The sequence below is a fragment of the Petaurus breviceps genome, unplaced genomic scaffold, assembly GCF_028583685.1.
Source record: "Petaurus breviceps papuanus isolate PSGF00001 unplaced genomic scaffold, PetGlider_PUasm1.0 37, whole genome shotgun sequence".
NCBI lineage: Eukaryota > Metazoa > Chordata > Mammalia > Diprotodontia > Petauridae > Petaurus > Petaurus breviceps.
Window position 1 is genome coordinate 106786492 of NW_027186296.1, and position 144179 is coordinate 106930670.

The 144179-nt window shown below is 38.0% G+C and overlaps 2 protein-coding genes across 7 annotated transcripts in view; one reads left to right on the forward strand and one right to left on the reverse strand.

Annotated features, from left to right (window-relative positions):
• Positions 1-7096: 7096 nt before the first annotated feature.
• Positions 7097-70618, forward strand: MARCHF5 (membrane associated ring-CH-type finger 5). Its single transcript, XM_069099231.1, has 6 exons — positions 7097-7460; positions 30293-30495; positions 58539-58669; positions 66896-67079; positions 67375-67541; positions 68042-70618. The coding sequence occupies exons 1-6, from the start codon at positions 7426-7428 to the stop codon at positions 68156-68158; spliced, it is 837 nt and encodes a 278-aa protein (XP_068955332.1). The 5' UTR covers positions 7097-7425; the 3' UTR covers positions 68159-70618.
• A 35411-nt stretch (positions 70619-106029) lies between these two features.
• Positions 106030-144179, reverse strand: part of IDE (insulin degrading enzyme) — a 416199-nt gene continuing 378049 nt past the window's right edge. For all 6 annotated transcript variants that reach the window (XM_069099238.1, XM_069099239.1, XM_069099236.1 and 3 more), the window contains 12 exons: positions 142383-142465; positions 137540-137684; positions 134241-134351; positions 133804-133924; positions 131058-131149; positions 128740-128851; positions 125640-125807; positions 122858-123130; positions 117325-117386; positions 110491-110563; positions 108978-109045; positions 106030-108462 (listed from right to left, as the gene is read on the reverse strand). In XM_069099238.1, the coding sequence (XP_068955339.1) occupies positions 108367-108462; positions 108978-109045; positions 110491-110563; positions 117325-117386; positions 122858-123130; positions 125640-125807; positions 128740-128851; positions 131058-131149; positions 133804-133924; positions 134241-134351; positions 137540-137684; positions 142383-142465 (1404 nt within the window). In that variant the 3' untranslated portion in view covers positions 106030-108366. The remainder of the gene's footprint in view (positions 108463-108977; positions 109046-110490; positions 110564-117324; positions 117387-122857; positions 123131-125639; positions 125808-128739; positions 128852-131057; positions 131150-133803; positions 133925-134240; positions 134352-137539; positions 137685-142382; positions 142466-144179) is intronic.

Below are 144179 nucleotides of genomic sequence, written 5' to 3' on the forward strand. Positions count from 1 at the left end.
TTGTTGAGGTAAAGACCTAGAAATAATACGAGACCATCAATTAGGAAATGGCTGAATTGCAGTAGATTAATATGGCAGAGTTTTATCATACTTTAAGAAAGGATGAATATGATGAATTCAGAAAAATATAAAAAGACTGATGAACTGATGCAAAGTGAGATGAACAGAACTAGGAAAGCTACCTACACAATGAAAACAATATTAATGGGAGGGGAAGTAACTTCAAAAGATCTTAGAACTCTCAGCTGAATAGTGAATAATCCTGTCTTTAAAAACCTAATGATTCAACATACCTCTCAAATTCTTGGCAGAGTAGGAATGGACTAGAAGTAGAGAATAAGAGATGCATTCTCAGACATAGCCAATGTGTTCGTTTATTTTGTATGGATTTAAATATATGTATATAAATAAATATACATACACACATATGTATACATATATGTATATATGCTATAAAAGAAGGCTTCTACTTCAGGAGGGATGCAAAAGAGAAAATGAGTTAGTTGATAGAGGGGAAGAAAGAGATTCAATAAAACATTTTTAAATATTTAGAAGAAAAAATGCAGAAGGGGACACTGCAATTTTATTGCTACCTTGTTAAATTACATAGATATATATACATTATATATGTGATATATTCAGTTCTTTATATCTAGAAATGTTTGTTTTCATTAATGATTAAGTTCACAATAAAGAAGAAAATTTTCTAGATTTAATTGTTTTAAAAGACAGACACACTAATGCACTATTGATAAAGCTGTGAAATGGTCTGACCAATCAGGAAAACAATGTGAAATTATGCTAAGTGACTAAAATGCCCATATCCTTTGACCTAGATATCTCACTACTAGGCATATTATCCAAAGAGGTCAAAGACAGTAAGAAAAGTCCCACATATGCTTTTTGTAGTTACACTCTTTGTAATATCAAGTACTTTAGAAACAAAGTAGATGCCCATCAACTGGGGAACAAGGAAATAAACTGCTACACATTTGTTGTTATTGCTGCTCAATTATTTTCAATTATGTCCTACTCTTCATGACCCCATTTGGGGTTTTCTTGGCAAAGATGCTAGAGTGGTTTGCCATTTCCTTCTCCAGCTCATTTTACAGATGAGGAAACTGAGGCAAACAAGGATAAGTGATTTGCCCAGGGTCACACTGCTAGTAAGTGTCTGGGGACAGATTTAAACTCAGGAAGATGAGTCTTCCTGACCCCAGGCCCAGTATTCTATACACTGTGCCATCCAGCTGCCTTGCTATATATGCACATGCACATAACAAAACATTGTACCATAAGAAATTATTAACATGAAAAATATAGAGAAGCATAGGAAGATTGTATGATACAAAGTATACAGAACCAAGAAAGCAGTATGCACAATGACCACCACAATGTAAATGGAAATAGCAAAACAATACAAAATGAATGCTGTGTAACTATAACAAGTGATAAGAATGCACTTTCCCCCCTCTGTTCTTGGGAGAGGTAAGGTATTCGTCCTCTATGGAACACCACATACTCTAGACATGAGTGATGTACTGGTTGTTTTTTCTTCCTCTGGCTTTTTTCTCCCCCTGATTTATTCTTTGTTATGGGAGATGGTTCTCAAAGTGGGAGAGGGAAGGATAACTTGGCATATAAAGATTATATAAAAACAAAAAATATCAAAGAGAAGCAGAGAGAGAGAGAGAGAGAGAGAGAGAGAGAGAGAGAGAGAGAGAGAGAGAGAGAGAGAGAGAGAGAGAGAGAGAGAGAGAGAGAGAGAGAGAGAGAGAGAGAGAGAGAGAGAGAGAGCAGATAAAAACTGTCCTATATTTCCTAACTCGGGACAAGATTAAGTGATTTTTAAAACCATTATTCACATGGGCTTCACGTCCATAATTAATTTTGCACTTGAAAAATTGCAGTGGGCTGCATATTTTTACATATAGATTCTATATGCCTGTGATTCTGTGAGTAAGGGATTTGTGAACTCAGTACACAGAGATCTAAATTTATATTCTGAAATCAGCTCTCCAGCACATTTATGAATAGAACTGCACTAGTTTTGGTTTTTTACCTCATGGAGGTTGGGTAAATTTATCTCTTCCACATAATGTTCCTTGAACAAATTTGACATTGACTACCTCATAATGCTACTTCTCTTGCAACTATTTTAGTACTGGAGGCTAGTCTTTGGTCAACCAGTCTCAGGGATAAGAATCTTCTGGGGCCTGCAAAAATAACAGAACTTAGATCATTAGCCCTAGGAGAACAAGGTCATTATACAGGAATCTGTAGAGTTTCCTGCAGGTAGAGGGAATAAATATCCCAAATAGATTAGAATCCTTAGAGAAGGCCAGGAACAAGCCTATTCAGGAATTTTTAGGACCTTTGTCCTCCAATCAACAGACTATTCAGGGCAAATACTGTCCAAAGCTGATAACTAAGGCCTATTCTAACCCTGACCTGTCCCCTTAGAATCTCAAACTGGCTTTGAGTTCCAGGGGTGACTCAGAGTCAGAAGACATTGATTAATAACTCCCAAGTTTATGTATCTAGGCCTGGCTTTTTGCCTAGGAAGCAAAGAAGACCATGGACAGAGTACTGGACTGGGAACCAGAAGACTTGGATTTGAATCCTTCCCCAGATGCTTATAGTCTCTAATAATGACACTTAACTAAACCTCTTTTTATGTTGTTGTTGTTTTTTGGAGGGGGGAAGGCAGGGCAATTGGGGTAAAGTGACTTGCCCAAGGTCACACGGCTAGTGTTAAGTGTCTGAGGTCACATTTGAACTCAGGTCCTCCTGACTCCAGGGCCGGTGCTCTATTAAATGTACCACCTAGCCACCCCAAAACCTCGTATTTTAAATCAAATACTTGTACTACCTACTTCACACTTTGTGACCTTAAAGTGGTTATTACTCATTTCTAGACCTTTATATCTAACTGCCAACTGGAAACATTTCTACTTGGATGACCTCCCATTGCTTCAGATACAGTATGTCTAAAACTGAATTAATCATCTTTACCCTAAAACAGCTATCCACTACTTTTTCTTTCCAGTCCTAATACTATTACCCTAATTCATTCAGGTCTTTTATCATTTCATACTTGGACAACCTCCTAAGAGCCTCCTTACTAGTCTCTCCTTACTTCTTTCTCCTCCCTCTACAAATCTGCTCACAGTGGTCAAATGAATCTTCCTGAAACAATGTTTTTTATCATGCCATTCCTCTATTAAAAAAATTTCAAGGGGCAGTTAGGTGGCGAAGTGAATAGAGCACCAGCCCTGGAGTCAGGAGGACCTGAGTTCAAATCTGGCCTCAGACACTTAACACAAAAACTAGCCATGTGACCTTGGGCAAGTCACTTAACCCCAAATGCCCTCCAAAAAGCAAAAAAAGAAAAAAATCAAGGTTCTCTATAACATACAAGATAGAGTCTCAGTCTTTTAGCTTTGTATTTAACATCCTCTACAATCTAATCCCAACTTACTTTTCTACTCAAATCCTTAATTATTATACAATGTAAATCCTTCATTCTATCTCAACTGATTTATGCATCAAGGTGCCTCCAGCTTCCCACCACAGATATTCCTTCTTCCTCCTCTCCATCTTGGTCCACCTCAGGTCCTATCTGCTCCATGGAGCCTTCCTTCAAAGCTAATTTGGTCTGCAATAGTATTCCCTTCTTCTAACCTCAACCCTTGTCAATACTATTCACTTCACATTGAATTGTCTACAGCTTCCTTCTATTATGGCACCTTTCATGTGCCTGTCCTTTCTTCCTAACCAGAATGCAAGCTCATTGGTAGGACAGGAATTATTTTTATATTTTACATTCCTTATAGCTCCTGGCAGGTGCTCAGTAAATGTTGACTGATTAAAGGCATGAATGGCTAAAGCCTTTATAACAATAATAGCTGACATTTATTTTGTTCTTTAAGGTGTATAAGACTCTGTATCTACATTATCCCATTTGATCCTCAAAATAACCTTGAGAAGAAAGATTACCAACTACTACTTTTTTTTTTCTAACAGATGAACAAACTGTGCCTCCGAAAGGCTGAGTGTCTTACCCATGGTCACCCAGATAGTATGTGTCCTGGGTGAGGGGTGGGAGATTAAAAACCAGATTTCTCCATACTCCAAGTTAGGTATTCATTTCACTCCCCTATCCAGATGCTCAAGTTTCTCCTCCTACTTCTGCCAATGGCAACATTACTGTCTCCATTACAAAGCTCATAACCTCAGAATTATCTTTGAGATTTTCCTTTCCTTCAGTCCCACATTTAGTCCCATGCCATGTTCCCACAATGCTAATTCTGCTGAAAGTTTACTACTAAGTTTGGAATATGGCAAGCATACCAGAACCTCTTTACCGACTCGGAAACATATTGACGTCACTAGGGCTGTGTTCAATACTTTCTTTAGACATTTTAAAATATGTTCTCTGGAAAAGGTTTCAAATGATGTGCAAATCAGTGTTTCCTAAAGCTTAGAAGTGATTCATGAGCCCATCATAGCAGAACTAGGTTCTTGAGGGTATTTTAGTTCCATATTCCCAATATGTGTATAAGCCTAGTTCTGAGGCTGGGAACATTTAACATTTTCTTTTCTTTTTTTGGGGGGGGGGGGGGGGCAATTGGGGTTAAGTGACTTGCCCAAGGTCACACGGCTAGGTTTGTGTGTGTGTTAAGTGTCTGAGGCCGGATCTGAACCCAGGTCCTCCCGACTCCAGGGCTGGTGCTCTATTCACTTCGACACCTAGTCACCCCCTTAACATTTTCAATTAAGCACTTTAAAATGAAGAATAAATTCTTTAAAAATTTTTTCATGCCTATGGTTACCAGTTGCTCTTATCACATAGGTCTAATTTACAAGCCCATATTAGATCCACAAAAGTAGTTTCACTTCTACATAAACTCAATCAGAACATCACTTTGATTTTTTTTTTTAATTTTGGGGCCTTCAGTTATTGACTAAATCTTACTTATTAATATTTCTCTATTTTCAAAGTCAAAGAGTAATTGTTGTGTCAATTTAACCTAAGTTTTGTTTGAAAATTCAGCAGCTACCAAAACACTAAGGCACATTCCCCAATCCTGAAATAAGGTGACAACAGGTTTTGAAATCCAGGCTAATCTGTAGCCAGATTGTACCAGACCTGTTCAAAATTCAAGTATTATTTTCGTTTCTTTTGTGAGCTGTAAACAATAATTTTTTTTGTATCCATACTGATAAAGAGTTAGGTTTGATGATAAAGAATTCATTTTTCAAAAGATAAAAATTTTCATGGACTTTAGAAAGTAGTACAGACCTTAAAATGAATTTTTAAAAAATATTAAGCATTATATGAGAGAGTAGGGTCACTGATTTTAAAAGTTTTTCCTAAAAAAGTATTGCATGGCATAAACACAGAGCAAAAACAAGGAATTTGCATGTAGCTGAGTTATCAATAGAACTACACACATTACTTTTAAATGTGTACCAAGAAATTCTAAGACAAGTAGAAAATTCTTTTTAGTCTAAATCATAAAACTAAATGGAGTTTGTACTGGACCACCTAATCAACATACTGGGATCGAATCAATTTTTAAACAAGATTTACATATCTTCCACATTGCTGATAAAGCTGCCCAAAGAGATTTCCATACACTATGGGGGACTTGCATATTCTATTAGGCTAATAAGAACTGAAAAATATAAAACACGCTGATTAAACAGAATATTCACTTTCCTTCCCTAGTGTGGGCATGTTTTTCATTTCTTAAAGGAAGCTAGGGCACTAAATTATAACAGCTTCTAAAGCTTTTCAGAGAATCCTATTACAGTAATTGGACTTTGAATAAATATGGTCAGATATACTTATTGCCAAAGTAGTTTATGTATTTTTCAGGTAGTGTAGATTAAATTGATGAATTTAGATTTTATTACAAAATTTGATAAAAATTTACCTTTTCCTCCCAAGGAACTCTATTCAACGAAGATACAAAAATACTACAACTCACAGAATCTAAGCATATTTAAAAGATATGCCTTGACTGGAGTATGGTTTGTTCGGTTGACTGAGAGGACTATTCTACACCAAGTGAAACCACATAACTCATTTTAGTCAATGTCTTTCACCTAACTAAAAGTTTCTAAGAATGAACCAAACTAAGTGGTTTATGGTGGTTTTTTCCCCCCTTACTTTCGCCTCCCCTGCGCTTGGCTGGAGATGCTAACAAGCCGTCAAAAGATTAAAAAGGTCTGGGTAGGAGGAGGATGAAGTCCCCGAGACAGGAGCCTAGGACCGGAAAAACCCAGGGCTGTTTGCTTACAAACAAGATCAAATCTGACAGTCGGGGGCAGTAAGCAGTAGACACAGTTTAGAAGGTTCCTGAAGGGAGGGGAAATTTCTTCCTCTTGGATCAACAGCCTTCAGTGGAAGGCTAAGCTGGAAACCGTTTTCTCGGAGCCTAGCTAACGACAGCAGGATCTACCCACCAGCGCTTCTTAGACGTGCCCACAACAAGAAAGAAGCATTCCCACGCTCAAAGGTGCTCAGAGGGCTGAAGAAGCTAAGTAAAGGTCTGCGTTGGCCCGCCCCATTCTGGTGACAGCCCTTCCCCGGACAGCTGGGCTCCGCAGCCTCAGCACCTGGCCAGAGCCGAGCTCCCGCACCTCGCTGCGGCCCACCCCGAGAGGAGGAGCCACGGTGCGGAGCGTCCAAGGGAGAGGGAAGACGACCTCTATGGGGGAGGGGGGAAGAGGCTGACCTTTTTCCTACTGACAGCGCTGGACCGGTACATCCTGCTGTTTCTTAGAGATCGGCACGAAGGACATTTCTCCCCTCGGGCAGGAAAAAAAAACAAAACAAAACAAGCAGACTCCCGTGTGTGAGCGTGCGCGCGTGTGTGCGTGTGTGAGTGTGTGCCGGACAGCAGGCCAGAGAGGAGGACGGCGGAGATGGTCAAAGGAGGCTTTGTCGGTCCCTCGGCCAGGAGTCGGTCCTGGGACTACATCTCCCAGGCTGCTCTGGGCCGCCCCTGCGTCGTGACCCCGATGCGCACGGAGGCGGCGACTCTTACCTCACAGAGGTAGCCCCGCCACCAGCCTCAGCTCCTTGGCCGCGGTCCATGGACCGGAACCCGGGGGAGACGAGCAGGAACCCACGCCGCGATCGCCGCCTCCCAGCCCCAGGCCCCTCCTCTCGCCGCCGCCTCCTCACCTTCCTCCTCCCTCCCCCGCGTCCTCCCGGGGCCCAGAGGTCGCTCCGAGCCGCCGCCGCTACCGCGCCGCCCGGGGAAGCAGTGAGGAGAGCTCGCTGCCACTGGAGGCTGGCTGAGGCCTAGCCCATCGCCCACCTCCGCCGCCGCTATTGTCCCTCCCTGGGGCCAGGCGCCCACCGCTGCCGCCTCCCCCTCCGCCCTGCTCAGCGGGGAGGGCCTCGAGAAGATGCCCGACCAAACCTTGCAGCAGATGCTGGACAGGTACGGGGAGCGCCGGGCCGGGCCGTGCCGCCGAGCCTAGGTTTCCGTGGTCTGGCTGGTTTGGGGAGGGCGTGAGAGGGAGGGGACCGAGACGAGCGTGGGGTCTGCGAAACCGAGAAAGTTGTGTTAGCCCCCTCCCACGCCACGGTGCGTGGGGCACGGGCGGGTTTGGGCCCCATGATTCCGACCTATCCCCGACCCCCCCAAGGGTCAGCAAGGACCTGCTCCTCAAAGAAGACCCTTCATCCAGATGGCCCAGAGCGGGTGGGCTGCTTGGAAAAGGGAAGCGTTTGGGGAGGGGGACGCTCCGACGGAGGTTTGCCTAGGATTTGCCTCCTAATTCTATTCAGCAAATGTTTCTTAAGCGCCGGCTCCTTTGCCCTGGGAATAAAAACAGCAACAGAAAAGAACCCAAACCGAAGCAGCCCCTGCCCCACACGAGCTTACCCATTGTACAGAAATTGGGAAATGCCGAGTAATTTCAAGAGAGGGAGGAAACAGAAACTCGAAACTCAAAAGGATCAAAACCAAGATCACACAGAAAACTAGAAGTTCCCATGAGGTCCAGAGAGCCTTGTCTTACATGGAAAGAGCTGGGTTACCTTTGAATTGAGTCCAGCAAACGTTTACAAGTACCTCTCCTATGTGCTATGCACTGGGCATTTTGTGTACATATATACATATATTTGAATATTATGTATATATGTATATATAAGCACGTATGCACACATATAAAGAAAAAGTCTGTGTATATATATGTGGAAAAAGAAAGGGGAGAGAGCGAGAGAGAATGAATCCTTCTCTCAAGAAGCTTACATTTCACTAGGGGAAAACAACATGTACACCCATAAGTAAATACGAAGTAATTTGAGGAGGGAGTAACTACTGGGGGAGGGGACAAGGAAGGCCTCATAGAGGCAGTGGCACCCGAGCCTTGCCTGAGCTCTAGGGGATGTGACTCTCCCACTGATTTAAGCCTTCTAGTTCTAGCAGTCTGGGATAATCACTAATGGAAAACCTGGTTGGCTGGTTTCCATTTCCCCAGGTTCCAAGCAAGAAAGTCAGGAGATATGTAGTTTTATTAAGATGCAAGTTACCAGTAGTAGATAATATGAGAAAAGCTATGTGACCACTCAGTGATTAATATTTTCTAGTATCATTTATAATTCTTTGAATTTGGTATAAACCATATTGAGGTCTGTTTTTTTCTTGGTTATATTTATTCTGTGTGTACTTTCATGTCTCCTCCCATACTCCTTGAGAGTGGGGATTGTTTCATTCTGGGCATCTGTTTTCCCAGGGCTTAGTACATTTCCTGGCATGTATAGGTTTATTGATTATCTGATAGCTTCTTGCATGAAGTCATTATCACTATTTACTAGGTCCTGGGTCTCACCATAGTTCCGTTGAGAAACACCTTGTAATCCCTGTCCTTGAGAAGCATACATGATGGGTTTAGAGAAGAAGAGATAACTTGTACACAGAAAAGCAAATGCAAAATAAAGTAATTTCTTGGCTGAAGGCACTAGGAACTGAGAGGAGAAATCTTCTTAGGAGGTGGCACCAGAACAGGGTATGCTTACACTGATGGAGCAGAGGAGGCTGAGAAAGTGGCCAGACAAGTAGGAAACTAGCAGAGTGGTGTCATGAAAACCCAAGAAATACAGAGAAAGAAACAATTCTGTGTGTGGTTGCCTGAGCTCAAGGGGAAGTGACTCTCCCACTGATTTAAGCCTTCTAGTTCTAGCAACCTGGGATAATCACTAACGGAAAACCTGGTAGGCTGGTTTTAGAAAGCAGTAGTTTCAAAAACTGCCAAGTTCAAATGGGACAAAAGAAAAAGCTATGAATGTAGTAGTTCAGAGAGGAGCTTTTTAACATTAACTGGTAAGACTTTGTCTATTTGACCAGTGAGGGAGCTGGAACTAGAAACTCAGACTTCCTAAGTTCCTGCCCAACAGTCTTTATCTCCTGGTCCAGTGAGTTGCCTAGACTAACAGTGATACTTAGAAACATATTTCAGATTGTCTCTCCTCACTCAGCAAATAGTTACAACCCTTTCTGGATAGTACAGCTGTACAGTAAGATAATAAATTTTTGAGGCAATGTTCACCTGTTTATAGCTGATTTTCAGGCACAAAGTAAAATAAAGGCTCGTCCTTGAATAGGTTCTGTGTGGCCCCCACCCATTTCCACTGAAGCTTTGGGAACCTAGAAAGCTGCAGCGGTTGGGTGTGTCCTTTGAAGCAATGGTGGCCAACCTAAACAGAAATGGAAACCACTAAGCCATATGTTAAGATCCATCCTGCAAATGCATATTGGTTAGAACATCACAACCACATATTAACATTATGTTCTAGTGTGTTTTTGTTTATTTTGTTAAATACTTCCCAGTTACATTTTAATTTGATTCAGCCCCCAAATCCTTCTATATGACACCTACTCTGGAGGATTTATGGGAAGATTTGGATGAGATTTGCCCAAGATAAAAAGGATGGATTTGAGTACTCAATAAAATAGAAACATTTAAGCTTCTAAGTGAAAACCACCTAAGTACTTGTTTCTCTGGTGGAGGGACCCATGGCTAACAGATCTGCTTGCTGTTCCAGCATCCCTTACAAAGGAACCTAGTTTCCCAGTTATCCTGATTGTTCAGAGTATAGCAGGTCACCTCATTTCCTCCCATTGTCACTGGGTACAGAGGCAGATTACATATTGGACTGTCAGTGACATTTGATCAGAAAGACCAATACCCAATCCTTGTTGAGTGAGGTCATATTATTCTAGGTACATTCCAACTCACATGTGACCTAAGGGGCCTTTTGCTTGTTTTCTATGGACAACATTAATTTTAGAAACTTTGTGTAGAAAGAGCACTGGTTCTGGAGTAAGAGGATTTGGATTTATTTATGTTTCTACTCTGCCACTTCCTAGCCATGTAAACTTGGGCAAATCAGTTAGAATATCTTTGAATTCCCTAATTTCTTTCAAAAATCAGTTTAAGGACCACATCTTACAAAATCACTTTCCTGATTTCCTACCCCTTCAAACAATTTTACTTTGTATCTATTTATGTGCATGTTGTCTTCCTGGATAGAATATAAATTCCTTAAGGTTTCCTTTTTTTTTTTAATCTTTGTACTCCCAATGTCTGGCTCATAGTAGGCACTTAATAAATACTTGTTATTTGATTGATCTTAAGAGCTATTGGTAACCAGGAAAAATCTCCCAGATTGTACTTCCAAATATATCTCTATCTCTGAAATCCTTGAAAGCCCTGGAGCTCCAGTAACCTAACCTAACCTGTCTAATTAATGCTGTAGGCTTCTAAAGATAAACATATTAATAATAATAATATTAATAACTAGTTTATGTTCATATGTGCTTTAAGGTTTGCAGAGTATTTTACATATATTATTTCATTGATATCCTCACCTAAAAATTATGTCCTAATGTTCTATTTTCAAAGGGATAACTAAGTTTGTGGGCACAAAATGGGATTTTTATTGAGTGTCTTAAGCATTACTATAAAGTTACTTTATATCCTAGTTTATCTCTTAAGAAAAGGACATGGTAGAGAATAGGTAGAAAAAGGAAAAAAGTTTGACCTCTATAACCTGTTATTACCTTGAGTTTTAGTCGCGTCTATCAAGTTGAGGTTGTTGTCATCCTAAAACCTCAGGAATATTTTTCTTTCTATAAGATAGTAGTACTGTTCTTTTGCCCCTAGGTCATAGTGCAGTGTTATGAATCTAATATAAACCTATGTCTTTTTCCTGATTACAACTACCTAATAGTTATATATGTATCTGTGTATATTTATATGTGTATATGTGTGTATGTGACATATTGTTATATATATATACCTACATATATATCTATATATACATTTGGAACTATGCCCAAAGGGCAATCAGAATCCAGAATTGTTGGATCAGTCCATAGCTCCACCAACAGTGCATTAATGTTCTAAATTTCCCACATCCATTCTAACATTTTGTCATTTTCCCTTTCTGTCATTAGCTAATCTGATGAGTATAAGGTGGTACATCAGAATTGTTTAATTTGCATTTCTTTAATCAGTAGTGACTTAGAACATTTTTTCCTATGACTATAAATAGCTTTGATTTCTTTCTGAAAACTGCATGTTCATGTCCTTTGACCATTTATCAATTGGGTGATGACTTGTATTCTTATAAATTTGACTCAGTTCTCTATATGTTTGAGAAATGGGACCTTTATCAGAGAAACTATCTTTAAATCCTCCCCCCACCCCCTTTTCTGCTGTCTTTCTAATTTTGGCTGAATTGGTTTTACTTGTGTAAAAACTTTTTAAACTTAATGTATTCAGAATTATCTATTTTAAATCCTGTAATGCTCTCTAATTCTTATTTTGTCATAGATTCTTTATGCATACATCTGACAGGTAAACTATTTCATAGTGACCTAATTTGCTTATAGTATCACCCTTTATGTCTACATCATGTAATCTACTTTGCTGTCTGTCTCCATTTTATGGGTGAGTTCATCCCATTCACATTCACAGTAATGATTACTGTGTATTTCCCTCCAGCCTACTCCACCCCCCCCCCGCCCCACTTATCCTTCTCTTTCTCTCCTTTCACCCTGATCCTCCTCAAAAGTGTTTTGCTTCTAACCACTTCCTCCCCTAATCCACCTTCTACCAGCCCCCTCCCCCTCTTATTGTCTTCCCCTCCTACTTCCCTATAGGGTACCCAACTAAGTGTGTACGATATTCCATCTTTGAACCTATTCTGATGAGAATAAGATTCAAGAGTTGCCTGCCCTCCTCCCCATCTCCACTTTCTAGTGCTTTTATGTCAGATAATTTACCCCATTCTACCTCTCTCTCGTTCATAGTCAATTCATACTTGTGCCCTCCGTCTATGTATATTTCTCCAAACACCCCTAATAATGATGAGTTCTTAAGAGTTACATATATCATCCTCCCATGTAGGAATGTAAACAGTTTAATCTCATGGAATCCCTTAAGATTTCTCTTTCCTGTTTACCTTTTTAATGCTTCCCTTCAGTATTGTGTTCTATTGAGTGCTGGTCTTTTCATCAGGAATGGTTGAAAGTTCTCTATTTCATTGAATGTCTTGTTTTTTCTCCTGAAGAATTATACTCAGTTTTGCTGACTAGGTGGTTTTTGTTGTAATCCTAGCCCCTTTGCCCTTCAGAATATCATATTCCAAGTGCTCTCATTCTTTAATTTAGAAACTGCTAAATTTTGTGTTATTGTGAATGTGGCTCCACAATATTTGAACTGTTTCTTTCTGGCTGCTTGAAATATTTTCTTCTTGACCTGAAAAGCTCTGGAATTTAGCTATCCACTTATCTAATTCTAATTTTTAAGGAATTATTTTTTTTCAGTGAGTTTTTGTACCTCCTTTTTTCACATGACCAATTCTACTTTTTAAGGAGTTCTTTTCTTCAATGAATTTTTTTGGTTTTGGTTTGTTTTTGCTCTTTTTGGAGAGCGGAGGGCAGGGCAATCAGGGTTAAGTAACTTGCCCAAGGTTACATGGCTAGTAAGTGTTAAATGTCTGAGGCTGGATTTGAACTCAGGTCCTCCTGATTCCAGGGCCAGTGCTCTGTTCACTGTACCATCTAGTTGCCCCCAGTGAATTTTAAAAAATATCTTTTTCCATTTGACTAATTCTGCTTTTTAAGGCATTCTTCTCTTCATTGGATTCTTGTCTCTTTTACCATTTGTCCTGTTCTGTTTTTTAAAGTGTTATTTTTTTATGTCTGCTTTTACCAAGCTGTTGACTCTTTTTTTATGATTTTCCTTGCATCACTCCTATTTCTTTTCCCAATTTTCCCTCTACCTCTTTTATTTAATTTCTTAAATCCTTGTTGAGCTCTTCCAGGCCCTGAGGCCAGTTTACATTTTTCTTTGGGGCTTTGCATGTAGCTCCTTTCATTTAAATGTCTTCTTCTGAGTTTGTTATTTGCTCTTCCTTATTACCATAGGAACTTTGTATGGTCAGGTTCTTTTTTTGTTGTTTGTTCATTTTTCCAGCCTGTTTCTTGACTTTTAACTTTATATTACAGTTAGACTCTGCTTCTGAGGTAGAGGGGGCACTGTCTCACACTTCAGGTTTTTTGGGGAGTGCTCTTTTCAGAAGTAGTTCTGGGGATCTGTAAGTTTTCAGTTCTTCCAAGATGATCTAAGAAGTGTAGTCACTTCTCTCCTGGCCTGTGCTCTGGTCTGTTAATGTCCACAAGCACTCTTTTCTATGTTGGGACTCTGACGCAGAACCACAGAAGCATCTTGCTTCCATTGCCAGCAGAGGGTCCCCTGTAATCTCCTTCCAGCCAGTTGTCCAACCACCTTACACTCTATGAGTTAACACCTTTGGCTGCCTCCAATTCAGTCCCCCTGGAAGGCCTACTAGACTAAACTCTCACCTCATCCTTTTGTTGGTTCTGCTACTTAAGAATTCATATTGAGGTGTTATTTTAGCATTGTTTGAAGGGGAATTTAGGAGAGCTCAGGCAAGTCCCCACTTTCATACAGTCATCTTGACTTTGCCCCTAGTAAGTATATTTTCAAGTGTATTTTGTAAGCAAATTCTTTGGAATTGCTTTTTTTTTTTTTTTTTTAAGCAATCGGGGTTAAGTAACTTGCCCAAGGTTACATGGCCAGTTATTTCTGGGTGTGGTACTGAGTATCTGAGCCTGGATTTGATCCAGGTCATCCCGACACTGGAGTCGGTGCTCTTACTCGCTGAGCCACTGGGCCGCCCCTAAGCAATTGGGGTTAAGTAACTTGCTCAAGGTTATATGGCCAGGTATTTCTGGGTGGGTGCTAAGTGTCTGCGCCCGGGATTCGATCTCCAGGTCATCCCAACACTGGAGCTGGTGACACTATATCCATAAGAAATAAATAAAAAAAGGGAAAGACTCATGTACAAAAATATGTATAGCAACTCTGGTGTTGCAAAGAGCTGGAAACTTAAGGAGATGCTTAGTTTACATCAAATGGAGAATAGCTGAACAAATTATAGTATATGAATATAATGGAATATTATTGTTCCATAAGAAATGAAGAAGGAAGAAAGACTAGGGAGACTTATATGAATAGATAGAGTAAAGAGAGCAGAGCCAAGAAAATTATTTGTATAATGACAAACAGCATTATAAAGAAAAACAACTCTGAAAGACTTAAGAAATTTGATGCTGTGATATGACTAGTCACAATTCCAGAGGATAAATGAAGCATTCTGTTCACTTCCTGACAGAGAAAAGTGATGGTCTTGCGATACAGAATGAGTCATACCTTTTTGGATGTGACCAATGTATGGATTTGTTTTGGTTGATTGTATGTATTTGTTAAAAGAACTTTATTTTCCCATACACACACCCTTTTTTTTTTTCCAATTCAGGTAAGGAGTTGGAGAGGAAGGGAGGTTAGCAATAGTATTGTCACACACATAAAAAAAAAAAGAGAAAGAAAGAAAGGAGGACTGTTGAAACATTTTTTTTTAATGCACAGATTGAACAGGAAAAAGTTCAGAAGAAAACAGTCAAGCTCCGGACAGCTTTGAAAGTGATATATTGACAAGTCATTCCCCAATTGATAAATGGTCAAAGGATATGAACAAGCAGTTTGCAGAGGAAGACATTAAAGATATCTATAAACATATGAAAAAAAATGCTCCAAATCACTATTGATTAGAGAAATGCAAATCAAAACGACTCTGAGGTACCATCTCACCAGTGAGATTGGCTAAGATGACAAAATAGGAAAATGACAAATGTTGGAGAGGATGTGGAAAAATTGGAACACTAATGCATTGTTGGTGGAGTTGTGAAATGATTCAGCCATTCTGGAGAGTGATCTGGAACTATGCCTAAAGGGCTATAAATAATTTCATACCCTTTGATCCAGTAATAACCACTTCTAGGATTGTATCCCAAAGAGATCATAGAATTGGGAGGAAGACCCATATGTGCAAAAATATTTCTAGCAGCTCTTTTTTTGGTGGCAAAGAAATGGAAATTAAGGGGATGCCTATCAATTGGGGAATGGCGAAAGCAAATTGTGGTATATGAATGTATGTAATACTATTGTGCTATAAGAAATGAGGAGCAGATGGACTTCATATTTACCTGGAGAGGTTTATACAAACTGATGCTGAGTGAACAGAGCAGAACATAAGAAATTTGTACACAATTATAGACACAATGTATGTGTGACGATCAACTTTGATAGACTGGACTCTTCTCAGCAGTGCAGTTATAAGACAACTCCAAAAGACTCATGATGGAGAGAGATGTCTACATTCAGAGAAAAAACTAGAAAGAACAGAGTTTGAATGCAGATTGAAGCAAAAAACTACCTGCTCTCTTTTTCTTGTTTGGTTTTGTTTCCACTTTCCCATTGTTCATTCCATCATTACAATCCTTCTTTACAACCTGACTAATGTCTAATGTGAAAGTATTTGCAGATCCTATACTTAATTGCATGCTGCCATGGTGGGGGTGGGAAGGAGAGAGAGGGGGAGAAAATTTGAAACTCATGGGATTGTAGAACTAAATCTTGTAAACTAAAAGTAAACAAATAAAATAATAAAGACAAAAAAAAGAAAGTAATATATTGAGTTTATTATATATTTTAAAAGAAACATGAGTCATAATTTCATGTACAATTCCCATTATCTACTCTACTTTCTATGTGGAAATGCTTTTTTAACTTGGTGTTTGTGTCCAAATTAATGCCCAATAAGAATGTTCAAATAAGCTCAATAAATTTCCTCTGTCTTTATAAAACCTTCACTCATAACACTACTAACCTATACCCAAAATAGATCAAATAAAGGAAAAAGATCCTATGTACAAAAATATGTATAGCAGCTTTTTTTTTGTTGTAACAAAGGACTAAAAGTAAAGGGGTTGGTAATGTATAAATAATGGTATAGGAATGTAGTAGAATATTTTTATACTATAAGAAATGACAAAAAAGATGATTGTAGAGAAACTTGGGAAAACTTAGATGAAGGGATACAGTGAAGTGAGCAGAACCAGAAAAACATTTAAACAGTAACAGTATTGTAAAGAAAAACAACTTTAAAAGACTTAAGAATTGTGATCAGTGAATGATTAACCACAATTCTAGAGGAAAACTGATGAAGCATACCATCCACCTCCTGCCAGAGAGTTAATGGACTCAAAGGTGCAAGATGAGATAGACATTTTTAGACATGACTAATGTGTAGATTTCTTTTGCTTAACTATGTTTATTTGTTACAAGAGTTTTGTTTTTCTTTGGGAAGGGAGGAGTTAGCACTTCCAAAAAAGATTACAAAGGAAGAAAAGAATATATAAAGCTTTAAAAAAAAAAAATCCGGGGGCAGCTAGGTAGTGGACCTGAGTTCAAATTTGGCCTCAGACATTTAACACTAGTCCTGTGACCTTGGGCAAGTCACAATTGCCCTGCCTTCTTCCCTTCTCCCCCCAAAAAAATATCCAGAAGAAAACAAAGGAAGTTTAGAAGGAAGTACAGACAAGCAAGTCATTTTTTTTTTTTTAAAGAAAGCTGTATGTACTAGTCTCTCATCTAATCCTCTTTTTCTCTTCTACTTTGATATGGAAATCTTCCCTTTTTTGGGTGCTGGTTTAACAATTTTTGTAAATAAAAAAAAGAAGAAATGTTTGCCTTTATATTCTCAACTACTCTCTTGTTTATATTCCTTAATTGTCACATATATAGCATGAGTGATCTGTGCTGCTTCTGTTTTGCTCTTTAATCCCTAAAGTCTCTATTATATCTGAAGGTCACCAAGAACTTAGATCAAGCACTATAACCTCAAATTCAGCATGTCCAACTCATATTCTCTACTCCATTTTGATTTCCCCTTTTTTGTCAGTTTATCACCATTCTGTAAGTTGTCACAGGCCTGAAACCTTTGAATAATTTTTATTTTTTTCTTATCTTTTATAATAATAATAATAAAGTATATACTTTTTTCATTGATGGTCACTGAACTAAATCAAGTTTTTCCTTAGCCATTTAATCATGAAAACTTTCCATCTTACTAACCTTTTGAGTTACCTACTGGTGCTGTCTAATGTGCTTCTGCTTTAACTTCACTTAGAATGACTGGGTAAGGGCCTTGGAGAGCAACTAGATAGGAAAGATGGTAGAAGAGAAATTATGGTTAGTCAGAAGATAATTGGTAAGTAAGTGGCAGAAGGGGGAAGGAATGGGCCAGGAATTGAATAGTGGGGAGTGGGACAGAAAACAGAAAGGAAGAATATGTAACCCTCAAACAGTAGTGAGGGCTGTAGAGCTTTGCTTTCCAGAACTGATGACTGAATCAAGGGCAACAAACATTGAATGGAAAATGATAAACTATAATAAAACTTTAGTGGTTTGTTTTAAAGGAGAAAAGTGTTAAAAGAAGTAATTTACTATATATATCTTCAATGAAAAAAGTTTTAATTTCACTCCTTTTTTTCACCTGTGTCAGCAGCTAAGTTATTGAAAAAATAAAACGGAATAGAATGAAAGTTACGTTTTGTTCCATGTGAAAAAAAAATAGAAAAGTTGTCATAAACAAGTACACATAGAGATAGTTTATTTAGGTCTTTCAGCTAAAGCTTCTCTTAGTAGGAGGTAAAGCTGATGATAGACACTATTTAGCCTTTCTGGAGCTAATGAAATGAATGTGTCAAGGAGGGTCCTAGGACTTCCCTGGTATTCAGATCCTTAGCCTTTGTGAAATTCCACTGACATTATAAAATACTTTCATTTAAATTGGAAATGGTTAGAATCCTTTATGGATTTCCAGACAAGAAAATAGATGAATTGTCACTGAAATACAGCTTGTCTGATAATCTTTAAAAGAGCTGCATCCTTGGAGTCAGAGGCCCGGGGTTCAAAACTCAGTTCTGCCACTGTGTAAGTGATCAAGTCAGCAAGCATTTATTGAGTGCCTACCCTGTGACAGGCATTGTGATGAAGGCTTGGGTCAGGGTGCTGACTATCAAAGGAGAGAAAGAGGCATACACACAAGAGAGATTGTGGAGGTGCAGTCAGTAGGCCTTGCCAACAGATTGAGTATGGGAGATGAAAGAGTGGGGAGTTTAGGATTGCCTTTAGGTTGTAAGCCTGGGTGACTGGGAGTTTGGTAGTGAAGAGATAGTATGGATATACAAATTGAACACAAACTCAATCAAGAGGTATTAAGTACCTACTGTGTGCTAGGTATTAGATTAAACTGTTGGTCATACAAAGACAAAAAGGAAACATTCTCTGCTTATGAGGAACTTGTTTTCAATCAGAGAAGACAAATATATGCAGAATAAATACGAAATAAATGCAGGGTAATTTAGGAAAGTGGACATTAGGATCATAGATTTAAATGAAAGAGACCTCAGAAGCCATCTAAACCAACCCCTTCATTTTAGAGATAAGCAAGTAGAGGTCCAGATATGTTAAGTGACTCTGTCATACAAGTTGTTATTGTTCAGTCATTTCAGTCATGTCCGACTCTTCGTTACCCGATTTAGGGTTTTCTTGGCAAAGTTACTGGAGTGATTTGCCAATTTCCTTCTCTAGCTCATTTTATAGATGAAGCTCAGGCAGACTTGAACTCATGAAGATGAGTCTTCCTGATTTCAAGGCCAATGTGTTCCATCTAATGTATTACCTAGCTGCCTATTGCCACACAAAGTAGAAGTGACAAAGGCAGAATTTGAATCTAGGTTCTCTGATACCAAAACCAGTATGCTTTCCAATTGTACCCACCAGCCTCTTGTCATACAGCTGAAATCAGAGGAAGGAGAGATGAATAGTATTGATTGGTTCAGTCCCCTAGGAGGGGTATTAAAGCAGCTATTATACTGGTCACTGTTGTTCAGAGGACTGCTATCCTGGCCACGTATCCAGGACTTAACAGAGACCCTCCTCCAGTACTTCTCAAACTATTTACCCACTGCTAGTGATTCATGGAGGTACAAATAATATTGCTAATAGAAACTTAGAAACCCTTGCTAAAGATTACTGTTAGACAATAACTGTATACCTTAAGTGGTATTCTCATAATTTTTATACTTGAAGACAAAGGATTCAGAAGAGACAGTTAAGAAATTGAATGAATGTTTAAGAAAATGATGTCTTGGGGAGGCTAGGTGGTGCAGTGAATAGAGCACTGGCTCTGGAGTCAGGAGGACCTGAGTTCAAATCCAGCCTCAGACACTTAACACAAAAACTAGCCATGTGACAATGAGCAAGTCACTTAACCCCAATTGCCCTCGAGAAAAAAAATAATAAAAGAAAATGATGTCTTAACTTGATGTCTTAGCTTGTTTTGTTGGACCTTGTTTTCAAATATAGGAATGATAGGTTTCTGTAGCTGAGTAGGTGTGTATCTAATAAATAAATGCTATTAACATGTTTACTTGGAATCTTTCTTGCAAGTATAGTCAAGAAGATTTCAAGAAGAAATGAGAAAAGAAGACTGAAAACTACCTGTTATGTTACCTGTATCTATAATAGAGAAAAGTTACAGTGTATTGAGAAGAAAGCAATAGAAATTCAGAAGTTCACATGAGGCAGAATCTAAGAAAAGAGTTAGTAAAATCCATAGCCTTAGATGTTTATATATAGATACACAAAATATAAATAAAAAAAGCAAAATTAAATAGAAATCCTAGTATAAGGAGGCAAATTTGGGCTTCTAGTATCAAGTAAAATAACACCCATGACTCAAATATGAATATGGAAGGGTATGTGCGCTTTATTCAAAAGAAACAGGATTGATAAAGGACTAGTCATGAGAAGAGTAGCATTGTATGTTTTTATGAAGAATTTGAGAAACCAGAGGGGGCAAGGTCAGTGTAGACAGAATAAGCTATATCATAGATTTAGACCTGGAGTATTACTGATTGTATTGCAGGCCATGCGCACAGAAAGAAAAATAGAATGAGAAATTAGGATAGATCGTAAGCCTAGTACAAAGACAAGTCAGCAACGATTTATTAAACATTGGTATATGCAAGACACAGCTCTAAACACAGGGAATAAAAATACAAGCAAAAAGAAAGACATACCTGTCCTCAAGGAGCTTACATTATAATAGAGAAATTACTCCACATAAATGGACTTGAAAAAGATCAGGGGAGGTACCCAGGCAAGGACTTGGTGGTGAAGTCCAGAGAATGGAAGATGGCTAACATGGATCCTTTCTCAAAAGGAAGGTTCAAGGGCAACTCACCAGTGAGAGAAGGGGTGACAAGGAAAAGACAGCTAAGTGTGATAGTAAAATCCACAGAATGAATGCACAGGCATGATAAAGTAGTAATAGGGAACTTGAATTATCTGGAAACTTGCTGGAGAATGCTCTCTGCTTGAACCAAAACATCTAATAGTTTCTTTTGACTGGTCTTTATTATAATTTCATTGTTCAAAAGGTAGAAAAAACAAAAAAGGGGAAATTCCATTCCAGATCTCATTATCTTTAAAAAGGAAAAACTGGGGGCGGCTAGGTGGTGCAGTGAATAGAGCACCGGCCCTGGAGTCAGGAGGACCTGAGTTCAAATCCAGCCTCAGACTCTTTAACACTTAACTAGCTGTGCAACCTTGGGCAAATCACTTAACCCCAGTTGCCCAGCCTTTCCCCCTCCAAAAGGAAAACTGGTTCTTATGGTAAAAGGGATAATAAAGGACTTTTGGAGAAAGGAAATCTCTCCATCTTAGACTTGTGGTAGAAAATAGATGATGGAAATAGTCTGACATAAAATAAAAAAAACCAACCATATATGATCTAATTCAACAAATATTAGGTACCTTCTGTTTTGTGAAGATATTTCACTAAGTCCTGGAGATTCTAGCACAAAATGAGGAAGGGATACTACCCTCAAGGCATTTATATTCTAATGGAAGAGGGAAGTAAGGTTAGGTAACTTACTATGGGTGAGGGTTGATGTGGGGGAGGGGTGTTGCGTACAAAAGCTTGGCAAAGTCTTGTAGGAAGAGTCAAGAATGGCGAATGAATGAGTTGAAACTGGTAAAGCTCCAAATGAGTGGAAGCTGATCAGTAAAGCTAAATATAATAAAAAGGGGGTGTCTTGGGGGCCTGGTTTTCTTTTGGAAGGATAGCTATATTAGAAAAAAAAATCAGAGAAGAGATGAGAACAACAACGTAAATGGGTTGATGGAAGACAGAGAATGCAGAACTGCTTGACTTACTTAAGATGATCTTTGAATTGTAAAGGATAAAAATGGTTAACAGGGAGTTCATAGCCAATGGTAATGAGAGGTAGTCATGAGAGAATGTAGCTGCCTTTGAATATGAGGTCTAATCACCTATTTCAGATGAACTAGATCCCAGAATACTGACAAACTGGAAGATACATTTGCTGAACCATTGTCACTGCTCTTTAAAAAAAATGATAGAATAGGGGTGGCCAGTTAGCACAGCTAGTAAGAGCACTGGCTTCAGTGTTGGGATGACCTGGGGATCAAATCTGGGCTCAGATACTTAGCACCACACCCAGAAATAACTGGCTGTGTAACCTTGAGCAAGTTACTTAACCCCGATTGCTTTAAAAAAAAAAATGATAGAATAACAGAGTTGTGCCCCAGTACTGGGTAAAAACAGATGTTCAGATTTCCAGAAAAGGGGAGGGAATAGAGTCTGCAACACTATAAAATAAGTGAGTTAGACTTCATTTCCTGACAAAATTCTAGAACATGTTGATAAAAGGATGATGAGTCAATATCTAAAAAGGGAATTAGAGGAAATCCTCTCTGTGTGGCCTTCTCACCATGGAAGTTCTACAGCTTGCTCCTCTGACTGGTAAATTCCTACCAGAACCTCCACTTGGGAGGCAGTATGCAAACCAGTCATGCTCACTCCTTCCCTCTTCTCCAGGCTCTGCTTCTGCCTCTTTTTTTTTTTTTTACTTTTATGACTTTTTTTTGGTTTATTTTTAGTTTTCAACATTCATTTCCACAAGATTTTGAGTTAGAAATTTTCTCCCCATCTTTTCCCTACCTCCCATCCCAAAATAGAAAGTATACTGAATACCCCTCCCCCAGTCTGTTCTTTTTTATATCCCCCACCTTCTAATTTTCTAGTAGGGCAAGATGGATTTCTATACCCGAGTGCCTGTGTATCTTATTTCCCAGTTGCGTGTAAAAAAAAAAATACAAAAAAAAAATTTAACATTTGTTTTTAAAACTTTGACTTCCAGATTTCTTTCCCTTCTTCCCTTCTCACCCACCCCCACTGGGAAGATAAGCAATTCAATATAGGTGGTACATGTGTACTTACACAAAATGTTTCCATAGTAGATACATTGTGAAAGACTAACTATATTTCTTTTCATCCTATTCCACCCCCTACTTATTCTGTTTTCTACTTTGATCCTGTCCCTTGTCAAAAGTATGTGCTTCTAACTACCCTCTTCCCCAGTCTGCCCTCCTTTCTGTCATCCCTCCTCTTATCCTCTTCCCCACTACTTTCCTGTAGGGTAAGATACCCAATTGCATGTGTGTGTTATTCCCTCCTTAAGCCAAATTCAATGACAGTACAATTGACCCATTCCCTTTCTGCTTCCTATTCTTCTCCTCCATTGTAACAGTTTTCTCTTGCCTCTTTTATATGAGATAATTTACCCTAGTCTATGTCTCCATATCTCCTTCTCTCATTATATTCCTCTCACCTCTTAATTTTATTTTTTAGATATCATCCCTTCCTATTCAACTGATCCTATACCTTCTGTGTATACATGTACACATATTCACATATGTATATGCACTGTATATACACCCTCCTGTATAGACATGTATGTATGCATACATATATATTCCCTTCAACTATCCTCGTACTGAGAAAAGTCTCATGAGTTGCAATTATTGTTTTTCCATGTAGAAATGTAAATAGTTCAACTTTAATAAGCTCCTTATGATTTCTTTTTCCTATTTACCTTCTCATGCTTCTCTTGCTTCTTTTATTTGGAAGTCAGATTTTCTGTTCAGCTCTGGTTTTTTCATCAAGAATGCTTGAAAGTCCTCTATTTTATTGAATGACCATATTTTCCCCCTGAAGCATTATGCTCACTTTTGCTGGGTAGGTGATTCTTGGTTTTAGTCCTAGCTCCTTTGACCTCCAGAAAATCATATTCTAAGCCCATTTGAACCCTTAATGTAGAAGCTGCTAGATCTTGTGTTATCTTGATTGTGTTTACACAATACTCAAATTGTTTCTTGCTGACTGCTTGTAATATTTTCTCCTTGACCTGGGAGCTCTGGAATTTGGCTATAGTATTCCTAGGAATTTTCTTTTTGGGATCTTTTTCATGAGGTGATCAGTGAATTCTTTCAATTTCTATTTTGTCCTCTGGTTCTAGAATATCAGGGCAGTTTTGCTTGAGAATTTCTTGAAGGATGATTTCTAGGCTCTTTTTTTGATCATGGCTTTCAGGTAGTCCAGTAATTTTAAAAGTATTTCTCCTGGATCTATTTTCCAGGTTAGTGGTTTTTCCAATGAGATATTTCACATTGCCTTCTATTTTTTCATTTGTTTGAATCTGTTTTCTAGTATCTTGATTTCTCATAAAGTCATTAGCTTCCACTTGCTCCAATCTAATTTTGAAGTAGTTACTCTCTTCAGTGAGTTTTTGAAATTCCTTTTCCATCTGGGCAATTTGGTTTTTTTAAGGCATTCTTCTCCTCATTGGCTTTTTGGGCCTCTTTTACCATTTGAGTTAGTCTATTTTTTAAGGTGTTATTTTCTTCATTATTTTGGGGGGATCCCCTTTAGCAGGCTGTTGACTTGCTTTTCATGATTTTCTTGCATCCTCATTTCTCTTCCCAATTTTTCATCCACTTCTCTTACTTGATTTTCAGAATCCTTCTTGAGCTCCTCCATGGCCTGTAACCAGTTTATATTTTTCTTGGAAGCTTTTGATGCAAGAGTTTTGCCTTTGTTGACTTCTTCTGGTTCCATGTTTTGATCCTTTTTGTCCCCCAAAAAGGATTCTACGGTCTGATTGTGCTTCCTCTGTTTGCTCATTTTGCCAGCCAATGACTTGACTTTTGAGCTCTTTGCCATAGTAGAACTCTGCTTCCAGAGTGGAGAGAGCTGTGTCCTAAATCACTGGGGTTTTCGCACATGTTTTCAGAGATCTGAGGAGGGTGCCCTGTCTATAGCCACCACAAGCTCTGGTACACTGGCATTTCTCACCCCAAGACAACAACCCAGATCCAAGCAGGTCAAAGCAAGAGTGATTATCCTCTGAATGGTAGCTTGGTCCCCCTATGATCTGCAGGCCAAGAGCTCTAGAGGCAGCCATGTAGCCGCAGTTGTAGCCACAGCACTTCCGCCACCTCTTGCCCCAGGACTCTTCCATCATCCAGTTCCAACAGAGTTCCCCACTGACCTTTTACTTTGTCTTTGGTGTTTACATGCGGGACTGTGCTTGGCTCCAAGCTTGGTGCAGTAGACCCTTCCTGTCGGCCTTCCAGGCTGGCTTCAGTGGGAGATTTGTTTCTCTCTGTCACTTTGTGGGTTCTGTAGCTCTAAAATTTGTTTAGAGTCTTATTTTACAGGTATTGGAGATGGTTGTGGTGGGAGCTCACAGAATTTCCTGCTTCTGCTCCACCATCTTGTCTCTGCCCCTGCTTTTGACTCTTCAGACTTCTCTACCATTAGCCTATATGAGTACTTTTGATGGGGGTTGGGGGATTGAGGAGTTCAGGGAGTCCAGGAACCCCAATAACTAGAGTCCCTGTAAAGCAGTCTGGACTGAATTCATGGACTCAAGCATTCTCTTAAGTCAAGGGGGCAAAGATTTATTGTTGTGCTTTATAGCCGGCAAGAGTTCTTAGGAAACCTACAATCTTAGAGGGGTGCAATTAAAGTTTTTATAGGATATTCTGTAGTAAAACCTGTGCCAAATATTCTAAATAGGTGAGTCAAGGTGGGATTAGGGAGGAGTTAAGGAGTGATCATTTCTTAAAGGAATATGGACTTTTAATATCTACTGCGCAGGTGTATTGCCCAGAATTCACTGGGAAATAGTCCAGGGGGGTGCTGCATGAAGGTGTGGTTTTAGACTTGAAACATCACTGAGTCAGCTAGTGGTCAGGGCTGACCAAGCTGCCACCTGTCAATGTCATGTTTGACAAGATGGATGTTGGGAGTTTAGTATATCCCAAGCTAACAGGATTGATGGATTCAGGATATATATAATGAGCTAGGGAGTTACTTATAGATAATCTAGTGAAAGATTCATAGGTGCATCTTGTTATTGTACCAAGGGGAGATAAACATTTGGTTAGGGTTTGATCATGTATGGTTGCTAGGCAGAGTACTGGCACGAGGTGAAGTGGGCAGAGATAATGCTGTGAGGCTAGGGAGGTTTGAGGCTAGGGAGAGATGTGATTTTACAAACTGGTGTTCAAACCCAAGCACCCCATCACTTTCATTCCTCTGCTCTTTCCCACCTTCCACTTTTCTTTTCAGGTCCATTTATGTGGTGTTTTTCCCACTGGAATATAAGCTCCTTGAGGATAGGGACTGTCTTTTTGTTAGTATTTGTATTCATAGTGCTTTATGGGTTTATCTTTCTAGTGCTGTCAATGAATAGGTCTTGCCAGAATAACCTTATTCTCTTTTTGACAGGTTTACGAGAGTAACAAGTATAAGTGCATTTGTAACTAGTTGAATGACTGTACTGAAAATTAATGATTCTTTACTTCTTCGCAGTGTTTCACACTGTTTATCAGTATCTTCTTTCTGGTTGTTTTGTACCTTGCTATGACGGCGTCCTAGGCACTGGAAATACAGATACAAAAGTGATCTAGTCTTTGCCTTCAAAGTGCTTATATTCTACTTAGGGGACATACCATGTTCACAGATAAGTAGATGCAAGACAGTTACAAATGAAGTATGAAGTAATGAAGGTGGGGACAGAGGGGAGGAGAGTGGTGCACTAGCAACTGAAGAAATCATAAAGAGCTTCTTGAAGGAAGTAGCTCTTTAACTTATTAACCTTCTGGAAGCCTAAGGGCTCATAGAAAGTATAAATAAGAAAAGAGAGCATTCATGTAAATATGACATTAAGGTAGAGAGACAGAGGGTGCTGAGTTAATAGATGACCATCAAGGTGTCAAACAAAGATGGTAGAATTTTCAGTGAAAAGAAGGATTTTCTTCTTTTTAATCTCCTTTATAAATCTCCCCCACCCCAGTTTCAGTTCATTTCTAATTACCTTTACTCCAAAAAAAATCTAAATTTTTGAGTCTTAACAGTTTTGACATTCATTGTAATCCAACCATTAAAAACAAGGTTGTCTAGTATAAATTGAACAAATATTCATTTAGTTGAGTACCTGTGTGCCAGATGCTAAGGCATAGCTAAAACCCTAAAGATTTTTACAGTTACCTATTTAACTCTGATAAATAAAATGACCAGCTCATCAATCATTTTTCTCACATAGAGCAGTTGGAGAATTAATCTGAAAAAGAAAAACACCAAAGTTAAAAATGAAGCCTGAGTTTTTTGAATACAAATTGAGATTATATCTTAATACACCTGAAAAAAATCTATCCAAAGCCATACCTCTGATTTATTTACAAAGAGGAAGAATTTGATAGATCCTGTGAGGACAAAAGAGTGTAGCATTAAGTAGGAGGACTGTTAATCATGCACTTATAAGAAGAAATGGTTGTGCAGTGAATAGAGAGCTGGGCCTGGAGTCACAAAGACCTAAGTTTAAATCCAGGTTCAGACACTTAATAGCATTGTGACTCTGGGTTAATCACAACCTTTTTGTGCCTCAGTTTCCTCATCTGTAAAATGGGAATCATAATAGCATCTGCCTCACAGAGTTGTCGTAAGGATCAGATGAGATAATATTTGTAAAGAGCTTAGCACAGTGCCTGGCACATAGTAGTTGCTACATATATGCTAGTTATAGCAATAATAATAACTGTTATTTTCTTCTTTTTAATGAGGGAGATGATTTGGAAGAGAAAGGGACTAGTAATAGTAGTGTAGCCAGAAAAAGAAAGAAGTTATTGACAGATTTTAAAAAGAACAAAAGAGAACAGAAGGGAAGTCAAGTAATTAAAAAAAAAAAAGTAAAGCTCAAGTAATAATAAAATGTTATTGTTTTTTTCCCCGAATTCATGTTTTAGCCAATTTATTTACTTGCTTATTGAGATAATTGTTTTTTGCTCTATTTATTTCAAGTCTGCTGGTCTGTTTGCTCGTTGAAGTAGAACTTGGTAATATGTAATCAACTAGAAATGTATCTTTAAGATAATTGTGATATAATATAAAGACTACTCAAAACAATCATGTTAAGATTAAAAGATTTCTATTGTATGAAATATTTATAGATACCCATGCTTTTCATTTTTTCCCATGAATGCTTTTTCAGTTTGTGTAATGTTTTTTCAAAAATGTATCAGACAGGGGAGATTCTAGTACCAGTTATGTCACTGTATGACTTTGGGCATGTCCCTTAACCTGCTTAGACCTTACTTTCCTTGTCTATAAAAAAGAAAGGAATGGCATTGGAGGTAATAGTTTTCTAAGATCCCTTCCAGTATAGAAATTCTTTAATTTCTGTGTAAGTTTATTCATCATAAGCATAAGTCTCTTCTCTAGTTAAATCTTTTGACTACTTTATGTTAGGTGGCATTAATTTCAATGTTAGTTAGCAATTTTCCCCCCTACAATTACCTGCCTCCAGTCATCGCTGTTGGATGATTCGAGATATTTTTGGATATTTCTTAGCTTTTTGTCATGCTGTTTTCTAATTGGATTTTATAGATCAACAAAGACACCCCAGACTATAAAATCTCCTAAAGAAGAGAAGACATATTAAGTAGAAATAAGCTTAGCTCCTTTTTCTATTCATTCTCCATAATCTTAATGAAGTAGGGAATTGGTTACAAAGTTATTAACAGAAGAGGAGAAGCCAAGAGCAAGGACAAACCTAAAAAACATGATAACCAGTAATTGAGAATTTACTGTATCTCCAGCATCATTAAATGAGCCATTTTCTCTACAGATGGGCTTGATATCTCACTGTATTTTGTAGATAGATTGTATCAGTACCTCACACCCAAAGTACTTCAAGATCTGAGTATTCTATAAATAATAAAACCAAGTAAAAAGACTAAGGAAATAGAAGAAAATGTAAAATATCTCATAGCAAAAACAGTTGTCCTGAAAAACAGATCCAAGAGATATTAGGAGCCTAAACAAAATATTTCAAGAAATGATAAAAGCTGCCCAAATCTCTTAGAACCATAAGACAAAGTAAAAATAAAAATAGAAGTAATCCATGGGTCATCTCCTGAAAGAAACCTCAAAATGAAAACTGCCAAGAACCATATAGCTAAAACCCAGAGATTCTAGGTCAAAGAAAAAAATAACTGCAAGCGGCCAGGAAGAAAGACTTTAAGTAATGAGGAACCATAGTTAGGATCACAGAGGATGTAGCACATACCACTATAAAGGAATGGAGATCGTGGAATATAATATTCCAAAAGACTGAAGAGATAGGTTTGCAACCAAAAATAGCCTAGCAAAACTGAATATAATCTGACAGGGGAAAACATTAACCTTTAATTAAATAAATAGGCTTGTAAGCATTTCTGATGAAACCATAGTTGCATAGAATCTTTGACATAGGAGTTGGGAGAAACATAAAAAGAAGCTATTTTTACAGTGGCAACGAATTGAAACTTGTGGAGAGATGCCCATCAGTGGAGGAATCTGAACACTTTATGGTATATAAATGTAATGCAGTACTGTTTGTGTTGAAAGACTTGTGCAAACTGATGCAGCATGAAGTGTAGAATCGGAAAAACAATTTATATACCATGACAACAGTATTGTAAAAGCAAACAAGTTTGAAAGACTTAGGAACTCTGATCAGCATATGACTAACCATGACAGAGGACTCATGATAAAACATGTTATACCCATTTCTGAAGTGGTGAAAGATGCAGAATGAGACACTGTTAATGGGTTTTTTGTTTGTTTCATTTAGCTTGGTGTTTCTTGGAGATGGCAAATATGGACATGTGTTTTGCTTGACTATGTATGTTTGTGACAGATTTTGGTTTTCTTTCTTTCTCAGTTTGAGAGTGAGGAGAGAAGACAAATTTTTGCTGATTAAAAAAATAAAATTTGAAGGATAAGTATTGGTAGGGAGGGGTATTGAAAGTTTTCACTATAAGAAAAAATGAAAAATGGTCATGCAGCCTGGTATAATGGAATGAATGCTGGACTTGAAGTTAGTAAACTTAGGTTCAAAGTTCAACTCCAACTTATTAACTATGACCCTATTGATAAATCATTTAACCTCTCTGAACCACTCCCCCAGGTGTTTTCATTTGTAAAATAGGGATAATACTTAAAATCACAGGGTTTTTGTGAAGAATTTCAAATACTATAATGCTTCAATATAAATGTAAGATGGATAAAGGTAATAATAATAATTATTATTACTCTTTTATTTATATATCTTATCTTTGTCTCCAACTAGATCATAAACTTAAGAGCAAGAATTGTGCTGTCATGGTACTTTTTTTTTCATCTTTGTAACTACCCAGTGTCTAACATAGTAAATGCATATAAAATGTTTGAATTGAATTGGTTCACCTAAGGCAATATAAATTTTATTTCATTATGTTGTTTATTCATCATTTATTAAGTCCATTTTCATATTATTGCATATAACTTAAAAAAATTCAGCATAAAGACTCTTTAGTGTTTTACTACTCTTGCTAATGTTCTAATGTATGGGTTTTATTTTATTTTAATTTATAGAAGTTGCTGGGTATGTTTTGCTACTGATGAAGATGATCGAACAGCTGAATGGGTGAGACCATGCAGGTGCAGAGGATCTACGAAATGGGTCCACCAAGCTTGTCTACAACGCTGGGTAGATGAAAAACAAAGAGGAAATAGTACAGCACGAGTGGCATGTCCTCAGTGCAATGCAGAATACTTAATAGTATTTCCAAAGTTGGGTAAGAGGAACTATCAGATTTGAACATAATATCTTTAAATCTTTTCGTGTGCATGAATCCTAGGGAGCCATTTTAAATAGAGTCTATAACTTAGCACATTTTCCTGTAGCCACTTTGTACAGCATTCTTACTTGAGAATCGTAAACATTTTTTTGTGTCTGTGATTCATAGCATAATGCAAACATATCCCTAAATACACATTGTAAGCATTTGTACTAATCAGATGAGAAGAGGAAAAGGAATTTACCTATTTGATCATAATTTAGTAAAAGAGCTAAAATATGTTAAAACTTAAATAATCCCTCTCTATCTGATGATATACAGTTGGGGGAAAGGAACAATAATGTTCTCTTTTCTTTTTCCTCACCTTCATTTTAATATTCTACTGCTCATTTTTATGTTCTCTCAGTCTGTTAATTATTTCACATTTGAAGGATTGAGATTAATATGGCTCAAGTTTAATTTTTATAAAGTTTTTAGAAAAATTAATACTCAAACTCACCAGATTCTTATCTTTCAGTTTTTTTTTCTTAAAAACTATTTCTTTTCTGGGAATTAGGACTACAAGACATGACTGAAACACCTTCAAGAAACAGGGCTGGGCATGCTGTCATGGGGTTATTGGAATTGAAAGAATTTGGAAAAATCTGGGCTCCAGAAAAGCCAGAATAAAAGAGGTTTTAGGGAAAAAATTGAAATAATGATAAACCTTATGTATATGCTAGATGTTACATGGAATTAAATCAAATGCATCCTTCTCACTTTCTTTGAACTTATTCTAGAAATGGGACAATGCAAATGCAGGCAGATGTAGTAAAAATATTTTTCAAATGTAAAAATACACCCCAAATGAGTCACATACAAAAATACCTCCGTATTAGCTATTTTTATTTCTTTTTTAGCATAGAGTAGGGAGAAATAGGAAAAAAGTTGTGCCTAGAAGAGGGAACAGAGACGAAGTGGAGAAGAAGCCAAGGATAACCTTCTGTCAGATACCAGGCAACAAAAAGCGGTACCTTACTCCATTCAGCATGGTCCTGGCCTTAGATCAGCTCTGTTGGCTACTCTAACTCTTAATTATTCTTGGAGATTAGTGAGGGCTTTTAGTTATTGAGCCCATGTGGAGACTTTAAATTCAAAAAAATTATCTATTCAACCTTCGTTCTTGCTCCTTTGGGGACCACCTTTCTTCTTTCCAGTTTCCATGAATTGTATATCTACCTTTAATCAATTTAAAGGTAAATGGTTCAGGTAATTAATAGCAAATACAATTATTTCTTTGTGGATCTTTTATAAGGCAAGTTGTATGTCTTGCTGTATAACTCTGACCCCTGTCATAACATTAATCAGCGCTGCCAAAACAATTTCTTCAACTGGAAGTTGTAATCCCTCTGGAATCACAAAGACTTATTAACACATTGCTTTTCCTTTAAGCATAAATAGGCCTTCTGTACATCTCTTTGCCCTGACTTTCCCCCTTGGCAAGTTATATGCATCTTGCTTTAGCTGCCTTCCACCTTCCTTTCTAGTGGCTGTTGTATCTCTTCTAATTGCCTTTGCCTTTCCTTTTTTTCTACTCCTTCCCTTCTCAACTACTGGTAATTATTCTTGATTGACCCCTTCCTTCCAACATGTTGCCACAGACAACTAGCTGATCTTGACTGTTTTGCTGGAGGAGAGTTACTCAGTGATTTAAAGTTTGAGAACTGGTGTTTCAGAGTAAAATCATTGTGACATTTGAGAGGTAATGAATTTAACTACCCTTGTAAGCCTGCATCATGACTTTCTTAAACTATCTATGAGATGCTAGGAAAATTTTTCCAGGCCTTAGATCTAAGTGTTTGAAATACTTTATGAAGGCTGTGATCAAATTGACAGAAACATATGTGCCCATGAACTTTCAGATATTCATTTCTCCTTGATAAGCTAATGGATTGTGCTCATGTTTGTTAATATTGTCTTTTCGGTGTAACAATGACAAAGTTGTAATTGATGACTTCTTTGTTAAGGGATAGGGGGGTTAACGTCAAAATGGTCTTTGATTAGATGATAAATTGTTCTTGTCTTTTCTATTAGCTCTGGACACTTTTTCTGTTATCCTCTTGATACATCAGAAAGCACTTGTAGAGGATAACAAAATGAATAAGCCTTTGTGCATTATTTATGATTATCCTTTTGGCACTAACCATAACAAACACACAAAAGCATACATAGTTATATTTAATGTGTATGTGTGTGTGTATGCACATATATATTTACAGTTAATTTTCAGATTAAGGGTTTTTTTTTTTTTTTTAAGCAATCGGGGTTAAGTAACTTGCTCAAGGTTACACGGCCAGTTATTCCTGGGTGTGGTGCTGAGTATCTGAGCCCACATTTGATCTCCAGGTCATCCCGACACTGGAGCCGGTGCTCTTACTCGCTGAGCCACCTGGCCGCCCCTAAGCAATTGGGGTTAAGTAACTTGCTCAAGGTTACACGGCCAGGTGTTTCTGGGTGGGTGCTAAGTGTCTGAGCCCAGGATTCGATCCCCAGGTCGTCCTGACGCGCTGAGCCACTTGGCCGCCCCTAAGGTTTTTTTTTAATATTATTCTAACCATGTGTTGTTTCTCCCTTCCATACAGATACACTTTATACCTACTCATAACCAGGATCATTTATCTAAATTTCTTATATTTGAAGTGTATAGCAAAGAAAGGCCTGATGCACAAAGCCAGTTAAAGAATAATTGGTGATACTGAGAGTTACTTAAAACTTCTTAATACAAGAATTGAGGAACACTGGGCTGCCTGATAAACTCTAATTTATATTCGTTACCAACAGGAAGGTTATATTTTTAAATGAGAAGTTTTAAATCAACCACAGTGTTTTCCTTTGCTTTAAATTTCTAAAGGTATCCTGCTTTAGTTTGTTATGAGTTCTGCTATGAGTCTTCTCGTGTTATGAGTTCAAAGTTATTTGTATCCCAGACATAGTGTTTAACATACTTTATTAAAATACATACAAGAGAAATGCCTTTTTTTTTTTCAAAAAGAAGTGTACTATGTGTCAAAATGTATCCATTTTGCTTTGTTTGCATTAAACCTAACTCTAATTCACCCTCACCTTAATTCCCCCATAAGTCCCTTATTGAGGACTGTTTGTTATAATGATGCTTCACCCCATAACTGAACTTTCAGTTTTGCAAAATACAAATATTTTACTAAATCTTATTAACAGCAAAGTAGGGGCAGCTTGGTGGCACAGTGACTAGAACACTGGCCCTGGAGTCAGGAGGACCTGAGTTCAAATCCAGCCTCAGACACTTAACACTTACTAGCTGTGTGACCTTGGGCAAGTCACTTAACCCCAGTTGCCCTGCATTTCTCCCTCCAAAAAGCAAAAAAAAAAACCCAGTGAAATATTTTTGGCTACTCATAGAAAAGACAGTACACATGACCAAGTGGGATTGGCCATTACATTTTTGATCTGCTGTGTTGATAATCTTATTACCTTGTCATTATGGGAGTTTTCCATGAATCTGAGCCTATAGGCCTATATAAAACATACTCTCATCCCTCTCTTGATGACTAGTCTGAATTGTTAGATTATCTCTGTGTAGTAGATACTATTGTAAGCATCAAATAGTATGAGAGCTTATCACCTTATTTCCCCAGTTCATTTTAATTTTTATTTATTTATTTTGCTTTTTGGAGGGGTGGAGGTAGGGCAATTGGGGTTAAGTGACTTGCCCACAGTCACACAGCTAGTTTTGTGTTAAGTGTCTGAGGACGGATTTGAACTCAGATCTTCCTGACTCCAGGGCTGCTGCTCTACTTACTGCACCACCTAGCCGCCCCTATTTCCCCAGTTCAACTGTGAGTCTTTCTCATTGCAATTATATTTTGTGTTTTCATCAGAATTTACAAGGATAGGAATCTAGGCTATCATAATGGCCTAACCAAAAAATTCAATCCAGAGGCATTTATGTGTCAGATGAGAAGAAGGACAAAAAGTTTAGACAATACCCCACTATACTTACCCTTGTGGGATGTATAGTCAAGTGGGGAAGAGGTAGGTATATATATGTAAATATAGGTATAGATGTATATATATATAGGTACATATATGTAAATAACTAATACATAATTGAATAAGAAAAGCATAAGTAGTTCTGTTTAAGGTCTAGAGGAGGAAGTTATTAATTGAAAGGACCAGAGAAAGCTACATGGAAGAAATATCGTTTGAATAGATCAGAATTTAGTGTTTAGAAAGAAGGGAGGAGGACACTCTACAAGTGAGTAATGGTGTGAAGAAAGGCACGAAGGATGTCGAAGTGTAGAGAAGGAAGTGGTAGTAAAAGAAGAGACTGGAAAGGTTGATTGGTGCCAGATTTTGGAATGCCTTAAATTCTTTTTTTTTTTTTTTTGGAAGGCAATTGGGGTTAAGTGACGTGCCCAATGTCACATGGCTAGTTTTTGGGTTGAGTGAGGTCGGATTTGAACTCAGGTCCTCCTGACTCCAAGGCCAGTGCTTTATTCACTGCACCACCTAGCTGCCCAAAATGCCTTAAATTCTAACCCCAAGATGTTTAAATTTTCCTTGGTGGAAAAAAGGGAGCTACTGGATGGTTTTGAACAGAGGTACATTAAACCTTTCTCTGGGTAGTAGTGTGATTGATGGATCTATTTGTCCATTACAATTGTGTCTAGGAATGAGGGTTTTGTTTAATAGTGGTAGCAGACTTCTCCAACTGAAAATATGGATTTGGAATTCAGGAGTGGTCAGATATGAAAAGGGTGATTTGTGGGTCAGCTTTGTGGAGAAGGTGGTTGAAACTGCAGAAGAGTGCTTAGAGATGTTAAGGTAGGCAGCTTATGCCAGAAAAGTCCCCATTCAGTTTTTTGTGGCAAATATTTAAACTTAATAATTTGGCACACTGTGGTTTTATTTCCCTAAATACCTTATTAGAATGTGTACAGATATAGAAGGGAAGGAATTATGGACAATCACTGAGTTGTTTTTGTACTCGGACCAACGAAACAGATCCTGGATGCTGAAGAGGAAAGAAGCAAAATTCTGACAACTGATTTAAAAATAGAAATTAAAGGGAAGTTGGCAGAACTAAGAGAACAATTTATACTATAACATCTATATTATAAAAATGAACAGTTTTGAGATTTTTCATAAACTGATAGAGGATGAAATGAGCAGAACCAGGAATATTGTTTATGCAGTAAAAATAAAGACAACTTTAAAGACTGTAAGACTCTAATCAACGTAATGACCATTCATGATTCCAGAAGATCACTGATGAAACTTGTTACCTGACAGAAATGATGTATTCAGGGTACAGAATGAGATTTTTTAAACACAGCCAAGGAGGGAATTTGTTTTTCTTGACTGCATATTTGTAAACAAAGAATTAGGTTTTGGCTTTGGGTTTTTTTTAATGGGTTGGGGAATTGGAGGAAGAAAAATAAATTCATAGTGAAATTACTGGTAAAGTATGAAGTATAATATTAGTTCACTAGTTTAAGCAATAGCAATACTTACAGATACAAAGTTTTAGGTTGTACACTTTCGACTACGTACATATACTTCAGGATTTCTCAATTATTTTAGAAAGCATGTCAAAATTTTTTTGTAGACATTTCCACAATTTGGAGCTTGAATGAACTGGTTAACTTGATTTAGATTTAGAAGATCTACAAAGTACTTGGCAAAAAGGTACAAATGAGAGTATCACCTATTATTTTGCTTTGTTTGGAATACTGCTATGTATTGCCAGTAATATTAGCAGTTTGCTCCTAATTTAATTTTTTAAAAATCAGATACCGTGTTTCCCTGATAATAAGACCTATCCCGAAAATAAGCCCTCCCCTTACTGTGTAAGATTCCTCTAAAATAAGCCCTCCCCCGAAAATAAGCCCTATTGAGATTGCTGCTGTAGTGAAGGTGATCCCCTGCGCTACACGCTACATTACGGTACCCTCTGTATGCACCGTCCGTCCCTCCCCCCCGTGAAACGCACGCCGCGCTCACTGCTGCAGCTCTGATTGGATGCAGCTCGGAGCGCGGCATCCTGTTCTTCCCCAGTGATTTGCTTGCTGGCGCCATTGAGAGCAGTGCCGCGGAGGAGAGCTGAGGCAGGACAACATAAGCCCTCCCCTGAAAATAAGCCCTCTGGTGTTTTTCTTTCCAAAAAATAATAAGCCAGTGTCTTATTATCGGGGAAACATGGTATATTGTAGTTAATCCAAAGTGTCAATGTAAATTTAACCAATTTTGATTAAAGAATTTTGTCCATCTGAAAAAAAAATAAATTAATAGTTAAAAAATTATTTTTTAAAAGAAAATAGATGGTAGAGTAATTGCAGGAAGGTGCAGTGGAAAGGGTGCTGGATTGGAGTCTAAGGACATTGATTCATATTCTGGCTTTGTCACTTGTGTGTCCTTGTGCAAATTACTTAGTCTCCATGAGCCTTAGTTTCCTTCTCTGTGAAATGAGGTTTTACTAGCAGACCTCTGGGGTCCTTTATCTGTCTACTAATCTGTGATCTTGTGATTCTCCATACGAATATAGAGGGCTGATCTAATGGTAGGACTAAAAGGAGACCACATAAGAGTAAAGAGACAAAATGACATTTGGACACCATCTAAATTATATGTCTAGGAGACATTGCCTAGATAACTGCTTAAAACTGCCAGCAGGGGAATGAGCTTATTACCCCATGGGAAAAATACCTGTTTTGTAAACTGTAATCATTATATAAATGTGAGTAATTATTACCATCACCATCTTAAGTATTATGTTAATTTTTATATACTATCTTTCACGGGTCCTTTATATACTGATGTCATGACACAAGCTTTAAGAAATTGGCTAGCAAGAATGATAACCTAGAACAATTACAGTAGATTAACTGGGATAAATTAGAGAGAGTTGTAGGACCTATGTTTGAACCAGGAAGAAAAATGGCAGTGGAGAGGATAAAATTTCTGTTGTCTGAGAACCAAGAAAGAAGAGGAAGCATCAACAAGATCAGTTTTGGAGATGTGGAATAACCTTTTGTAGCCTAGATAAGATATTTCATTTCTACATTTGGAGTCTGCTTAGACCCCAGGGGAACAGAGAGGTAGTTTCAGAGCAGATGTAGTATGATCTGAAACCAAAGTGGGAAACCCAGTGTTCATAAAGAATAGGAATTGATTAATTAGCATGAAGAGGAACTTCCCAAGCCTTTAACAGTAAGAATCCACTACTACAATGGTCAGATTCAGATATAGCCACAATCTTGTTTTCTTGTAACTAAAACTGATGCTTTAAAAAATTGAGTTTTTTCTAAATCCATTTTTCCTTTAGCATTTTATAATAAAAGCCTGTAAGGTCCCTGTTGATGTCATAAGTATTGTTAGGGAAAAGAGTATAATATATGAGAGTAACCATCGTCAGGTCAGAAAGTAGAAATCTGGAAAAAAAAAATCTGTGCCTGTAATTAAAAGAAGAGGGGCTAGCATTTCTTCTACTTTCCAGTCTTAGGGTGTCCAGAGTTTAAAAAAAAAGAAAAAAGGAAGGAGCCACATAGTTGTTGGCTGGGAGTCCAAATCAAATGATAAGAACTAGAAAAGGGAGCAAATATGTGTACATAGTGAATCATGGTTACCCCTTCCCTTGCCCAGGGCTTCATCATGTATTAGTCATGGGGAACAGGGAAATGAAAACCATGGATATTTGTCTAGTTTCTCAGACATGGATGTGGCTGAGCTGTGTCCTCACCCAGTCAGTCGGTGAACATCTGTTAAGTGCCTTCTACATGCCAAGCACGTACCAAGCACCGAAGATACGAAAAGAAGCAAGAGAAAGTCCTCTCCTTCAAGGATCTCGCGATCTAGTAGGAGAGAAACAACAAGTAAACCAATGAATACGAACAAGCTAAATAGGAAATAATTAAAAGAGGGAAGCTCTAGAATTAAGAGGATTTGGAAAAGGCTTCCTTTAGAAGATGGAATTTTAGCTGGCATTTGTAGGTGGGCAGGGACGTTGAGTAGGGAGAGTAGAGAGAGGTATGGGGACTGCCAGAGAAAATGCCCAGGGCTGAGAGATGGAGTGTCTTATTCACAGAGCAGTTTGGAGGTGTAGATAATAGGCTTCGTTAGGATAAACAGTAGTTAAGGATAATATGATAGTTATTGAGATGAGATAAGGTTTATGAAATCCTTTGAAATCCCTGCTGGAAAGTAGAGATGTCCTTGGGTGTGGTACAAGGTTAAGGATGAAAAAGTACTTAGATGAACCTTCTAGAAGCTATTATGTGACTGTGATTAAATGGGATCCGTTGTTGACTCATTTCACCATTATCCCCTCCAGAGTTTGGGTCCCTTTTTTTATGGTTTGGAGTAATATTAATTTTTAAAAGGGAAGAGAAAGTAACACTTTAATTGAACAAGGCCAAATTTGTTAACAGAATCCCTCAGGTTTTATTTTTTATGACATACAGAAATCACACACTGAAAGCACGTATTTTAAAAAAACAGCCCACTACCAACTGCAGATATATATTCACCTTTTTTAACCAGTCTCCCCATACTTATTAGTGTCATAGGAATTGTGCTTGTTTGTAGACCCAGAGTGAGCCATGGAAACACATTTATAGAGTTGCATAGGGTTCTGTAAACCTGGGCACATCCAGTCCACCCACTGTGCATTCATTTATATGAACACATATGTATGTGTGTATGTATATAAATGAGATTCATTTGTGATTTGTGAGACATGCTTTACTTTTTTACTTCTAAAATGAATCACCATTTTGTCAGTACTGGTTGTTTTCTATGAATTGGTATAGCTAAAGCCAAGAGAATGAAAAACTTGATGCCTATGTCTGGAATTTGTCTTCTTTTTCTTCTTCCTTTACCCATTGTGCTTCACTCAGCTTTTTCTTGAATAAGAGAAGCAGCATGGGACAGAGAAAAGATAGTGAATTAGGAGCAAGAAGCGCTGGGTTTGAGTTTTGACTCTGCCACTTACTACCCGTGTTTTCCCGATAATAAGGCACTGTCTTATTAATTTTTTTTTGGACAGAAAAACACCAGAGGGCTTATTTTCAGGGGAGGGCTTATTTTAATGAACATTGACAGCAATTTTAATAAACGGGTAAATGTGAACAAAAAAAATGTACCTTTATTCAATAATGAATTCAATAAAGAACAGGATGACGCGCTCACTGCTGCAGCTTTGATTGGATGCAGCTCGGAGCGCGGCGTGCGTTTCACGGGGGGAGGGGGAGGCGGTGCATACAGAGGGTACCGTAATGTAGCGTGTAGCGCAGGGGATCACCTTCACTACAGTAGCAATCTCAATAGGGCTTATTTTAGAGGAATCTTACACAGTAAGGGGAGGGCTTATTTTCGGGATAGGTCTTATTATTGGGGAAACACGGTAGCCATGAGGCACCAGACAAGCCAGTTAACCTCTCTGAGTTTACTTCATAGAATTGTGAGGAAAGCTCTTTGTAAATTTTAAAGTAAGACATAAATGTGTTTATTATTGTTGTTGTTAATACTATAATTATCATAGTGTTGATCTAAGCAATGAGGTTTTACAGATTCTATTTTGTTAGGTTCCAGTTTTCAAAAACTGACAGTAAACTTGATGAAGATACTCTCTTTCATGCTTCTAGAAGAGTGTCAGGGAACCTAACCTTGGTACTAACAGATAGACTATCTATTAACTTGTAACTGTCTACAACTAGTAAAAGACTCTGTGTATTATATAGTCCCTTATATATTCATTGGTATAAATACCAACATCTCTACCCCCAATCAAACTACACCAGAGAACCATTGCTTTGACACTGTTGGTTGTGAATTTAAAGAATTTCCTATTTTGAGTACGAAAGGACAGAAAAGCAGTAGTTAACTGACTGTGCCGATTTCCAATAAGGATTTGTCTCCCTATGTGGTAGTTCTCTCATTCAAAAAATATAATCTCTCACATTACCTACATTTTTTCACATTACTTTATTGCTTAACCTGAAGTTTTAATGATTAGAGATTCATTTGGGCTTCTCTTTAATGTCAGTTCAGATTCAGTAAGCTTGCTTTCCCCTTAATATCTAACTGAGATCAGCTTTCCTAAGAAAATGAGAGTTTCAGTTATGAGCTAAGAATAAGAGGTAATCTTAGAGCGTGAAACACTTGGAGTAAAGGAAAAGATGGCTTGAGTTGAGGTGCCATAGTAGGAGCTTCATGTAGCATAAAGAGCTTAGTACTTAGGAGAGAATGTCCAAAGTCAAGTTCATGGATTTCAGAGTTTTTTCTAGGCCTTGTCTCTAGGAAATTAGAGAACATTCCTCCCTCCTCTACCAAATGAACCCTGGTCTTCAGGATCTAAATCTGGTTAGTACATTCTTCATTAAATAGGTTTCTGTGGGCTTGCCTGGGGCCCTAACCATTATTTATGTAGTCAGTTCTAGGGGAAATAATTGAGTTCTGACTTCTGGATATTCAGCTGCAAAATAGTATTAGCCATAGACTTCTGTTTTTTCTCCTTGTGTTACTAGTGATTTTAGTTATGCTTCTTGTTACCTCTTTTCTGCAGTTATGCTTCTGATCTTTAAATTCTAGGTTTATGAAGATTGCTGTTAATGTTCAGTTTTTTACCTGATTTTACCTTTATGAAAAATGCTTGACAAAGAGAAGGGCATAATGCAATTTGTCGCATGTCTTAAAAGAAGTAACCTTGGTTCTTCTTGACCCCAGTTAAACATCATCAGTGCAACTTCATTATCCTCAGTATGATGTATTTTACTGTTCTAATATACCTTGACTTCTCATTGCTTCTTAATATACTTTAATGCTTCTAGTACTGTGGATGTATCATTAGTTATATCAGCATGGCCTGCTATCTTTAGTTACTTCTAAGCTCATTCCATCAACATCAACCTTTCTAAATGTTATAATCGAGTTTGAGTTAATTAGTGGTCTGTTGACATTACCTTACTTCTTACACTTAATGACTTCAATGTTACTGTTTTTCAGTGCACAGGCATGGCAGTCAAGTGACCTAAACCTTTTTCCTTAATATTCCAGTATCCATCATTACCTTTCCTTAAAATTGACAGCTTCATATCACATTTCATTGAGAAGATCAAGACATCAGCCTTTCTTTATCTTGGCATCTCTCCTTTTATCCCTTCCTGAAATCTCAGAGGAAGAAATGTCTTTTCTCATCTATAAAGTTAATAGGTTTTGTCTCATTACTCTCCATCTTCTTCATTACCACTATTATCATATCATCATCATGTCTTACATAGATAGGACTTGTACATATCTTGTATAAGGTTTACAACTTTTAGAGTATTTCTTTATATATTATCTTCACAATATCCCTGAGCAGAGCAGAAATTATCTCCATTTTTTTATAATGAAGAAGCTGGCTCAGGTTAAAGAACATGTCCAAGATTACATGGATGTCAATTGGCAGAATCAGTACTAGAATCTACATCTTCTGACTCCTAGCCTTCTAAGGAACTTCTCACATGTCTAACACTTCCTTGTTTGGTGACTAGTTTTTTATTCCCCATTAGCTTCATCCTGTCATTTTAAACATATACTGATTTTTTTTGTATTAAAAAAAGATAAAATTTAAATTTTTGAAATGGTTATTTCAAACATCACTAAATTTTATTCATTCCTTTAACAGCAAAATACATTAAGCAGGTAGTTTTATACTACAGTTAACCTTCTACAGTCTGGTTTCTACTCTTAGTCCTAACTGGACAAGATTGTGGTAATCTGTGAATTGCCAAAATCAGGAGCCTTTTCTCAGACTTCTTCCCTGTCCTCTGCTACAATAGACATGATTTATTGTTCTTTGTTCCTGAAATATTCTTTCCTCTAGCTACTTTTACACTGTGCTGTCATAATATTTCTACTTTTTACTATTCCATCCCCATTTCCCTGATTCTTCTTCTTCTTTCTGCTTAATTGTGAATTCCTATAATTTCTCTCAAAGTTCACTCCTTTAGTACTCCCTTTGTCTTTTGGTTTCAGTGAAGGCAAACAAATTTAGACCTCTGTCTCTTACATTATCTTTGCATTTCAGCCCCTTTTCGCCAGTTTCCTATAGGACATTTCTGCATGGATCCCCAAAATCTTTATGCATCCTTAAACTCAACATGTCCAAAATTTCCCAAATTGACTCTTCTCAGTTTCTCCATTTCTATAGGGAATTATCATTCTTCCCTGGAATTAACCCTTTCTCTTCCTCTACTCTTAAAAGACAGTGTCATAGTTCTGCCAATTATTTTTCTCTTGTATGTCACATCCAACTATTTTCATTTCTGTAGCCACCAGCTTATTGCAAGCCTTCATTACCTCTGTAAGATTCCTACAATAGCCTATTGAGAGAACATGAGAGTTGGTAAAAATGGGCCAGACCTGCCATTCATACTTTGGGTATTCTGATGGCTTAAGGGCCATTTTGTTCATTTAAAGATAAACACTCCACCAGCCTCACTTGAAAACAACAACAGCAACAATTGATTTCCCTTTATAACCCATCATGCATGTCATCCATGATTTTATCTAAGAGTTTTTCAAAGCTGTCTTTCAGCAAGTGTAATCTCCTAGTTCAGGATAAGTAAAGCTTATTTTTGGCATTCTCTAACCCCCAGTACTGTTCTCTTCTTAAAGAGTAATTTTAACACATTTCTTTTTCTTTTTAGTTCCTCCTGCCTAACTCCTGGGGAAGCCTCTTAATGGCTTTCACTCCCTTTTCTCTCAAACCTGCCTTCTACCTTTTAGGAGATCAAAAGGTACTCTTAGCTATTCTTCAAGTCTAACCCCTGAGTTTTTAAAAACATCTCTCCAAAGTCCCTTGATAGTTATACCTTAAACTATTCTTTTATCTTTTAGTTTCTTGGTCCCAGAATATCTTGTGCTGACCTCTCCTTAATTCCTTAGATATAATGAAAGGCACACTAGATTGGGAATCAGAATCATTGAATTTTCGTTTTAGAGCTGGGAAGATCCTAGAGATCATCTAGTCCTGGGGTCAACTGCTTGCTTTTGCATGATTGAAAGCTCTAATACTGGTTTTTACTTTTTTAAATAAAATTTTATTATATATATATATATATATTTTAAATTATAACAAAACAAAACACATTCTTGACTCCTTGGGAGATCCTTTGTCCAAACCACCCCATTTTATACCTACTTTTCTAGTCCAGACTTAGCTACGGACTTGCTGTTTGACCTTGAACCAATGATTTTACTTCTCTGGGTCTAGCACCTTTGGTAAAATAAGGAGGTTAGACTGGACGATCTCTAACACTCTGTGGTTCTGAGGTCATGATACCAACTAGATGGCCAATTAGTCACTTGCTCGAAACCATTTCAACTTTCTTCCAGAATAAGCCATTATGTACCAGATAAAGTGAAATTAAAGCTAGATTCACTGGAGAAAGAAGACAACTCCAGTAAGCATCATTTATCACTACTTTTCCACCAGCTTCTATGATTGGTAGTATCACAAACTAACAAGCACAAATTTTTACAGGGCCCACCTGTTGCAGAAACTCTGCCTGCAGCATTTCATTCTATACCTTCTCCCCACCCTAAGAAAAACAGTAGATGCTGATTCAGCTTAACCAACTATGGAAAGGAAGCAGAGGGAAGATAGAGGCAGGGTGCTAAGAGTGTCACCTAAGCATTGGGCCTAAAGAAAAGGGGGTAGAAACCTAGAAGGTGGCCAATCCAGTTCCCACAGAGGATACTCCAGGGAGGGACTCAGGTTGGCAAACTCTTTATATCCAATGAAAGAAAATGAGGCAGCCTTGCAGCTTAATTTTCCAGCATATTTTCACAAGTAAAGGACAAAGGACTAAAAGTGAATGATGGGCATGTAAAAAAATTTTTAAAGCTCAAACACCAAATATTGCAAGAGAAAAAAAAAACTTCAATAAAAGCCCAGTAGTAAAAGAGATAAAACAACAGGGGATCTCTAGAAAGAAAGAACAAATGCTCAAAGAGAATATAAATTTCTCTTAACAAATACAAAGGAAAGGGAATCAATGTCTGAACTCCAGAAGACCATAGAATAATAACAAAAAACATGAGAATGATTCACAAGAGGTATGACATCTATAAATGAATTAATGTAGGCCAGAACTGAGAGCTCTTAATGCAAAATTAAACTCAGATGCAGAAAAAAAAACTGTATCCACAATTAATAATCTTTCCAAAGAAGTGAAAGAGAGATTAACAGATTTGGAACACATTAGTATTCACATGGCAAAGACAACAATATTTTAAATAACATGAATTCTATATAAGTCAAAGCAACTAAAGTTGGAGAAGGAATGTATAGACCAAAATAACACCAATAATAACAGCTCCTAGCATTTATACGGCATTTTAAGATTTGCAAAGCACTTTCCATGTTACCACATTTGATCCTTACAACAACCTTCTTATGTTTGTGTTTATCATCCCTATTTTATAGAAGAAGAAATAGGCTAAGACTTGTTAAGTGACTTGCCCCAGGTTTACAGTTATTAAGTGTCTAAATCAGGATTTGAATTCAGATCTTTCTCATTCCAATCTCACTCCATCCACTATGTTCCTGACAAAAGAATATCATCATTAAAAAACAAAATGAAATCTGAATACCAGATAATATGAGAAAACTGTCCAGAGCTTCTGAATACAGACAACAAAATGCCAGAATAGACAAAAGAATATCATCATTAAAAAACAAAATGAAATCTGAATACCAGATAATATGAGAAAACTGTCCAGAGCTTCTGAATACAGACAACAAAATGCCAATCAGGGGAAGCTAGAGATTGTCCAGAATGGGGTAGAGAGCACTCTATGCTTCAGTCTCCAAGATAAATAGCAGTTAAATTTAAAAGTTCCAAAAACAAAAAATTTTGTAAGTGGCCAGAAGACCTTCAAATATAAGGGAAAGGAAATTTGAATAACTCAAAACTATCCTCTAGTCACAAGATATCCCAGAAGGGAATGGAATAGTATACTCCAAGAAACAAACAAGAACCCCAAATGACATATCCTACAGACCTGAGCCTGATTATCAGTGGAAAAATAGGAATACTCAACAACAACAAGATTCCTGCCCCATCCAAAAATAGACCCAAGCCTACTGTTTGATTAATAAGCATACAAAACAATAGAAACAGAAGATAAGTGGATAAATACAGCTAGCAAGAAAAAATGAGTAATGAAATCAATTAACTCATGTTTAAAAGTTTGGTTTTGGATTGTGTTTGTTTTTCAGTTAGTCAAGGAGTATTTATTAAATGCTTATTATGTGCCAAGTGTTGTGCTAATAAGCACTGGGAATACAAATACAAGCAAAGAGAAAGATAGTCCCTGCCCTCAAGTAGTTTACATTCTAATGAGGAAAAGAACATACAAAAGGAAGCTAAAGGGTTGGATGTGGGGGCATGATAGAGAAGTCCAGAAGAATGAATAAAACCTGGTGGGAAATTAGTTGGCAGCCTAGGTGCCCTCCTTAAATGGAAGTTATGGCTGGAGCCTCCTGTCCTCCAAAGAAATAACAAGAAGTGTTCGAGTGATTTTAAAAGGACATAAAGGGTTAAAGATATAAGCAGAACTAAAAGTTCTTAAAGAAAAGTAAAGGAGAAGAACTGAATGTACAATTACCCTAATTCCTCCAGAGGTGAATTGTTGTGTTGGGAATGAATTGCAGGGAGGTACATTGAGAGGAAGTAAATGGGGTAATGCAATCTGCCAAATGTATGGGTGAAGAGTGGACAAAGTAGTTATTCTCACCTTTCCGCAAGAGAAGAATGGGAGAGGTAGAAAGGAAAGATTGAGTCTGGGAGACTGGGGAACATGAGGGAGGGAGGGACAGGGCTCGTGGAATACTCCCTTCCAGGTGTGAGAATACAATTTCTTGGTGGGTTTATTCTGGAAAGTTGAGGCTTTGGGAGATACCTTCAGAGAGCATCTTGTGCCCCCATTGTATCTTGGCTCAGGAGAAGGGATGTGTGAAGCAACTGGGATGGCTGGTAAAAGAATGTCTGGGATTGGAATGTCACATAGACCCAGAGGTGAGATGGAAAGGAGATTAATTATGTTGAGAGCCGAAGCATAGGACTGTGACACGTTTCTATCATGCAGCATTGCTTCTTTCCATTGTTTATGGTATAAAAGAAAGAAAAGATTTGAACATAGGCCTTCAGGACTCAAAGTCCAGTATTCTGTACACTGTACCATTTTGCTACCTCATGGTGGTCTTCTGCTCTTTGATTGAAGATCCAGGTGGATCTTTAAGGAATTTTATTCATCATACATTTCTAGATGTTTTCTTCCATGTTAAAATCCTTAAGGGCAGGGACTGTGTCATCATTTTTTGTCCCTTTGTGTTTTGTATACTACTAGATACAAAAGTAAAAATAATAATATAATAGCTAGCATTTACATAGCATGATAAGGTTTGCAAAGCACTTTAAAAATATCATCTCACTTCATCCTCACAACAGCCCTGGGAGGTAGGTGCTACTATTATCCCCATTTTACAGATGAGGAAACCGAGCAGACAGCAACCATCCTTAAGTACTAAATGTTTATTGTTTAATTGACTTAGTTTCTTTTACCTCATCTGATCTTAAACACTAAACAGACTTACTAGCTTAAAATGCTATTTTTATTCATGTATTAAACATATAAGGCATCATACACAAATATACGTTAACATGATATATGCAATTATATGATAAATTCATTTAAAAATTGCAAAAGCACTGTGTGAGGTCTAAGAGAAAAGGATTGGCCCAGGAGAGAATCAGAGGAGGTTTCATGGAGGTGGTGACATTTGTTCGGGATTTCCAAGGATGGGGTTTTCAAGCATTAAGTCACAGAAAAGCATCCCCGCAAAAATAGAGAAAATCCTCACCAGCAGTTACATACAGGCTTGACCTTCCATGGTACGTTGGAAGGAGAAAAGGAGAGACCAGTTTAGTCTTTTATATAGAATACTTACAGGAGAATAACAGGAAAAGAAGCTGTAAAAGCAGGGTGGTGTCAGTTGTACAGGGCCTGCAATGCCAGAAGTTGGACTTTAACTCAGTCAACAATTGAGAATTACCAAAGATTTTTAGCTATGGAGTCATCTGATCAAATAAAGATTATTCTGGCAGTGGTATGAAGGCTTAATCAGATGGAGACTATGTTGATGAACCTGTTAGGCAGGACATCATTGAAGTGGTTTAGGTACATAGTAATAGAGAAGGGTGTGGAAGATGTGCATTGAAATTCACAGTATTGCTTGATTACCTATTGGATATGAGAGCTAAAGGGGGCAAGAAGACTGGAAGATACCCTCCCATTTCCTTAACAACTTGCAAAACATCTGTCTAATGCTTATCATGTTGCCAGATTCATTTAAAAGCCTGACACCTATCCTCTTCCTCTCCATTACCTGTCCAGCCTAAATTTTTCACTATTCCTAAATACCATTCCTCCAACATGTGAATACTTTTTGGCAATGCTTTGCCAGTATCTTATCTGTGCCATCTGGGATTCTCTCTACTGGTATCAGCACATTCCTAGGTTCAAGATAAGACTTCTTCCAAGATGCCTTCCTTGCTTATGGATGATACTGTGTGGTTGTTGTACTTTGCTTAATTATTGCCTTAGAACTGTGCCCTAGTTTTGTTTATGCTTATCTTTTCTCTCCAACTTAGATTGTAGGCTCCTCAAGGGCAGAGACCAGTGTTTTCTACTTCATTTGTATTTCTCATCCATTAAACTTTGTATAATGCCATGCAAACAATAGGCGCTTAATAAGTGCTTGAGTTGAGTTGGTGGTATAGCATATGTATTTTGGGAATTTTGATTGGACACAGTTTTTCCCTTATCAGTTTGGTAAAGGGATGTTATGATCTGCACTATAGTCACTGAGGATGTAGCTGCTTGGACAAGTGGAGTTGGTGACATTGTGCTTTGTCCTGGAGCCGTTATTATTGTTCATTAGCTTAGTTTTTAATCACCTTTAGCTTTGCTGTCTCAACAAACAGCAGATTTTCATTCCTTTTGAGGATTCATATAAGGTCTCATTTACAATATTATTGTTAACCATGAAACAGTTTTCTGTACTCTGGTTAAGAATTTAGCCCCTCTTGCCGTGTTTATAATCTGATGATTTAGTTCCCGGTTGATAAGAAAAAAATCTTATCGTTTGACCATGAATACAGAGGGGAAATATGTCTCTGTCTTTGTAGAAAGATGGAATAATCATTGATGCAAACAATATGTTTGAAGTTGGAACTGATAATATCATACCTCAGTTTCAAAACCTCTAGTGCTTGCTACAGTGAAGCCTACAAGAGAAAGGTGAAACTATTCTTGTATCTATCTGGGAGGGAATAAATCTCATGATGAGGTTCTCCCAAAACATTAACTATTAGCCTAATTGATTTTAGAGATATTTTATTTTTTAAGCAAAACCCAGATTTTTTTACTTAGGACTTTATTGCTGTTGCCTATTTTAAAATTCGTTTCGATAGTCAAATACCTACCACAAACACTATTGCATTTCGGCATTGAGTTAACATATTCCATTGCCCCAATAAAATGCCAAGTGCTGAAGGAGCTGTGTCCTAGAGGGGCCCCTAGCTAGTCACACCAAATTATAATCATCAGAAAGCATTTATTAAGCACCTATCTGTACATGGTTCTGTCCTAGGCACTGTACAAAGCAAGTTAAACAGACATGACCCCTGCCCTCTGGGAGCTTACAATCTAAGATGATGCTGATATGGACAGCCATAAAGGATATTCAGTCAACTGAGCAAACATTGAACAAGAACATAAAGTACTAACATTATGTACAAGCCAAGGGGTAAGTGCATTATGGTGGGGGTAGTATATAAAGGGACAATTGTGGTATTTGCTTGTTCAGATAGGATGGGACTGGAGCCCACCTCATTCAGTTAGGGCTTCATAAAAAAATTAGAATTTCAATAAGAACTTGATGGTGAAAAGGCTCAACAGGCTGAAGGGAGAATATTCCCATCTGAGATGGCAAACTAAAAACAAGGAAATCAAGGAGAAAAACTTTACCTCGTGGGCAGTTTTGAGGTCATTTAAGGCCTAGGAATATGAGCATTAACTCACCTGTAGACTTTGGAACTGGACTATAGGTCATGACCTGTTCCTTTCTGGTTGATATTCAAAGAAAAACTAGGGATTGTGATAGTGTCTGCTGGAAGACTTTGACATATATCTAGTTAGTCGTTGGTCTCCTAACAAGAACTTGGACTATTCAAAAGAACCACTAACTACATTGGGGAACCAGAATAATTTTGTACATTATTATTATTTTTGAGGCACTTATTGAATTAAGTTTTTGCTCTAAGAGTTTTCCCAACAAATCTAGGAAGTTACACTTCTTGTAAATGGACAGCTCGACTGTAGACTATTACTGTTATTTTAAGAGCTGGAGGGATAAAAACCTGAGAGAGGACCTAGTGTATTCCACTTGTTTTTATAGCCAAGGAAACTGAAACCCAGAGAGGTGCCCTGCTGAGGGCTACACATCTAGTTAATGCAGAGCCAGGAATAGAATCCAAACTTCCTACTAGCCAGTCCAGTATTCTTTTCACTGTACTGAAAGAAGGATATCAGTATTGTAGGTATTGCAAAAGAATGTAAGTATTAGAGGTAACTCAGACGAAAGGACATCCCAGCAGATGAGATTTCTTAAGTTTGAAACGGTCCTTCACCTATTGCACTTCTCAACTCCATTGTGTGAATAGACCTCATTTGGAATTATATTGGCAATAAACTAAAAACTCCCACCTACATCTATTGCCGTCCCTACCAGACAAAACTGCTTATCAAATAGATTATATCAAATAGTTTCTCTCTCTGAACATATCTGATAAATGAAAATAGAGTTACACAAAATATAAATTGGGCAATTGTGGTCAATTTGCTTTGTAAAAAGATGGCTTCCTTGATTTTAAATTTTTAAATTTATAAACGTTTCTTTTTTCATATAAATTTTTCATGAATACTATATATGGGTGCTAAAGCAAGGTATTCCTTTAAAAATGGAAAAACTACTTAAGTATTAAATGATTCAGTAACAAAATTCAAAAGCACTGAAAACTTTGTATGTTTATATTTTTGGACTGAACCGAATCTGATTTCATTGGTTTAGGGAACTCTTGGTGGGGATTTTCCTCTGTAATTGAAAGCAGCACCTTCTCTGCTGTTTATAGTTTTGAAAATTTGCTTGTGTCACTGAGAGGCTAAGTGACTTGCCCACGGCCACACAGCCAGTATTTGTCAGAACTTGAACCCAGCTCTTCCTCACCCCAATGCTATTTCTCTATCCACTATGCCATATTGTGTCTGTGTATTTATGTATCTCTCTAAGTTGTAGGTGAATTTATTTGTGCTTCTTACCCATTAGATTGTAAGTTTTGGGAGGATAAGGACTTTTGCTTCCTAAATTCCCACAATGCCCAGTACAGTGTTCTGTGCACAAAAAATACCAGTAGAATACTGCTGATTAACTCAACAGGCAGCAAGATTAGAGAACTGGAATAGGAGAGTTGGAACAAACAATCCACACCATTTTATTGAATGTATTACTGAGCATTCAACTTTCCTTTTATTTTTTACTTTTTTTAGAGGCAATCAGGGTTAAGTGTCTTGCCTAGGGTCACATAGCTAGTAAGTATCTGCATTTGAACTCAGGTACTTGACTCCAGGGCCACTGTGCCACCTATCTGCCTCCTTTCTTTTAAATATTAACGTGGCCTTATATTAATTAGTTTAGCTAGGGACAAAAGTGTGTCATTGGGGTAAATGGGAGTAGATGGGGGGTGCATATAATAAACTTAGACACATAGCCTGAAAAGAAGGGATGACCAGGGACCTAAGCCTGAAAAGAAGGGATGACCGGGGACCTAACAACACTAATTCTCTCCTGATCTAACATATTTCTATTACCTTGTCTACAATATGAGAAGAATAAGGAATGAAAATTATATAGTGCTTTAAGGTTTACATATAATATATAAAGTACTCAGTACTTTATATATCATATAATATAGGATTTATATTATATAATATATTATGTAATATATTATTCCTAGGCCTTTATTATATATAATATATAATATGTAAATTATATATCATATTATATAAAGTATTTACATATTATCTCATTTCATTTTCATAGCCCTATGAAGTAGGCACTAAGGATCATTATCTGTATTTTACAGATGAGGAACCTGAGACTTGAAGTGTTTTTTCCTACCATACCTAGTAAATATCAGAAGCAGGATTTGAACCCAGGCCTTCCCTGGCCCTTAAGTACATTTCCCTTTCCATTTGTACCCTCTTGACTCTAGTGGGGGTTTGTTTTGTTTTAAAAGAAGCCATTCATTCCAAGTGAATAGAAAATATCTGAGGCAAGGAATTGGCATATTTCTTTCTCTCTCTTTTTTTTTTTGCTGGGTCTCTTGCTTGTGCCAACAGGTATTTGAGCTCATTTTGTTAGAGCTTTCTGAATTCTTCTAAAAAAAAAAAACTAGTCACCTTGAATATCTGTGCTACAGGAAAAAATAGTTACATGGATAATCCAAAATAATGAATTACAATCAGAATAATTACCTAGATCCTTGCTTAGCCATGGTGAGCCTAGGGCCTCAGAGATCATTCCTGAAAAGATAATTAACTTTACATAAATTCAAGATAGTATTCATACAATAAGATCTTTATTTGAATTGAAAGTAAAACATTAGAACAATTTGATAAATATTGACAACTTTTTTAATTACTTAAGAATCAGATTTATTTTTCTTATTCATCTCTCTAAATTATGCAAATTATTAATCATTGTCATTAATTCTGTAAATGTGGTGGTGGCCACAAGTGACTATGAGACTGTTAAACACATTTATCCATAATCTAGGCTTGAAACCGTCAGCTGATTTGACAGAATTATTCAGATGTTTGAGGGAAAATTAACATCCTCTGGAGAAATTGTACTGTTGTCTTTGGTAGAGAACACATGATGTGGAAAGATTTAAGTTTTCAATTGTCTAAAAGAAGTGCTTTTTAAAAGCAATGAATAGGCTTTCAGTAAGGGAACTCTGGCTGGTATTATGCTAAAAACTATTCTATTAAGCACTTGAATTGAGGGAGGCAGGGGATAGTGCTATTAGTCAGAGTCTAGTAGTCCTCTAAAGAATCAGACAACACGTAGTAAAGACCAAAAGATTATTATTAAGTAGGCCTTAAGTTACCATTACTGTTTACTTTAGCAAATGCAAGATTTCATCAGTGTGGGTCCTACACCAACCCAGCTCTCACAGACTTAGTGGATGATCTTCATGAGTTGGCTCTGGTCAAAAGAATTCATGAACCTGGTGGCCAGACTTCTCCTGGCCAGCCAGCCTCAGTTAAAATAGTTGGTTCTCTGGTGACAGAGTCTCCTTAGGCTGTACTGAAAGCTTTTCCAGACAGATAGAATCTGCAACAGCTTGAGTTCTGTGGGCAATAGCCTCTGAGAGCCCAAATCTACTTCCACAACAAGTTGAATCATTGGAGTAAGATTCTGTTGGAAGAAATAAAAATGATAGGAAAAAGTCAAAATGGCTGAGGACTGGCAGCAGCCCAGCTGAACTCTCCCAGCATTCCCCTCCAAATAACTTTAAAATAATGCTTCAGATCAAATTTTGGAGCAGCAGAGGCAACAAAAGTGTAAAACACATTCTTCCAGCCTAAGAAAACTTAGGAGGTCAGCTGGAGCAGTATGTGATACCACAGTAGAAGCCTGTATATAGTGCAGTGCCAGCACCAGTGGCAGACCTTGGAGGAAGCAACAGGTTAGGAACTCTCAGGCCAAAGACTCTAAAGACTTCAGACAACTGATTAGAAGATTATAGGCATTCCTTTGTTGGCACTGGGTACAGCTGGCACTGATTGGCAGCTCTCTTGCCCATAAGAAATTCTGGGTCACAGTTTCAGGATGGAATGCTTGTGGTCATTCACAAGGGAGCAGGGACCCTCATCATCCTTCTTCAGAGGTGGAGAGGAATGCTAGTGCTTGTGGCTGCAGGAGATCAGGGACCCTGGTCAGAGTTCCAGGGCCAGGAGGAGCACTAGTAATTGTAGCTGCAAGAGAATAAAGACCCTTCCTGGGTAAAGAACAGAACTTGGACCACAAGAGCAGTGAGCACCCCTCTCCCTACGTTTATTACTTTGGAAGCACTGAAAACTTGTAGACCTCTAAAACTGACTCTGAAAAGAGAAACACAAAAAAACTGCCTGAAGCTTGGGACAATGTCTCCCCACCCCAGGTGAGCAGAACCCATCTTTTAACATAAAGTTCAAGGTCAGGAAAGAAACTAGAAAAAATAAGCAAATGGGGGGGGGGGGGACTTGACTATACAAAACTACTGCAGTGGCAGAGAAGACCAAGGCACAAACTCAGAAGAAGACAGCAGTGTGAAACCCCTACAACCAAAGCCTAAGAGAAAAATGCTAATTGGAACCAAGCCCAACAAGATTTCCTGGAAGAGTTGAAGAGATAAGTGTCAGAGGAAAAATTAGGAAAAGAAATGAGTGAAGCTCTTACGAAAAGAGAATTAACAGTTTGGTAAAAGAGACATGGAAAAAAAAAGAAGAAGAAAATAATATCTCAAAAATAGAATTGGCCTAATGGTAAAATAGGCACAAAAATTCACTGAAGAAAATAATTCCTTAAAAATTAGAATTGGGCAGCTGGAAGCTGGTAGTTCCACAAGAGATCAAGAAACAATAAAACAAATCCAAAAGAATTAAAAAAAAGAAAAGAAAATGTGAAATATCTCATCAGAAAAACAATTGACCTGGAAAATAGATCAAGGAGAGATAATTAAAGAATTATTGAAACACCTGGAAGCCATGATTTAAACAAACAAAAAAAAAGAGCCTAGACATCATATTTCAAGAAACTTATCGGGGAATACTGCCCCGACATTTTAGATTCATAGGGCAAAATAGAAATGGAAAGAATCTATCCGTCACCTCCTGGGAGAGATCCTAAAGTGAAGAATCCCACTAATATTATAGCTAAATTCCAGAGTTGCGTGGTAAAGGAGAAAACGTTGCAAGGAGCCAGAAAGAATTCAAATATTGTGGAGCCACAGTCAGGATCACACAAAATTTAGCAGCTTCTACATTAAATGATTGGAGAACTTCAGATATGATGATAGTATTACAACCAAGAATCACCTATCCAGCAAAATTCAGTATAATCCTTTGGGGGAAAATGAATATTTAATGAAATAGAGGACTCCCAAACATTCCTGATGAAAAGACCAGAGCTGAATAGAAAATTTGACTTTCAAACACAGGACTCAAGAGAAACACAAAAAGGTAAACAGGAAAAAGAAATCATGGGGCAGCTAGGTGGTGCAGTGAATAGAGCACCAGCCCTGGAGTCAAGAGGACCTGAGTTCAAATCCAGCCACAGACACTTAACACTTACTAGCTGTGTGACCTTGGGCAAGTCACTTAACCCGAATTGCCCTGCCTTCCACCCCACCCCCCAAAAAAGAGAAATCATAAGGGACTTAATATGTTTAAATTATTTATATTACATATGGGAAGATGATACATGTAACTCCTAAGAACTTTATCATTGTTAGGGCAGTCTATAATAGAGGGCATGAGTGTGAATCAATTATGTTGGAATAATCTCTTTCTCTTCCCCTCACAAAGAAAGAAAGAGGGATACCCCAGGAGGAGGGGGAGGGGAAAGGTGAAATGGGAAAATTTTGTTAAATTAAAAAAAACATGCAAGGAGTAGCTTTTATAGTTGAGGGAAAAATAGGGTTCAGTGGACAATGCTTGAAACTTTCAGTGGAATTGTTTCAAAGAGGAAAGGATAAATAATACACAAATATATACATACATACATTCTCATTTGGGTATAGAACTGTATCTGACTAAATGGGGAAGTAGGAGGGGAAGAATAGAAGAGATAGGGGTGATATGAGGGAAGGTTGATTAAGGGTGGCAATGCTAAGAAGCGAAACAGACTTTTGAGGAGGGACAAAAGAGAGAGAAAAGGATAAACAAGAAATTGGGATGGAGGGAAATACACAGTAATCATACCTATGAATGGGATGCACTCCCCCATAAAATGGAAACAGAAAACAAAATGTATTAGAAACCAGAATCCAATAATACATTGTTTACAAGAGACACTTGAAATAGAAAAACACACACGAAGTTAAAATAAAGGGCTAGAGCAGAATCTGTCTTGCTTCCACTGAAGTAAAAAAGGCAAAGATAGTAATCATGATCTCAAACAAAGCAAAAGCAAATTGTACCTAAATAAAAGAGATAATCTGGAAAACAACATTTTACTGAAAGGTACCATAGACAATGAAGCAATAACAAAAAAAAAATTTATAGCAAGTTTATCTTAATAGAGGCCTCATTTCTCAGATATATCTGTAGTCATATAAAAATGCTCTAAATTACTATCAGAGAAATGTAAATTAAAACAACTCTGAGGTACCACTTCATACCTATCAGAAATGACAAATGACTGGGGTGGTATGAGGGAAAATAGGTATACTAATAAATTGTTGGTGCAGTTAAGAACTAATCCAATCATTCTGGAAAACAATTTGGAACTATGCCCAAAGGGCTGTAAAACTGCATACACTTTAATCCAGTAGTACCACTGCTAGATCTGTATCCCAAAGTGATCAAAGAAAAAGGTGAAGAACACATATATACAAAATTATTTCTTGAAGCTCTTTTTGTGGTGGTAAAGAATTAGAAACTGAGAGGATGCCCATCATTTGAGGAATGGCTGAATGAATTGTTCCATATGATTGGGATGGAGAATCCTTTTCCTATAGGAAATGATGAAGGAAGGGGCTAGTTTCAGAAAAAAAAAACATGGGAAGACCTGTATGAACTGTTACAAAGTGTGGTGAGAAGAACCAGGAGATGATTGTGCAAGTAACAGCAATGTTGTAATGATGATAAACTCAAAGACATGGCTACTCTGATTAATATAGTGATCTAAGACAATTCCAAAGGATTCATCATGTAAAAAATATACTATCTACCTCCGGAGAGAGAACTGATGAACTCTGAGTATAAATTGAAATATAATTTTCTTGCTTTCTTTCTCTTTTTTTTCCCAATATATAATTAATATATAATTGATATCATTTTGCATGACTTCTCAGTGGAGGCAGGAAGAAAATTTGAAACTCAAAATTTAAAAAGAAAAGAATGTTAAAAAAAAAAAACAGCAAAACTAAAACCATTACTGCCCAGTGCTCAAATTTGAGTGCCAGGAATTGGAATTGATGATGGAGGGCCCTGAATTCCCGTACTGAATTCCCTTTAATATTTGCTTAGGAGATCATAGCTAGCACTAGGTCATTTTAGTAGTTACTCCTCTGAACTGCAGGCACATTACTTGAAATCCAGAAAAAAAGGTTTAGGGTAGTAGGCTCTGAATAGTGCCACCTGTTATAGTCAAAATACCACTTTATATGTGATGTTTTCATCTATATTATACCTCATTTTAAATTCAAAATAGCTGTTATGACAATTAGCTCAGTCTTCATCTATCTATACATATATAATTACCCAATTTTATAGAGGAGAAAACTGGGAGTCAGAAAAATTGTGACAGGATCACATGGCTATTAAGTGGTAGGGCTAGGGCTAGACATCGTCTACTTATTCCTCAACTAATGTTCTCTCCCTCACACATTGCTATAGTTCCTTGTATGGGCACTAGCTAAATTTCTGGCTCCCAAGGCCATGAGCCAAGAGATCTGACCTGTACGTTGTTTCTGAAGTACTCTACCAATCTGTTTTATGGACATATTGCAGTGTTATGTCCCTTCATATTGCTGGCTAAGTTTTTCTACATATAAACTTCACCTTTAGTTTATAAGCTCTAAGTGGGCAGGTCCTATGCTTTATATAATCCATTGAAACATTCCAAGTGCCAGGTTCTTCACACAGTAGGTACTTAATAAACATGATTATTTGCAAACTTTGTCATGTTTCTTGGCATAAAACTTGAATGTTCAGAAAATATAGAGTCTTGGGTATATTCTGTACATGTCTATACCACCACTTCTAGACATGGCCCTGAACTCTTCATTGCTCTTTTGGTCAAGAAACTAGAGTTGGGTCTGCTTGGGCTTGTAGGTAGGAGAGTTCCTCTTTAAGTCTAGCCCTTTCATATAGTTAGCTTCTCAAGAGAATCAATCCTCGAACGTTCAAATTAAACACAATGAAAGGCATAATTTGCAAATATAAAATTATAAAATATTGGAGTGCTACAAAAAACTTACACCATCATCAAGAAAACATAGGCAAGTGTATTGGGGAATAATTTATGTTAGATACAGTGTTTTTTCCTGCAAACTTTTTTTCATGAAATATAATAGTCTTGAAAATTAACCTAAGAGAAATCAGCTTTACAACTATGCAAAACATTTACCTTCCAGACTACTTTCCAACACTGCAGTCAAGACAATCCTAGGTAGAGTCAGAGTGCAATGAGCATAATTGTTCCATAGAGACTAAAGATCACCAGAAACTAGGAAGGGAGAGAGAGTGAATTGAGTAGCCATTTCTGCTTAGAAATACCAGTGATTTGAAGATAAAGGGAAATACACTTTGTGGCAGAGAAGTATACTTGATGCTGAAGGTCCCATAGTGACAGTGATAAAAAAAAAAAGTAGAGTCTAAAGCAACTATTGATCAGAAATTAGGCATCAAATTTAGACATACAGGCAAATGAATAATTGAGTGATTGAGAATTTCTGATACTGTATTCAGATTTGTCTTCCTATAAGGGTTACCATAATACTTCTCATGTCTTATGATACTGTTCCTTAAATGTATTTGGAGCTCTAGAAAACATTGTGTAACTCAATAACTATTAAATTTCCCCTTCATACTCTTTAAGGTCCTTTTTTATTTTGAAGCTTTGTTTGTTTTCCTTCTTATTATAGGTCCAGTTGTTTACGTCTTGGATCTTGCAGATAGACTGATCTCAAAAGCCTGTCCATTTGCTGCAGCAGGAATAATGGTTGGCTCTATCTATTGGACTGCTGTGACTTATGGAGCTGTGACAGTGATGCAGGTTCACCGTTTTATTCAGTTTTCTATAGTATCCCTTTTGCTGTCTTAAGATTTAATAAATAGATTTTTTATTGTTGTTAAGATGTTTTTAACAGCATAAATCAGCAGTCAAGAAATAAATTATGTGCCCTCACTGTGAAAGCCCCCCCAAGGCTCAGGCCTCATCCCTCTGCTCTTCAGTCTCATTCTCCTTTGAAAGTTCATCTGCTTCCATAGCTTCAACTATCATCTCTATCGAGGTAACTCCAAAATCTACATCTTGCCCAAAAGTCTCAAATCCCTTAACTGCCTATGGATAGCTCTGCTTGGATATCCTACTATTACTCCAGCTTCAGCATCACTAAAATCTATTTTATCATTTCACCTTCAAAGCCTGGTGTCTTGTCTCTCTTTCTTTTAATGGTGCCTCCATTTTTCTAATCATTCTTCTAGTGTAACCTCAACAGTTGGCTTCCTAACCAGCCACCACATCCATTCAGTCACCAAATCCAGTTTCCTCTCACACCCATCTGTTACTTCCTGTTCCTGCAATAGTCACTTTTAGCATGACTCCTTATGCTTTTATGTCTGTACTACTACAAAAACCTAATCTGCCTCCCCAACTCTATTTTCTTTTCCCATTTGTCCTATGCATTAACTGCAAAATTAATCTTCCTAAAATAGCACTTTTGCAGTGTCACTCCCCTATTCTAGAACTTTCAGTGGTTCCTGATTGCCAACCAGATTTCTTATCCTGATACTTAAAGCTTTCTAAAATCTGACCCCAGACTACCTTTCTAAGTACTTTTTTCCCTTTTCTGTTCTTGCCAAACTGATTTTGTTGACCATAACCCTCTAAACCGATCTTCCCCACCACTTCCCTCATTTCTCCACTTACTTACATCACACCTATCCTTAAAGGATAAAGACTCTTAAAGACTCCATGAAGTCTCTTTTATGAAACCTTCCCAAACAGTTCTAGCATATAGTGACTTCTGAAAATTCATAGTACTTCTGTATTATTCATATGTCAGATAATTATCTACAGCTCTGTGGCATTTTTTTTTTTAAAGCAATTGGGGTTAAGTAACTTGCTCAAGGTTACACAGCCAGTTATTTCTGGGTGTGGTGCTAAGTATCTGAGCCCGGATTCAATCCCCAGGTTATCCCGACACTGGGGCCGGTGCTCTTACTTGCTGAGACACCTGGCCTCCCCTGTGACATTTCTTACATTGTTTAATTTTTGTGTGTATTTTTTGCCTTTTTTCCCTAATTGTATTTTTTTTTTTTCGTCTTTTTGGAGGGGTATAGTCAGAGCAATTGGGGTTGTGACTTGCCCAAGGTCACACAGCTAGAAAGTGTTAAGTGTGTGAGGCTGGTTTTGAACTCAGGTCCTGACTCCAGGGCTGGTGGTCTATTCATTGCGCCACCTAGTTGCCTCTCCCTGATAGTATTTTAAACTCCTCGAGGAGAGGTATTATGCTACATTGTAGAAGGGATAGTTATGAGCTAGGTGTGCAGCAGGAGAAAAATGATAGTAGAGCGTATGAATTAAAACCATAACTTTGTTGTAAGCTGTCAAGTTGATCTCATTGCTGAATGGAAAGGAAAAATTTATCACTTTCAATTTCACATTCAGTTCAAGGACTCAGTTAAATTACAGAAGAGGGCTTTTGTTCCTTAAATGACATGGAAGAAGGGGAGTCAGTGACAAACTCTTCTGGGTTTACTTAATCCCCTAATATTTTAACTCTCAAGACATACATACAGAAACTTAAATATACACATAAATATGTAAAATTTAAACCTACCCAACATAAATATTTTTTTTCTTAAAGAAAAGTAAAATCAAGACTTCTTATAGAAACTTGATACATCTGTCAAAAAATTAGAAAGTTAAGGAACATGACTGTAATTTGCCTAAGAACTGAAAAAAGTTGTGTTTTCATTCTGAGGCAAGCTTGTTTAGCTTCATATGAAATATCAGTATCTATTTTAGCAGGTGTTTAATTTCTAGCAAATCAGTAGTTTCAGGACTTAGTGAATTTTAGAGGTAGCTTAGGAGTTCGTGCCTCAACCCTGTTATGTTCTCTTGATATTTTAGGCCCTTTGTTTCCAAGATTTATAGCTCTTCTAGAACTTATCAAGTATTCCAGTTGTCTGGAAGCCTCCAAGGGCCACCTTCCTCTTCCAACCAGTCCCTGTACTCTGCTGACTGTCATTGGTGGGCTACAGCTCTTTCTTCTATCAGAGTACTGCACCTTTGAATAGAGGTTCCAGGCCCACCTTTCTTCCTGTTCAAGAAATTATTAGTATTGTGTGCTGGACATCCCATTGGTCATCTCTCCTTAGCTTAAATAATGCCTTTAACTGTCATGGCTGCTCTTTCTCATACCTTTACTCTTCCATAATGGCTCTGCTCTGTCCTCAGCAGTTGCTTTGACTCCTCCAAATTACTAGCCACCCTGCTAGTCTTCCCAGTAATGAGTCCATCAAGCAGGCCCTTATGAAAAGACACCTTGTACCTTATTAACGTTATATTTTCCCCTGCAAACTGCTGCTTTTGATATTCTTCCAGCAGCTTCATTTTCTACGTATATAGTAAATCCTCCATCCTTTAACTTACCAGTCTCAAGGGCGAGACTTAAAATTCTTGTTTCCATCCCTTCTTATTCTTTCTCTGATGTTTGGTTCCAGGGTTACTTTGTCACTACCAAGTAGGAATTCATAGCAGCACAGCATCTTATAGTCTGTGGTTACTACTGAAATCATCTTGTTCAACTCATATCTGAATAGGAATCCTCTCTATAATATAACTAGCAGGAGTTATTCAGCCTTTTCTTGAAGGCTCCCCCATATGGAGGGAACCCACTTTTGGACAGTTCTGATCATTAGAGGTTTTCCTTACTTCAAATCTAAATCTACCCTCTCTTCAACTTCCACCTGTTGCTTTGGTTTCTGTCTTCTGGCACCAAGCAGAATACCTCTGACCTTTCTTCAGCATGACAGCTCTTCAGATATTTAATGACAACTATCCTTTCTCCCCAGGTCCTTTCTCTGCCAGGCTAAACCTCCCTAGTTCTCTGAATTTTTCATGGCTTGATCTTAAGGCCCTGCACCATATTGGTTGCCCTTCTGGATTTTCTCCTGTTTTTCGATGTTATCGATGACCTTCCTAAAATGAAGTTCCCAGAACTGAGTACAATCCAGGTGTGGCCTGAAAAGAGCCCTTTTTACTCTGGTACAGTCAAAGCATTACCTTTCTTGTACTTTGCATTATCCTTCTCTTTTTTTAAAAAAAAATTTTTTTTTAATAAGCAATCGGGGTTAAGTAACTTGCTCAAGGTTACACGGCCAGTTATTTCTGGGTGTGGTGCTGAGTGTCTGAGCCCGGATTCGACCCCCAGGTCGTCCCAACACTGGGGCCGGTGCTCTTACTCGCTGAGCCACCTGGCGGCCCCTATCCTTCTCTTAATACAATCTAAAATCACGTAACATACTGTTGACTCTTACTGAACTTACAATCCACCTTAAATTAAAAGCTCCAGATCTCTTTCAGGTGAGATTCTGTCCTTATACTACTCTCATCTTTTATTTATGAAGTTTCGTTTTTATTTCTAACACAAATGTAAGACTGTACATTTGTCCCTATTAAATTTCATCTTGACAATTTCAGACTATTATTCTATCCTTTCAATACTTTAGGATCTGCACCAACATGTCCTTTTCCTTTCTCTGGTGCACCTTTGATGTATACTTTGCATTATTCCTTCTCCATCTTAGATAGCACAGTCTGTTTCTGGTTTTAAGTTTACTTTGTATTGGGGCAGCTAGGTGGCACAGTGAATAGAGTACCAGCCCTGGATTCAGGAGGACCTGAGTTCAAATCCAGCCTCAGGCATTTGACATGTAACTAGCTGTGTGACCTTAGGCAAGTCACTTAACCCCAATTGCCTTGGCTTTCCCCCTCCAAAAAAAAAAATTTACTTTGTATTACCAGTGATAGGATCACATATGTGAAGTATAAGCAGCCCATTGCAGAACTTCTTCTAGAGCTATCTTATGTGAGAAGCTAGCTTGAATGTTAGTGAGCTTTTTTTTAGTGGGTAGATTCAAAGGGCAGTTGACACAGGGATCTTGAAGAGGAGCTGCAGTTTGGGGGGGAAGGCTGTACTATATGAATTCTTGGATCCCTTCCAGCTCTTAAAGTTTTGGATTCTGTATTTACAAGTTACAAAGTATTAGTCTTTGGCTTAGTCTAAATTGTGGTAAGGCAGCTATCTGAATGTGTGATTGTTGCCTGGTCTTCAAAAATTGAGTGGTTTCACATGTGTCCTTTTCTAATTTGTAAGTATTCAACAAAGAGGGCATAAAGAAAGGGACAAAAACTATAGGAAATTTAAAGTAGCATGAAGTCTGCCACTGTATAGTTACCCATATAAACACTCTACACAGTTACTGAAAAGTCATGTGTAATGTATCAGCATGCTGTTCTGGTTTGTTTGTTTGTTTTTGCTTTTTTGGAGGGGGAAAGTAGGGCAATTGGGGTTGTGACGTGCCCAAGTTTTTTGTCTTTTTTTGTGTTGTTTCTGAGACTGGATTTGAACTCAGGTCCTCCAGACCCCAGGGCCAGTGCTCTATTCACTGTGCCACCTAGCCGCCCCTAGCATGCTGTTCTGAAAAGAAGTCTATTGTCTTCATCTTGCCAAAATTCTTAACACATTCTTAAGCCAGCTTCCCATTTCAAGTAACCCACCTAAGAAAACACCAAGAGCTTTTCTCCTTTCTGATACTTCATTCTGGAATCTCCTGATTCTCTCTTCACTGTTACTTAAGTTGCAGTGCTCTCCCATAAGTCACTGAGAATTTAGGGACGGAAAGAGTAGAAATTATATTTGGCCTGAACTCAGCTTTGACAAATCTGACAGAAAAATACAAATGCTAGACCTTGGTAATGACAGGGATTACATTGGAATAATAAGATTTTTCTTGGTTTTTGCTTTTTTTTTTTTCCCCTCCTCCCACCAGATACTGCATATCCCCATCTGGCAAAAGTACAGGAGCTACTTAGGGTCTGAACCCAGTTCTTATTGACCCAAATAAGAGCTTTGATCTGCTCCATTTCTGAGGTGGACCAGTTTGCCCCTCCTTAATTAACTAGGTGTCCTCCCTACTTCTGTGAATTCACCATAGTGATGCCAGATTTAGTGTGGTTGGTGTAGCCCACTTCAGCTCAAAACTCCACAGCTCAAGAGATTCATCAGCCTCAAAATTAATAATCCTAACAGCGGGACAGCTAGGTGGCGCAGTAGATAGAGCACTGGCCCTGAAGTCAGGAGGACCTGAGTTCAAATTTGGCCCCTGACCACATGCTTGACACTTACTAGTTATGTGACCCTGGGCAAGTCACTTAACCCCAGATGCCTTAACAACAACAAAAAAAATTAATAATAATTCCTAATAGCTAGGCTTACAGGAATGTGCTGCCATGCCCCACTGTTTTGTTTTTTAAGCTTATTTCTCTTTGGGGAAAAATTCTAGAAACCTAGCTACAGCTGCAAATTCTGAATATTCTTGTTAAGGGAAATTTTGTGTAACACAGGGATTGTATGGATAACAAAGAAATTGATAAGGAAGCATACCTGAGCCTGAGAACCTCTTGAAATAAAGGATAACCATAATCACAGTTCCTCTTTTCACACATCTTCACTTTGCTCAGGTCTGCAGTAGGCCACTTAGAACTCCAGTACTGGATAATACTGTATAGTCACTCTATAGAAGGAATCATGTCCAAAGTCTCTTCCTGTGTGTAGTTCACAAGACATTGATCTGACTTTGATATCTTCTGTGTTTTTAAACACTCATTGGACTAAATTGACTTAAAGGTTCCATCAGTTTCTTAAATTTTCCATTTTTTGAATGGGATCTTCAAAACCCTCTCAGAATTCTCTTCCATGAGACAGTAACACAGCCCTTAAGGAGCTTCCTTGTCCATCTCTGCATCTTTGTTTCTGTACCCCCTCAAGGATCACTCTTAGAATAGTTTCTTCCTCGTAGATGCCAGAGAGGGCAGGCATACTAATTGCTGGCATCTTGAATGGCAGGGCTATTCTAAAGACTCATCCAGGTGTTTCTTCTAGGGAGGTTTCTAACTTTAACTTAACATGTCCTCCCCTCCTTTCTTAACCTTTCCCCTCCTGTATATACTACTGTGTGTATATGCCTGAGACCATAGAATTCAGCACTGGAAGGGACTGTAGGAATCATCTAGCCTAGCCTGCTCATGGAAAGAGGCCTTTACTTTATAGTTGGAGAGACTAAAGAACATTAGTTAACACCAATAGCTGTTCCTTTCCTTTGGCCTAAATTTTATGAGCCAACCTGTTTCTAAAAGAAAATACTTTCTATCTAGCTCACAGATTACATTTACTTCTGTTAGAAGAAAGTCTTCTTTTGACCTTTGTGGTTCCAGCTTACTCTTTTGGGACATTTCCCTTGTAATTACTTGGTCTTCCACAGTAAAAACATATTTAAAGACAACTATTACTTAAACTTATTCCTCCACTAAGAATCTCAGTTCAACCTTACAGTAGTACAATGGCTATTCTGGTTTGACTTCACTTTCCCTTTGCGGTAGTTCAGATTCCAAATCACACACTATGGTAGCTAATATCAATGTTCCTTTCCATCTCTACAAACTCCTGTTACTCATACGTTTGTTTCCCTAAAAGACATCACATCCCAAGTAGCTGTTATAGGTTGCCTCCTTTCCCCAGTGGTGAAGTCTAAGCCTATATACTTTGGACATTTTTGCATTGTCTATTCAGCTTCCACATTGATCTTCCTAAAACATAAGTCTGGCCATGTCATCCCACTGTTGAATAAACTATAATGGCTGCTTATTCCATCTAAATCAGATATGAATTCCTCTTTTGGGCATTTGAAGTTCTTCAAAGCCTTATCCCTTTCTGCCTTTCTAGTCTTCTAACACTTTCCTCCTCTCGATGTACTCTCCAACCCAGCCACAATGGCCTGCTTGTACACAACACTTCCATCACTCAGCTCCATACCTTTGCACTGACTGTCCTAAATGCCTAGAATACTCTCCCTCCTTGGCTCTGCCTCTTAATTCCCTTGACTTCTTTAAGACCCAGCTCAAATCTATTATCTTCAGGAAGCCTCTGCTAGTCGCCCTGGCTGATAGTGCTTTCCCCTCTGAGATTACTTTTTATATGCTTTGTATATTGTACCTAGTTATGTATAATTGTCTGTACCTGGTTATGTATAATTGTCTCCTCTCTTAGAATGTGAACTCCATGAGGGTAGGGAATATTTTTATCCCCCAGCATTTAATCAGAGTACATGCTTGTTTTTGTTTTTTGTTTTGCTTTTTGGAGGGCAATTGAGGTTAAGTGACTTGCCCAAGGTCACACAGCTAGTTTTTGTGTTAAGTGTATGAGGCCGGATTTGAACTCAGGTACTCCTGACTCCAGGGCCAGTGCTCTATTCACTGCACCACCTAGCCACCCCCCGGAGTACATGCTTGTTGACTGACTTTCTAGGCCTCTAATGGAATCAGAAAAACTGGCAAGACACCGTTCCCTCCTCTATACTCCCCATAAAAAGCACACAACCCCCAACCCTACTGTCCCCAAATATAGCCCAGGGTTTGGGCATATACTTTCCTGAGTCTGTCCCACTTTTTGGAGTGAGAGCTTTTTTCAAACTCAGAGATAACAAGAGCCCCAACCTATAATAACAGCTGCAAAGAATGATGGCTGATGAGCTGACTTAGGCATGAGTCACCTAGGCTGTGGGTGAGAAAGGCAATTGATTGGTCATTGGTGACAATAGAGGGAGCCTTTCTAGGGAATGGGCAGAAAATGGATTCCAGGGGATTAAGGAGCCAGGAAAGGGAGTGACAAAAGTATAAGAGAGGGAAAATATACATACATAGAGGGCTAAGGGCTGGCAGGAGATGGAGAGGGATTTTTATAGAACTTTTATGTTCTTGTCTATGTCGTGCATTGAGTTTTTTTCCTCTTCCTAGTTTTACAGGCTGCTCATACACCCATACTAGTTCTTCCTAGCTTTAAAAACTTTTAAAACTTGTTGATTTCCTTTGTTGATTTTGAAACTATTTGCTTTAAAATTTGTTTTACCAGGGGTGGGGTTAGTCTGAAACATATATTAGCTGCATCTGTTCTTTGTCTTGAGTTATATAATAGCAGATATTCTTGTTTCACAGGTGGTAGGCCATAAAGAAGGTTTGGATGTTATGGAAAGAGCGGATCCTTTATTCCTTTTAATTGGACTTCCCACTATTCCTGTTATGCTGATATTAGGCAAGATGATTCGCTGGGAAGACTACGTTCTTAGATTGTGGCGCAAATACTCTAATAAACTACAAATTTTGAACAGTATATTTCCAGGTATAATACCCCAAACTGTATGCTTATGAGAGATTGTAGTTTTGAAAGTATCAGAATAATCTCATAGAAGAATGTGGCATTCTTTGTTTGAAATTTTAAAATACACATTTATTTTTTGAAATATAATAGAAATTATTTAACAATATGGGGAGGGGAAAACTGTCAAAAATAAGATTAGCCAGAAAACAGTTCACAAACTATCAGTATATTAAAAATAGATTATGGTGGCTAAAGGTTACTTGGTTTTTCTTTATTTACATTATTAGTATTGATAAATTTCAGTTTATTTCCCTAGGGATTGGATGTCCTGTTCCTCGAATTCCAGCTGAGGCAAATCCTTTGGCAGATCATGTCTCTGCTACTCGAATTTTGTGTGGAGCTCTTGTCTTTCCCACTATTGCTACGATAGTTGGAAAACTGATGTTCAGTAGTGTTAATTCTAACCTACAAAGGACAATCTTGGTAAGATTGCTTTAATATTGCTTTGTCAACATTATCAAAGCAAAAGGGTATCTCTAGGAAACCAAATTTGCGTGTGTACACACAGATATATGAGTCAACTAGGGCTGAACAGTGCATATTGCATATTATTGCTGTACAAATCCTTTCTCCAATATGTATATTCCCTCCCTCCATGGATTCTGCTGACAATGGAGTACCCCCCCAGGACTCCACCCTCTTCCCTGGGATAGACTTAGAACTGAAGGTAGAAGAGGAATAAGAATAAGCTGGAGTATAGTGATGCACATCCAAAGGGGCCCCAAGCCTCTGGGGGAAAGATTAATTAGTTAGTCATCTGACCTAATCTGTCAGAGAGCCTATACCACTTGACCTGAATTGTGATTCCTTTTCATGATATAAATTTCTTTTGCTTGGTTTGTTTGCCCCGCCCCCCCCAAAAAAAAGTAGACAATAAACCTGTTCTATTAATTTTGAAAGATTTTCCTTTGCTTGCATTTTAGGGTGGAATTGCTTTTGTTGCCATAAAGGGAGCATTTAAGGTTTACTTCAAACAGCAACAATATTTGCGTCAAGCACACCGCAAAATTCTTAATTATCCAGAGCAAGAAGAAGCATAAGGGTGTGACGTCCCATTGTTCGACCGCCTCATCTGAGAGTCTGTTGTGGTGTTCTGATACCATCATTATTGCACAGTAGTGGAGACTTGTGATAAGCTGCTGCTCCTATATTTTTAAGACATATAATAAAGCACTTATGGCAGGGGAAATCCTCTCAGTAATCACGGAACCTAAGAATGTGATTTGTTTTCATTGTTTTATATGTACTTCTTTTATGGCAGTCATCTGAACCATTTTCTTAGCATGATAAATACTGGGTTTTATTTGTTTTCCCCCGGCAGATGTGTAAAGGAGAAATTGTATAGTTATTAAAGAGGGAACAGGCTGTTGTATGCAAATGCCTCTTTTGTAGATTTGTATATTTACTATTTTCTTACACAGAGTCACCAATTCAGCAGTAAGGATGCCATAGGAGGATTTCTTATTTCAGTAGATGATTTAAGTGCAGAGTAAGAGCATGTGTTAATATGGAGAAAATAAAATGTTGATATGGAGGAAATAGAAATTCACCCTGAGTTAGGAAATAGATATGAAACCAAAAATGTATGAAGCCCCTCAGCCACTTATCTGAACAGCCTCTAAAATATAGGAAAATTCCCAGTGCTTCCAGTTCATTCTATTGCTACTAAGCCTGTGTGATGTTGGCATCTCGTAGTTCATCATATAGTCTTGACTGTTCAGTCATCTAAATTACGTTACATCATTAGCTCCTTGTGACATTAAAATCTTCAGTAGGTTTTTAAATACTTAATTCTAGAAATTGCTACAGTATCGGAGCTACATGTCTACATGTCATTTGAGCACAGAGAAGCAACTGCCAAGTGACACTTTTCCCTTTGCTCTCCACCAAGAAGTAGAGTGATTAGAGAGGAGCAGGGAAGCAAGCTCAGGAGAGGCTTGGAGTCAGCTGTCTTGGGGTCAGTGGTGAGGACATGAGCGTTAAGAATGGGACAGCCAGGCATGGATGCTGAGTCTTCAGGAGACGTTGAGAGCAGTGCTTTGGACATAAACTGATGGGTTGTAGGAAGATAAAGGGCAATATTTGGAGTTTAGTCACTAGTCTCCTTGTGATTGAGGCTAACGCTTTGATGATTACTTTTTTTATTTTGTCGGTTGACATAACCATTTTCCAAAGAAAATTGTTCATTTTGAGCCTCTTTCAAATAGCAAGAGTGATTATTATATCATCCAGCCATTCAAAATGGATTTTTGTTTTCACTGAATAAAATTAAATGCTTTAAAAAATTATCCTTTAAAGAATTATTTTTCTGTATTTTCTTGTTCACAGTAGCATATCTAATGCATGAAAAACAGTAAATATTTTCCCTTCTCTTCAGAAATAGATTGGCTATAGTGTGAACAGTGTTGGATTGGAATAATGTATGTTAATTTTAGTAAAGACTGGTATCTTTTCTACAGTGTGAACATAATAAATATTGAGATAACATAAAAATGTATAGAAATGGTGTGTGTGTATACAGTGGCCATTACATATTCAAAAACTCTAGTTACCAAGAGAAGAAGATAAAGAAGTTTGAATAGTGAAATTCAGAAATCACACTTCTTCTGAAAGGGACACATAATATTTCTGACTATGGGAAATAATTTACATTATACAACTGCAACTTTTGACATACTGACTTTACTTTTAATTTACACCAAGAAAAAATAGAAAATCTTAAAGAACAACTTTTTAGTGAGCTTTACAGATGAAAAAGAGAATGAAGTCACCCATTTAACTCTAATACCTAGGATAGTGCCTGACTGCTCCAGGTAATAGTAACTGGGGCTCCTTCTGAGTGCCAGGGGAGAGTCAGCTCTGTCTGAGAACTTGGCATCAGGGTGATTGGAGGAAAAGCAGCAGTGAGATCTGGGTGTTCTCCCTCCACCCTCATCTCCATCATGGGCCTTAGAACAGTTAAAAGCAACAAGATACGTCCTCTAGTTATGGGTAGTCATTAATGAAATATGACAGTTCTCCAACTAAGGGAACAGTGACAGTTTATCTCCTCCAGGCCATAGTGGCATTTTCTAAGTTGTCTCTTAAAGTGCTAGCATGAAAAAGGTAAGGTTGAGGTAAGAAAAGTTAATAAGGTGAGATTTAAAAAGATGAGGAAGACTGACCAGTGAGTTGAGAGTAGGTGAACATTTATTTGTTGTTTTTCAGTTTTTTTCTGTGCTTGCTTTGCTGTATTTATTTCTGGTTATTTTACTGTTTTGAATTTTTTCCACAAGATACAATGAAAACAAGTAGAAAATTTTTTAAAGATATTTATTTTCTTTCAAAGTAGCTAAAAATGTACATAAAAACTGTGAAGAATATAATTACTTAAACTTAGTGACTTTTAAGTTACTACCTTGAAAACTGTGCTGTAATTTTTTTAAACCCTTGTTTTTAATATAGCATTTAATCTCAGTACTGATATTGGATAAGGTTGAATAAAGAATTTTTATGTTGTATAGGTGTACTTCCTCTTGCAGACAAATCATGACAAAATATAGTAGCATTGCTAAGTATGTAACCATTCAATTTTTTCATTAGTTTTGATATAGATCTTAACAGGGATTTCTTTTATTTTAGCATATTTCTACATATAGCTTGGTCTGGGCCCATGATTCTGGGGGGGAGGGAGGTATGAGAGAAAAGTTGGGGGTATCTGGACCTATGCATTCATCAATATGCAGGAAACTGCTTTTTATTTTGCTAAGATTCAAAACACTTTGTTTACTTAATGGCAAATGGTTTAGCTCCTTTTTCAGTTTTGTATCATTACTTAGAAAATTTTTGTCTTGTTGGTATGATCATTATTGGGAGAATATGTTTCTGGAGCCATTAATAATGTGAGTAAAAACCAGACCTGCTGAGATCCTGGTGCACAGTAGGCACTTGATACCTATTTGCATTTTTTTTCCAATTTATTTAGTTTTCAACATTCATTTCCACAAGATTTTGAGTTACAAATTTTATTTCCATCTTTCCCCTACCCCCCACCCCAAGATAGAGAGCCTACTGAATACTCCTTCCCCAAATCTGTTCTCTTTTATGTCCTCCCCCATCCCCTTAACTTTCTAGTAAGGCAAGATGGATTTCTATACCCCAGTGCCTGTATTGATAACTATTTATTAAGAAATTTAAAAATTAGTCCTAGCCATACTTTAAGTAGAATCTTTCACTAGCAGTATAATCTGTGTTGAAAGCTGGTATCTGAATATCTTTGTATTGCGGCACTGAAGATTTCACATTGACCCATTCAGACTAATACTGCTGAAAACATTCCAGCTATATCACATGGAGAAAAAAAGTCACGCAGAGGGCTATAGCAGCAGTCCTTAAGTAATCATGTTACACTTTCTGCCTTCACAGATGAAGTTTTGTAATATGCAATGATAGGGAAGTAATTCTACTAAGATTTCGTAAAAGTAACCAGAGTAAAACCTCTGAAGAGACTTTTAAGTGAAAGGAAAAAGGGCCGTAGTTATTTGTGTAGTTTCCTCTGGTTTCAGAGGCACAGTTGTTATCATTACCAATATCAAAGTAGATGGCAAGAAAATGACTTGGGCAGCTATTAGGGCATCTCTGCATCCCTAGTTTGAAGTTGCCTATAGTCCTTTTGAACAAGCTACTGAAGTGTAATTCTGTGTTTCTGGAATCTTACAAGGCCGCAATGTGAAACAATAGATGAGATGTTTGTAGTGTGGCCGATAAATGAAAAGCAAAGAAAACTAAATTATCATCCCCCCTATAGTGTATTAATGATAGAAAAGTATTTGATGGTAGAATGACATATTTGACTACCTGCATATATTGAAAAATCTTAAAAGTTAAGCTGTCCTTAGCCTGGAAATAACAGGAATGTGGTAGCTTTCTTCAAGTGTTTAAAAGTCTGTCATGTGAAAAAGAGATGAGCAGAACTAGGGTAGGGCCAATGCAGTGTCAGAAGCTCAGTCATTAGAACGATATAAAATGAGCAGCCTTGGGTCCTCTTTCATTAAAAGTCTTGAAGAGGTTGGATGCCATTTGTAGAGGATGTTTCAGAGGGAACTTTTGGTCAGGTACTCTTGGACTTGATCCCTGAGGTCTCTTCCAATTGGTCCTGTTTTTTAGGGGTTTTGGACTCCCATGTTTTTACTCCATATGTGATTTTAGGCAAGCTGCTTCACTCCTTGGCCTCAGTTTCCTCATCTGCTGATGATGAGACTGACCTCAGCAACTGGGGTAAGAACTCATTTTCAACAAAAACCAGAAAGCAGTCTGGGAGAAGCTATAGATATAAAGAGTATATCGAGATAAACTCTAAATGAATACATGGCCTTTAAAGGGTGACACACTAAGGCAGGAAGAAATTTCCTTTTAAATCCATGACTAGGGGAATACTTTATGACCAAACAAGGGATAGAAATGATCACAGAAGATAAAATGAAAAATTTTTATTACATAAAATTGAAAGATTTTTGCACAAATAAAACCAATGCAGCTGAAATTAGAAGGGTAAAGGGAAGAGGGTGGGGAGGTGCTAGGGGGACATCTTTGCAGCCAGTTCCTCTCATAAAGGTCTCATTTTCAAGATAGAAGGTACTGGTTCAGATTTGTAACCCTATGATCCATTTCTAAAACGATGAATGGTCAAAAGATAAGAGCAGTTCTCTAAGGAAGAGATCCTGATTATCAACAACCAGATTTTAAAATAGTCCAAATCACTAATTTGAGTAATGCAAATGAAAGCAACTCTGAGGTTCCATTTCACACCTATGAAATGTGCCAAGCTGACAAAAAAGGAAAATGACACGTAGTGGCTAAGGAGCTATGAATTGGTTCGTACCTAAAAGGTTGCCAAGTTGTGTCTGCCCTTTGACCCAGCACTACCATTGCTAGGACTATGTCTCAAAGAATGCAAAGGAAGGAGGGCAACCCACACATACAAAAATAGAGCAGCTCTTTATGATAGCAAAGAACTGGAAACAGTACCCTTCATTTGAGGAATGTGAACAAATTATGATATATGAATGTCATGGAATACTGTTGTGATGATAGGCATAGTTTTATAGAAGCCTGGGAAGACATATAAGCTAATGCAGAATGGAGTCAATAGAAACTACTTTGAAAAATTTTAAAACTTACCAATGAAATGATCAGTCATGATTCCAGAGGACCGTTGATAAAGCAGTCTAGCCATCTCCTGACACAGATGATGGATTCAGGAAGCAGAATGAGACATTGTGGGGGGAGGGGGGGAGGGGGATGTGGCCAATGTAGGAATTTGTTTTGCTCATTTATGAATTTTTCCCCAATGGGAATGGGAGATAGAAGGAAAACTAGTTCTTTGTTAAGTAAAATTTTTTAAAAATAAAATGGGGCTGAACTAAATGATCTCTCAGGTTCCTCAGCTCTAAATCCAGCCTTTCAACAACAATGTGAAATAATTATGTAGTATGTCCAACTTTATTATTTTTCATACAGCCACATTTGAGGATGGAACTGAGAACATAAAATCTGATGTTTAGGTTTTATACTCCTCTTTTTAAAATTATCTTAAATCATCAGTTCCTAAGCAACCCTGAAAACTATTTAGGGCATTCTCCAGGAGCTACTCATTCTTCAAAGATGATAGTAACACAACACTAGATGGTGATAGATGTCTTATTTTTAGAGAAAGATGGGGCGGGGGGGACACAGCAGAAAACTAACTTCTCTATTAGCTAGGTCTTGCAATAACGTCATCCTATGGCTTATAGCTATTTACCCTGTAGTTTCTGAGCTTTCTCATATGATAATATACTTGGCTTACCCTACTGCTAAAAGCAGTATAGCTCAATGAAATTATGAACTAAGCCATGCAGGGTTACCTAAGACAGGTTATGTATGACCTGTAAGAAGTTCTGACAAAAGGTAATCCACTGGAGAAGGAAATGGCAAACCACCCCTGTGTCTGACAAGAAAACCCCCATGGATAGTATTAAGATTATATCATAATATTTATGATATGGGATATATAACACTTATGATATATCATAATATCATAAAAGATGTGATATTGGAAAATGAGCCCCTCAGGTTGGAAGGTGTCCAACATGCTACTGAGAAAGAATGGAGAGCAAGTACAAGTAGCTCTAGTTCTAATGAAGCAGCTGGGCCAAAGCCAAAAGGAAACAACTGTGGATGTGTCTTGTCACAAAAGGAAAATTGTTGCTGTAAAGATCAATATTGTATAGGAACCTGGAATGTAAAATCTATGAACCAAGGTAAGCTGGGTATGGTCAAACAGGAGATGGAAAGATTAAACATCAGAGGAGCAGCTAGGTGGCACAGAGAGTAGACATCGGCCCTGGAGTCAGGAGGACCTGAGTTCAAATTTAGCCTGACACTTAACACAAAAACTAGCCGTGTGACCTTGAGCAAGTCACTTAACCCCAATTGCCCTCCAAAAAGCAAAAAAAAAAAAAAAAAGATTAAATATCAACAGCTTAGGAGTCAGTAAACTCAACTGGCTGGTAATGGTTTAATTTAATTCAAGTAATCATTGCATATACTACTGTGGGCAAGAATCCCTTAGAAGAAATGGAGTAGACCTCACGATCAATAAAAGGGTGAGAAAAGCATACAGGGGTATAATCTCAAAAGTGACAGAATGGTATCTGTTTGAATCTAAGGCAAACCATTGAACATCACAGTAATATAAGTCTATGCTCCAACCACTGATGCTGAAGAGGCCAAAGTTGATCTATGAAGACCTACAACATCTAGAAATAACACCTAAAAAAAGATGTCACATTCATCATAGGGGTTTGGAATACTAAAGTAGTAAATCAAAAGATAAAATTCAAATAACAGGTAAAACTGGCCTTGGAGTACAAAATGAAGCAGGGTAGGGACAAATAAAGTTTTGTCAAGATAACTCACTATTCATATCAAACATTTTTTCAACAATCTGAAGGCAACTCCACATATGGACATCACCAGATAGATGGTCAATATTGAAATCTGATTGATTATATACTTTGAAGCTAAAGGTGGAGAAGCTCTATATAGTCAGCTAAAACAATACCTGGAGCTGATCATAGCTCAGACATGGGCTTCTTTTTGCAAATTTCAGATGTAAATTGAAGAAGAAAGTAGGGAAAATCATCAGACAACATAGGTATGACCTAGATAACATCCCTGATGAATATGAAGTGGAAGTAATGAATAGATTTAAGGGATTAGATCTGATAGAGTGCCTGAAGAACTGTGGATAAAAGTTCACAGTATTGTACAGAAGGCAACAAGAAGAAACATTCCAAAGAAAAAGAAGAGCAAGAAAGCAAAATGGCTCTCTGATGAGGTTTTACAAATAGCTGCGGAAAGAAGGAAAGCGAAAGGAGAAAGAGGAAGATATACCCAATTGAATGCACAATTCTAGAGGGCAGCAGAAAGAGATCAAGTTTTCTTAAATGAGTATTGCAAAGAAATAGAAGAAAATAATAGAATGGAAAAGATAAGAGATCTCTTCAAGAAAATTAGAAACATCAAGGAAATATTTCACGCAAAAATGGACATGATAATAAAAGACAAAGATGACAGGGACTAAACAGAAGCAGAAGGGATTAAGAGGTGCTAGGAACACACAAAAGAACGATTTAAGAAAGATCTTAACATCACAGATAACCACAAAAATGTGATTCCTAATCTAGAACCAGACATCCTGGAGAATGAAGTCAAGTGAACTTTAGGAAGCATTGCTAACAATAAGGCTAGCAGAGGTGATGGAATTTCATTTGAACTATTCAAAATCCTAAAATATAAAGCTGTTAAAGGGTGGTACTTAATATGCCAGCGAATTTGGAAAACTCAACAGCAGCTGCTGGATTAGAAAAGATCAGTTTATGTCCACATTCTAAAGAAGGGCAATGCCAAGGAATGTTCAAAATACCAAACAATTACATTCATTTCACATGCCAGAGGGGCGGCTAGGTGGCACAGTGAATAGAGCAACGGCCCTAGAGTCAGGAGGACCTGAGTTCAAATTCAGCCTCAGACACTTGACACAAAATTAACTGTGTGACCTTGGGCAAGTCACTTAATTCCAATTGCCCCCCCTTCCCCTCAAAAAAAGCATTTCACATGCCAGCAAGGTTATGTGTAAGATTCTACAAGTGATGCTTCAGCAACATGTGAACCAAGAATTACCAGACAAACAGACTTGTTTTGGAAGAAGCAGAGGAACTAGAGACCAAATTGTTAATGTTTGCTGGATAATGGAGAAAGCAAGGGAGTTCCAGAAAAATATCTGCTTCTTCTGCTCCATTCACCACCCTAAAGCGATCACAGCAAGATATGGCAAGTCCTCAAAGAGATGAGAGTACCAGATCAGAGTAAGCATCCTATTTTTCACTTAATTTTTTTCATGTTTTTTTTATCTATGCTTTCTTTCACAACATGACTAATATGGTAATATGTTTTGCATGATTGCACATGCATAATATATAAAATTGCTTACCATTTCAGGAAGGGAGGAGGGAGAGAATTTGAAACTTAAAAATTTTTTTAATGAATTTTAAAAATTGTTTTTGCATGTAATTGGGGAAAAATAAAATATTAATTAAAAATAAAGAATGCTTTAGCCCTAGACCCATCTGCATGGTCCAGATTTAGTCCAGGGGGAGCCTGGCTCCTAAAAAGGTGGGGTGGGGGGATCAGCTCCTAAAAAACTAGGACAGCTAAGTGGTACTGTGGATAGAATACAAGCCTGGAGTCAGGAAGACCTGAGTTCAAATGTGGCCTCAGACACTTACTAGCTGTGTGACCCTGGGCAAATCATTAAACTCAGTTTCCTCATTTGTAAAATGGGGATAATAAATAGCACTTTGCTTCCAAGGTTGTTGCAAGGATAAAATGAGATGCTAATTGTAAAGGGCCTGGCACATAAGTGCCGTATAAATGTTAGCCATTTATTATAATTATTATTTTTCACAAACTCTGTGACTCTGTATGGCCCTACCCCAGAACTCTGGGAGAAATAACTTAAAGTTTTGGGTCTCCACAAAGGAAAGTGTAGCAAAGTGATGAATGAGGTAAATCAGCCATTTCCTCCACACAAAGGAAATGCTTAAAATACAGAAGACTCACAGGTGCACATTGACAAAGACTTAAACTTGCAGCAGTAACATTACTATTATATTCTCCCCAAAAGTTGATACTTAAAACATCAAGCAAAACATGAAGCATTTTGCAGGACTGAGCATTTCACATTTGCTGGGCTTCTTCATCTCCTTCAAGAATGGGGTAATTGCATAAAGCTCCTCTACCCAAGGGACTCAGAAGCTCACAACCTCTCAGAACCAAGCGTTTACCAGCAAGACCAAAAATAGCCACCTAAGAATCCCTGGTGAGTTTAGGCAGATAAACAGAAGATAGTAGAAGAGTAGATGGGCAAATAAGGCCACAGTGACACTGGGAAAGAACATTGGTGATCAGAAGGGAAGGGAGAGAACAGTACTAGGAGCAAACCAACCATAACCCACCCTTCACATTTCTCCTTCTCTACACTTGCTTGAAATCAGATGGTCAGCCCTTTGTCTTCCTTTGGAGAATTCTCATCTACCCACTGTGGCTAGCTGCCAAGACCACACTTCGGATAATGTATTTTTGAGGACAAGCTTACTCTGGGTATCTCCTGAGCTGCTTTTAACTAACAATTAACATATTCCTGCCACTCCCTAAAGGAGAGAGAAGTAAACAGAAGCCAGTTTTTCAAATAGAAAGACTGATTAGATCTAATTAAACTCCTTGTTTCTCCCTTTTCTCATTTCTCCAGCCTCCTTCCTCCCCTTGGTTTTCAAAGGTAGCTCACTTTCCTGCTTTTTTTTTACTTTTTTTTTTAAAGCAATTGGGGTTAAGTAACTTGCTCAAGGTTACACGGCCAGTTATTATTTCTGGGTGTGGTGCTGAGTATCTGAGCCCGGATTTGATCCAGATCATCCCAACACTGGAGCCAGTGCTCTTACTCACTGAGCCACCTGGCTGCCCCTAAGCAATTGGGGTTAAGTAACTTGCTCAAGGTTACACGGCCAGGTGTTTCTGGGTGGGTACTAAGTGTCTGAGCCCGGGATTCGATCTCCAGGTCTTCTCAACACTGGAGCCGGTGCTCTTACTCGTTGTGCTACCTGGCCACCCCAACAGTGGTTTTTTTTTTTTCTGCTTTCTAATTATTCTTCTATTTCCTTAGTTGGTCTCATCTTCCTCCTGATGTATTCAGTCCTTACTCCAGAGCCCACCCCCAACCTTTCTGTCATCTTCCTCTTTTCCCTTCTGACACTGACTACCCTCATGCTCCCTCCTACCAAAATTCCCTTTCCCTTCCAACTCTTAGGCCTACTACCCCCTTCCCAATGATGGTGTGCACTTCTGTGGGGAAGACCCAGTGCATCCTGAATAGAGCAAAAGGAATAAGCATTTACTAAGCCCTTACTATTTTAAGTACTTTACAAAGATATAATTTGATCCTCATAGTTGCTATGGTTTATCCCCATTTTACAGCTGAGGAAATGGAGGCAAACAGAGGTTAAGGATATCATCTAAGGACTTCAAAGCCCTGCCATCTTCTCCATAATTGAGCTTTTAGGACAGCTTACCTTTTCCATCCACTAGGCAGTTGAACTCTTCCATATTTCTTGTCCTCCTTAGCCAGAGTGTGAGTTTTTGAGAGTAAGGACTGTTTTTTCTATTTGTATATCTACAATGCTTGACACATATTAAGTGCTAAATATGGACTTGTTCATTCATTCATTCTCCCTTTGCAATTTCATTTAACTTTCATAGGTTTGACTACCACTTGATCTTCAGACCTGGCCTCTCTTATGGCTCTAGCCTGCATCTCTAGCTTCCTGGATTCCCCACAGACAACTCAACTCAACAGGTCCAAAACTATACTCGTGAACTTACTCTTCTGGTTTCATTATCTCTGTCTGTGGAACCACCATTCATCCAGTTTGCTATATTTGTAACTTTGGGATTATCTAAGACTTTTCCTTGTCCCTCACTTCTTTTATCCACTTAGTCACTAAGTCCTACCCTTTATGAAATAGCCGGGTGGCCCCACAGTGCATGGAGTGCCAGGACTCTATCAAAGTCAGAAAGACTCATCTTCCTGAGTTCAAATCTGGCCTCAGACACTTACTGTGTGACCCTGGGCAAGTCACTTAACCCTGTTTGCCTCAAGTTTCCTCATCTGCAAAATGAGCTGGAGAAGGAAATGGCAAACACTCCAGTATCTTTGCCAAGAAAATCCCAAATGGGGTCATGAAGAGTCAAATACGACTGAAATAACTGAACAATAACAACAGCCTACCCTTTAATCTCTGCTCTGTGTCTTGAACTGGTCTCTTCTAGGTTCCCTCTGGCAGCTAGGACTGGCATTGCAGGACTTGGAATCCTGCCTTGGACACTCCCTAGCTGAGTGACCCTGGACAAGTCATTTTACCTCTGCTTCAGTTTCCTCACATGTCAAATGATGATCACATTATAGGTGTTATTGTTAGCATCTTTTGGGATTGTTGTAAGGATACAAGCTAACACACATAAATTATTTTGCAAACATTAAAACAATGCATAAGTTTTTTATTAGTGTTGCTATTATTAATAGTAATTTATTATTAGTGTTATTTTTGTTAATAGTAATTTATTAGTGTTATTATTATTGTTAATAGTAATTTATTACTATGATTACCAGCACTCTAGTAGAGGCCTTCATTTCTATGTGCCCACAATACCTTCTTGAACAATCTTCCTACCTCTACTCTCATCCCATGCCAACTCATCCTTCACACTGCTTTCAAAACAATCTGGCCATCCACCACTGAAAAGGCTTTAATGTCTCCTTTGTCACTGGCCAAGTAAAGTTCAAACTCTTCTACCTTGCATGCAAGAACTTCTGTGGTCTGGCACTGCCCTTCTTTTATGGCTTTGGTTTATATTATTGTCCCTCACACACTCTAGACTCCAGCCAAACTGGACAAGTCTCAGCCCCCTAAATACACCCAGCTGTGCTCGCCTATATATCTCTGCTACTTGTCCTGCTGGTTCCCACGTCTGGGTGGTCCCTTCCTTATCCTTTAAAGCCTAACTCAAACGTTACCTCTTCCCGGAAACCTTCCCTGATTCTCTCCCACTACTGGTTGGCAAGAATAATAATGGTGGTAATAACAGCAACAATAAAGCAACTAGCATTTTCATAGTACTTTAAGGTTCACAAAGTGATTCATCTTCTGATTTTATCCTCACAGCCACCCATGGATGAGGAAATTGAGGCAGACAAAGGTTGTTATTTGCCCAAAGTCACACAGCTAATAAGTGTCTGAGGCTACATTTGACCTCGGGTTTTCCTAACTCCAGGTCCAGTGATTTACCCACCATACCACCTAGCCATCTAGAATGGTAATGCTTTCCCCTTCAGACTTATTGCAATTTGTTTCATGACTCTCTAATACGTTTATTTATCTTGAAATACTGTATTTTAAATGTATCTATAATGGCGTTTATTCCCCTTTGAAACCTTATTCTTAAGGTCAGGGGCCATATCTTATCATGAAACTATATATCTCCTTGAGTGCCAAATGTAATGCTCTGCACACAGGAGGTGCCTAATAATTGTTCTTGGATACAGAAAATCTAGGTCTGAGTCTCAGCTTTACCACTAAACCTGTTACTTAACCACTCTGAGCCCTCATTTTTTAAGCCTGTCAAATGGGCATAACAACATTTCTCAGGATTGAGGACAAGATGAGATCATCAAATACTAAAACTAGGAACAATCATAGAAATGCTCTGGTCCGTGTGATTTATTTTGTGTTTTGTACCTCTTTGGCAGTGAGTCTAGGGAAGCCTATGTCCTTCCTCAGAATAATGTCTTTAAATGCATAAAATAAAATACATAGGATTACAAAGGAAACCAATCCTATAAACATAGCTGATATATTAATATTAGTATTATAAACCAATTCTACTGACATAGTCAAAATATTTTATTATATTTAATTTAGCTTTATTATATTATAAATAGTGTCTATATTTATAAATATTATAACTAATGGTTATATTAGTTATATTAATTTTATAATTGTGTAACTGTTGTTATTACTCAAAATATATTCTTTTTTTTTTTTTAAAGCAATTGGGGTTAAGTAACTTGCTCAAGATTACACGGCCAGTTATTTCTGGGTGTGGTGCTGAGTATCTGAGCCCGGATTTGATCCAGGTCATCCCGACAGTGGAGCCCATGCTCTTACTTGCTGAGCCACCTGGCTGCCCCTAAGCAATTGGGGTTAAGTAACTTGCTCAAGGTTACATGGCCAGGTGTTTCTGGGTGGGTACTAAGTGTCTGAGCCGGGATTCGATCTCCAGGTCATCCCAACACTGGAGCCGGTGCTCTTACTTGCTGTGCTACCTGGCCACCCCCAAAACATATTCTTTAAAAGTTCACAGACTACAGGTTAAGAACCTCTGCTCTAGTTCATCCCTCTCACTTTACAGATTAGGATACTGAGTCTCAGAGAAATGTTAATGGCAGAGACAGACTTCGTACTCATTTCTCCTGGCTCTCCATACAAGGACTTTTTCTACTATATCATGCTGCATGAAAGGGCTTTGGAAGCATAAAGCCCTATGTTGATATACTTTGACACTGTGGCAGTAATCTGTGATTTTCTACGATATGAACCATCCTTCTATTGACCCAGATCACAACTCCTCTGTGCCTCAGAAAATGACCTTTTCGAGCTGCCGCTGTTTCCCTCATGGCCATGAGACTCAAAGAGCTTAGACAGTCTATTCTTCAAACCACTTTCCCAGTTGATAACCAGGCCTGGATTTGAAGCCTTTCCACCTGGGGTGTGGGGTCTGTCTCCACCCAGATGACCTTCTAAAACCCAGGGTTACTTCCATGCTAAGGGAGGACAACTGCAGTATGTTGTACTGCATCTCATGTGTCAAATGCTTTGACAGAGCACATGTACAAATATAAGCTACTGTTAGTAACCCAGGAGGGCCCCAAATGAGCATGATCATTATACTAAAAGGTTTGGGTAACTAGCTGGTGCAGTAGTTTTTGTTTTGAGGAGATGATGTAAGTGAAATTCCATGTAATCACTGCCCATGTGTCAGTGCTGTCTCTGAATCAAAGATATTTAAATATCTTGGATACATGTTGGCCTATTGCTACTCTGGGGAAAATGTAAGAATTCACATTTCCACAGCATTCCAAGGTTTTCAAAGCATTTTTCTCACATCCCTATGATATAAGTAGCATAAATATTATTACCCTCATTTTCCAGAAGGGGAAACAAAATGACTGGTGCAGGATAGCACAGCTAGGCAATGCCAAAAAGCCCAGTGTCCAAGGGTGGAGAAAGCCACTGAAAACGGTCATTTCCATAATCATACCCTATTCTAACTAGAGCCTGAAGTCAGTGTCATATTTGTCAGGGAACAAAAGGTGTCTGTCAGTAATTCTGGCAAGACAGATGGGGAACTAAAGGGCTCCAGATACCAGGGGGCAGAGCCCTGAGCAGGAAGCTCAGGCCACCTTTGTGTGTGGTGTGCAGTCCATCAAAGAGCACAGTTGGACAGCACAAGAGATCAGGGAAGACTAGAATGGTAGGGAAAAATACTGTACTCATTTTTTTTTACTCTTCCATAGGAAAATGAGAAATATTTCTAATTGAAACAGCAACCCTGGCCAGGCTCTAATAAATTCTGTCCACAGTCAGACAAAGAAATACCTATGAATATTGTTTGTGAACATCCCTCTTGTTATTACATTCTATTTTCAGCTCCAAGGCATTCAGCAAGAAAAGTATTCACCCACACTCCAGTGAGGAAATAAAAAAGAGAAAGGGCCAGAAGTTGCAGGTTTAGCATAGAAGGTAGGCTGCAGGTATGGGGAGAAAATTAGTCAGTTAGTGGTTTCAGGGAGGGGCATCAGCTCCTGCCCATACTGGGTTTATACCATTAGCCAAGATAGTTAAGGAAAGCATGCTGGCATTTGGAAGCTAAAACCATAACTTTGTATTCACAGAAGCCTCTCAGGAATGCTTGGAAAGAGGGCAAGAGACAGGAAGCATCTCATCACAATATTGTTGGGGGGGGTGGGAAAGAAGGGGGAGAGTGGCAATGGGGTCAGGTGATGGTAAATGTCTTCCCCTTAATATCACATTTTTCTTTGTCCTGTGAGGGTTTTCCTAGGGAGTCTTGTGTGCTTGGCCATGGTCTGGAGCTGCCCAAGGTTCTGACATGCACTGTTCTTCAGTAACACTTCTCAAATTTTTCAGTCTCCAAACCCTTTCACACTCTTAAAAATTACTGTGGGGGTGGCTAGGTGGCGCAGTGAGTAAAGCCCCAGCCCAGGAGTCAGGAGGACCTGAGTTCAGCTCCGGCCTCAGACATTTAACACCCACACAAAAAAACTAGCCATGCAACCTTGGGCAAGTTACTTAACCTCAATTGCCCTTCAAAAGGCAAAAAAAAATAAAAATTAAATTAAATTACTGTGTATCCAAAGAGCTTTTGTTTATGCAGATTCTATCTATTGGCATTTTTCATATTAGAAGAGAAAACATAAATTTTAAAAATATTTTATTCATTTATTTTAAAATAACAATAAACCCATTACATGTCACCACAAATTATAGCATATTTTTATGAAATATAACTATTTTCCAAAACAAGAAAAATTCAGTGAAGGGTGGCATTGTTCCATGTATTTTTGTAAATCTCTTAAATGTCTGGCTTAATAAAAGACAGCTGGATTCTCAGACCTGCTTCTGCTTCCAATCTGTTGTGATATATTGTTTTGGTTGAACTATATGAAGAAAATCCAGCCTTACATAGCTATATAGTTGAAAACAGAGGGAATATTTTAATAGGCAAATTAGTGTTGTTATGAAAATAGTTTTAACCTTATGGACCCCATGAGGTTGTAATTTGTGATGAGTTAACCTGTCACAGGGTCAGCAAAAGCTATGTCCTTGAGTAAGCCTCTAAGATTGTTCCCTCCCTTAGGCCATGCTTCAGAAGACTCAGAAGCTTGGTAGGTAGAATGAAAGAGCGTGGGTCTGCTGGGAAGAGCCAAGCCTCTTTGCCACTGGACCTCACCCAATATGCCAAAGTAACTGGTTTGTCTTTGGTGCCTGGGTCCCAGCTTCCATTCTGTGCCCCTGTGCATCTTTTTCCCAAAGGCTCTCTCTCAGCCACTCTCAGGTGCAGGTGCTTGTTAACACAAGACTGATCATATTCAAAGCTGTTAAGGATTTTAGAGATCATTTAGTGCAACTGCTTCATTGCACAGAGGAGGAAAAAAATTCTTAGAGAGGGGAAGTGAAGAGCCCTACTTTGCAATTTGTTAACCTGAAGTGCCAAAAAGACCTTTGTTTCTCATTCTCCTCCTTTCCCACCTCCTGACAGTCAGCCGTACTATTTCCTCAATTCATCTGATCTCAGTCAGTTGTGGACAATCTGAGCTCCCAGATAAAAGTAATTTCAGCCCTCAAAAACCTAATGCCTCACTGTAGAACTATTGACTGTTGTGTGCCACATTAAAAACAAACCTGTTTTTTTCTTAATTTATACTTGATCACTGAAAAGTCTAGTAGTGTGACTGTGTTTTGATACTTCTGTAATGTGGATACTCTCTCCTGCAGTGCTGATCACAGCCCATCCCTGAATTCGAAACCTATGTTACTCATGCCCAAGTCCTCCCATATATCCTCCACAGGAACTCACCCAACATGCCAGAGGTTACTCTGTAGTTCTCTTGACATTGCACGAAAACTAACAGAGGGTAGGATGGGAGGAGAGAAAATAAATACTTGCTAAAAAAAATCTGATTTTAAAAAAGAAACCATTTAAAAATTATCCTAGTCTGAAACCTTTGGCATAATCTGAAAAAGAAACTCTTGTCAGTTTTTCTTTAGCTATCAATTTCGAAGCAATGTTCTGCTACCCTCTTTTCAAATCTCTTATAAAGCACTCCTCCCTTGAAGTAATTAGGGGGGTGACCAGACAAAGATGTGTCCACCTGAAAAGATGAGCACAATGACCCACCTGTCCCTTAAAGGGAATAGAGCACATTGATCATAAGGAAGAGGCCTTTTTGATTAGTTCAGGTTCACCTGTGACCACCTTAGAGTGAGAGAGCTCCCCAGGAGGAGTAGTTAAAGAAGGATTGAGTGATTTTAAGAGAATATTTCTCCAGGGGTATTTTCAAAAGATTAAGGGATTCTTTTTTTTTTTTGGAGGGGGGAAGGCAATTGGGGTTAAATGACTTGCCCAAGGTCACACAGCTAGTAAGTGGGTCAAGCGTCTGAGTCTGTATTTGAATTCAGGTCCTCCTGACTCCTGGTCTGGTGTTCTATTCACTATGCCACCTAGCTACCCTAAGGGATTCTTATTTCATTATATGAGGTAGAAATACTAACCCTAAGTTGTCATTCTGCAGAATTTTCCTTGTTCAAGAGTCCCACAAATATTTCCTTCCAAATGTTTTGTGATAGAGAGATATACATGAGCATGAAAGTACTCTGTCAATTTGGATATTTCTCTCTCCAAGCTTGTATTAGAAAAAAAATTAACTAATTTTAAAAAGATATTTGCTTTGTATATATGACTTATTTTATGTACATTTTATATGCCAAAGGGAAAGGAAGGGAAGGGGAGGTAAGGGAAGGAGAGGGAAAAGAAGAGGAGGGAAGGGGAGAGAAAGACAGGGAAGGGGGTCAAAGTGATACACCTTTGGTTATCACCTATATTAAGATATTAGGAAGAAGAGTCAGTGAAGGAGAGAGAGAGTGGTTAAACAGGTAAGAGGAGAACCAAGAGAATAATAAGCAAGATCTTTAGTTTGGCTGTAAATTTGCTCTAAATGTGAATTCTTCATGATTCACTAGCATATTGAATGTTAATTCATGCCGCCAGCACACACATGAATGACCTGTAATATAGTAATATAATACTGCAAGGGACTACAAGGCCCCAGGGCTATGAAGAAACATTAAACAGGTGCAAAAATCTATAGCCAACCTCTGAAGTGAAGAGTCTAACATTCAGACATTATATAGGAGGTTACAGGTGTGAAATCCAGAAGGAAGCAGGTCCACAAACACATAGAAAATATGGAGGAGTTGGGAAGGAGCAAGAAAAGTAAAGAGAAAGCAAGTTCTTTTACCTGAGAACACTCAGAAGGGCAGGTCAAGAAGTCTGATGTCAGAAAACAGCACATCACCTGGGGTGGTGGTGAAAGAGAGGGGAAAGGGAGGGGAGAAGACAATGGCAGTATTAGAGTACAAGATAAGGTCTCAGTGCTAAGTATGTCAGAGGTGAATCTCAGAGGCAGTGATCACATTGCTTTGAGACTGGTAAGTCTGGGGCAAGGATGAAATTATCCTATGGATATAGATGAGGAAGGAGGTACAAGACTAAACAAATGATAGGATCACATAAGATAAAATGGACGATTTTGATCATATAAAATTTAAAATTAAAAAGGTTTTGCACAAACAAATTTAAGGAAGTAAAAGTTAGAAGGAAAACAGGTAAGTGGGAGAAATCTTTGCGGCAAGTTTCTCTGATAAAGGTCTCATATTTAACATATATAAGGAACTGTTTTAAATTTATAAGAATAAGAGCCATTCTCCAGGAGCTAAATGGTCAAATGATGTGACCAGGCAGTTTTCAAAATAAGAAGTCCAGACTATCAACAACTATATGAAAAAATGTTTCAAGTCGCAAAAAAGGGAATGCAAATTAAAGCAACTTTAAGGTTCCATTTCAGACTGCAAAGATGACAAAAAAGAAAAATGGTGAGTATTGGAGAGGCTATGGGGAAACAGGTACCCTAGTTCACCACTGATAGAGCTGTGAATTGATCCAGTTATTCTGGAAAGCAATTTGGAAATGTACCCCAAAAGTTACTAAACTGTGCGTGCCTTTTGAACCACTATTAGGTTTATACTTTCAAAGAATTCAAAGAAAGAAGAGGATTTATATACATAAAAATATTTGTAGCATCTCTTTTCATGGTAGCCAAGAACTGGAACTTAACAAGGTGTCTTCCTATTGGGTAATGGCTAAAAAAATTGTGATACATGAATACAATGAAATATTATCATGCTTTAGAAAATTATGAATTTAGCAGTTTCAGAGGAAACTGGGGAGACCTCTACAACTTATGCAGAATGAAGAGAGTGGAACTTGAAGAAAAATATATGCAATGACATTATAATAAGGAAAAAAGCATTTATTAAGCTCATAATTATGTGGCAGGCACTATTCTAAGTGTTTCACAAAATTATCTCATTTGACTAGAGAGAAAAACAATAGTGAAAGTCTTTAGAACTCAGATCAACACAATGGTAAAACAAGAGTCCAAAAGAATGAAGATGAAACATGGCACTCACCTCTTGACAAAGAGGTGGTGAATTTCAAAATTCAGTAAGATGTACATTTTTGGACATGGGCAATGTGGGAGTTTGTTTTGCTTTTTGTTTTGTTTTGTTTTGATTTGCTCAATGATGGGGATATTGGGAATGGACACATTAATTTTTAAAAGATATACATTCTATCATATGGTACATTTATTTAAATATAAGTTATAGCTGTGCAGTGATATTACCCTGAATTAAAACTCAGGCACTGAACCACACTGCCCAATGGGGATGGTAATAATATAATGCATCATCTTATTACTTAAAAAAAATAATATTTCAATGTACTTAGTAGAGTAAGACTAATATTGATATTACTGATATTGTGAATGAATGAGGAGTATTTGGTGAAGAGTAATGTATTAAGTGCACAGTATTTAAAATGAACATCATTTGTATTGTTTTTTATTTTTTTATTTATTTATTTATTTTTTAAGCAATCAGGGTTAAGTAACTTGCTCAAGGTTGCACGGCCAGTTATTTCTGGGTGTGGTGCTAAGTATCTGAGCCCAGATTTGATCTCCAGGTCATCCTGACACTGGAGCCAGTGCTCTTACTTGCTGAGCCACCTGGCCGCCCCTTGTATTGTTTTTTTAGTGATTGTATACACATATGCTGTGTAATACAAACAATTTTTCAGAGAGAGAGAGGGTAAGCTGTAACTCTGCTATCCCTTTAGGGGCTGTGGAACAGGAAAGGGTTTCTCAGACCCCAAGGATCAACTAAGCAGAAAACCTGAGGCGAATGAAGCTCTTTTCTAGCACTATTCTTAAGTGCACAGTCATTTCCAAGGATTCATGGCACAGGAGACCATCTAAGGTAGCTAAAAGGCATCCAAAATGGCAGAAAGTAGGATGAGGACCAAGATTAAGCCCCAAGGTCCACAGAAGTCCACTCATGGTGGAAGGCTGTATGGTGCCCTAAAGGAGTGGTTTCACAAATCAGACTTAAGGTACTAGGTGTAACCCTAGGGTGGGGAAACTATACATTTACTACTCATGTTAGCTCTGAGCCCCTACTAGTGTACTTCAACTAAACAAATCAGGTAAGATAACACGTTAACTCTTAACCATGAAACATTACTACACATAATGCAAAGTAAGAATCATCCCAACATAACATGATAATCCACCCATAGATCTGGAAAATCTGAAAAAACTCTCCTAATGCTGCAAACAGATATGTGGAGGGGCATGAACTTTTAGAAACTTAGCAGTGGGATGGCCTATGATTAAGGAAATCCATGTGCCCAGTACAACTCACAACTCTGGATTACAGGCATTGATATCTTTGAGCTTTTTAGGAAATGTTTTCTGGTTGGAACCATTCTCCTGCTACTCTTGGGCCACCCCAACAGTGTCAAGTCCTTTGTTTGTTTGTTTGTTTTTCTTTTTCTTTCTACAAAAGGTAGTCTTCAGCTTGAGATCTACAGTTTCCCAATCTACTCCCTTGGTTGGGTACTGACGCATTTCACATTTTCAGTGAAAATCAATTACCTTAAGTTGAGGATCTAAGAAGCTATTTTGGGTCTGTTCTGTTGGACATAAGGCACTTTTCCTTTGAAAATCATAAGGGAGAAATAAAGGATGAGGGTAGGGAAGTCTTTGAAGGGTTTTCCTTCTCTCAAGTTATAGATGGTTCCAGAGGGCAAGGCAGCTTTTCCCTAGTCAGCTCTTCAAGTACCAGAGAATTCTGATTTTTAGATCAACCCACGCATAAACTTTCCTCCAAATCAGATCATCTTCCCACATAGCTGCAAGAGACTGTTTGTCCCTGATTAGCTTTTCTCATCTGTGTTCATTTCAAAGCAACTGCCATTTATCTTCTTTTGCCTCTGCTCCTTTGGATTCTGCCTTCTGGATGAAGCTTCTAATTCTGCTTTCTGTCATCTAATCCATTGGCTTCTCATTTCCCTTCTGTCTCATGACCTCCTCATGCTTCATGAACAACCCACATCTGTGTCAGGTTGGGAACCCCCAAATTCACATATCTATTAGTTCTTTGATTTAGCGTTTCCTGGTAATAAACTTCCAAGTCCTAAAGAAATAATTTCTTACTATATAGGAAAGTCATTTTATACCTTCTCCTTGTTAGAGCTACTTCCCACTCTGAGCCTCCAATGCCTGATACGTGCAATGGGTGAGATCATGATCATGATCATAAAGGTCCCTTACAGCTTTGCTATTCCATTATTCAACTCCTTCTTCCCTTTTCCTTCCTCATTTAAAATTCTGTTTGATGGAATAGCACTTCTGTTCAAATTATACTCCAAAGCAGAAATCATCAAAACAGTTTGGAATTGGATTTTTAAAAACAAAAACACTGATCACTGGAATAGGCTAGATCAACAAGAACCTCATGTTATGAAACTCAATAACCCAATCATAACTCAGTGTTCAATAAACCTGAAAACATAAACTGCTTAAGGAAGAACTTCTTGGAAAACCAGAAAGCGATGGTGGCATAAAAGCACAAACTTGGTGTGGACTCCTGCTCCAATCATTTCCAATACATGTAAAAAATAACTCTAAACAAACTTTAGAGCTACAGAACCCACAAAGTGACAGAGAGAAACAAATCTCCTGCTGAAGAAAGCCCAGCAGGCTGACAGAAAGGGTCTATCATACCGAGCTGGGAGCTGAGCGCAGTCCTGTGTGAACTGCATGGTTCTAGCCCCAGGGTGGCCCCAACCAGGGGTCACGAGAGCAGAATTCAAGAGAGTGAAGGACCAGCAGCTGTGGTAGTTTCCAGACTTCTTAAACCATAAATGCCAAAGACAAAGTAAAAGGTCAGCGTAGAACTCTGTTGGAACAGAGGAGGACTAAAGAGTGCAGTCCGGCCCCTGCCCCCTAGGAGAGAAGCAGCTAAAGGCACATGGCCAGGCTGCTTCTAGACCTCCTGGCCTGCAGATTGTAGGGGGACCAAGTGACCAGTCAGAGAGTAATCACTCGTGCTTTAACCTGCTTGGATCTGGATCGCAGTCTTGGGTGGTGATCCTGGGGTGAGTGACCAGTTAGTCAGAGCTTGTGGGGGCTATAGAGGGCACCCTCCTAAAAGCTCCAGCAGCTGCAAAACCCCCAGCGATTTGGGACATAGCTCTCTCCATTCTGGAAGCAGAGTTCTACTGTGGCAAAGAGCCAAAAGTCAAGTAATTGGCTGGCAATATAAGCAAGCAACAGAAGCACAAACAGAAGATAGAATCCTTTTGTGGGGACAAAAAGGATCAAGGCATGGAGCAGGAGGAAGACAGTGAAGTCAGAAATCCTGCATCAAAAGTCTCCAAGAAAAATATGAACTGGTTTACAGGCCAAGAAGGAGCTCAAGAAGGACTTTGAAAATCAAGTCAGAGAAGTGGAGGAAAAATTGGAAAGAGAAATGAGAATGATGCAAGAAAATCATGAAAAGCAATTCAACAGTCTGCTAAAGGAGACCCAAAAATACACTGAAGAAAATAACACCTTAAAAAATAGATTAACTCAAATGGCAAAAGAGGCCCAAAATACCAATGAAGAGAAGAATGCCTTAAAAAGCCAAACTGCCCAGATGGAAAAGGAATGTCAAAACCACACTGAAGAGAATAACTCGTTCAAAATTAGACTGGAGCAAATGGAAGCTAATGACTTTATGTGAAATCAAGATACCAGAAAACAGATCCAAACAAATGAAAAAATAGAAGGCAATGTAAAATACTTCATTGGAAAATCCACTGACTTGGAAAATAGATCCAGGAGAGATAATTTAAGAATTATTGGACTACCTGAAAGCCATGATCAAAAAAAGAGCATAGACACCATCTTGCAAGAAATTATCAAGCAAAATTGCCCTGATATTCTAGAACCAGGGGGCAAAACAGAAATTGAAAGAATTTACTGATCACCTCTTGAAATAGACCCCAAAAAGAAAACTCCTAGGAATATTATAGCCAAATTCCAGAGTTCCCAGGTCACGGAGAAAATAATGCAAGCAGTCAGGAAGAAACAATTTGAGTATTGTGGAAACACAATCAGGATAACATAAGCTTCTACATTAAGGGATCACAGGGCTTGGAATATGATATTCCGGAGGTCAAAGGAGCTAGGACTAAAACCAAGAATCACCTACCCAGCAAAACTGAGTATAATCCTATAGGAAAAAATATGGTCATTCAATGAAATAGAAGATTTTTAAGCATTCTTGATGAAAAAAATCAGAGCTGAACAGAAAATTTGACTTTCAAATACAAGAAGCAAGAGAAACATGAGAAGGTAAACAGGAAAAAGAAATCAAAAGGAACTTATTAAAGTTGGACTATTTACATTCCTACTTGAAAAAATGATAATTGTAATTCATAAGACTTTTCTAAGTATGAGGATAGTTGAAGGGAATATATATGCATATATATAAGCATACATACATATATATGTATGTATAGGAGGGTGTATGTGTATATAAATATATATGTGAGTGTAGGCATATGCATGTTCATGTATACATAGACAGAGGGCACAGGATGAGTTGAATATGAAGGGATGATATTTAAAAAATAAAATTAAGAGGTGAGAGAAAGAAATTTCGGAGAAATTAGGTTTAGAGCAATACATTACACCATCTACCATACCAAGCTCAAAATGGATATTTCATCTGAGTATAAAAGGTCACACCATTTAAAAAAATTAGGTGATACTGTCACAATTGGAGACAGGGGGAAGAATTCTTAACCAAGCAAGGAATAGAGATCACTAAAGATAAAAATAAGTATCTTTCCATATATGAACTTGAAAAGTTTTTGCAAAAACAAAATCAATGCTGCTAAAACAAGAAAGGAAACTGTCAGGTGGACTAAAATCTTTGCAGCAAATATCTCTGATGAGAGTCTGATATCCAAAGCATCTAGGGAACTAATATAAATCTATAAGACCAAGAACTCTCCAATGGACACATGATAAAAAGGATATGGAAATAAAATTCTCAAAAAAAAATCTGCAAATGATTAGTCACCATATTAAAGAGTATTCCAAAGCATTAAAGAGAAAAGAAAATCAAAACAAGCCAGAAGTTTTATCTCACACTAGAAATCTGGCAAAGATAACAAAAGATGGTAATATAGTGCTGAAGGGGTTGGTAGGAAGACAGGTACATTACTTCACTGTTGATGGAACTGTGAATTGGTCCAACAATTCTGAAAAGCAATTTAAAATTATACTAGAAGAGTAACTAAGTATCTATGCCATTTTCTCCAGAGATTTCACTGCTATATATATCTCAAGGAGGTTAAAATAGAGAAAGACATTTCTCATATACACTAAAATATTCACAGAAGCACTTTTTGTGGTAACAAAGAACTGGAAATAAAGTGTATGCCAGTCAAGAGGAGAGGTAAATAATGGAACATGAATGTAATGTAATATTACTTCACTGAAAGGAATGATGAATATGAAGTTTTCAGAGAAGCACTGGAATGCTTATATGAACAGATAAATTCAGAGTGAAGTAAGAAGAACCATGAAAGCAACAGAAACAATGACTACAACATTGTAAATGGAGAGAACAAAAGATAAAACTAAAGATGCAGGTATATTGTGCAAGTATGGCCCCTAAGATCAGTTAACAAAATACCTCTCTCATTAGAGAGGTAGGAGACTATAGGTTAGTTTTACAAAACTAACTTTTTCCTCTTTTTTTTAATCTTAGTTATAAGAGATGGTTTGTTTGGGAAGGGAGAGGAAAAGATACATTTTAAAATTAGTATGGGGGGTGGGAGGCGGGTTGGTGGCACAGTGAGTAAAAGTGCTGGCCTGGAGTCAGAAGGACCTGAGTTCAGATCCAGCCTCAGACACTTAACACAAAAAAACTAGTCGTGTAACCTTGGGCAAGTTACTTAACCCCAACTGATCTCCAAAAGGCAAAATATATATACACACATATATATATAGTATGGGAGCGGCTAGGTGGCGCAGTGAATAGAACGTGGGCCCTGGAGTCAGGAGGACCTGAGTTCAAATTCAGCCTCAGACACTTAACACAAAAAAATTAGCTGTGTGACCTTGGGCAAGTTGCTTAACCCCAATTGCCCTCAAAAAAAAATTAGTATGGTATAAAAATAAAAGACTTTAGTAAGAAAAGATAAAATTAACAAAAAAAAAAAACCCTGATCTGTCTCATTCTCTCAAAGTCAACCTTGCTTCTGTGAAAGTGAGTATTATAAGACCAATTCTAATCTCTTGAGTAACAAAACTCCTGAGTAACCTGGAAACAAGTCCTGAATTTGGAGTCTGAGGAAATTTAGATTCAAATCCCAACTTTCTTAATATACATGTGACCTAAACTGACATCTCCCCTTTCTGTGCCTCAATTTCCTTATCTGTAAAATAATGGTGGTCTACAGGGCCCCTCACCTACAAGCATTTTATTAAACACCTACTCTGAATGAGGTGCTCTGCTAAGTGTCAGACAAAAACAAAAATAAAAAAGCCCCTGACTTCAAAGAACTTTTATCATCAATTTCGTAAATCTAACAGTTCTGTGATTATCAGGGAATGTTACCTAACTTTTTTACTTGTTTGTAAAACATATCACTTTAAATAGGGGAGGAGGTGAAGGGGAGAATGGCAAAAAGTAAGGCTACTGGGGGAAGACAAGGAGCACAGCAATGAAGAAACTCAGATTTTTTTGGCCTTGGGAACCTTGGATCTGATCCATGCTCATTAGCCCTGAATTGGGAAACACCAGATTGCCATGTATTTCCCAGGGGTTGCTTTCCTTGATGCATAATTGTAAGACTTGATGGCTGCCAGCTCTGCAGAGCAATGAGAGACTTCCACTGTTAGCTTTGCTCTTGGTCAAGTCCGCTGATTGTTAAAAATGGCTATTTTCATTTCCACAACTTCCCACTTAATAAATTAATCTTAAACCAGTGCCTACAGATTTTTTCTCTCTCTCTCCCCCTGCTTTACAGGGGGAAGCAGAAGCAGCTGTAATTTAGTGCAACATGAGAAGATGAAACCCATGAAGATTTTATAAGGCACTGAAATTCTATATAAGAAGATAGTACAATAATAGAACTGTGGCCTTTGTCAAACACCAATATGGTAGAACCAAGAAAAAAGTGTCTGAAGGAGCTGTGATTTCAAAGAAAAAGTTAGGCTTTTTTTCTTCTGACCCTTGCCTTGGTAAAAAGTCTTTTCTGGGAGGGCCCTCTGGGATCAACAGTCCTTCCTACTAAGTAGACAAAGCCAAGACTGACCAACCCAAACTGTGGCAAAGGCGACCTTTGTCCCACCTTCATTATTGTGTGATCTAGTTTTTGGCATCCCTATCTGTCCTGAGGCCCCGTCCTCACTCCCCCAGCTGTCATTATCTTTCCTAAGTAAGAGCTAATAAAGGTTTAAGATCATGGGACCACTAGGAATATTCACATTTTAATGGAAACCCTGGAAGATTGAAAAACTTTAGAACTCTAATGAATCCCTAATGGTAGCATTTCAGACATCTGCTAAGGAAGGGAGGCATTTAGGGCAGGGAAGCATGGCAAAACTACCCTGCATACTTGGAACCAGGCTAGTTTTTGGAGAACCAACTGATTTAAATAAGGGAATTGTTAGGGATGGGCCAATACTACAGGACTGTTAGTAGTGAACAGGAGAAAGGATTTTAATGATAGAGAATAAAGGGAAGGACTGTGGATGTAAATTGTGTCATTTAAGTTATTGATGAGTGGATAATTTTGGTTACATAAAACTGAAAAGTTTTGCATTAATAAAATCATGTCAGAATGGGAAGTAAAAATCATCTGGAGAAAATCTTTACTGAAAATTTATCTGACAAAGATGTAATATTTAAAATATTAAGGGAATTAATACAAATATGTAAGAATAAGACATATTCTCTCAGTAGGTAAAAGGTCAAAGGATACGATCAGGTAATTCCCAAAAAAGAAATGGCAAGCTCGCAGAAACCATATAAAAAAAATGTTCCAAATCACTAATATAGTAAGAGAAAATATAATTAAAACAAACCCAAGGTTTCACCTTACACCCATTAGATGTCAAGAAAATGCCAAATGGGGTCATGAAGAGCTAAACATGACTTAAGAATAGCAAAGGGCAATTGGTGGCAAGGTGGATAGAGTGCTGAGGCTGAAGTCAAAAAGACTCATCTTCCTGAGTTCATATCTGGCCTCAGACACATACTAGCTGTGTGATCCTGGGCAAGTCACTGAATTCTAATTTGCCTGTTTCCTCATCTGTAAAACAAACTGAAGAAGGAAATGGCAAACCACTCTAGTATCTTTGCCAAGAAAACCCCAAATGGAGTCACGACTGAACTGCAAACAAAATAAATTGTGGTACACAAATATAATGGAATATGACTGATATAACGGAATATGACTGTGCTATAAGAAATAATGAATAGGGCGGCTAGGTGGCACAGTGAATAGAGACTGGCCCTGGAGTCAGGAGGACCTGGATTTGGATCTAGCCTCAGACACTTAACACACACACACACACAAAACTAGCCATGTGACCTTGGGCAAGTCACTTAACCTAAATTGCCCTCCAAAAAGCAAAAAAAAAAAAAGAAAGAAAGAAATAATGAATGTGATGAATACAGAGAAGCATGGAAAGATCTACATGAACTGATGCGAGTAAAGTAAGCAGAGTCAGGAGAACAATATACATACAAATGGAAAGAACACACACACACACACACACACACACACACACACACACTATTGCAAAAAACAAGCCTGGCTTTAAGGAAGCAATATGAGAGGATGCTCCCAACCCTTCACAGAGGTCCAGATGGTACACACTTATGTTTTCTTTTTCAATGTATTGATCAGTTGTGCTGGTTTTTTCCTCTTTTCTGTTTTGTCTTAAAAATACTAGGCACAATGTAACTGTTTGTTCCCTTGCCCCCTTACCCCTTCCAATCAGTTGCCATATTTGGCCAAGTCTACCTCTAACCATCTGTCCCTTTTCTATACTTTCATGGCCAATGTGTTGGGGTTCACTTCTTACCTCTCACTTGGGCGATTTTCAATGGCCTTATAATTGGACTCTTGGCTTTCTGTGTCTCTCCTCTGTAGTGTTTCCTCCACACAACTGCCAAAAGTCTCCTCAAAATACAAATGTGACCATATCACTATCAATCTGACCAACTTGCTATTCCCTGAACTTGGGATTCTACCTCTACTGAACCCATGGTTTTGCTTAGGCTGTCCCATGCCTGGAATGCAGTACATCAACTATTATTTCTTAGAAACCCTAGCTTTCTTCAAAGTTCAATTCCAGTGCCACCTCCTTTAGAAAGCTTTTCCAGATCCCCCTTTCCCCACTAGTGTTAGTGGTCTCCTTCCTTCTTAAATTATCCTATATATACATATATTTACATGTTGCATTCCATTATGAAGTAAGCTTCCTGAGGGCAGAGACTGGTTTGTCCTTTTGTCTTTGCATCCTTAGTGCCCAGAACAGTGATTTTACAAAGCAGGGGCTTTAATAAAGGCTTGTTTGCATTGTTTTGTATTGAACTAAAGAGATCAAAACAGTGTTTGGTGGATGCCTTGTAGTGACTCCTAAGCTCTAAAAAGATCTCTGACCCACACAAGTCACAAGGGTGAATTAACTTGCCTGGGGTCATGGCATGTGCCAGAATTAGAACTCAAACCCAGAACTTGACTCAGGTACTCAAAGAATTTAGAGCTAGAAGTGACCTTAGAGATCATGGCAATCTTTTTATTTTTCAGATAAGAAAAAAGAGGACAGAAGGGCAGAGTCAAGATGCCAGTGTAAGGACAGTAACCTTGCTAAATTCTGCCAACATTCTCCAAACAACTTTAAAATAATGTGTCAGATAGAATTCTGGAGTATAGCCAATAAAAGGTCAGGGTGAGACATTTTTCCAGTCCAAGACAACCTGGAAGGTTTGTAGGAGAGGTCTGTGACACCAGTGTGGAGACTAGCCCAAAGGGCAAGCAATGATAACACGAAAAGTGGTCACTAGAGGTGGCCGCTGCAGGAGGAGAAACAGCAGCAGCAGGAATAGCAGCTGTGAGAGTGCTCAGCCCAGAGGTGTCTCAGAGTATCAGACAACTGGTCAAAAAGAGTACCCTGAGTTGATGCTGGGTGCAGGTTACAAAGGAGCAGGGGTCCTGGGCCCACTAGCAGGAATGCTAGTGCTTGTGGCTACAGAGAAATGGACCCCTTACACCAGAGAGCAGACTAGGACACCACCACTGAGGAAGCAATGAAAACTTGCATATCCCCAGAACTGGCTCTGGAAACAGCAGCACAAAAAAGCTTAAAGCTTGGAATGTGCTTTCCCATTGCCAGGTGAGAAAAGCCCAACTTTAACATACAGTTAAAAGTCAAGAAATGGGCTAGAAAAATGGGCAAATAATAAAAGAAAAAGAACTTGACCATAAAAAGCTACTACAGAACAGAGAAACCAAGACATAAACTCAGAAGACACCAATATGAAACCAGTTGCAAGGAAAGCCTCAAAGAAAAATACGAATTGGAACCAAGAACATCAAGAATTCCTGGAAGTAGGGGCGGCCAGGTAGCACAGCGAGTAAGAGCACTGGCTCCAGTGTCGGGATGACCCGGATCAAATCTGGGCTCAGATACTCAGTACCACACCCAGAAACACCTGGCCATGTAACTTTGAGCAAGTTACTTAACCCCAATTGCTTAGGGGCGGCCAGGTGGCTCAGCGAGTAAGAGCACCGGCTCCAGTGTCCCGATGACCTGGATCAAATCTGGGCTCAGATACTCAGTACCACACCCAGAAATAACTGGCCATGTAACCTTGAGCAAGTTACTTAACCCCGATTGCTTTAAAAAAAAAAAAAAAAAGAATTCCTGGAAGTTTTAAAAAAGAGAGAAAGATGAATAGTAGAGGAAAAAATGGGAAAAGAAATGAATAATGCTAGAAAATTATGAAAAGAGAATTAGAGGCAGCTAGGTGGTGCAGTGAATAGAGCACCAGCCCTGGAGTCAGGAGGACCTGAGTTCAAATATGGCCTTAGACACCTTACACTTACTAGCTATGTGACCTTGGGTAAGTCACTTAACCCCAATTACCTTGCTTTTTCCCCCTCAAAAAAAAAAACCAGGTTAGTAAAAAGGCACCCCCCAAAAAATATACTGAAGAGAATGACACCTTAAAAAAAAAGAATTAGGGGTGTCTAGGTGGCACAGTGAATAGAGCATCGGCCCTGGACTCAGGAGGACCTGAGTTCAAATCCGGTCTCAGACACTTGACACACACAAAAAAACTAACCATGTGACCTTGGGCAAGTCACTTAACACCAATTGCCCTCTAAAAACAAAACAAAACAAAACAGAATTGGCCGAATGATAAAAGAGGCACAAAAATTCAATAAAGAAAAGAACTCCTTAAAAAGCAGAATTAGCTAAGTGGAAAATGAGGTACAAAAGCTCACTGAAGAAAATAACTTCTTAACAATCAGAATTGGGCAAGTAAAAGCTGATGAGATATCAAGAGACAAAAAAACAAAGTCAAAAGAATGACAAATGGAAGAAAATGTGAACTATCTCATCAGAAAAACAAGTGATCTGGAAAATAAGATTAAGGAAAGATAATTTAAGAATTATTATTATTATTATTATTTTTTAAGCAATCAGGGTTAAGTAACTTGCTCAAGGTTACACAGCCAGTTATTTCTGGGTGTGGTGCTGAGTGCCTGAGCCCGGGATTTGATCTCCAGGTCGTCCCAACACTGGAGCCGGTGCTCTTACTCGCTGAGCCACCTGGCCTCCCCTAAGCAATTGGGGTTAAGTAACTTGCTCAAGGTTACATGGCCAGGTGTTTCTGGGTGGGTGCTAAGTGTCCTGGGATTCGATCTCCAGGTCGTTCTGACACTGGAGCCGGTGCTCTTACTCGCTGTGCTACCTGGCTGCCCCAGAATTATTATTATTTTTTAAAAAGCAATTGGAGTTAAATAACTTGCTCAAGTTTACATGGCCAGTTATTTCTGGGTATGGTGCTAAGTATCTGATCCCAGATTCAATCTCAGGTCTCTCCCGACTCTGGGGCCAGTGCTCTTACTCACTGTGCCACCTGGCCACCCTAATTTAAGAATTATTGGACTACCTGAAAGCCATGATAAAAAAAAATAGCCTAGACATTAAGAAATTATAAAGACAAATGGCCTCAACATCTTAGATCCAAAGAATAAAACAGCAATGGGAAGAATCCTATCGCCTCCTGAAAGAAATCCCAAAATAAAAACTCTCAGGAATATTATAGCCAAATTCCAGAGCTCCAAGGTAAGGAAAAATATTCCAAGCAGCCAGGAAGAAATCATTCAAAAGTCATGGAGCCATGGTCAGGATAACACAAGATGTAGCAGTTTCTATATTTAAAGGACTTTTAATACAATATTCTAAAACACAAAGTAACTAGGATTAAAACCAAGAATCACCTATCCAACAAAACTAATAATAATCCTTCAAGGGGGGAAAGTGGATATTTAATGAAATTGAGGACTTCCAAGCATTTCTGATGAAACAAAACAAAACAGAACAGAACTGAATAGAAAATTCTATATTCAGACTAAAGCATAAAAAAGAAAACATGAAAGAGAAATCATAAGGGATGCAATAAAGTTAAACTGTTAATTCCTATATGGGAAAGTGGTACATGTAACTCCTAAGAACTTTATTATTAAGGTGGTTAGAAGGAATATACATAGATGGAAAGCATGAGTGTGAGTTGATTATGCTAGGATGATCGTAAAAAAAAAGGATGGGTGAGAAAGAGGGACTGCCTGGGTGAAGGGGGGAGAGGAAGAATGGGGAAATTTTTGTTACATAAGAGACACTCAAGGAAGAATTTTTATAGTAGAAGTGAAAATGGAAGTGTGGGAAAGGGAGGTGGTAGGCAACGTTTGAACCTTATTCTCACTGGAACTGATTCAAAGAGGGAAGAATACACACACACACACATATATATACACACACACACACACACACACACACACACACACACACACACACTTGGGTATAGAAATCTATCTTATCCAACAGGGGAAGTAGAAGGAGAAAGGGAGGAAAAGAAAAAGGGGTGCTGGTGGTGAAAAAAAGGTGGATTAAGGGAGTCAGTGATCAGAAGCAAAACAGACTTTTGAGGAGGGATGGTAAAAAGAAAAAAGGATAAACAGAAGAAAACAGAATGGAGGGAAATATGCAGTTAATAATCATAACCATGAATGTGAATGGGCTGAACACACCTATAAAACAGAAGCAGACACAGCAGAATGAATTAGAAACCAGAATCCTATATGTTGCTTATAAGCAACACACTTGAAACAGAAAAACACACACAGAGTTAAAATAAGAGGTGCTAAGGCAGAATCTATTATGCTTCAGCTGAGGTAAAAAAAAAAAAAGGCAGAAGTAGCAGTTTACTCAAAGTAAAAGCAAAAATAGATCTAATTTTAAAAAATATGCAGGAAACTACATTTTGCTAAAAGGTACCACAATGAAGCAATATATAAAAAAAATTTTTATAGCAAGTTTCTCTGAAAAAGGCCTCAATTCTCAAAAATACAGGGAACTGAGTCAAATTTATAAAACATTAAGAGCTAATCCCCAATTGATAAATGGTTAAAGGATATGAACAAGTAGTTTTCAAAATAAATCAGATATCTATAGTCATATGAGAAAGTGCTCAAAATTGCCACTGATTAAAGAAATACAAATTAAAACAATTCTGAGGTACCATCTCACACTTATTAGATTGGCTAATGTGATTTAAAAAAGGCAAATGATAAATGCTGGAAGGGATATGTAAAAATAGGGGCATTTAATGAATTCTTGGTAAAGTTCTTAACTAGTTCAACCATTCTGGAGAACAATTTGGGAATATGCCCAAAGGGTTATAAAACTGTGCATCATACCCTTTGATCCAGCAATACCAATCCTACGTCTGTATCCCAAAGAGAGCAAAGAAAAAGGAAAAGAACCTATAATTACAAAAATATTTCTAGCAGCTCTTTTTGTGGTGGCAAAGAATTGGAAATTGAGGTTATATTCATCAAGTGGGGAATGGCTAAACAAATTGTGCTATATGATTGTGATGGAATACTTTGTTGTTGTTCAGTCATGTCCACCTTTTCATGACCCCCATTTGGGGTTTTCTTGGCAAAGATACTGGAATAGTTTGCTATTCCTTCTCCAGCTCATCTTACAGATGAAGAAACTGAGGCAAACAAGGTTAAGTGATTTGGCCAGGGTCAGCCAGCTAGTGTCTGAGGCTCAGTTTGAACTCTGGAAGAGGAGTCTTCCTGATTCCAGGTCCAGCACTCTAATATACTGCCTACTGCCCCAATGGAATATTATTGTGCTCTAAGAAATAATGACCAGGATGTTTAAAAACAAAACAACAACAAAAACCTTGGATAGACCTATATGAATTGATGCAGAGTAAAATGAGTAGAACCCGATCACTGTACACACTAACAGCAATCAACTGCGAAAGACTTAGCTACTCTGATCAATTCAATGATGATCCAAGACAATTCTGAAGGACTCATGATAAAAAAAAAAATGCCATTCACCTTCAGAGAGAGTACTGAACTCTGAGTATAAACTGAAGTATAATTTTTTTCACTTTTTTTTGGCAACATGTCTAACAGAAATGTTTTGCATGATATCACATGTATATTTTATACATTGCTTGCCTTCACAGTGGGTGGAGGAGGGGCTGGAGTGAGAAATTGGAACTAAAAAAAATTTTTTCCCACTTTTTTTTGGAGGGGCAATTGGGGTTAAGTGACTTGCCCAAGGTCACAGGGCTAGTGTTAAGTGTCTGAGGCTGGATTTGAACTCAGGTCCTCCTGACTCTGGGGCTGGTGCTCTATTCATTGCGCCACCTAGCTTCCCCTAAACATTTCTTCTAAAAAGAATGCTGAAAATAAGTTATTTTTAAAAAGTAAACAGAGGACAAAGAGCATGAAGTAACTTGTCCAAGGCCACATGGCTATTTTCACATTTGTGGAAGTGAGATTTAAATTCAGGTCTTCCTAACCCCTAGCAATACAGCTTTTTAACATGCGATCTATTGCTACTACAGTTTTTCAAATAGAGAAGTCTAAGTAGAGCATGTCCTGTTCTGAACAGGGTTGGAGCACCTACTTTAAGTGTTGGTGTTACTAGAGGATAGGGTTTCATCTCCTATGCCTCAAGATTGACTACATTAGAGAATAAATTTGAAGAATTCTCTGAATACTACAGTTCAGGATTTTTTCCCACCAAAAAGAAAATTTCACGAAAAAAAAAAAGTAATGTCATATATAATTTAATATTCTGATTCACAAGTCACAATATTATTCCATTATAGCAAATAGGAATTTAAATCATTCAAAATGTCTCTCATTGGAGAACAAATTACCATTCTGCTGGGAGAGAAATCAGTCTTCGGAAGAGGCCATTCATAATAAATTACAATCTTCTCAAACCAAGAATGTGGGTCATCTTGGCACTTATCCCATTGCAGTGTTAAATGATATGCTAAGTGTAAGAGCAAAATGTCCTCAGAAAGGGCGTCAGAGCATCACAAGAGGCATATTTATAGAATCTGAATTTTATATTTAGGACTTTAGAGCTCATCCATCCTCATTTCATAAAGATACTGAGGCTCAGTATCATGAAGTGGCTCACCCACAATTCCACTGCAGGACAATTTGATAAAATGTCCGATTGGTAGCTTGTTGGACTTGGCATTCCTTGTCCCCATCCCAACTAAGCCGTTACTGGTGGAGATGTATAGTGGACCATTTTGTGTTGCTGAATCACTTGTGGCTAGAAGTATCAAATCACCAACATTTGTAACAACGTTGATAAGTATTTCTTTGTTTTTAAGCATGTGGCTGCAGCAGGAACAAGATCTTATTTAGAAAAATACTTGACTAAGTCTAACTGTGTACTTGTAAAAAAAAATCTTATTTTTATTGCTATCTTTTTTTTCTGTATCTCCTTCATTTCAGAATATGTCCCTTCCCTCTCCCTTCTCCAGGTAAACTCTTCCTTGCAACAAACATTTTAAAAAAGAAATTCGGTAAAATCAACCAAGATATTAACTGTTTTTGACAATATATTCAATACTCCACCATACCTATGCTCCCATCCACACATACACATACACACCTGCAAAATGGGGAGGGAAGTGCATTTTTCTCATTTTTTTCTCGGGCCAACTATTTCCTAAAGACAGAGTACCTAGTAGATCCCAAGCTCTCTGGTGTGCTGGAATGAACTTCTCAAGAGCCAAGGGCCCATCCACGCTTCAGTGCTTAGATCTTTATGAACTTCACCAATCCAATGAGCTGCAGCTCAGGAATCATGTGATTCCTGAAGGGGGCTTAGAGAGCATGACTGTATCCCAGGAGTCCATTAAGGCATGGCCTAACTGTGGTGACATCTACTAGATGGTATGGGACAAGAGGCATGGGGAGATGAGGATTCTAGGCCAAGTTCTACCTCTTGTAACTAGGAGGGCGTTATGCTTTTCTTTTGAGTTTTATCAGTCATAAGTACAAGAGCTCACATTTATGGGCCTTTTTAGGTTTGCAAAATACTTTAAAATATGTGTCATCTCATTGGCCTTTACCACAATAGATGGTTGTGTCAAATAAGAGTGCATGTGAAAACACTCCAAAAACTGTCATGTACCACACAAATATTAAGATTATTTCCAACTTGGGGCAATTAGGTGGCACCGTGAATAGAGAGCACCGGCCCCAGAGTCAGGAGGACCTGAGTTCAAATCCGGCGTCAGACACTTAACACTTACTAGCCACATGACCTTGGACAAGTCACTTAACCCCAATTGTCCTGCCCTCCCCCCTCCAAAAAGAAAAAAAATATTATTTCCAACTTTATCATTAAAGCATAGTAACAGACAGGAAGTTAAGACTCACTTAGTAAGATACTCTGAGACCAAGTAGTGTAGAAGCTACTCTGCTGAAAACCTTGGTTCAAATCCTATTTCTGACATGAGCTCTGTGATAAGACAAGTTGTTTAATGTCAGACCCTGTTTCTTCATCTTTAAAACTGGAATATCTGTAGCACTAAACCCTAAGAGTTATCACTAAATTGAGCTGATGTAGGGTAAGTACTCCGCAAATTTTAAAATATTAGTTGAGTCAGTTATTATATAACCTGAAAGTAATTTAAGATGGGAGCCAAATGAAAATGTAACAATCTTTAAAGAGAATGCCAGGAGAGTGAATAATTAAGTATTACTATCAACTGAATTTCTCTGCAATAAATCAAAAGAAATGTCATCCAGTCCATAAAGGAAAGTGATACTACAACAGGAGTGGTGCTTCTCAGAGTCATTCATGGTGTAACCACAGGTTAAGAGCTGACAGGCTGATACTATTCCTGGAGAAGGGAGACTTACGTAGCAGAAATTACTACTTTGTTTTTTTGTCCTTGTGGAAACAGTACTGACCAAGCCAAAGGCAAAAAGTTGGTCACTTTTCACCTCTGCACTGTCACCCCATTAGAAAGCTCTTTTGGATGCTGCTACTAAATTGGTCAAAGGAAATGCTGACTGGGTTACAGGGACAGCTTTGCTGAGGCCTGCAGGAAACAACCAAAACAGGGCTGCTTGGACTAAGCAGTTAGCGATGGCTCATAAGGCTGGATTCTTTGGACATGGGTGAGTCAGGGGCTGGAATTGGCAGAGAGACTGTTTCTCCTTACCAGCAGGTCCCAGATACGCATATATCCAGGGAAAAGTCACACTAGAAGCCCCAGATGACCAGAAGCACCCAGGACACTCCAGAGGAAGAACAGAGACACCAGCAGGAGGCAGTAAATGTCTGTTTAAGGTGGCCTTTGAATCTTCCAGCACATTAGAAGTGAGCAGTACTTTGAGACTGGGATAAAGTGATCTCCCTTCATTTATAAATGTGCTGCTCTGTGCACATCTATGAAGGGGAACCATTTTCTGTTGGGCTGGAATCAGTGCTACGTGATTTTTTTTTTTGGAACACCAGGATTTTCTGCATCAGAAACAACTTGCCTTTTCTAGTCCATTTTCTTTGTTTTTTTGCTTTTGTTTTTTGGAGGGGGGAGGGCAGGACAACTGGGGTTAAGTGACTTGCCCAAGGTCACACAGCTGATAAGTGTTATGTGTCTGAGGCCACATTTGAACTCAGGTCCTCCTGACTCCAGGGCCAGTGCTCTATTCACTGCACCACCTAGCTGCCCTCTAGTCCATTTTCAAATACTATAACTGCTGAAAGTTGCCAGAAAGCATATGTAGAAAAAAAAAATCTGAAAGTAGTCTCCAGTCTGGCTCCTGGTTGGTTTAGCCACTCCTTAGCACATCAGGTGGTTAATCAATTAATAATTACTTACTCTCCCAAAATATGGTAAACTAAGAAGAATACGAAAGCAAACTCTGCAGGTTAAATTCAGACCATTTATTTGTAAACAGGATAAGCCCAGCACATGGCCACACTGGCTGTCACATGCTCTCAATTCCACATCAACTACTTAAAAGAAGCCTTTAAAAAGTTACATGGAACTAATAATTTACGGTTTCTTTCACAAATTGATTGAACAAGCACTAAGAGTAAATAACAGTATCCTAGATAGTCTGTTATTGCTTATAGACACTGCAGCTTTGGATCCATTGAAATGACCCATTAAATATGCCTGAGTTATCAAACTGCTGCTTAGATCAACTCAGAAACTGGGTAAAAGGCCAGAGGACAGACGCGGTTCTGGCACACCACACAAGCCATCTTCCAGAACTTAAAAAAGACCTTCCTCATAAAAATTAGTTGATACTGTTAAATTTCACCCAATTTTTTTAAAAAAGTTAAAATTGCATCCATAGTACTTCATTTTCTACATAAAAGTTTTACCCAGTGGATTTTAATGGACTGTCATCAAGGGCATGTTCATACAATCCAGCCCATTTTATATCGACTTTGTTTATATCTGCAGCTTGGTAATAACCTGCATATTCTATAAATACATATAACCAGAAGGGAATGATAAACACATAAACCTCCTGATGGATGACAAAAGCCTTCAGAAAATCAGGTCCTGAAGGCAAAGGGTAAAAAGACCATTATAGCACCGCTCATCTGCAAGTAGAAATGGGGCCAAGTGTTCAAAGGCAGCCTCCATGTTTGTGATTATAATTATTCTTGCCCCAGTTTGTATGCCCCCAATTTTAGATTTGAAAAATGGCAAGTATAAAAACTTAGATGTGAAAAGTTGTGACTTTACATAAGGAAGCCATGTCACATTAAAACTGAGGTGACCGGCTGTTCTGAGAATTCAGTTCGTTACAAGTGGCTCCAGGTTTGACAGCCTAATGTCACAGAAACCAGCACATGGAAGCAGCACATCTTTGTAATTTCATTTGAAGTTTTGAAAATGGCAAATGTTTTTAAAAGCAGATGAATCTACTATATCAACTTCACCTAAAAAAAAAAAAGACAGAACCTCAGGGATAAAAGCCTCAGTTATTTCACTCCAGTTACTTTCTATTTATTTTTAAAGTAATTTATCAACATTTTAAGGCATTAATTTATCAACATAGTAAGACTACTAAGAATTTTAGAAAATCAATGCTGTTAAAAATAATCTGGGGTTTTATTTTCCACAATGACTCCAAAAAACCGTGGCTCTGATACCACCTCACCCTTGTGATCCACATGGGAACAGGATTCTGCTGTTCACAGACCTCACGTACTCCTTTCTGTCTGGCGCCGCAAGTCCAGGAGGCCAGCTCTGATGCACTGGGCATGCTTTGACAACATCACTTGAGATTGGAAGAATGTGTCAGGCACTCCCTCAGGGGACTCTACCTGTGCTTGTTAAACTAAGGTAGCAGTGTGTGAATGGGAAGAAGTAAAAGTGACGAATGCCATAGACCACTCAGAAACAAGAGGAAATGCATTTAAAGAAAATCATTTTAACCAGAAAGAAAATGGCCACACAGTAATCCTGAGAAAATTCAAAATGAGATAAAATTGATGAAAAGGATGATGTTTTTGGAATCATAAATAAATGGGATAGATTAGCGTTTCCAGCCATTCTACTAATTTGAATATAAAATGTGTTCACATTTATAAAAAGATTAAAACCATGCCTACACTAATTCAATGATTTCACCAGTAAAAGAAAAAGATAGTTTCTTGTCCATTATCTGTCAAATTTTATATTCACCATTGATCTTATTAAACAAACCAGTAGAAAGCATTTTTTTTGAGGATCAATTTTCTTCTTAAAAGGTGTTACCCAACACTGTCACCTTTCAAAAAGCTTTGAAGCCTTCTCTATCAAGTTAGGGAGCTTTTTTACAGAAAAGGCTTATTAATGTATTTTTTTTTCTGACAAATGAATATTTTACAGAGTTAGAGAAGGAGCATTCTGCGGGAATAGTTTTAACATTTTAAGAAATGTTATGTTTGGGAGATTTCTATTAGTAATTAAGGGGAAGTTTAAATATTTTAATAGATATGTAACAGTCTAAAAAATACTACATCTACAAGACTTTAATATTTTAATTAGTTTTGATTTTTAATACTCTACATAATGTCATTTGACTGCAATTGCTTTTTCTAATCGTCTGTCTCTAATACAGTATGAATCTTCAATGAACCAGAAACTCCTAAAATGGGCCAGATTGTTTCGCTAATAAGAACATTGCGTTGATTCTGAACCCTGCTGAAGACATGAGAATGCTGATCCATTTGCATTTTTTCCACTGGTTGGGTTCTTCAGAGTTTTGCAGCCATGAAATTTATGTGTGGTTTCACGAGGGGAAACAGTGGCAGGCCCCGCTTGAATTCCGTCATGTTTTCAATAACTTCTGGCTGTAATTGTGGTCAAAAAGAAACAATTCTTAGTATCTTTAACTGAAGAAGTAGATTGGAAACAACAGGGAAATATTGTTCTTTTGTACACACAACAGTAAGAACCTCAGATTTTCAAAACTGCTGCTAACACAACAGGCCTGATTTCTCCCTCCATAGAGGATAGAGGATAATGGGGAGATCTACATAAACCTATGGTAGTAAACTTAGCACATAAAATGCCAACTTCTCAAAAGAAGTAGCTGGTCCTCACTGCACAGGAATCATGGCTGAGCTTCCCCCTCATCAAGCTTTAAAGAGAGAACACTTCAAACCCCTGGGAGGCATAAAATGGGAGAAGGAACATCCAAACTTCTGGGCTGGGCCAAAGAAGGAACTGGAGCCCACAAAACTAAAATTCTAAAATTCTGGGATCCCAAGCCTCTTAGTCAGAGGCTGCATAAAATAACAAGTCTCTTTCTTCTTTTGATAATCATCTAAATACAACATTTTCAGTACATATTTAGCTTTCTTACTTGGGGTAAGGCTGGTGCTTGTGTCAAATTTACATCATTCTGACATGGAAACTCTCCAACAACAGGACCTACAAGATAACAACAGTTATGGGTCACACGGGTCTTTTTCCTGCAAACCCAGAGCAATTTCCAAAAAAAAAAAAATCATCAGGTTTCTAATATAAAATGCAATTAAATGTATAGTTTGCTGTAGTTTCTTTTGAAACGAAAATTACAGTATTACTATAACTTTAAGATTTATTGCAAAAAATGTTGCTTTAAAATACAATAAAAATTCTTTAGTTTTTGATGTCAAATACCAGTTTCCACAGTCCTCTCTGTTCCTTTCCTACTCAGCTAAATGCTCACCCTCTTACTAGAACAAATCGGTGCTTTAGCCTGGGTAGGAGTACCCAAGGTACCTAGGGTATCTCTCCCTGGCAGGATGGTTATAAAAGCTGAGGAGCAATAACCTAAAGCTTCATCCTCTGATCTTCCTATGACAGTGAAGGTCCCAACACTGGCATTTCTCATGATTAACCATTCAATTGCTTCAATCAGATAATTAGGAAGCTGCACCATCAAATGCCCTCTCAAAAGTACTTTTCACACCCCAGAAAATACTAAAACACAAACCAAAAAAATAGCTCCCAGCAGTAATAAGTTACTCACTAAACATATTAAACTTGTGCCTTACTTTCTATAAAGCCCCAAGAGGTGCTCATTTGCATGATTAATAAAGAAAATCTGTGTTGCCAAGTGTGAAAGATATTAAAGACTGCCCAAGATGAGAAATGAAACTGAGAACACACCTTTAGGGACGTGATTTGGAGTGCATATGGAGAAATAAACTACATGGATGGAGAAGACAGAAATATCTCTATCCAATAGATGCTCCATATTTTTTTACCATGTTTTAATGTCAAGCCATAAATGAGCATGAATCCACAAGCTTAGAGCTTGAAGGAGAAAACACATCTTGCATTACACAAAGTAGGCATCTTATTAATCTTATGGAGTGAATTTTAGTGAGTCAGAATTTTAATGAGATTTATCAAACATAAACCAAGAGCACTGATTGCACTTTTTCAGGGTTCACTGATGCAGGATACATCTTTACTAGGGATCTTGGTGAATGTTGGCCTAGTCATTTTGGGGGAGAAAGTTGTCATAAACCTGTGTACAAGACTGTCTTATGCTAATTATGTCCTAATTGTTACCCACAACTATTAAAGACACTATATTGATTACAGAAAAATTATATTCCTGGGGGGTTAAATTGAGACATTCACAATCTATATATAGGAGCCTCTTTTCTATCAGGTCTATTCTAATAGTCTCAAAGCCCCAGATAACTCCCACCCCTCCTTCCACTCCATAGCACAAAATGAAGAATATTATTGTTGGGTTTGGGGCAACCATCCAACCCCCAAGCCATCTGCCTGGGGTTTAGCATCAATGAAATACAAAATAATTGAAGATTACTGGGGCTTTTTAAAAATCTAAGTTAAAATGGAGTAGATAGAGTACTTACAGGAATCCATTTCCCTGGCAAGAACATGAACAGATACCTTGTGCCTCCTAGGGGCATCTACAGCCAACATTTCCTGCAAAGAAAAGGCAAAGTCAGCTATTCCCTCTGATAGAGTAAACAGGAGGAACTTATCTGTATGAATAAAAAAATCAACTGGTTACAAGGCCATGTCAGCATCAATCCTGGAAAACTGCTTCAATAATGTTATAAGGTAAGCTAGGAGGAAAGTATGTAGTCTTGGTTACAGTGAAGCAGAAACCAAATTATAAAATGAGGAGAAAAAGACTTCTACTATACAATGCATTTTAGCAACATTCTAACATTTTGCCTTAAGGGCAAAAAGATGAGACTTTAAGCAAAGGGAGAAGTGATATTTTCAACAAGGCAATTGTTAGACTAGATATGTACCTTCCTTTTTGTACTAAAACTAATTTTATACTGTAGCAATCAAGGGTTTGGCTATTTGGAGAGAAAAGGAACATTAAGCACAAAAAAGGTCAATTCTAGTATTCAGAGAATATGCTCTTACTGTTGGTAGTGATAACCGATCCGAATGCACGAAATTTATATTCTGAAATAAAACACACTTTAAGAGGGTGAGGGGGAAAAAAAGAATTTCTTATATATTGCTAATTTTAAATATTTTCAAGTCCAAAGGCTCAAAAATGCTAGGTATAAAGCTGGGCATGGTAGAAGGTGTTTTATACAGCTGGTAAGGGTCTAAACTGGAGAAATATACTGATGTCTGTTAGTGAATGAATCAATCAGCAAGTTATCTATTAAATGCCTACTATGTGCCAGGAGATACAAATACAATGAATGTAATAATTATTACATGCAAGGAGCTTCCATTTTATATATATATAGACAAGGGAGAATAAAAAATGAATACAAATTAGCTAAAGGTAGTTTGGAAAAAAGGGCACTAGAAGTTGAGGAAGTGGGTCAGTTTTTCAAGTAGATAGTATTAAAGATAGTATTGAATACTATTGGAAGATAGTATTAAAGTGGTATCTTTTTTTTTGGCTGTTGTTGCCCATCTTCCTTCAAAACTGAGAATTTTATTTCAACAATCTTAGAATCTCCATTAGTATCAGGCTTGGCATTAAAATATCTCCTTCACATGGTCAGTAACCATAGTATTCCAGCTCTTCACAGAAAATGAGCCTAGAAAGGAGATGACCAGGCAAACGCACAAAAAGCATCCCCTTCTTCCCTTACCACCCATTCTCTCCCCAAACCAAGTACAGGCAACCCCTGTGGCAGAGGTATAACTACAGAAGGAAAGAAGCATTAGAACTCTCAAGCTATATCTTGAAGTCAGAGTGATTCTATGAGATGAGAAGAGATTACAGGAATGAATGTGAAGGGCCAGTGCATATTAGCAACACATTTCATAATCTGTAGGAATTCTCTTTTTAAATATGATGCTGAATTGTGTAAACTCTACTCTAAGTACAGTCTGGTAGCTTAAACTCTTACACTACCAGGGGAAGGTTATCATGAAAGTAGTCAGGTTCCCATCAGAAGCAGGGCAGCTACAAGGCCCTTTAATTCAGAAACATATATTACCATCTCTCAAAGCAGAAGAGTATGAATTCCCAGGATATACTGGCCAGGAATAAGCCTGCTTTGAATCTTTCTTTTTAAAAATCTTTTTTGAACATTTTAAATTAAGTCAAAAATTCTTTAGCAAGCACTTAATTTATGGTCAGTGCTACAGGAACACAAAAAAAAGACTACCCCTGTCCTCAAGGAGCTAACAAAACAAACATAGAGAAGGGACACCGGGACGTTCTCTCCATCAGGGTGTCCAGAGAAGATCTAAGTCAGGACTCCTTAAACTTTTCCCACTCATGACTCCTTTTCATGCTCTGGCAGCATTCATTGGTGCTGCATGGCATGACAGCATGTGTAGTACAAAGTGTGCATGTTTGGTATTCAGGACCAAAGCTGCAGTGAAGTTGCACGATGCAACATGGGCAAGCGAAATACCTCAGACTTGATTTTCTATTAATTTTTAGTCATTGCACCGGCAGAAAACCTTTATTGTTGCCAAATTTTTCAAGACCCCAAGTGACCTATAGTGCAAGAAGTACTGAAAGTGATACTACCGCACAGCAGTCTTCCCCCATCGATCCAATGCTCACTGTTTCCCTCCACTAAGGGCCAAAAGAACTGATCCAAATGAATGCTCTTGGACCTTCTGTATTTCTCTCCTTCATCAATGTCAATGCATTTCTTCTCCAGTCTCTCAAATTGGAGCACCTCTAAATTTGTCTCATCTACTGGCAAAGTTTGACCTGCTTAATCTGAGCTCTTGATATTTCTCTCTCAGTACCTCCCCTCTGCTAACGTATTTTCCATGGCTGCCATCCTCCCTCGTTCCTTGACCAGTATATTTTCATCATCCTATGGCTAATTTCCACTACTTGGCATAAGAGGAGGGACTTCTGTTAGCCCCAATCTTCAACAATTCAGAGTCTGACAACTTTGTTTTGGAAAGAAAAGGTTGGGGGGCACCTAACACAAGAATGCTGATGATCCACTGTGCAATACACACTATCCACATCAAACAAGCTATAATGTAGTTACTTAAATTTTTTAGTGTTCTTTTCTGTTGTAAAAAAAAAAAAAAGAAAAAAGCTACTCTAAGGATGTGAGAGAAAGCAGGATTGTAAAGTACTTCTCTCTGCCTGCATATACAGAAGTATCATTTCTACAGGTATTATTTATTAGCACAATCTGGTCATTTACTAACTTGATGATTCTGTGTGAATTCTAGTACATTTCTAAAGTATTGAAGTTATGTACATACATAAACCAATAAACTAAAATTACTTTATCTTCATATGTTCTCGATTTTGTAAATGCAGTAATTGAAAACTATATACTAAGATATAGTAAGGAATGCATATGAAATAAATAATACCTAGAGAAAAATTTAAAGAAATTTACTCATATGTTTTGATAAGTAAGACCAATACTAAGAAATATAACCTTTATTTTTCCTAATGCAGTAGATAGTGCAATGGACCTGGAGATGGGAATACTTCAGAGTTCAAATCCTGCCTCAGATGCTTACTAGCTGTGTGACCCTGAACAAGTCATTTATCCTGTCTCAATTTCCTCAACTTTAAAAAGGGGCTAATAACACCATCTACTTCCCAGGGGTGCTGTCAGGATTAAATAAGATAACATTTGTAAAGGGTTTGGCACAGTGCATGACACACAGTATGTTCTAAAAAAAATGTTTATTCCTTCCCCCTACACTTTCTAATGATCACAAGACATAATAAGCGAAAGGTAGTATAAAAGTTCAGCCAATTACCAACAATTTAACTTCTGTCAAATGTTTCTTGGCATGCCAGTAATAATAATAAATCACCACATAAGATGGCAAGAATATACAAGATTGTTTTTCTCTACACAAAACCCCAAAATCACAGAGACAAACAAGACAAAGATGGCTAGGATCTCATCATCTCTTAAGTCATGATAAATAACTCCATTCTGTAACTGTCACTTTCAGAACTTGAGTCAGCAGCTGCTACTTGGAGTATTTATTGTGTAAAGGCAGGACTTATCAATAACCAAAGAGGTATCAATCACTCTGGTGAGAAATATTACAATTTTGAATGGCACCATAAGCATAAACCTTCACAACATTTCTTTTCTCCACTCAGACAGCTACCTCACCTCAGTGATATAACACTGTTCACAACGTCTATTTTTGTACAAGACTCAATTCATGACACTGATTATCATTTCAAAGTACATCTTTGACATGACCAACTATGTCATAAAAGAGCCATTCATTTAAAATATAAATGATGCTCCAAATCCTATAAAATGAACATGTAAGGGTCCTCCCCAATGCATGAAGTATATGTGCAACATACAAAAATATTAATTTTTTTATATCTCTACAAAAGCCTGAAATGGGCAAAAGGGTTTGCTTTTTGCTGTGTTGGGGAGCACAATGAGACAAGGAGAAAAGAAGCAGCACTGCCAGTGTTTGCCTCCCTGCTGCAGTTACTCAAATCTCATTACTGAAAAATATCCATTACAAAGCAGCTAAGAGTATAATAATATAGTGCCTTAATAGGCTAATTTTTTAATAAAGTATAATGGTGTTTCCTTACTACTGAACTTAAGGACTCACTCATGTTAATACTTATTGCACTCACTGGAGTGTGATCATGGGCACACATCACTTCAGTCTCTTCATCTATAAAACAGGGATAGTACTTGTGCTACCTACCTCACAGGGGAGTGAGGAAATCACTTTGTAAACTCTGATGCATTGTAGAAAAAGGAATCATTATTACATAATTAATAGCTGCATAATGCCTGGTAAGGCCCCAGCATGATGAGTGGATTTCACATGGATGATTTACAGGAAGACATGAAAAAGTCACAAGGTGCAATATACATCACTGGAGAGAATACTGATATTGATTACTAAGCAGAATGGTTAGAGCTCATTTTCATAGTGAAGTAGGCATTATTATTATTTTATACTATGATGCTGGGCATTGATATGTTTACAACTTTTATTGAGAGGTTTAGGATTAGACCTACAATTTCACCAGGGTAAGGAAAATCCTCCAGGAATATAGTTTAGCACCTTCTCTGACTCTTTTAGACTTAGAAAGTTGTTCAGAGCACTGAAAGTGAGTGACCTAGGGGTCACACAGTCAGTAAAGACCAGAGGTGGAACCAGAAATTAGGCGCCCCTGGTTTGGAGACTGGCTTTCTTATCATTGCACCCAGCTGTCTAACTTAAAACTTTCACGCAGCAGAGGAACTTGTTTAGGGAGGCTCAGTGGGAACCACCCTATTTTAAAGATGTTATTCTAATGAATACTGCACACATTTTTACATTCATGGTCTCTGTTGGGTGTAATGTGTTCCTAAAAATGCTATAAAGTAGAGATTGTATTTTTTCCACAGAAATAATGTACAATGGGGTTATTATATTCCCAACAAGGCTTCAAAGTACATTTCTGACATGACAAACCATGTCATAAAAGAAAAGAGCCATTCATTTCAAATAAAAATGATGCACCAAATCTTATAAAATGAACATATAAGGGTCCTCCCCTTTGCATGAAATATACATGCAACATACAAAAATATTAATCTTTTATATCTCGAAGTTTCACTTTTTAGAAACCAATATGCTTGCCATACATTAGACATTTAATAATTATTTTGCATTCTTAAATTTATAAGATCTTTGGAAGAATTTTATTTATTTATTTGCTTTTTGGAGGGCAACTGGGGTTAAGTGACTTGCCCAAGATCACACGGTTAGTTTTTATGTTAAGTGTCTGAGGCTGCATTTGAACTCAGGTCCTCCTGACTCCAGGGCCGGTGCTCTATTCACTGCACCACCTAGCTGCCCCGGGAATAATTTTAAAAAGCTGTTAGAAAGGTTTTGAACTAATGTTTTTCTCTGGAAAAAATTCTGAACAGCCAGATAAGGCACTTTTAAAAATCAATCTCCTGGCATTAGAATGTACTCAATGCTCGTATCATTCTTTCTAAAAATAATTATTACAGCATTTGAAAATCTGAAGGACTCACTATGGAACTGGGATAGTATTAATCTTATTATTCCCATTTTAAAGATAAGGTAGCTGAGAGAGAAAAAAGTTTAGTAATTTGATTATGCTCACAAAGAGTAATAAAACATTTACCAGGTGTGTGACTCTAGGCAAGTCACTGAACCTTTCTTCATCTCAGAATTATCAGCTGTAAAAGGTGGTGGTGTGGGAGAGGGGAGATGAGGGGACTTGAGACCTCCCTCTCTTGTGGCTCTAAACCTGATCCTCTGAACCAGCAGCTCTTTATGAAGAATATGGGAAACACCACTGCATTTCATCAACTCTTGAATTCAGTCTTGTTCACCATCTATTTGCTTTTCTCATTCCTTCAACACAACATGGACAGTTGTGTGAAGAGGAGGAAAATGCAAAATAAAAACATGAAAGTTGTTTGGAAGAGGCAGATGGGGTAGCCACATGCCTTGATTGCAGTGATGGTAGGCCAGTTTATGGGTGGACTGTTTGGATTAGATAAAAAACTCTGGATTTGGAGTTTTTCCCCTTAATTAAAAAAAAAATATCATGTGGTAGACCTGCTTATTCTTCCTTCTGTTCTTGCTGTTTGTGTTAGGAGCACATACTCTGAAGCAAAAAACTTCAAACGAATGGATAAAGGCAGCTAGGTGGTACAGTGACTAAAGTCTTCTCTTGTGAATCAGAAATACCCAAGTTCAATCTGGCCTCAGACAATTACTAGCTGGATGACCCTGGGTAAGTCACTTAACCTGTTTCCCTAAGTTTCCTCATCTGTAAAATAGGGATAATAATAACACCTACCTCCCAGGGCTGTTGTGAGAATCAAATTAGATAATAATTGTAAAATGTTTAGCACAGTACCTAACATCTAGCAGGTGCTTAAAAATCTACTTAAAGAGGACATGAAGTAAAGGATACGTATTTATTTGGCTGTACAGAACAAGTAAACTGGAAAGATGTAAACAGCAAAAAGCCTACAATACTCTTGATAGGGTAAATATTCACATATATGAGTGTATGTATGTCTTGTATGTGTATATATGTGAACGTATGCATATACACACATATGTATAGACCAATAAAAATTCAAATTACATTCTCTTTCAAACTCCAGATGCCTTTGCTGAGAAGTGGCAATTGAAAGATATCAAATTGCCATTGTAATGTATAAATAACCACAAACTCGCTTTAGTTTTATATCTATTACATTTTCTAACTAACATCTATATGCATGCATGTAACTTACCTTGTAGAACTTGATGATATCATCCTTGCTGAGTGTCTTTAAATATGCAACTTCTGTGTTATCTGGAAATCAATAAAGAAAATAACATGATATAAAATTAAGTTTGGCATATGTAAAAGCTAAAAAGCTATTATCATCTCCCATGATATTTCTCTGAACAAAGGGCAAATTTTAAGTGACCAACCACGGAGAAAATTGTATTAATTAACTCTTCAAAGGTCATACTATCTAATATTGAGGAAAAAAATATTTCAAAGTCTTTAAAAAGACATGGGTTTGATAATGTCTCAGTCAAGGCTAAACTGATAGATAAGGATTGGGAGCTTGAAATCTGCTAAGTATGAGACCATGCTGATGTTTAGTAATTCTTTCAAGTTGTCTCTGGCTCATTCACTCTCTCCTGAATTCTTCACAGCACCTATTCCAAACCCCTTCCATTCTTTCTGAGTCTAATTCTATGGTTCCCATCCTCCACCTCCTCAGCAGAAGACTGCATTTTTTTTTTTGGAGGAGGGGACGGAGGTAGGGCAATTGGGTTTAAGTGACTTGCCCAAGGTCACATGACTAGTTTTTATGTTAAGTGTCTGAGGCCAAATTTGAACTCAGGTCCTCCTGACTCCAGGGCCGGTGCTCTATTCACTGCGCCACCTAGTCGCCCTCAGAAGACTGCATTAAAAAAAAAAACTTCATTTAATAGAGGCCATTTTGCTTCTTACTTAAAAAAACGTAGTTTGTGAAACTGTCAAATGCCTAACCTCTCCCACCTGCAGCCTGCCCATTCTCTTTTTTTTTTCAAATGCTTTATTAACTTCTGATTTACATTATTTATTTCCACCAGATTTTGAGTTAAAAATTTTCTCCCCATTTTTGATCGCCCCAAAATAGCGATCCCACAGGATATCCCCTCCTCCAATCTGCTCTCTCCCATATTTTCTCCCATACCCCTTTTGACTTTTTCAGTGGATCTCTATGCCCCAGTGCCTGTATATCTTATTTCCCAATTACATGTAAAATAATATTAATAGTATATATATACTTGAATATTTGATTTTAAAACCTTGAATTCCAGATTCATTCCCTTCCTCCCTTGTCACACACCCTTACTGGGAAGATAAGCAGTTCAGTATAGGATGTACATGTGTGGCTAATGCAAAACAATAACAGCAGATATATTGTAAAAGACTGACTATATTTCCCTCCCTCCTATCCCACCTCCCACTTGTTCTATTCTCTACTTTGATCCCCTCCCTTTTCAAAAGTGGGTGCTTCCAACTTCCCTCCCCCCAAACCTGCCCTCCCTTCCATCATCCCCCCTCTCATTCCCTTCCCCCACTATTCTCCTGGAGGGTGAGATACCCTATTTAGTGTGTATTTCACTCCCTCCTCAAGCCAAATTCAATGGGAATAAGGTTGACCCATTCCCTTTTGCCTTCCTATTCTTCCCCTCCATTGTAACCATTTTCCCTTGCATCTTCTATGAGATACTTTAACCCATTCTGTCTCTCCCCATCTCCTCTCATTATATTCCTCTCTCACCTCTTAATTTCACCTTTTAAGTATCATCCCTTCCTGTTAAATTGGTCCTGTGCCCTCTATCTATGTATACCTGTAAACATATATACACATTCATATGCCCATATACCCTCATATATAGACATATATATATATATATATATTTCTATTCCCTTCAACTACTGAGAAAAGTTTCATAAGTTACAATTATTGTTTTTCCATGTAGGAATGTTAATAGTTCAACTTTGATAAGTTCCTTATGATTTCTTTTCCCTGTTTACCTTCTCATGCTTCTTGTATCTGAATGTCAAATTTTCTATTCAACTCTGATTTTTTCAGCAAGAATGCTTGAAAATCTTCTATTCCACTGAATGACCATATTTTCCCCTGAAACATGATACTCAGTTTTGCTGGGTAGGTGACTCCTGGTTTTAATCCCAGCTCCTTTGACCTCCAGAATATCATATTCCAAGCCCTTCGATCCCTCAGTGTAGAAGCTGCCAGATCCTGGGTTATCCTGATTGTGTTTCCACAATATTCGAATTGTTTCTTCCTGGCTGCTTATAATATTCTCTCCTTAATCTGGGAATTCTGGAACCTGGCTATAATATTCCTAGGAGTTTTCTTTTTGGGATCTTTTTCAGGAGGTGATTGGTGGATTCTTTCAACCTCTATTTTGCCCTCTGGTTGTAAAACATCAGGACAGTTTTCTTTGAGAACTTCCTGGAGGATGATTTCTAGGTTCTTACTTTGGTCATGGCTTTCAGGTAGTCCAATAATTTTTAAATGATCTCTCCTGGATGTATTTTCCAGGTCAGTGGTTTTTCCCATGAGATATTTCACGTTGCCTTCTATTCTTTCATTTGTTTGAATCTGTTTTAACAGCATCTTGATTTCTCATAAAGTCATTAGCTTCCATTTGCTCCAATCTAATTCTGAAGCAATGATTCTCCTCATTGAGCTTTTGAGATTCTTTTTCCATCTGGCAAATTCGGCTTTTCAAGGCATTCTTCTCCTCATTGCCTTTTTGAACCTCTTTTGCCATTTGAGTTAGTCTATTTTTTAAGGTAGTATTTTCCTCAGTCAGGCTGTTGACTCTCATTTAGTAATTTTCTTGCATCGTTCTCATTTCTCTTCCCAGTTTTTCCTCCACTTCTCTTATCTGCTTCTTAAGGTCCTCTATGGCCTGTAACCAGCTTGTATTTTCCTTTGAAGCTTTTGATGCAGGAGTTCTGACTTCACTATCTTCCTCCTGTTCCATGCTTTGCTCCTTTTTGTCCCCAAAATAGGAGTGTAATGTTGGAATCTTCTGTCTGCTTTGTTTCCTTTGCCTGGTCATGTCGCCCCTCAGTCACCTGACCCCTGGGCTTTTTGCCACAGTAGGACAATGCCACCAGACAGAGAAGCTTTCATCCCAAACGCTGGGGTTTTCTCAGCTGCCGGAGGTATTAGATGGGTGCCCTCTCTGAGGTCTCCACATGCTCTGGCAAGCTGGACATACACCCCAGGACCTCCACCCTAGACTGCAATCCAGATCCAAGAAGGTTAAAGCAAGAGTGATTACCCCTCAGTCTGGTGCTTGGTCCTCCTACACTCTGCAGGCCAGGAGCTGAAGCTGCCACGTGGTGCTGGCTGGCTGTGCCAGCGTCTCAGCGGCTTCTCGCCCCAGGGGCAAAAGCCATGCACACCCACTTACTTGGTCCTAAAGTCCAGACTGCACTGACCTCTCACTTTGTCCTTTGCATCTATGTTTTGTTAAATATGGAAACGGCCACAGCTGCTGCTGATCTGGGGTCCCTCCCGCTGGCATCTGGTGAGGCCGGCCCTGGGGCTAAAGCATTGGCGTGGGGCTGGGCTTTGCTCCCAGAGCACTGCGCTGGCCGATTCCTGCCTGCCGAGCTGTCCTCAGCAGGAGGTTAGCTTCTCTGTGTTGTTTTGTGGGTTCTGCAGCTCCAAAGTTTGTTTAGAGTCCCCTTTTTACATGGATTGGGGAAGGTGGAAGCTGGAGCAGCGGGGAGGTCCTGCTTCTACTCCGCCTTCATGACTCCACCCCCTATTTTCATATCTTTACCCTCCCTTCTCTCTCCTCCTCTCCTGTTTTAGAGGAAAAATATATTTTCTCCTAGTTCCCAGGATATAGTCTTCCATCTGTGTTTTTGATGCTATCTTCTCTCTTATATCTCCAGTTTTGGGGTTTTTTTCTCTCTAGCTATTTGCCGTCTGCCCACACATATATACATTTTCCTTGCTATTGGAAAAAAAAACTTTTTTCAATCCTGCTTCCTCACTCAAGTGGCTGTCCTGTTTGTCACTCCTTAAACTGATCAATTTGCAAAATTCACTGCCTTTGTTTTCCTCTTCTGGCTTTCTCTCTAACCACTCTACTCAAATCACTTTCCTCAAAAATCATCCATGACAATGATCAGGAAATCTCAGCACGTGACACCATTGGCCACCCTTTCTCTCCTCTCCTCTGGTTTTGGTTACTTGGGACTCTCCCTCCCAGTTCTCCTACTTTCTGGCTGTGCCATTCCCCCAAAGTACCATCCTCAGCATTTTTGGTTTCTTCTTCTTTGTGGTCTTATTTTCTACTAAACCCTGCCTAGAGGTACATTCTACTTCCACAATTTCCAATCCCACCTGAGTTTAGGCCCTCACTGCCAGAAAAATTACTTTAGTCTTCTAAAGGACCTCACAAGCTGGTTTTCCCTGCCTCAAGTTGAATTCACTGCTACCGAGTAATTCTACTTATATAAATCATAGCTCCAATCATGTCTTTCCCCTTATCAAGAACTTTTCTCCACTCCTCCCTCAGAACCAGAGTCTCAAATACTCTGGTCTGACAAGATCTCTATGGCCTGACCCCGCCCATCTTTCTGGCCTCATCTCTCCTTACTCTATAATCAAGCCAAATGAACTGTATGCTGCTTCCCAAACATGCCCTATGTTCTCTATCTCTGCACATTCATTCACAGCTCTTCTCTGCCTCAAATTCCCTTTCCCTCATAACTCCTATCAATATCCTACTTTTTCCCTTAAGGTTCAACATATATATTACCTTTTCCATGAACCACCCCCAGAGAAGTAATATAAGTGCTCTCGATAATAACAACAATAACAATGATGACGACTGGTAACATTTATAGAGTCCTTTGAGCTTTGCAAAGTGCTTCACATATCATTTCCTCTGAACCCCACAACAAGTCTCTGGTTGTTGCTATCTTTATTTTCACTTGATAAGAGAGGGAGGAAACAGAACTGAAGGATGTGAGTGACCTGACCAGGGTCACACAACTACTCAGTTTCTGAATCAAGATTCCCATTCAGGTTTTGCTAACTCCAAGTCCAAGCTCCATCTACTACCCCCTTGCTATTTTACGGCATTTACCAGACTCTATATTATACTGGTGCTACACAGTTATTAATATGGAAGCTTATTTCTCCAGGACATCGTATACATGTTTTATTCCCCTTCTTCTGGGAGGGTAATAACCATGCACCAATCATTTCTGTATCCCCCAGAGCTGATGTGACCTGACCCTAAGGCATACTTTCTACTTCCTAGATCACAAAGTAGGTTCTCTGAGCTGTTATTATTATTATTATAATTTTTAAGTTTCTACTATCACATGCTAACTGAAATTAATGTATAAATGCTCCAATCTAACAGTTGGCGCAGTGAATAAAGCGCTGGCCCTGGAGTCAGGAGAACCCGAGTTCAGTTTTGGCCACAGACACTTAGCCACACAAAAAAACTAGCCATGTAACCTTGGGCAAATTACTTAACCCCAACTGCCCTCCAAAAGGCAAAAAAAAAAAAGGGGGGGGGGGGAAACGGCCAGGTAGCATAGTGAGTAAGAGCACCAGCCCCAGAGTCAGGATGACCTGGGATTGAATCCAGGATCAGACACTTAGCACCCACCCAGAAACACCTGGTCGTGTAACCTTGAGCAAGTTACTTAACCCCAATTGCTTTAAAAAAAAAAAAAAGGCTATAAATAACTGGCTTCTTCTGCCTTACCTCGGTCAAAATTATACTGCTGTGAGATGATTTCTCCCCAGTATTTAGCACACTCTGCAGACAGTTTCTTTGGTTTATCTAGCCGACGGATTGCTAAGGCTTGAATGTGTTTCTGGAAGGCCTCCTCATTCATGTCTTCTATAGATTTTTCCATGGATAACAAGAAAGCTTCCACTCTGCTTTCTAAATAGTGAGGTGGTTTTTCTGACTGGATGATAAATCGAAGACCCTGGATGCCATTGGCTCGACGGGGACCACTGAATACAATGTAACCTTCAAAACACAGATGCAAACGACAGTTATAATTCCTGAATTGTAAGAGATTTTAGTTTAAATTTGAAAAATCAATGCAATTAACAAGAGCAAAAAAGGATACATTGTGCTTCATGCTTCTCACCTCAAAAAAATTTTTTAACTATGTGAATATTTTTTATTTCTGAGGATGAAAATGTAGTTTCCAAATTACTTTGAAAATATGAGCGACTATTCCCATCTCCCCTCCTTTCTTGTACACATAACAGACAGGTCTTTCTCATACTCAGCCTCCTCATTCTTCATTGCTGGCCAGTTCCTTCCACTCAGGCTACACATATGCCTCAGTTACTCCTAGTCTTAAGAAATGCAATAGGGACTCCTTTACACCCTCAAACTGTCACCTCTTTTCCTATTCTTTTCACTTTCATACCCCTCAAACAAGAATTAACCTTGCAAGCATCCTGAAAGCTCAACCCATTCCCATTTAACATCCATCTCAGCAGAGGGGAAAGAACCCTGGTCTTGAACTTAGATCTCCTCCAAACTGTAGCTCTGCTACAGGATGATGTGTGACTCTGGGCATGTGACTGAAGCTCTCTCAGCATCAGTTTCCTGCTCTGTAAAATGGGGATAATAACACTTGTATAAACTATCTCACAGAGTTGCCACGTGCCATTATTACTATTAATAACACGATAATCAAAGGGTTCCTAATCATCTAAAGATTATTTTTTCTGTTTTAATCCTCCCTCACCTTTCTTGGTCTTTTGCTACTATGTTTTACACCATTCTTCCCTCCCAACATTTTTTGCTTCAAGAATTTAGTCTTCCCCTTGGTTTGCTTCCTACCAAGACTTCTTAGCAAGTCTATCAAAAAAGAGAAATAATAACATTCTCAGACAGTCAGAGTATTTCCTAGGGCTCCATTCTTCAGCCTTACTTTTCTCAACATATACTAAGACCTTTGGCAACATCATCTAGTTTCATGGATTTGATCTTCAAAAATGGGTAAAGACACTAAGTCCTATGTTTCTCAACCATCCTTAACTGTAACTAGTCTTGATGATCTCCATGAGATTACTGTTGTCACATGTGACCCTCCACCTCTCACCTCCATGCCTTTACCTAGCGGGGCTCTAGGCCTGGAATGTTCTCGCTGCTCTTCTGCACTTTCTAGAATCCCTTCTTCCCTTCAAGACTTAAGTTCAACTTTCCTGATCCTCTGGCTGTTAATGTCTTCCCCCTTCCCAAACTACTTTTAATTTATTTTATGCATGTTCTTATATATATGTGTATCTCCCCTGATAGAATGTAAACTCCTTGAGGGCAGGGGCTCAATTCATTTGTGAACTGCATCTCCCTTGCCCAGAACATAGCAGACACTTAAAAAAAAAATTTGTTGACTGAGTAAAGGTAGGCCTTGTATTGGTACAAACTACTGTCAATTCAAGATTAACATAATAAAGAAGGGTTTCTTTCTCTTCCCTTCCTATTCTTCCCCCATTTCATTTTCCCATTATGGGGAGAAGTACCTCAAATTATCTCTAGTTTTTTCCCATATTCAGTCTGTTAAATCTTGCTACTCCTCATATAAAATCTCTCTTTTTATCTTAGCCTAGAATACTTGTTTTTTCTTCCCTGTAATAATGTAATTTCCTCTTCACTGGCTTCTTCCACCTTACCTCGGTCAAAATTATTCTGTTGCAGGATTTCTCCCTTCTAGCTGAGGGATCACTAAGGCTTGAATGTGTTTCTGGAAGGCCTCCTCATTCATGTCTTCTATAGATTTTTCCATGGATAACAAGAAAGCTTCCACTCTGCTTTCTAAATAGTGTACCATATTGTTCTTCATATCTGATATTACAGATGTTGCCTAAAAGATGTGCTAGCCATAGGGTTCTACAGTAGGTACCAGGGACTGACACCCCAAGTCTTCCTTTTAGGGTCCTTTGGACTATCTTACTATTTTATTTCATTTGTGACCTTCTTACAGACAAACCATAAAGCTTCCTTCATCTATTCTTCCCATCCCTGATTTGGAATCTTCTCCAAAACAGTCTCAAATTCCTTTTCTTATCTCACCAACCTGCCCATCATTTCTTGCTTGTTATTTTCAGAAAATTATTCCTAAATGGTAAAATTTAAGGATTAAAGGATACAATTAGTTAAACTTTCCATCTCTAAAACTTGATCATATTTACCTAAACAGCTTTTGAAATCTCATGGAAACAGCCTTCTTACACTGCCCAGTATGAACAGATTTTTAGCTCAATTTATCTCCATCCCAATTCTGTGGCTGATCTCCTCATTCCTAACATGGAGATCTACAAATGATACAAATGGGATATTCTCCTATACAGGTATACCCTTCTTTCTTAGCCTCTAAAGTTCAAAGAAGGGACATGGTTATTGTATTTTTTTCTGTGCAACGTCTGTACTTAAAACATTCTTTCTGACAATTCTGATTATTTACCTCAGGTGAAATTTAGCTTCTTTATTAATTATACCAAATGGGAAGGGAACCCACCTAGTTGTTCCTTGGTACGCAGAGTGTTGAAGCAGGGCTCTGAGATGATCTGGCAGAAGAGTTCCAAAAACATATTCTCTGAGGTACTCTGCATATCTGTTTGATAATAGATCTCGATACCACAGTTATTGTGAACTTCGTTTCTCTGCTGATAAACAAACCAGCCTCCTAGGAAAAGTTGCAAAAAAGAATGTTAAGACTCCAAAACTCAACTACAATTCCGGTCATTTAAGGGATTACAGACATCATTAGACAGTGTGAGGGTTGCAAGGAAGAATAAGGTAGCATAAGGAAGCATAAATCTTCTTATTCTGCAGATGAGAAAAATGAGCCCCAAAGAAGTAAAAGGACTGACCCAGAGCCAGGACACAGACCCAAGTTTCCTAGCTCGAGCAGAATTCTCTTTTCATTATATGATAGTGCCTCATTTCTTTTTTTTTTTAGTTGAGGCTATTCAATTTGCTGAACTTTTTTTCAATATCAGCCTATAATTATAAAGTGCCAAACTGGTATGTGAAATCAATTAATTTATCTAAAATAGAGGAGAAATGGGGAAAACTCAGTAAAGGTACATTTACCTTTTGAGTATTTGGCAGCAAGGTGGTGCAGTGGGCAGAGCACTAGACATGGGGTCAGGAAGATCTAAGTTCAAATCTCACCTCTGACACATATGGCTGTGTGACCAATGGAGCATGTTACTTAATGGCTGTCTCAGTTTCCTCATCTGTAAAATGGTAGCAATAACAGCACCTACTGGGACAACTAGGTGGCACAGTAAATAGAGCACTAGCCTTGGAGACACAAGGACCTGAGTTCAAATCCGGCCTCAGACACTTAACAGCTATGTGACCTTGGGCAAGTCACTTAACCTTCCAACTGCCCTACCTTCACCCCTCCAAAAAGACCAAAAAAAAAAAGAGAGAGAAAGAAAAAAACAGCACCTACCTCCCAAGGTTGTTGTGACAATCAAATGAGATAATATTGTTAAAGTGCATTTCAAAACTTAAAGTAATCAACAGTTTCTAAATCATGTATGTATTTGTCATCTCCCCTGTAGGGACTGTTTCCGTCATTTTATCTGTATCTACAGCTCCCAGTTAATAGTAGACTCTAAATTAATACTTGCTGATTGACTGACCAGGATTTCAATAAACCACATGTCCCCATAAAAATGAACAAAAAATTACTTAAGGCAATAGATAAAGGCTAGCTATTATTATTTTACTCACAAAACATTAATATTCAGGAAAAGTTCACACACAGTCTCACAAAGAAATATATGTGTGCTCCTTTTTAATACTGCATTCTGCAAACTGAAAAGCTGTATATAAATGTGAGCTATTATGGTTATAGGAGAATTTCAGCAGAAAAAACATTAAGAGGCTCTTCTGATTCAGGAAACTATTCTTAAATGGCAAAACTTAAAGACTAAAGTACACTAAGGCATCTCTCCCAGCTCTAACACTATAATCCTATATACTTGATTAATGCCTAAATAATTCTAGGAAGGAAGGTACACAAATTTGTTCGGGTCATTAATGGGCTCTTTATTGCAATACTTTCTAAGTTACTTTAGAACTGCAATGGTTTGTTTGGATACATGGTGACAATCAAAGCTTGAGCTCCAATTGCAATAAGGGAAAAACAAATCCTAATGCACAGGGCTCCTCCTTATTCTTCCTTTCCGAAGGCTCATTTTTTACACAAAAAGCTTCTAACTTGATTGGGGCCATTTTTATGTTTACATTTTTCAAGTCTCACATGATATATTCAAAAGTCTAACTCATTTCCATATATTTGTCTCTCTGATCAAAGCAGAAGATTTATCAGACAAAAGTTATCTTGGGAACAGAAGGATAAAGAGAAGCACAAAGAATTGATCACTTAGATGTTCTTCCCTCGTTGGGAACATGAACAGGAATTCAATCTTTGGCCAAGATATGTGAAGGAATGAAACATCTATGTGTGAAAGGAACTTCCACAAATCCAAAAGTTTCTCTAAAATGCTTTCATTTATAGAATGAGACATTTTTAGAGAGGAAAAAGACTTCAGAAATCATCTAGACCAGTCCCTCATTTCAACAGTGAGGGAATGTACGGTCCAAAGATTTAAAATTACCTGTTCACAGTCACACAGCTAGTATCTGAGCTGGGGCTCAAATCTTGACCCACGTTAGCTCCAAGTCCACAGCTGTCTACCACACCATACCATTTATCATAATGGCAAGAAAAGATCTAAAGGATTTTACTGTATAAGCAAACCAGCAACAATAGTTAAACTAACCGGTGATAGATATCAAACCCAACAAATTTCTGGAATCAGTTATTCATTAAAATAAGTAAATACCTAACGGATTGATTTTTAGAGGAAACAATTCTATAGCTATACAGACATTTCTCAAACTTTCAAACCTAAATGAATGCTTTTTCCATGCTATTTTATGCCCTTTGAGAGTATACAAAACAACTATTCTACTGCTCTAGATTAGCTTCCATTATACCACTGTGCTAAGAAAGATACTTAATAGGTTTTCCCATCTAAACAAAGAGTTTTCACCATAAAAATGATGTGGCACAGCAAATTCCAAAATAAAAATTATTAGTATTTGCTATAGTTTAATTTCTTATACAGAGCATAAGTCAAGAGTATATATTTTATCCTTAGGTATCAACTGTTTGTGTTAGAACTTGTTCTGCTAGAGACTCTTTTGAGCAACTCATTTTTATACACACAGTTTCAATATCTATAAATAAATGTCATTACATGCTTCACTGGTTTTTAATTCTATCCCCCGACTCTTCTTCCCTCAAGTCATAATCTACTCCCTTCTGAATCTCTCTGTAATGACATCTCCAGATAAAAACAGAGTTCTACCTGTCTTTATTTCCTCCCTTTGGAAACATTTGTCCATACTGGAGTGCTATACTCTTGAGCCAACATGAATACAAAATTCATTCAATTAAGAAAATATTTATTAAGAACCCAACATGTGCAAATACTTCACATCTAAATTAATAGAAGGAACTTCTACCATCAATATTCACAAAAAAAAATCATGCAAATGTAAATTATTTCTGCCTTTATAAAATCAATACCTACTATCAGGGAGTTGAACTTCTCTGTATCGTACAAGCTGACTTGGAAGGAGAGGTTTAGTATGAGCATGTTCAATAAGCGTGTCTTCAACCATTTGCATAACTCCTAGAGCAGCCTAAAGGGAAAGATATACATTATTATATTTTGCACAAAGGATATGTCTTTGAAAAAGTAATCATAGTCGATCTGTGCATACTTCTCCCAGGGCAACCCATCCAAAGAAAAATATGCTAATTTTCATAACTGAAACATTCATAAAAACGTATTTCTGTTCCTAGCTAAATGCATTTTTATTCAAATTAACTATCCAAAAATTAAATTCATCAATATAATAAAGTTCCAGTTGAGGCATGTGTCATTAAAAACCAACACTTTGCTGCTCCCCCTAACTTGTACCTGTAAGGAGAGGGGGAAAGCCAGGTCTAATAATCACTGGAGAAAGAAAGATTCCATAGTGGGGAGGGTCAGGACAGTTGGATACATAAATGAATAGGCCCTAAATCATCCACAAATCACTGGAAACTAAGGTGACTCTTTCTTCTTGGCAGTAAAGTGTTGGATGACAGGTGAGTAATATTGAATAAGCTGTCATATGTGGTCATTTGTAACATTTTATTTTGCTTAACTGTCCTTATGAGGTAGGATTCGGTCAGAGGTATTTTAAAACAAACAACATATCACCAATAAAACATTCTAAATAAACAATGAAAATAAAACATTTCTTTTCTCTGTACTTATTTAAGCCATGTCAGATTGCCCCAGAATTCATTCATTACTCTGATGGGTTGCTATGGTATCTGGTAATCAGAGATGCTCCGTAAGAGGGAAGTATACAGTTGGGAAAGGAGAATCAGAGCAGAAACCATAACAGAAAGGAGAAAGGATGATCAGAAGATTTAGTGGGGAAGAGGAGAGTGTATCATTGCTGAAAGTGACAGCTATGACAGCTGGAAGACAGCAAACAAAACAATACCTTACATACACATAACAGGTGATCAATAAATATTTTAATTAATCAATGATGAAGATAAAAATAGAGATGTTTTAATGCTATTTTAGAACAGATGACACTTTCAACTTAAATCTCAGTGGAAAAAAAACAGCTCAATCTAACTTTTAAAGATGAAACCAGTGAGAACAGTAGATGAAAACGGCAATATGTAGTAAGGGAGTTTGGAAACCAGCAAAAACTGAATCTACTTATCTAGGATGTTAAACAGTTGTTTGACTCTCTAGCAACCCCAAGTTAAATTGAAATCAGGAGACCTTAATTCAAAGACTGACACTGACAATAACTGCATAACTGGGGGCAAATCTCTTAACCTCTCTGAGCCTCAGTTTCTTCATCTGTAAAATGATTATACCGTGTTTCCCTGATAATAAGACCTATCCCGAAAATAAGCCCTCCCCTTACTGTGTAAGATTCCTCTAAAATAAGCCCTCCCCCGAAAATAAGCCCTATTGAGATTGCTACTGTAGTGAAGGTGATCCCCTGCGCTACACGCTACATTACGGTACCCTCTGTATGCACCGTCCCCCCCGGGTGAAACGCACGTCGCGCTCCGAGGTGCATCCAATCAGAGCTGCAGCAGTGAGCACGTCATCCTGTTCTTCCCCAGTGATTTACTTATTGAATAAAGGTACATTTTTTTGTTCACATTTACCTGTTTATTAAAATTGCTGTCAATGTTCATTAAAATAAGCCCTCCCCTGAAAATAAGCCCTCTGGTGTTTTTCTGTCCAAAAAATTAATAAGACAGTGTCTTATTATCGGGGAAACACGGTAGTAATATCTGTGATACCTACATTTCAAAGGTGTGGTGAGCATCAGATTGGAGAAGCATGAAAAATGCTTTACAAACCATAGAGTGTTATACAAATACCAGCTATTGTTATTATTATTATCAGTGAACTTCAGCTCTGGAGGAGGAGGAAACACCAAAGTGACTGAACAGATTATGGAGAAGTAACCCTCTGGTTGTAGGCAGGGGGGCAAGTTGGTTTATCAAGCTAGACAAGTAGCAAGACTTTAGTCTCAGCGGTAAGTCTTTTATGTTAAAAATATCCTGGCAGTGAAGGAAATGGCATCTTGATTAAGCCCAGTCCTTTGACTAACTCTACAAAGTAGATTAAGGTCAGCAGAACAGCCTGAACAGACTGTAAATCACAGAATTCTGTTCCTGGAAGGCACCTCATATGCCATTCATTCAAACCCAAAGTTGAAAATGAGTCTGCATAAACCCTCAATATACTTTTAAATAAGTATGAGTACTGCACAAACAACTATGGAAACCTATAGACATAATAAAAATGCCACAAACCTGTTTTGCTATATTTCCATGAAGAAGGGCTTCAATATGTAACCGTGACAAGAGTTGAGGTATAAAGGCCTTAAGGCGAGGGAGAGTAACATCTGTAATGTTAAGATACCATTAATTCAATAACATGAAGTTAAATATTAAAATATACAAAAGCCAAAAATAATTTGAGGAAACATACCTATCCACCTTTGAATTTACCACCATTTAAATGAAGTCAATCTTCCCTCCCCACTGTAATCCAAACTCTACTAAAAACAATTTCTAGAAGCATGGTGGTAGTGAAGGGGAGAAATAGATGTGAAGTTAATAATGAAGGTAAACTTTCCACTAAATGGAATAAAATGAAATCTTCCATGATAGAGTGGGTGGAAGGAGGTCAATCTTGACTTTGAAGGAGTTACAGTCTATACAGAACTAAACAAAATCCCCAGGCCAATAAGAATTTTTTGTGGCTGATCTGGTACATGCTATCTGGTGCAAGCCATGAAATTTCAAGTAGAGATGAGCGCTTGGGACAGAAGAACCATATAACTCTCGGTCTCAAGCAAACTAGACAATCGACTATAATCTGAACACACCCCAGGGCTTCCCTTCCCTAAGCCTTTACTCACAATGATCCTACATGTCTTTAATGCCCTCCCCCCTTTTTAAACCTGCTAAACATCTACTCAGTCATTAAAATACATTGCAAATACTAACCTACCCACACCATTCCCCAATAAAGCCTTTTCCACTCTTGCCAAGATGGTAACAACCTTTAAACTGGAGGTCTTTGCACATAATTTTGATGCCTCTCTCCTATCTTAGTCACGTATTATTCCACACAGACTGCAGACTCTAAGAAAGTAGGAGCTATGGTAGATTCTTCTTAAAGTGCATCTAGTACAATGCTCTGTTCACCATAAGTAAAATGCTGCTCTAAATGAATGTTGCTTTAATTAAATAAACAGAATCATTTAGTGGGAAAGGGGGAAAGCTTTAAATGATTAAAATACAAAATCCATCTCCACAAAAATAGATTTTTGGATGGAATTTTTTCATGCCTATTATAGTAGCTATTTTATATAAGCATGCTTTACTTAAAAAACTCACTTGTCATCTGACCCAAGGCTTTAATTACTTAAAAAATGACTTTAGTTTCCTATCATGTTGAACACCTATTCATTCACCTGACAAAATAATTAAAATCACTCAGATGGTGTTGGAAGATAAAATATTAGCTAATAAACTAGATAACAAATGTGTGCTTTATAAATCTTATGTAAGTAAAAATACATTAACTATCCAGACTGAAGAGTTTCCTATTCTTTTAAATGGTTTTCACAATTTTTGCATAAATGCAAAGGTTTCATGTAATTTATAGTTACAACAATTTTAAATATTTAGTTTCTTGAATTTGTTACTAAAGAAATAATTTTCATATCAAACCATAAACCACCTCCTATAATAAATGTGTATAGGGAGCTTTTGTTCTTAAAAAATTTTAAAATTCAAAGATATTTCCTTTCCTTTTAAAACTGTCATTTTAATTGTTCTGAGAATGTTGGGGAAAAATAAACTACTGATGTAATACTGCTAAGAAGAGACTGAAACAGTTAAAAAAAAACAAGCCCAGAAAAGAAAAAAATTGAAGTCAAAACACACGAAAGAAATGCTCTATCTTCTTTTTAGTGAAAATGGTTCAAAAAGTATTTTAATGTTATTTAAGAGGTATTTGTTGTGCACCTACACTAAAGCACAGGAGAGGTGATGAGGAGAAGAGGAATGCCTGGTCACTGCCTCAAGAAGTCTGGAAGTGTTTAAAAACTAAAAAAGCCAGGTCTGAACCAAATGATTCAAGATAACCTAAAGATAAATAAGAGTTACCCAGCATAAGTTCTTTAAGCTGACTCTAATAGCTCTGAAGACTCTAGAACAGGCAGGACAAGATGGCAGTAAGCCCATACAATAGGACACATACTTTCAAGTTCTGCCCGTGTTTTCTAATATCCTTGAATTTAATTACATAACTGATTAAGCTCAAAAGAGCAGCAATAAAGCCAGAATGCTGAATAGCAGCAAACCCTAATTCTCTAGTTCTTGTGAACTGTGACTCTATTTTGTATCTAGGTCATTAAACCTCAACTGTCTAAGCGGCTGACTTTAGTGATGGTGTAAAATCTCTAAATGCTTTAAAAGCCACTGTGACAAACCCAAATAATAATAGGCAATCTCCACTCATGTCCTACTCCTATACCTCATTTTCATCTGGTTTTCTAGGAAGCTAAACACAGTATAACCTCTGGCAAATCTGACCAAGTTGGAAAAGGCTTTAAATATGGGCCTAGTGACAGACAAAACTAAGGACCAACTCAGCTAAATTCAAAAACACATTATCAACTGTCAGGAAGGGGATAATGAATGTTTTTGGCTACAGCAAGTCACAAGACCTTCTGCTGATTCACTGGGGGACTATGTTCCACACTGGTGGTCTACACCAATGAAATCACAGGTCACTGATGTATAGCTGAGGTAACACTAGACAAAATCCCCAAAATGTTAAGACTAAGGTGGGTAGGGGAGGCTAGGTGGCGCAGCGAGTAAAGCACCGGCCCCGGAGTCAGGAGGACCAGAGTTTGGTTCCGGCCTCAGACACTTAACACCCACACACACAAAAAAACTAGCTGTGTAACCTTGAGCAAGTTACTTAACCCCAACTGCCCTCCAAAAAAAAAAAAAAAGACTAAGGTGGGTAAAGGAATCTCACCATCTAGTGCTTCCTTTAGTTCATCTTTGGTCCAGGCCACTTCAGTCATCAATAGTCGGAGATAATACATAGCATGCTGGTGAGGTTGTTCTGCTCGAAAGTTGTTAAGAGATCGCATATACTGTGTGAAGGATAAAGCATGTACCAAACCAATTAGTCATAAAAATATTTTTGTAACTGTAAAAGTTATCTTTCCACAATGTATCTTATCATGGCTCAAGGTTATCTGCTTGTGCCCCTTTCTTTCCAAGGTTTAAGTGATGCTCTATCCAATTGTGTATAAGTAAAGATTTCTCATTTAAGTAGTACCAAGAGTGACCTTACATCCTCCAGACCACCACTTTTTTGGATCAATCAGATAACACTGCAGTTACTCCTTTCAAATGCCCATGATTCAATCACCTCTGACTTAAGAATGGGAAACACAGAGAACTTACCGCTTCCTTGATAATTTCGAATCTTTTTTCATCAATCTCAAAGGTGGCCATTTTCTCAATAATCTTCTTCAGCAAAATAGGTTGCTTGTCATTGTATCCTTTTACAGAGAGCTACAGAAAGAGTTCAGGTTATTATAAACTCGTAAGTATTCAGGAAGGATTTCTAGGTAGACAAAGTTCAGCCTTTAACATTCAGAGAATTCTAAAATGTTATATGCATAAAAAATAAATGCAGAGCAAAACAGATTTGTTTTACTCATTATAACAATAACAACTAATATCTTTATCTATCACGATAGTTCCAACAAATGTTTCCCAAGCACATTAATGCAATGTGGGCATATTTACATGAAACCATCAGAAATGATGGTGGCAGGCATTACACTATTTTATTATTTAAATTCTTTACTGAAGCTAAGACCATTTTTAGGTTTAACTTTACACTTTTTGAAGAAGAGAAGGTTTTGGCATTTTACTGAGAGACTTATAAGGCGTTATACAGTATAGTGAGCATTTGCCCTGCTTTATCATATTGTTCCACTTTGTCACATAATAAACAAAACAAATAAGATTCCTAAAAAAAAACACAGGCTTTGCTGCTCTGCTACTGTATCGTAACCTCCCTCTCATTTAGTGGTTGGAACCAGTTTCCAAACATGAAAAGACAATGGCACAAGCACAGACACAGGCTCATAGGATTCAGGCCTGGAAGGGACCTGGATAGGATAGAGATCATTTAGTTCAACCACAGAATTTAATAGATGCAAAAACTAAGGACCAAGGAAACAAAGAGAATTGTCCAACGTTCCATACATAGCAAAAGTAGTAGGGTTGAGTTTCCATCAGAGATCTCAGGATTCCAAATCCAGTGATCTTTCCATTAAACCATCCTGCATTCCTAAACCTGAATCACTTTAATCAACTGATTGCCTTTCTACTTTCAATAGTGCTGATTTCCCAGATGGGACAGGCAGCAGAAGTACTCTAATCTCTCCCCTTTCAAAGTTGAAGAAGCTGGGGCAAAGAGAGGTGGGGTCACCTGGCCAGGGTCACATGTACCAGAGTCAGCAGTAGAACCCATAACTTTGGGCTCCCGTCAGAGCTGGATCCCTGGCATTTCCCTCAGAGGCACACGTCTCCAGGGGCACATTTCATCCATAAGTCGGGGTGGGTTTGCACCCAAGTTTACACTGGGCTTCAGATATCCAAGCAACAGGGCAGAGTGGAGGGGCTGGGGGTCAGGACACCTCAGTCCAATGCTAATTCTGCCACTGCCTATTTGGGTAACTACAGGCAAGACACATTACATTATCTCAATCAGCTTGTTTTCTCACAGAATGTTTCTGAGAAAAAGATCAGATAAACTGGCTTCATCTTTAAGATTATCAAATAGGAGCAAAACTATTTCTTTCCAAATAGAAAAGGAAGCATTGATATTAAAATCCTTTTATTATTAGAACTTGAGAAGAATAAGTAAATAGGTTGTTAATATTCCACCCAAAATTAAAATTTTTGCTTTAAACACTAGAGCTAGAAAAAATTACCTAGTCCACCCCCTTTATTTTTACCACTGAGGATCCTGAGACCTGGCAACCTTAGGGACCTCTCTAGGCCTCAGTTTTCTCATCTATAAAATCAGGAGATTAGACTAGATGGCCTCTGAGATCCCTGCCAGCTGTAAATCCACGATCCAACAAGAGACACAGCATCTTGACCAAGATCTCATAATTCCTAAGTGGCAGAGCCAGACAACGACCCAAACCTCTTGATTCCTGGGTTGGATAAGGTTGGAATGTGCTGGACCAGGGGTTGGGGGAGCACTGTGTTAGGTAGAGGAGAGGAAACGGAAGGAAAAGTAGATTTCTTTCCATTATACCTGTTGTCTATGAATTTTAAAATATGAACAATTTTTAAAAAAAGGTCTGTTTATCACATAAAAATGTACAACCAAACCAGCTGGTGACAGAATTTGATAATGGCATAGAAAGTTAATGCAATAAAGGAAAATTTTAACTGAGAAAAGGCTATATGTAGCAGATTATTTATATCAGACTACTCATGGATTATAGAGTATATTCTATAGAAGATGAATGTATGCTACAAAAGGAATGTTAATTTAGAACTGAATTGCATGCCAAGCTGAATAACATCTAAAATTGCTTTAGGGTTAATGAATTTAAAAAGCAGAGCTCCAAATCTTTCTAGGAACACTCTAATAATGCTGATATTGCTTTTCAAGTCAATAGCACATATATTTTCAAGGAAACCAAGGGCTAATATACATCCATGCATACAGACTTTCTATGAACCAACATAATTATAAGAACTCTGAATCTTAAAAAAACTTTTTTTAATGTTTTTCTTTATAGATGCTGTTTCCATAGGGATGGGAAAAGTAACATGCTTTTAGTATGAATCAATACGCCAAACATCTAGAACAGGTGAAGAATGCAAGTAAAGATAGCTCACACACGTTTACAGACACACTGAGCTTGACTGGATTGATCATTAATGCTTTAAATGTAATTGCATTTCTCATCCATGAAAATAGATGCAAGGAGTAGGACATCAACCATGTCACTTAGAAATGCAGACGTTAACATTTTCTCAAGCTCAACATAAGGCTTTTACGCTAGTTTTGTGTCTCTGCTCTTCCATTTCTTACTTACAAGTATTGCATTCATTCCTGATGCAATGCCATAGTTCAAACCTGAGAGGCGAGCTGCATATGTATACTCTTTTAAATCATCCTTCAGTAACCTGATAAACAGGTATGTCATGTTGCAATGCAGAGGATCAGCATATAGGTAGCGACTAACAAAAGAAAAACAGAAGAAATGCTTTGATACCTCGAGCAGTGACATGATAATGAAGAAATATGACCGAAGGGTATGGATATGCAGCCTCACAGTCAGGATCTCAAGGAAGAAGACGTAAGAGAACGTTTTGTTTCAAGCCGATAGTAGGAAGATTTCATTCCCTTCTGTTGGAAACTTCAACTTCTGATACCAAATGGGACAAAGCTAATCACAGATTAGGGTCTAAAACTGCATTTGAGGAGAAAAAGCTTATGATCTGATTAAAGGTGTGGGAAAAAAAAGAACAAACTGCTTTATAGGAATAGAAATATCACCAAAGACCTAAAAAAGAGAGTAAACTTAAAAATTTAAGAGATAAGAAAATATAATTAGTCAAAGATGAAAAAAAGAAACTAAACTCATATCCTCCATTAAAAATGCTTCCATCAAATCAATAGAAAACTATTGATGAGTGGAAGGCTTTAGAATCCAGGTACTTACATACATCCCATAGATGGTGTTTTGGAGGTCATAGCTCAAGCCAGCGAGCTCTGCGGCATACGCATACTCGTTGAGGGAGTCTTTGAGTAGTTCAAGGTACAAATAGGCCATGTTACAGTGCAAAGGATCCACATAAGCAAATGGGCTGGAAGAAAATGCGCAAAGTAAGACTGGTTTATTATTTCATGGTTTGGTTTGGCCTTTTCAAATGGACCTCAAGACACCCAGCGGGGGCCATCTACTTTCTGGAGGATCTCTCTCTCTCTCTCTCTCAAACTGAGTTTTGATAGTCCTTTTGTGCAGGGACAGCACAGAACACATACTGAACTGCTCAGCTTGTGCTTAATAGGATGAAGACAAATGGATCACTCAGAACCAGAGTCTTGAATCTGGACAGATCCACAGGAATCAGTCAGCCCTTGACTGAGGCACAGACAGAGTCACTCCACAATATCCCTGGCCTTGGCTTAAAGATGCTTAGCGCTGGAGAGCTCATTATCTCCTCTGGCAGCCCCTTCTATTGTTGGGCAGCACTGGTGGTGAGCAAGCTCTACTGAACTGAAAACAGCCTCGTTATCACTTCTACCAGGGGTCTCATTTTTGCTCTCTGGAGCCAAGTAGAATATGGTAATATTTCTATTCCATATGACAATTCTTCAAATGCCTGAAAACATTAACCACATTTTCCCACTACATCTCCTCTTTAAACTGCATCATATTTGAACCTCCACACTATCCTAACTTAGTCTCCTCCTCTAGATGTCTTAACAGTTTGTCCTAAAATGTGCCACCCAGACATGAACCCAATACCACAGCTGTGATTTGATCAGCTTAAACTCCATTGTTGTAGACACTTCATTTCTATTACTACAACCTAAGATTTCTTTAGCTTTGTTAGCTGCCACACCATACTAGGACTACTCATGAGATGTAGTTCAGCATCCCCATTTCATACCTTTACAATTGATTTGGTAGCTTAATATTTTTCCTCAAAATTAGTCTCTAACTTAAATTATTCATTTAGATCTTTCTGGATTTCAACTACGATTGAATTTATTAGATAACAATTCCAGCACTGTGTTGTACAAAACTGTGATAAACATATTAACCAAGCCCTCACCCAAATCACTGATAAAAATGTTAAATTGAATTATCCCCTCTAAATGCCATGGAGTAGAAATACACTTATAGGTTCTATGGATGGTAACAGAGCAAATGGGCAGTGGGACTGAACACAAAAAAAGACATTTACTGTAGGACTCTGTTTTTCCTATGCTCCTCCCTCTGAGAAGAATCATGTAGTTGGAAATCATGTGGCTGGGGTAAGAAACTGATTCCTACTAAGACAAACTTCAATGGAGAGAAAGGAATCTTCTACTTTTCTAAGTCCAGGAGGAAATGAGCTTGAATGAAAGAGCTGAGAATTGATGAGTAAATAAAACAATACATGAGCAGGAGAATATTTAAAGAGATTATCAACATGTAAAAGCAGAATCGCCCAAGCCCTTAAAATATGATTACAGAACCATACACATATCAAAGTTAGAAGGACCATCTAATGCAACTTCCTACTGTAATAAAGATGGAAATGAAACCCAAAAAGATAAAGTGACTTTTCCAAGGTCATATAGATGGTAGAACTTAAGCTAAACCTAGGCCTTCTGAGCCCTACCCCATCATGCCATAAATTGCACCATGCTGTGAAATATTACCCATAATGCAGAAGGAGAAAATAGTGGACACGATCTAGCAGTTTCACTGTATATAAACAGATTATCTCTAATTCAATCAGCTGTTGCTATCGAAGCCAATGAATTTATATCTGTGCTAATGTCAAAGTTAAAATAAGTATTTAAATAGTGAAAAGGGAAAAAACCCCTCCACACAGTGAATTTGTCATCTTCCAAATTTAAGTGAATGCTTTGTCAATTTTTTTTCTAAAACTTCACATGAAAACCGGTTTCATTCCTCAAAACAGGCCAATGTTCAAATTCTGATAGTACCTCTCTCACTTTGTGTGCACACATACACATACCCCTACACACACACACTTTTGGGGGGAGGAGAGAGAAAACCCAAACTACTTTTTAAAGGACATTTGCTAGCCAAGTCAAGCAACCATTTAATGATGGTATAAATATTGTATGCAACTGCAAGTTTGGAGTTTCCCCTCCTTACTCTTCCTTCCTTCCTATAGAACACTCCTAAGAGAGGCCTTCTGAGTGAGTCTGAACTTAGCTAGGTACCATATTTCCTAATCTCACCTGCTGTGACATCTCCTCTGCTGTCATAAGCCTTCTTTAGGGGAGAGGGGGAGGAATCATTGAGAACTAAGTTGAACTCAGTTGTATAAGCAGTCCTTCTGCCACTTGTCTTAGGTGGAGATAAGAAAGAAAAATGGAAGTGCTGGGACAGAAGCTAAAGATGACTGTCACTCAGTTTCTTTTGTCATCATCATCATCAGGGATTATATATTTGGTTTATCTTCATACCTACTTTAAACAAAGCTTTATTATCAAGCCTTAGCAAGGGCATGGGGAGCCCAGGTAAGCATGTGAGCTTTTGCAGGTTCTGCCAAGGACACTAAGTATAGGCATGGTCAAAGAATGTTTGCTATTTAAGGACCAGTCTAAGTACAGAAAGGCTCATCACTGGGTAATTACATTTTTTTTGGCCATGATTAATCATCAGTGTCAATTAAGATAACATTATCTCTTAAAGCACCTTATGACCTCCAAGTGCCACAAAAATGTGAATGTCAAGTGTGAGCAAGTGTAACTTTTGTACTTAGGACTCCAGGATTTAGAGCGGAAAAGAGACGTTTATTCTAGTCCAATTCAATCATATAATAAACAAAGAAGCAGAGGCTCAGAAAGTTTAAATGATGTGCTCAAGGTCACCCCGATAATTAAGAGAGCTGGGCCTTGAACCCAGACCACCACGGCATGGACACCAAATCCTTGATGTTAACTCATTCTCACTTTAGAAAGACGTATAGTTTAGTGACCTACGTCAACAAAGCATGCAAGGCAAGAATTTTTTTAATGTAATTATATAATACTTTCATAAATCACAAGGAAAAAGTGGGAAGAGATCTCTTATCAAAAATGATTGTAAAATTAACTAGAGTAATAGAAATCTCTTTTGAGATTTGAACTTCCTAGCTTCAAAAGACATGTAAAAATGTAGACAACAAAATCACCCTTTAGAAAACAGAAGAGTCTATTCTCACTATAAAGTTTATAAATTCCCTTTATCACTCCTTCTCTTCAATGGAGATTTGCTCCTAATAAACAGTTTTTAATTAAATGTGGGTTTAGAATGATTAGGAATAGATGATGTTCTAAAACTTGGCATGTAAATTGGTTTCCACTGAGAATGCTTCTTCCAGACAGAAACATATGAATGTTTATGTAATACACTGTCATTTTCTTCTGCCTTTTCTTTGGATATCTTTGATACATTAATCATTGATTTATTCTAAAGATGATGTAGGTGTCTCCTTTGCTGAACAATTGTCAGAATACAAAAGAAACAATTTCCCAGTGGGTTTAACAGAAAAATCTAATATGCAGCTATCCAATGAAACAATAAGATTTTAATTTTGCTTTAAAATATCAATGTAATGATTAGAATAAAAATTGGCTTCATAGTAATTTTGATCATCTTCAAAATTAACATGAAAGTTAATATGTAATGCAAGAATTCAAAACTGCACAGCTCTAAATTATTTATTAATTTTGTCCTACGAAACAGTCTTTGCACTCTCATAATCATTTTTTTTGTTTTTATTTTTTTTTGCCTTTTGGAGGGCAATTGGAGTTAAGTAACTTGCCCAAGGTTACATGGCTAGTTTTTTTGTGTGAAGTGTCTGAGGCCGGAACTGAACTCAGATCCTCCCAACTCCAGGACTGGTGCTCTACTCACTGCATCACCTAGTTGCCCAAAGTTATTGACCTTTTTTTTTTTTGTACTCCCATAATCTTGATTCAACCTTTACAGAGACTTCCATTTTTTTATTTAGAGCGTCCTTTTTCTTCCCTCCTCAAAAGAGTGAGGCAAGAGTACACGTACACATGTACACACACACACACACACACACACACACACACACACACACACACACACTTCAGGTCCTTCTGCTTCAACTATGAAAAAAAAAATTTAAAAGTCACTGTATTTGAAGAGCTAATGACTAAGGTGATGGTATTTAAACCCACACTGATCACAAGAATAACTTGAAAAATTCTGTAATTCTCAAATTCAGTAATACATATTTCTTAAAAAAAAAATTACTGTAATTAAGATCTGGTGATAAAAATATCTCTCCAATTAGAACAATAATCAACTTGGATTAAATGGAAATCTAAAATGAGAAATTATTCACTTGTAAATTTTACTAATCTTTTTCCTTCTATTTATTTAAATGAGAATAAGTCAGACTGGCATCTAGAATAAGCAATTTTATAGGGAAGAATGGAATCTTAAGAAATTATTCAGTCCATCCCTGTGGCTTTAGGCAAAGTTATTTACCCATTTCTGGAAAAGTGATCTATTTTTTCTTTAATTATATAACCTTCTCCATGTTCCACAACCCTCAGGGTTATAAATCTGTCTTAAAATCTACTATATATACTTTAGTTGAAGATTCAGCTCATTATCTTTTGTTCTGTATTTATTAGAAAGGGAGACCAATCAAACAGTATCTTTGTATTATTCGAAGATCAAACAGATCCTATCAACTTGCCCTTCTCAAAACAAACTCCTTTTATATGTAGTCCTATAGCTTGAAAGAATAAAAAAATATAAAAAATAAAATTGCTGAATTTGTTGTATTACATACCTGAAAAATTCAAAGTTGAGACAAGCTTTTGGTAAGAAAAATTTGTCATCTTGTTTAAACCAGAGTTTGCTCATTGCTGTGTCCTATGACAAAGAAATAAATTGTTTTGTTAGGACAAAGATGGGCAGTTTATGTTCAAACTTTCCATTATTCTTCACCCATGGCCAGGATGACAGAAGGAACATCAGACAGACTTCCTGGAAGGCTGTTAGTTCAACCACCTAGAGCATTTACAATTTTATTATTTATTATGCAGTTGGAAGGGCAGATTGTTTATTGTTTGCCACTGAAGTAAGCAATTCCTGCCTACGCTATTTGCTAGTCCAGTGCTAGATGGGGTTCAGTCAACATGTATCTTACTCTTCCCCATCTCTTTGGGGAATGAATAACAACGACAGGAGGGGAAGAATGGAAGGTGAGAGGGGGAAAGGATGTGCACAGGACCCTCTTCCTGGTTCTGTACCTAACTCTAACAAAAGGACTACAACATCCTTAAGATTTTTGGTATGATTAATTGAATTTCTTTTGTGCACAAGAGAGCTAGAAGCTCATCTGAAATGATTCAAACACTCAAAAGAGGTATAGGTATTACAAAATTGTTTCTCTGTATTTTACACTAAAATAATATCTGATGATCAGCTTTCTTCTTAAACTAATTCCTCCTTCTGACTTCACCAGAAACACTAGCATTTGAGCAGCTCGCCCTGTTTAGAACCTGGTACTGGCCGCCATGTTTCATTAGGCACTGCTAAGTCAACCTTCCCAGTCTCTCCAGGAGCCACTCCCTCCTGTCTATTCCCACCATCACTTCCCTAATGCAAGCCCCCTCCTCAGTACCATCCTGTAATGCTGCAATCTGGTTTTCATGCTTTGAAACTAACCTATCACTGTCAGATTAATCTTCCTTCTGCATAAACTGCGTCTATTCAAAAACCTTCACCCAGCAGACCACTTCAAAACAGATTCTCTGCTGCCTACCAAGAAAGTTCTATTTACTCTGGCTGGTATTAAAAGCTATCTACAACCTGTAGCCTACCTTTCCAGCTTAATTTTATTTTATACTACTATCCTTTACATGGATCATGCTTCTCTAATCCCTCTCCCTCCTAACACATGCTGTTCTTAACTAACTTCCATAACTTTACCTTGTATTTGGGAATATCCACCATCTTCCTCACCCTCTACTGAATTTTAACACAGCCTTTATAGGTCAATTCAAATGTCACTCCTCTCATGAAGCTTTTCAATAATTCATTGCTAGAAGACATTATCTAAAAATCATTGTTAACACTTTGTCTTATACTTCATAATACATTTATTACAGCTATATAATATGATAATAGGTATCATATCTGCATATGTATCATATTCCCCTGGCAGAGGGAAGGGAGAGGGAAATCTTTATCTAAGGTCAGTAAGCTTTCTTTTTAGAAATACTTTTGATAACTATTTCAATATAATTACTTTCATTTTATGTATTTAAAGTCAATATTCTGAAGAGGTCATAAGCTTCTCCAGAGTGTCGCCAGAGGGGTACAGGACACAAAATAGCTTCGGAACATCTATTCTACATTCTAAACTCTAAAAGGGAAACCAAGTCTTCCCTAAACTTTGAATTTTCGCCAGTTCCTAACAACATACTCTGAACAAAATGTGTACTGAATTGTATTGAATTGAAGTGAAGGCTTATTTTTTAAAGTAGGGGAGTAAAAAAAAAATTTATATATATATATGTATATATAAATGTATTATATATATTGGTGCTTAATTTGTAATTTTTTTTTTAGAAAAAATGGT

What these genes read in the sequence shown, in the direction of transcription:
- MARCHF5 (XM_069099231.1), top strand. Translation starts at nt 7,426, where the DNA reads ATGCCCGACCAAACCTTGCAGCAGATGCTGGACAG. An exon ending in AATAGTATTTCCAAAGTTGG is followed by an intron (nt 30,496 to 58,538) that starts GTAAGAGGAACT and finishes TTCTTATTATAG; the next exon opens with GTCCAGTTGTTTACGTCTTG. An exon ending in ACCTACAAAGGACAATCTTG is followed by an intron (nt 67,542 to 68,041) that starts GTAAGATTGCTT and finishes CTTGCATTTTAG; the next exon opens with GGTGGAATTGCTTTTGTTGC.